General features: G+C 42.3%; 2 protein-coding genes across 4 annotated transcripts; one reads left to right on the top strand and one right to left on the bottom strand.

Moving 5' to 3' along the window:
* Positions 1-31,349: 31,349 nt before the first annotated feature.
* On the top strand, positions 31,350-54,424 carry SERINC1 (serine incorporator 1). Its single transcript, XM_038395387.2, has 10 exons — positions 31,350-31,501; positions 36,936-37,097; positions 39,146-39,339; positions 43,497-43,576; positions 43,757-43,894; positions 46,150-46,319; positions 46,469-46,559; positions 48,723-48,864; positions 48,974-49,204; positions 52,866-54,424. Exons 1-10 carry the CDS (start codon positions 31,463-31,465, stop codon positions 53,002-53,004), a joined length of 1,386 nt encoding a protein of 461 aa, XP_038251315.1. The 5' UTR covers positions 31,350-31,462; the 3' UTR covers positions 53,005-54,424.
* A 3,292-nt stretch (positions 54,425-57,716) lies between these two features.
* On the bottom strand, positions 57,717-95,743 carry HSF2 (heat shock transcription factor 2). Of its 3 annotated transcripts, none has more exons than XM_038395384.2 (13): positions 95,399-95,743; positions 81,107-81,215; positions 80,825-80,952; positions 79,832-79,956; positions 73,969-74,044; positions 70,248-70,309; positions 70,013-70,097; positions 69,184-69,353; positions 66,898-67,167; positions 62,232-62,337; positions 59,750-59,803; positions 59,080-59,161; positions 57,717-58,650 (listed from the first exon to the last, which is right to left on the bottom strand). In XM_038395384.2, the coding sequence occupies exons 1-13, from the start codon at positions 95,585-95,587 to the stop codon at positions 58,361-58,363; spliced, it is 1,746 nt and encodes a 581-aa protein (XP_038251312.1). In that variant the 5' UTR covers positions 95,588-95,743; the 3' UTR covers positions 57,717-58,360. The 3 variants fall into 3 exon arrangements, with proteins under 3 accessions (XP_038251312.1, XP_038251313.1, XP_043366830.1); XM_038395385.2 differs by having other exon boundaries at positions 59,080-59,158; XM_043510895.1 differs by lacking the exon at positions 59,750-59,803 and having other exon boundaries at positions 59,080-59,158; positions 95,399-95,644.
* Positions 95,744-104,703: the final 8,960 nt, after the last annotated feature.

Below are 104,703 nucleotides of genomic sequence, written 5' to 3'. Positions count from 1 at the left end.
AAGGTACAAACTATTTTACCTTTTGCCCTTGGACTTTATTGCTGCCACCACCAAGCGTCTAACAAATATATAACCGGGACAGAGCCTGCTTGGAAATGTCTTTCCCCCCAAAACCTACACCCCCTTTCCTGGGGAAGGCTTGATAAAAATCCCCACCAACTTGCATAGGTGAACACAGACCCAAGCCCTTGGATCTTAAGAACAATGAAAAAGCAATCAGAATCTTAAAAGAAGAATTTTAATTGAAGAAAAAAAGTAAAAGAATCACCTCTGTAAAATCAGGATGATAAATACCTTACAGGGTAATCAGATTCAAAACATAGAGAATCCCTTTAGGCAAAACCTTAAGTTACAAAAAGACACAAACAGAAATATACATTCAATTCAGCACAGCTTATTTTATCAGCCATTTAAACAAAACAGAATCTAACGCATATCTAGCTAGATTACTTACTAAGTTCTAAGACTCCATTCCTTTTCTGTTCCTGGCAAAAAGCATCATACAGAAGAGAGAACCTTTGTTTCTCCTTCCCCCCCCCCCCAGCTTTGAAAGTATCTTGTCTCCTCATTGGTCATTTTGGTCAGGTGCCAGCGAGGTTATCCTAGCTTCTTAACCCTTTACAGGTGAAAGGGTTTTTCCTCTGGCCAGGAGGGATTTTAAAGGTGTTTACCCTTTCCTTTTATTTATGACAAGTGCAGACATGTTTGCCTCTCTCTGTAAATGCACAGCTCCAGACACAAGCACTGACTCCATGGGTGCTCTGGGGCTGGAGCACCCACAGGGAAAAACTAGTGGGTGCTCTGCACCCACCGCAGCCAAGCTTCCCCCCATCCCGAGCGTGCCGCTTCTCCGCCTACCTCTCAGCGCTTGCTGCTGCGAAACAAGCTCTGGGAAGGAGGGGGAGGAGCGGGAACATGGTGTACTCAGGGGAGGAGGTGGGGCCAGAACAGGGACTTTGGGGAAGGGGTTGGAATGGGGGCAGGGCAGGGGTGGAGTCAGGGCGGGGCCAGGAGCAGAGTGGGGTTGAGCACACTGGCACTTGCAGAAGTTGGTGCCTAAGCCTCCAGCGCTTCTGCTACTGCTAAGTTTCTAAAAGTTGCAGAGACTGAAAACTGTCGAGTTTCCACTGATGTATTTCAAATGCCTATGGGCACAAGGGAAATTAACAGGAATCAATTAAAATGTAATTCTGCTAAAACTTAAAAACCTCAAATAGAGGAAGGGTGGGGAGAGATTAAAAAATGAAGACTATAATGAAGGGGAATTGTATAGTAGTTCTACCTGATCGGAGAGTATGTGTGTGGTGTAGTAGTAGTAGTGCAGAACAGTGGTTCTCAAACTCTATACCATCAAGCCCCATTTTTTTTTTCAGAGAAAATGAGCTCCGTAATTAACTTCAAGTGTGCTAGGGACAACGTCTCTCTCTCTCTCTCTCTGTTTAAATATAACTATTAATGAAATATTAGCATATGCAGTTAGAATAGCCTTTACCTTGACTTGTTTCATGACAGAGCTTGTTTCTGTGCAACCAGAATGACTCTGAATTAAACTGGAGAGTGATCTGCCCATCTCCTCATAGGAATGGGGCTTAAGGAAGAACAGGGCTCCAGGAGCAAGAGGAGGAGGGAAACAAAATGGGAGCATAACGACTCAAGGGGGAGCATCCTCAGCCTTTTCCCTTCTTGACCTTCTGTCTTCACAGCCTGTTCCCTTGCAAGTCTGTTTTCTCAAAGCCCAGTCCTCCATTCTGTCATCCTCACCATGCTATTAACAAGGCTGTCGGACAGCTGAGTGCTACGGCCTCTCTCTCCTCCATTCTCAGTTTGGCTGTGGGAGATGGTCTCCCTGTCTCCTGTTCTGGTGCCACAGCAATAGGATGGTTCCCAATACTACTAAAGGGAAACCCTGCTCTCTTTCCAGCTGGGTGTGAGAGACAAACCTCAGCTGGAGCTAGGAAATGGAACAGAAAATTATTACAGACAGTGCTTACTTAGCAGCTGTGGGGATGGGAGTGACAAGGAGTCATATACCCAGCAAAAAAACCCTCCCAAACAAGCTGGGTCATCTCAAGCATGGTCTAACCAGAGCCGCTGCTCCCAGATTATGATACACCCACAGCCCCAACCACTTTAAGCACTGCATATAGCCATTTGCATTTGCTTATTTTCAAGGCTGTAAATGAACAAAATTCAGCCCCAATCCAGACAGATGCTCTCCTGCCCCCACCACTGATTCAAGTCCCAATCATTTGGGAAAGCCTGATATAGACACACTCAATTCCTGTAGCAGCTGACCGGAGGCTGGGAGAGAGAAAGTAGAGAAGAGCCCTCACCTTTGTATTAGCCATCTGGCTCTAGGATTGGCTGGGAAAATAGAAGGAAAGAATGCTCCTCCTGGCACCCTCAAGAGTTGGGTAGGGTGCTACAAATTTATCGGAAGCCTGTATGAAGCCTTCACTGAGATGGCGAATTACCATTTTGGAATGGGCCAACCCCCTCTCCCAAACCTTAATTGTTTATGGCCTGGGCAGAAGAGAGAAGTTGATCTCTTTACCCCCAAGCCCTGTCTTGGTTAGAGAGCTGTCAAGAAATCCCACCCTCCTCTTATTGGAGGCTGTGAAAGCAGGACCGAGCACCTCCTTTAGAATGGTAAACTGGATATAGGCCACCTGGGCAGCTCATGACCAATCAGCTGGCCCAAACAATCTAAGACTAGGACTTGGAGATAGACTCACAGAGAAGCCTGCTGGAGCAAATCACTTGACCTCAAAGTGCATTACAAAGGAGATCAGTATCATTATTCCCATTTTACAAATGGGGAAACTGAGGCACACAGCAGGCAAGTGACTTGCTCTGGTCACCCAGCAGACCAGTGGCAGAGCCAGGAATGGAACCCAGGTCACCTGAGTCCTACTCCAGTGTGCTATCCACTAGGCAACACTACTAGAGCATAGAGAGCCAGGCCCAGCTAGCAGATGACATGAACCAAGTCTGACTGCTAGGCCCATGAGTCAAGACAATTAGGGAAAGTGCCTTGATCTGGCCAAGTGTTGAAGGGTGATGCCAGGAGAGGCATAGCTATCTGGTTGCTGACTGGGCCAGAAGAGGAAGGTAAGGCAAGTTGGAACAAATCTAAGAGTATATCTACATAGCAAAAAAAACCTCAAACCACAGCTGGCCCATGCCAGCCGACTCAGGCTCACTGTTTGGGCCGGAGCTTGAGCTTTGGGACCCTTCAACTTACAGGATCCTAGAGCCTGGGCTACAGCCTGAACCCATAAATCTCCACAGCAATGAATCAGTCCCTCAGCTCGAGCCCGTTAGCCCAAGTTGGCTGGCACTAGCCAGCTGTGAATTTCTTTGCTGTGTAGACATATCCTAAGTTAATGGTGGGCAACCTGCGGCCTGCACACAGCCAGTCAGTGTAGTCTGGTGGCCTGCCAGCAGATTACAGCTTGTTTACATTTGTACGGCCACTTGCAGCTCCCACTGGCTGCAGTTCGCCATTCCTGGCCAATGGAGCTGCAGGAAGTGGCGACCAGCATCCTCCAAGCAGCCTAGGCTGCAGGGACACTCACCTCCACTGCTCCACCCTGTGATATGGCGAATGATTAATCCCTTTGACACCTCTGTGGGGTGGACAGTCCATTACATTCACATATAAAAAATAAATGGTATACAGAAAAACGGTCAAGGAGATGCTCCTTTTCATCTTGTCTCACAATAACAGGCTAGAAAGGCACTCAGCAAAGCTAAGAAAACAAATTTAAAACAAATAAGATTATTTTACTCAGTTGATATTTAAATAATCAATCCTTACATAAATCATTAATCAGTCCTTATAACTCACTTGTGTAGGATAGAGGCAAGCAGCAAAGATTCATGTCCAGTTACATTAATATGAAATGATTGCAACTGCTGTTACTGCATAACATTACAAAGATGATCCAGTCTCCTGCTTTACATCACAAACTGATCTCCAGCTATGACTATGAAGAAATTTCTCTCTGTAGAATCCTGTTGGACAACTGTCTAAATATAATGTTGGGAGCCTCTCCGTTCAGATTATGACCATGCACAGGATACTGAATTAGGTGCACCCTGGGGCTGTTTTATGGCAATTCCTACATTCCTAGTTAATAACCCTGTCAGTTGCTTTCAAATAGCAGCACTTTTTTTTAATATATATTAATTGTGAACAGGGACATTGGTCAAATATCATATGATGATGATGTCCCTGTTCACTATTAAGCCCTGGTCTACACTATGAGTTTAGGTCAAATTTAGCAGCGTTAGGTCGATTTAACCCTGCTCCCCTCCATATGACCAAGCCTGTTTTGTTGACTTTAAGGGCTCTTAAAATCGATTTCTGTACTCCCTGGCAAGGGGAGTAGTGCTAAAATCAACCTCACTGGATTGAATTTGGGGTAGTGTGGACGCAATTTGACGGTATTGGCCTCGGGGAGCTATCCCAGAGTGCTCCATTCTGACCGCTCTGGACAGCAGTCTCAGCTCAGATGCACTGGCCAGGTAGATAGGAAAAGTCCTGAGAACTTTTGTATTTCATTTCCTGTTTGGCCAGCATGGCGAGCTGATCAGCACAGGTGACCATGCACAGCTCATCAGCACAGGTAACCATGGAGTCCCAGAATCACAAAGCGCTCGAGCATGGACTGAATGGGAGAGACTGGATCTGATCGCTGTATGGGGAGAAGAATCCATTCAGGCAGAACTCCGTTCCAAAAGACAAAATGCCAATATATTTGCCAAAATCTCCAAGGGCATGATGGACAGAGGCTACAACAGGGACACACAGCAGTGCCGTGTGAAAGTTAAGGAGCTGAGGCAAGCCTACCGAAAAACAGAGGAGGCAAACAGTTGCTCCGGGTCAGAGTCCCATACATGCCGCTTCTATGATGAGCTGCATGCAATTCTAGGGAACGCCCCTACCACTTCCCCACCACTATCCGTGGACACCTGTAAGGGGGGAGTCTCACGCAACAGGGATGAGGAGGAGGTTGAGGATAGCGCACAGTAGGCAAGCAGAGAATCCCTTCTCCCCGGCAGCCAGAAACTGTTCATCATCCTGAAGCCACGGGCCACGAAGCCGGAGAAGACACCTCTGGTGAGTGTACCTTTGTAAATATAATACAGGGTTTAAAAGCAGGTGTGATTATTGATTGATTTGCCTTGAAGACTTGGGATGCATTTGCAGCCAGTACAGCTACTGGAAAAGTCTAATGTGTCTGGGGATGGAGCGGGAAATCTTCCAGGGACATCTCCATAAAACTCTCCTGGAGGTACTCCCAAAGCCTTTGCAGAAGGTTTCTAGGAAGGTCAGCCTTATTCCGTCCTCCATGGTAGGACACTTTTACCATGCCAAGCCAGTAGCAAGTAGTCTGGAATCATTGCAGAACAAAGCATTGCAGCGAATGGGCCCGGGCTTTGGTGGCATTTAAGCAACATCTGTTCTTTATCTCTTTTGTGTTAGCCTCAGGAGAGTAAAAAGAAAAGGAGTACTTGTGGCACCTTAGAGACTAACAAATTTATTAGAGCATAAGCTTTCGTGAGCTACAGCTCACTTCATGAATGGTGGTAGAATGTACATTTGGATGTTTAAAAGCTCACTGGCACAGTTTACTGACTTGGTTAGACCTCAGTGAAACCAATATTCCCATTGTTATTGCTGCTTGCTCTGTGCTCCACAATATCTGAGAGAGTAAGGGGGAAGATGTTCATGGCAGGGTGGGTGGTTAAGGCAAATCGCCTGGTGGCCAATTACACACAGCCAGACACCAGCGTGGTTAGAAGAGCACAGCTGGGTGCCCTGCACATCAGAGAAACTTTGAAAGCCAGTTTCATGACCGGCCAAGCTACGGTATGACAGTTCTGCTTGTTTCTCTTTGATGAAAACCCGCCCCCTTGGTTGACTCTACTTCCCTGTAAGCCAACCTACCGACCTCTCCCCCCTTTTGATCACCACTTTCAGAGGCAATAAAGTCATTATTGTTTCAAAATCATGAATTCTTTATTAATTCATCACACAAATAGGGGGAAAACTTGCAAGGTAGCCCGGGAGGGGTGGATGAGGGGAGGTGGGAAGGACAAGGCCACACTACAGTTCAAAACTTATCGAATGCCAGCCTTCTGGTGCTTGGGCAATCTTCTGGGGTGGAGTGGCTGGGTGCCCATAGCCTCCCCCCCCCCCTGCATTCTTGGGTGTCTAGGTGACAAGGATATGGAACTTGGAGGAGGGCAGGCGGTTATACAGGGGCTGCATCGGTGGTCTGTGCTCCTGCTGCTTTTCCTGCAGCTCCACCAGATCCCTGAGCATGTCAGTTTGCTCCCCCATTAGACTCAGCATTGCATCCTGTCTCCTTTCATCAGGCTTCTCCTCCTCTCATCACATTCATTTAATGCTTTCCTGGACTCTGCCATTGTTTACCTCCACGCATTCTGCTGAGCTCTTTCAGTGTGGGAGTACTGCATGAGCTCTAAGAACATTTCATCATGAGTGCGTTTTTTTCCACCTTCTAATCTGTGCTAGCCTCTGGGACGGAGAAACATTTGCAGCTGCGGGAGGAAAAGAGGGAGAGTAGTATTTAAAAAGATACATTTCACACTGAATCAAGTGATTCACATTACATAGCACATGTGCTTTTGGTACAAGGTCACATTTTGCTTCTTATATTGAGTGCCTGCCAGTTTGGTGTGAGACATCACACATACTTGGCTGGGCAACAGAATTTGGCTTGCAGGCAATCATGGTAAGGCAAAGGGTTTCGGCTTCTTCAACCTTCATAACGTGGGAATGGTTTCAAACAGCAGTGCCCTCCTTTCCCATACCAAGCAAAGCCCTTTGGGTTGGCCATTTAGAAGGAGGGGCTACGGTTTTAGGGTGAATGTGCACCACAACCCAAACCCCACACCCCAATTCTCTGAGATGATTGCTTCACACCCCTCCCCACCGCAGGGCTAGTATCAGGGAAGATTCCTGTCAGCCAAACGCAAACAGCTCAGCATGAACGGGCCTCCCCCCATCGCATGGCTAACAGCAGGGATGATTTCTTTTTAGCCAAAGGCAAACAGCCCAGTAGAAATGGGCACCTCTGAATGTCCCCTTAAACAAGTTTCCTATATTTGAACCAGGTGACCTGGAATGATACCACTCTCCTGAGGTTTCAGAGTAGCAGCCGTGTTAGTCTGTATTCGCAAAAGAAAAAGGAGTACTTGTGGCACCTTAGAGACTAACAAATTTATTAGAGCATAAGCTTTCGAAGCTGTAGCTCACGAAAGCTTATGCTCTAATAAATTTGTTAGTCTCTAAGGTGCCACAAGTACTCCTTTTCTTTTTGCGAATACAGACTAACACGGCTGCTACTCTGAAACCTCAGGAGAGTGGTATCATTCCAGGTCACCTGGTTCAAATATAGGAAACTTGTTTAAGGGGACATTCAGAGGTGCCCATTTCTACTGGGCTGTTTGCCTTTGGCTAAAAAGAAATCATCCCTGCTGTTAGCCATGCGATGGGGGGAGGCCCGTTCATGCTGAGCTGTTTGCGTTTGGCTGACAGGAATCTTCCCTGATACTAGCCCTGCGGTGGGGGAGGGGTGTGAAGCAATCATCTCAGAGAATTGGGGGTGTGGGGTTTGGGTTGTGGTGCACATTCACCCTAAAACCGTAGCCCCTCCTTCTAAATGGCCAACCCAAAGGGCTTTGCTTGGTATGGGAAAGGAGGGCACTGCTGTTTGAAACCATTCCCACGTTTATGAAGGTTGAAGAAGCCGAAACCCTTTGCCTTACCATGATTGCCTGCAAGCCAAATTCTGTTGCCCAGCCAAGTATGTGTGATGTCTCACACCAAACTGGCAGGCACTCAATATAAGAAGCAAAATGTGACCTTGTACCAAAAGCACATGTGCTATGTAATGTGAATCACTTGATTCAGTGTGAAATGTATCTTTTTAAATACTACTCTCCCTCTTTTCCTCCCGCAGCTGCAAATGTTTCTCTCCCAGAGGCTAGCACAGATTAGAAGGTGGAAAAAAACGCACTCATGATGAAATGTTCTTAGAGCTCATGCAGTACTCCCACACTGAAAGAGCTCAGCAGAATGCGTGGAGGTAAACAATGGCAGAGTCCAGGAAAGCATTAAATGAATGTGATGAGAGGAGGGAGAAGCCTGATGAAAGGAGACAGGATGCAATGCTGAGTCTAATGGGGGAGCAAACTGACATGCTCAGGGATCTGGTGGAGCTGCAGGAAAAGCAGCAGGAGCACAGACCACCGATGCAGCCCCTGTATAACCGCCTGCCCTCCTCCAAGTTCCATATCCTTGTCACCTAGACACCCAAGAATGCAGGGGGGGGGAGGCTATGGGCACCCAGCCACTCCCCCAGAAGATTGCCCAAGCACCAGAAGGCTGGCATTCGATAAGTTTTGAACTGTAGTGTGGCCTTGTCCTTCCCACCTCCCCTCATCCACCCCTCCCGGGCTACCTTGCAAGTTTTCCCCCTATTTGTGTGATGAATTAATAAAGAATTCATGATTTTGAAACAATAATGACTTTATTGCCTCTGAAAGTGGTGATCAAAAGGGGGGAGAGGTCGGTAGGTTGGCTTACAGGGAAGTAGAGTCAACCAAGGGGGCGGGTTTTCATCAAAGAGAAACAAGCAGAACTGTCATACCGTAGCTTGGCCGGTCATGAAACTGGCTTTCAAAGTTTCTCTGATGTGCAGGGCACCCAGCTGTGCTCTTCTAACCACGCTGGTGTCTGGCTGTGTGTAATTGGCCACCAGGCGATTTGCCTTAACCACCCACCCTGCCATGAACATCTTCCCCCTTACTCTCTCAGATATTGTGGAGCACAGAGCAAGCAGCAATAACAATGGGAATATTGGTTTCACTGAGGTCTAACCAAGTCAGTAAACTGTGCCAGTGAGCTTTTAAACATCCAAATGTACATTCTACCACCATTCTGCACTTGCTCAGCTATAGTTAAACTGCTCCTTACTACTGTCCAGGGTGCCTGTGTATGGCTTCATGAGCCATAGCATTAAGGGGTAGGCTGGGTCCCCAAGGATAACTATAGACATTTCAACATCCCCCAATAGTAATTTTCTGGTCTGGGAAGTAAATCCCTTCCTGCAGCTGTTCAAACAGACCAGAGTTCCTGAAGATGGGCACGTCATGCACCTTTCCCGGCCATCTCATGTTGATGTCAGTGAAATGTCCCTTGTGATCCACCAGTGCTTGCAGCACCGTTGAAAAGTACCCCTTGCGGTTTACATACTGGCTGCCAAGGTGGCCCAGTCCCAAGACAGGGATATGCATTCTGTCTGTTACCCCACCACAGTTAGGGAACCCCATTGCCGCAAAGCCATCCACTATGACCTGCACATTTCCCAGAGTCACTACCCTTAATAGCAGCAGCTCAGTGATTGCATTGGCTGCGTGGATCACAGCAGCCCCCACAGTAGATTAATCACACAAAAATAGATTTTTGCTCTGCTCAGATTTTCCTTTTTATGTATAATAAATTAAAGATAGATTCCAAAGTCCTCTTAGAAATATGTTCTTGGAGGCTTTTTCTGCCCGGTGGTTATTCCATCATTATAATGCTATTATGTCACTAACATTGCTCCAGTGCAGAATACCTGGAATGATTAACAGTGCAAAACACTGTTATTCAAAACAGCTCGTTAAGCCACTGACATGAAAAGGAAGGTGGAAGAGTGCATGCTTGTGCATGCTTTTTTTTCTTCTTCTTCTCTTTCTTAGTATCAAATCAGTTTAACTTTGAAATGTACTAGGTAAGCTCCTGTCTTAGCTGATAGCTAACTTTTAGGGACAATTCTGTCTTACACAACTCCACTGTTCCAGTCAAGTTTCATGGGGGTAAACCAGCTCAGAACTGGATCCTTAGGCTAAAGTTTTAAAAGACGGTACCTAAAAGCAGGTGCATAAATAGGTCACCAAATTTCTGGAGATCCAAAGCACCAACAAATTCCACTGAAGTCAATTGAAACAACTAGCTTATCAGCATCCCTGAAAATCAGGCCACTTTTTTTATGTGCCTAATTTTAAGCACCCACATTTGAATATGTTGGACCTAATGTCTCCAACATACTTAAAGAACAATGGTTTCTTAAGGAGACAATAGATTCTGAAAATAAACAGCGAGTTTCTTCCTTGAATATATTGATTAGATTGCCTGTGGACTCCATTACTATTAGATTTCACAAGAACAATTTGTTCCACTATAAGAAATAACAATGAACCATTATGTTTTTGCCCAAACAGAGAAAATGCTGATAGCTTAATAGTCTGACATCATTTTTTCCATTTAGTACACAGTTTTAAAACATTTCTCTTAGTAATTTTGTCTGAGGCAGGACACTTGTTCTATACCTGGCCCCATAGTTCCTGACTTTAGGGGAAAATGTTTTGTTTTGCTTAAGTTTTCCCCTTTTTTCTAGAAAAACTGGAATAATACTTTCCTCTCTCACAGGACTGTTTGGTTCAGATACAAAGGTTGGAGTTGCAGCCAAACTTTAGCCAAGTTTAGTGGGGATTCAGTGTTTTGGTTTCTCTAGTTATGAGGTTTAACTAAGTCCCCGTCTACACTGGCAAGTTTCTGAGCAGTAAAGCAGCTTTCTGTGCTGTAACTCCCGAGGTGTACATACTGCCAAGCCATTTAGTGTGTAGAAACTGTGCAGTTGTAGCATCCTAAAAAAATCACCCCAACGAGAGGCATCGAGCTTTCTCCATTGGGGCTACAGCACTGCAGTGCCAGTGTAGACACCGTGGTGATTACAGTGCTGCGACTGGCCTCTGGGAGGTGTCCCACAATGCCTGTTCTCACCTCTTTGGTCATCGGTTTGAACTCTACTGCCCTGCCCTCAGGTGACCAACTGTCATCCCCACCCCATGCATTCCTTGGAAAATTTGAAAGTCCCCTTCCTGTTTGCTTGCTGATGCGTGCAATGGTCTCAGCACATCTTTCCAGGTGGCCATGCCTGCTCAACACACCAGGCGATCCCCCACTTGGAGCAATGCCAAGCCTCTGGACCTCACTGGTATTTGGGAAGAGGAGGCGTGCAATATCAGCTGCGCTCCAGCCATAGGAATTACGATACCTACGGACAGATTTCACTATGCATGATAGAAAGGGGCCATGACCGGGACACATTGCAGTGTAGGGTAAAAGTGAAGGAGCTGCGGAACACCTTCCACAAGGTGTGGGAGGCAAACCACCACTCTGCTGCTGTGCCTACGAGCTGCCAGTTCTATAAAGAGTTGGACGCAATACTCGATGGCGACCCCACCTCCACTGTGAAGGACCTGTGGATACTTGTTGGCTCAGGTGCCAGCTGAGAGTGGACTGAGCTAGGGAGGAGGACATCTTGGCATGAAGAGGGGGAACAAAGGACTCGGAGGCTAGAGATGCATGCAGTCAGGAACTTTTTTCTACCCCTAGCCAGTCACTTGGTGAAGCTCAAACAGGAGAGGAGGCCCCTGTAAATGGATCTGATTATTTTGAATTGCTGATTTGTTGGGGCAAAGGAGGGTTATAGAAAGCAGGTCCCACCACATGCCTAGTCTGAGCGGCGGAACAGGCTGTTGATAAGACTCCCTCACTTCATGGGGAATCTCCCTCAGAGAGCTCCAGAAAACACTATGGAGATACTGGACAATCTGCTGCTGCAGGTTCCTTGGCAGAGCTGCTTTGTTTCTTGCCCCATTAACGGTAACTTTCCCATGCCACTTTGCCATGACCGGGGCAACGGGGACACCATAGGGGCCAGGGCGGAAGCTGCAGGTTTGATTCCCTGCTCATCCTCCGCAGCAAGATCCTCCATAATGATCACATCCTGTGAAAAGTGTGGGGACAGGAATGATTATCAGGCCCCCCCCTTATAGTGCTAGCTCTCCCCAAGAGCCACATGCCCAGTGTACAGCAGGGTCCGCGAACAGTGATTTACCCTGCCCCTGCGGCTATTCACCATTTGGGGGGTCTTGTGGGTCATGTGTGCTTGCCTGAGGTCAGCCAATTAGTGACAGGTGTGTGAGCATTGGCTGTGTTTTAAAGCACTTAATCAGTGTTGTCTGTGTTGCAAACAATACTGCTTCTGTAAAAATGTTGCATTTAAATTTCACAGAGATGACCTTGGGAGCCCAGCCTCCCTCTTTGTTATTGGTGACAGAACGGCAGAATTAAAAGTGGTCATGAAGAACTAAAGAGGACTTTGTCCGTGAGGTTATGATGCACTCCACTGCCAAGAAACAGGAACTGAAGGAGTGGTGGGACAGTGAGAAGAGGGACAGAAAGGAGAACGCGGCACACCAGAAAGAAGCCACGGAGCAGCTCTTAAACGTTACGGAGCGCCAAGCAGACACACTCCAGGTGATACTAGCTCTTCAAACCAAGCAGCTCCGTGCCTGTCCTCCCCTGCAGGCCCGCTATCGCAAAACTCTTTCCCATACGCCCCCCCCACACCACCAACACGCTGTTATCAACCTCCTTGCTCCACTCTCTACCCACAGCATTCCCCTCGTCCCCCTTACAGTCCAGCACTGTGGACTCCCACTACCCACTGCAGTCATCACCCATCACTCTGCAGTTTGGCCCTGCTGAAGTACAGCACCCAATGCATTGTACTCCAAAGGAGAAGGTTGGGTATGATCCCTGGACATACACAAATCTGTAGTCATCCCGGGACCCCTTCCTCCTGTGTAGACCTTACCTTCCCCATCCCACTCTCTGCTGATGAATTTTTTCGTCAGACTCTGTCCTCTGATTGCTTTCAAACACAATTCTTTTATTAAAAGACAACAATCTGTATTCTATTAAGTGAAAACCAAAAAGAGCACTGCAAAGCAACATACAATTATGATAAGGCCACTTCTTGCATCATGCGCACCAATCACCACCTAGCATTACAAGCACTGCAATCCCGAGCATTAGCAACAATATTAGTGGCTTTCAGCTTCAAATTGCTGCTTCAAGGCATCCTGATCTTCATGGCCCTGCACTGTGCTCCCTGGTTTCTAGCTATTCCAAATTCATTCTCCAGGCACTCTGTAGTCCAGCCCCGAGTGAAGCTTTCATCCTTCCCATCACAAATATTATGGAGCGTACAGCACACGGCAATAAGCATAGGAATATTGTCATTGGCCATGTCCAGCTTCCCATACAGGCATCGCCAGCAGGCTTTTAAATGGCCAAATGGAACACTCAACAGTCATTCTGCACTTGCTCAGCCTGTTGTTGAACCGCTCCTTGCTGCTGTCAAGCTGTCACATGTATGGATTCATAAGCCACGGCATTAAGGGGTAGACGGGGTCTCCCAGGCTCACAGTAGGGATTTTGACTTCCCTTATGGTGATCTTCTGGTCCGGGAAGAAAATCCCTGCTTGCAGCTTCCTGAACAGGCCACTGTTCCGAAAGATGCATGTGTCATGCACCCTTCCGGACCAGCCTGCGTTAATGTCTGTGAAATGCCCATGGTGATACACAAGCACCTGGAGACTCATTGAGAAATTACCCTTGTGATTAATGTACTCAGTGACTAGGTGGTCTGGTGCCGGAATTGGAATATGTGTGCCATCTATCGCCCCTCCGCAGTTAGTGAAGCCCAGTTGTGCAAAGCCATCCACAATGTCACGCACATTGCCTGCAGTCACGGTCTTTCGGAGCAGGATGCGATTAACGGCCCTGCACACTTCCGTCAATACGACTCTAACGGTCAACTTTTCCACTCCGAACTGGTTAGCGACTGATCAGTAGCAGTTTGGAGTAGCTAGCTTCCACAGTGCAATCGCCAAGTGCTTCTCCAATGGCAGGGCAGCCCTTATTCTCGTGTCCTTGCACTGCAGGGCTGGGGCGAGCTCATCACCAAGTCCCATAATGTGGCTTTCCTCATGCGAAAGTTCTGCAGCTACTGCTCGTCATCCCAGACATGCATCACAATGTGATCCCACCACTCAGTGCTCTTTTCCCCGAGCCCAAAGCAGCATTCCACTGTGGTCAGCACCTCTGTGAATGCCACAAGCAATCTCATGTCGTAGTTACTTCACGTGGTGAGATCAAGGTTGCACCCCTCTTGCCTTTGCAGTTTAAAGAATAACTCCACTGAGACTCGTGCTGTGTTAGTCAGAGCAAGCAGCAACCTTGTTAACAGTTTGGGATCCATTCCTGCAGCCCGAAAGAGGCATGCAGTATACAAACCATTGAAAGATGGTGCCAAATGTGGACAGAAGCACAGGGATTCCTGGCATACAAAGCAATGCATCACGGGACATTGGGACTGGACCCAGGATGCCCCACGAACCCCTCCTCATTCCCACAAGCCTTAGCAGCAAAGGAGGTGCTCTGTGGGATAGCTGCCCAAAGTGCACTGCTCCAAATAGCGCTGCAAGTACCGCAAGTGTGAACACACAACAGCGGTTTTCCTTCTGTGCTCTTTGAGCAGCACAGTAACTGCCGGGTTTCAGAGTAGCTCACGAAAGCTTATGCTCAAATAAATTTGTTAGTCTCTAAGGTGCCACAAGTCCTCCTTTTCTTTTTACAGTAACTGCCGGCACCGTAACTTTGCCAGTGTAGAAGTTCCCTAAGGCTCAATTGTTCCCAGCCCTGATCTGCAATGGGGAGAGAATGCACAGAATCACTCCCTCTTCCCTGGCACAACAGCAGCCCTTGTACTCAAGGATTGCTCCAGATTCATGCCACTGCTACTACTAGCCTTGCTAGAGCTGTGCAGAGTAGACTCTCACAGAGCCAAACCGCAGTAGTGGTACAGAAGCGACGTTCTTATCTGCTTCTGTAGGCATTTTGCCTTCCTGAAGATACAGGCAATGCAACTCCCCTTTCCCCCCACTACTGGTTCTGCTGTAATGTAACAATTGGAACCCTTAATGCTTGTGAAAAGCTTTGGTATCCTCCAATGAAACATGCTATACAAGAGAATATTGGATGGTATTTTTAAACAACAACAATACCCCCAAAGTTATTAAGTTACTTAAAGAAATTCCCTTTTAGCATTTAAAAACAAAGTAAAATTTACTTTTTATAGTGTTAATGTGTCAAGAATGTAATTATACCTCTAACATACTTTAATCTAATAAACCCACTGAGAACTTCCTCTTCAACCATTACGGTAGAATGGCCCCTAACCTTTAATGTCATGTCACTTCACCCAAACCGGCTACAGCAGTTGATGGCAAAATATTTTCTTCAGGACCTCTGAAAAATGAAATGAAGTATATAAACAGGAGCCAGACCTCATCTAGTGTAAATTGTCTTAGCTCCACTGACTCTGATAGTTATGCTGATTTACACCAGCTGAAGCTCTGACCCAAGATGCTGACCTCTTCTTTATAAATGCTTGGACTCTCTGTAACAGTTTTGTGTTCATGTATGCATTTTTCAAGGTCTATTGTAAGAACCTAGTTTTAATAATCAACTGGCTCAGTAATCTACTATTCAGAAAACAGATTTACTCAAGTACTATCTGGTCCTGCTGCTTGCATATAACCTCGGTCTTAATTATGAGATGCAAAACTGCAAGGCCATTTAGTATTATTAATCCATGGCTAAAAATAGCCAGATTCCCTGGCCTATTTTTAGATGAAACATTTAACTGCATGTTTTTTTTTGTCAAATAAAGAGCTAATTTCTATAAAAGGTACAACTGATCTCACAGTACATGCTGCCTACTGCATACCAAATGCCAGATTCTCAGCTGGTGTACACTGGCATATATAACTCCACTGATTTCAATAAAGTGATGTCAATGTGCACTAATGAAAACTGTGTGTGTGCCTTGTACACATACCCACACATACCTCTTTAACATCAGTGCTGAGCTAACAATTTGAAATGATCAATTTAATACTATTTTCCATTTTGATTTACACAAATTTGCTCAGTGTTAGAAACTGAATGTGTCATGCAAACATTCATCAGCATATGGATTGCTTGCAAAGTGTATTCTGCAAGCACTGTTGAATAATCAACACGTGAGACATTTCAGTTACCTGATTGGATGGGAGTAACTCATCAAATCGGGTTTCCAGAGCAAATATGAGTATAAATTTGAAATTCACTATCTACAAATATTCTGTAGTATTAAGTTTTTCTGTTTTGGCAAATGTTCTACTTAAAAAATGTACATCTAGCATATTGTCTACATTCCTGCCAGTAAACTTGTTCACTAGTACATGCATAGAGAACAAACACAAATGCAACCATACTTGACTATAGCTTCATATACAATGTTGATACACACATTTTAAAAAGACAATGATGTTCAGTAGATTGTTTTCAAATGATACCTCACAAGGCATACTTGTACAAAATATATCACCATATAAAAGTGGTGAACCTGGGGTACAAGGCATTACATGGGTAGGGCCCTACCAAATTCATGGCCATGAAAAATATGTCATGGACCGTGAAATCTGGTCTTTTGTGTGCTTTTACCCTGTACTATACTGATTTCATGGGGGAGACCAGCATTTCTCAAATTGGGGGTCCTGACCCTAAAGGGAGTTGCATGGGGGTTGCAAGGTTATTTTCGGGGGGTTGCACTATTGCCACCCTTACTTCTACACTGCCTTCAGAGCTGGGTGGCCACAGAGCGGCAGCGCAGCTCTAAAGGCAGTGCCCCACCAGCAGCAGCGCAGAAGTAAGGGTGGCAATCCAATACCATGCCATCATGAAAACATAATGGTTCCAATGCTAAGAGAAAGCTACCCAGTACTGATTTAGCATGGCAGAATAGTCTAATATTTTGCCAGTTGAGAAGAACTTCATGCTATTTAACTGTGAAATATATTTCAAATAATGTTTAATTAAAATTTCCTTTCAGAACCTCTTGCTAGCAACATCTATCTTGCAGAAAAATGGCATCTTTTGTGATAGGTGGAAGCCCAATATAACAGACTGCAAAACCAGTTTCCATCAATTATCGGTATGGTACTGATTATTTATTGGATTTTCAAAGCACAGATTGGAGTTATGCCCTTGAAAATCTTTCCTGTTGACATTAAATAACAGGTCAAATTCATTCCTGGTACAATTTCACTGGTGTCAGTGGATTTACACCAAGGATGAATAATGTAAACACCAAGGTTCAGATTGTTAAACCAGTAGCAAAGCAAAACTGGAACTGTCACAAATGATGTCCCTATCCACTAGACCAGTGTTTCCCAAACTTGGGACACGGCTTGTGGAGGGAAAGCCTCTGGTGGGCCCGGCCAGTTTGTTTACCAGCCGTGTCCGCAGGTTTGGCCAATCACAGCTCCCACTGGCTGCAGTACACTTTGCCCGGCCAATGGGGGCTGCGGGAAGCGGTGGCCAGTACGTCTCTCAGCCCGTGCCACTTCCCACAGCCCCCATTGGCCGGGCACAGCGAACCGCGGCCAGTGGGAGCCACAATCGGCTGAACCTGCAGACGCAGCAGGTAAACAAACTGGCTGGGCCTGCCGGGGGTTTTCCCTGCACAAGCGGCGTCCCAAGTTTGGGAAACACTGCACTAGACCATCCTTATGATTGCTGTAGAAATGCAAAATATTATTAAACCAGTTGTTTGGCTTGGCTAAAAAATGATAGTATGAATTAACATTGCTTTTAATAGCAGAGTCTTATGCCAGCACTGAATCACATTTAAGTAAATCGGGCACTATGATGATGTCATAGTTTGTCACGAAAGTCATGACCATTAAACATTCAGACTTAATAATATTTCATCATAGAATTGCATATATAGTAGAACCTCAGTTAGGAACACTTCGGGACTGAGGTTGTTCAAAATTCTGAAATGTTTGTAATTCTGAATAAAATGTTATGTTTCTTTCAAAAGTTTATAATTTAACATTGACTTAGTACAGCTTGAAAATTTACTATGCAGAAAAAAAATCTTAATTTAAACAAAACAAGCACAGAAACAGTTTCTTTACCTTGTCAACTTTTTTTTTAACTTAAGTCTAACGCAGTACTGTCCTGTATTTGTGTGTGGGAGGGGTTGTTTTTATTTGTTTTTTATTTTTTTGTTTGTTTTTTTGGTCTTGTCTCTGCTGCTGCCTGATTGTGTACTTCAGGCTCCAAATGAGGTGTGCAGTTGACCGGTCACTTCATAACTCTGAGGTTCTACTGTACTTTCAATAAATCCTAGAAAATGTTCAAAAGAGCATTTGTAAAGCAAAAGAAGTTTAATCAGAGAGAAGTTTCTTTAGTTACATTACCTCCCTCTCCCATTTCTTCTAGAACATAAAAATGCCCTACTGGCTCAGACCAAAGTTCCATCTAGCTCAGTATCCTGTCTTCCGACAGTGGCCAGTGCCAGGTGCCTGAGAGGGAATGAACAGAACAGGTAATCATCAAATGATCCATCCCCTGTCTCTCATTCCCAGCTTCTGGCAAACGGAGGCTAGAGACGCTGTTCCTGCCCATCCTGGATAATAGCCATCAATGGACCTATCCTCCATGAATTTACCTAGTTCTTTTTTGAACCCTGTTATGGTCTTGCCCTTCACAACATCCCCTGGCAAGGAGTTCCACAGGTTGACTGTGTGTCGTGTGAAGAAATACTTCCTTTTATTTGTTTTCACACAACGCACAGTCAATCTGCGGAACTCCTTGCCAGAGGATGTTGTGAAGGCATTCTAACAGGCATTTCTTTCAATACTAATGTAATTCTAGGTCAGACTTTAAAAACACAGCATTTGAACTCATTTTAACTCTATAAATTTGCATCATGATTTCTTGTGTGCTCTCTCTTATAATCCATTCCTCCTCCCACTATGAAGGCTTAATCCTTTCTATCAATCTGTTGTCATGGAAATTATTGAAACATTAAAAATGTTGGGTTGAGTCTTCAATACATGCAAAAGGAAATGAGCTGCAGACAAGGAAGGTTCACTTAAATGTGGTTTAAATATAAGTAAGTGAAATATACAGGAGTATTGTACACACAAATTTATCCTAGAGAATATGTGCTGATGTATTGCTTTTCGGTTTACATTCCCAAGGTGAAAAATCCCATCTTCAAATAGGCAATTGCAATTTAAATGCAGTCATCACAGTGCTGGCTCTTGTAGATGTTTCCATTCGTTAGTTTACACTGACCTCTAGGGGACAGCATCCTCTGATATATTTCAGAGGATATTTTTTATACATATAATATAGAATAGCATTGTAAAAGCTTTAGTCCTTATTCATCAGTTTTGGAGTAAGGGAGAGTAATTTTTTTCCATCTCAGAAACTTTACCCTACTGCTTAGTGAGACACAGACACTATTTTTATATGGATGCAAGAGAAATGTTGTATAATTACCTCAGCCACTAAGCCTCTTGCCACTTAAAACAACAAATTAATTAAGTTTGAGAACTCAGCTGCTGAGGGCAGGAACCAATTAATACGTACATCAACTGCTTATGTAAATTATAAGGAAATGATGGCTTTAACATTTAAGGGCCATATGCCCTAATGAGAAGGTGCTGAAAGAAAGCAACTCAGGAGAGTCACTAGCCTGTGACTAGTGAAGGTATAAAGGATACCTTTCCTATGGAGTCAGAGGCCTGCAGCTGGCTGGCTGATTAGACCCCTCTGCTGCACCTCAGAAAAGAGCTGGAAATTAAGTGGTTGATGCTCATAAAAGAGGGCAGCAGGAAGTGAAGGTGGGAGATAGTAATGCCCTCTGGAAAGCTGAGGGGTCTGGGGTGTGTGCCTAATGGGCTGCTATTGGAGCAACTGCAGAGAGGAATTGCTCCAGAAATCAAATGGACCGCAGGGGGACCATGTGAAGTCCTTGTATTACTGAGGTTCTGAGGTAAGAGCTAGGACGTTTTGGGTTGCTGAACATACTGGTGCAAGGGACAGACTTGGAGAAGGGACTACTCAGCCTACACAGACTTTGAGGGAGGAGTCTGTGAGGTTTTGATTTCTTTTTTGAAATAAAAACTAACCCTGTTTGAAACTGCTTCTCTGGGCTCTGAGAGCTTCAGACAGAATCACCCCAGGGAGTGAGCTGGCTCAACAAGAGGAGGAAGGCACTATAAGATAGGCCCCTGTTTTTCACAGATGGTGCCTGAACAGGGATGTGGCCTGAACTCTTCCATCAAGAAAAGCTAGAGAGGAGATACTCCAACTAATGGTGAATCACCTGCAGGTGGAGAATTAAAGGAATCACCAGTTCCAAGTGGCACTCCCGGCCACGCAGCAGCACCTGCAGGAAGCCCAGCTGGCCAAGCATGACCAGTTCCAAGTAGAAATGGCCCACTTGTTCTCACACCAACCACTTAGGATATGAGAACAACCATGGAAGGGAGGCCTGCCTGGAGATTCACTCAGTCTTACCTTGACCAAGGTGGGTAACAGTGATGACCCAGAAGCTTACCTGACCACTTGTGAGCATGTCCCCACCACAGCAGGCTTGGAGAGGAGGTCCTGGGGTGGTGCCTCATACCTCATTGGAGAGGCCCAAGCAGCTGGTCAGGCCCTGAGTGTGAATGAGGCACAAGTCTATACAATGTTAAAGGCCACCATCAGGGACCACCTTGGCCTTTCTAAAGGCTTAATGAAAGGAATTTCAGTCAGAGCCATTCCTTAAGGCGGCATGCCCCTGCGCAGTAGCTCAGCAACTCTGGGACCTGGCTACTCAATGCCTAAACCCAGAGGCTAAGACAGTGGCAGAGGTTATGGACACTATTGTCCTAGAAGAAAATCTGCAAATTTCCCCTATAGTGGTATAAACCTGGGTTCGATGGCGTCAAGGTTCCTTCCCCACTCTGAACTCTAGGATACAGATGAGGGGACCTGCATGAAAGACCCCCTAAACTTATTCTTACCAGCTTAGATTAAAAATTTCCTCAAGGTACGAACTTTGCCTTGTCCTTGAACCCTATGCTGCCACCACCAAGCGTGTTAAACAAAGAACAGGGAAAGAGCCCACTTGGAGACGACTTCCCCCCAAAATATCGCCCCAAGCCCTACACCCTCTTTCCTGGGGAAGGCTTGATAAAAATCCTCACCAATTTGCATAGGTGAACACAGACCCAAACCCTTGGATCTTAAGAACAATTAAAAGGCAATCAGGATCTTAAAAGAAGGAATTTTAATTAAAGAAAAAGTAAAAGAATCACCTCTGTAAAATCAGGATGGTAACTACCTTACAGGGTAATCAGATTAAAAACATAGAGAATCCCTCTAGGCAAAACCTTAAGTTACAAAAAGACACAAAAACAGGAATATACATTCCATTCAGCACAGCTTATTTACCAGCCATTTAAACAAAAGGAAATTTAACACATTTCTAGCTACTTACTAACTAACTTACTAACAAGTTCTAATACTCCATTCCTGTTCTGTTCCTGGCAAAAGCATCACACAGACAGATAGACCCTTTGTCCCCTCCCCACCTCCAGCTTTGAAAGTATCTTGTCTCCTCATTGGTCATTTTGGTCAGGTGCCAGCGAGGTTGTTTTAGCTTCTTAACCCTTTACAGTTGAAAGGGTTTTGCCTCTGGCCAGGAGGGATTTTATAGTTCTGTATACAGAAAGGTGGTTACCCTTCCCTCTATATCTATGACAGATGCTTTTGTCCCACATCCACTGAGGAGGCAGCTGAGACAACTGAGAGGTTCTTGGAGGCTGAATTACCTAGGAGTGGGAAGGCCAGTCTCCTGGTAGGCTGGCCACACTTAGAATGCTGGTGAGAAACAAACTACCAACCCAGCGAGGGTTGCTGTAATGGTACTCCTTGAATAACTGAAACTTTACCCTCATCACAAGTCCATAGACAAAGAACAGGGGTCCTAAAGTCCCAGACTATCAAGGGATCATCACCACCCTCGGGTGAAAGGCCAGTGGTATATTATTGCTGTGGGCAACCTAGGCATATCCAACAGGAATGTCCTATGATGGAATATTACTATTTAGGATGCCTTTGACCAAATTGGGGAGAACCCAAACCAAGCAACAGAACTGACTCCAAGTTCCTGTGTGGTCCTGCCTAAAAATAGGGCCTACCACTCTGCTGGATTTGATTAGAGAGCTGCATAATGGAACCACTTCCTGTGTTTGTCTGGGGAACCAGATGTCAGCTCTTTTAAATCAGTATCTGGTGTTGGGCAGGGTTGCGTTTTGGCCCCTGCACTCTTTTGTCAGGCAATGGATTTCATAATACAGCATTCTGTCACATCCATAGAATCATAGATTATCAGGGTTGGAAGGGACCTCAGGAGGTCATCTAGTCCAACCCCCTGCTCAAAGCAGGACCAATCCCCAACTAAATCATCCCAGCCAGGGCTTTGTTAAGCCTGACTTTAATAATTTCTAAGGAAGGAGATTCCGCCACCTCCCTAGGTAACGCATTCCAGTGCTTTACCACCCTCCTAGTGAAACAGTTTTTCCTAATATCCAACCTAAACCTCCCCCACTGCAACTTGAAACCATTACTCCTTGTTCTGTCATCTACTACCACTGAGAACAGTCTAGATCCATCCTCTTTGGAACCCTTTCAGGTAGTTGAAAGCAGCTATCAAATCCCCCCTCATTCTTCTCTTCCGCAGACTAAACAATCCCAGTTCATAGAATCATAGAATATCAGGGTTGGAAGGGACCCCAGAAGGTCATCTAGTCCAACCCCCTGCTCAAAGCAGGACCAAGTCCCAGTTAAATCATCCTAGCCAGGGCTTTGTCAAGCCTGACCTTAAAAACCTCTAAGGAAGGAGATTCTACCACCTCCCTAGGTAACGCATTCCAGTGTTTCACCACCCTCTTAGTGAAAAAGTTTTTCCTAATATCCAATCTAAACCTCCCCCATTGCAACTTGAGACCATTACTCCTCGTTCTGTCATCTGCTACCATTGAGAACAGTCTAGAGCCATCCTCTTTGAAACCCCCTTTCAGGTAGTTGAAAGCAGCTATCAAATCCCCCCTCATTCTTCTCTTCCGCAGACTAAACAATCCCAGTTCATAGAATCATAGAATATCAGGGTTGGAAGGGACCCCAGAAGGTCATCTAGTCCAACCCCCTGCTCAAAGCAGGACCAAGTCCCAGTTAAATCATCCTAGCCAGGGCTTTGTCAAGCCTGACCTTAAAAACCTCTAAGGAAGGAGATTCTACCACCTCCCTAGGTAACGCATTCCAGTGTTTCACCACCCTCTTAGTGAAAAAGTTTTTCCTAATATCCAATCTAAACCTCCCCCATTGCAACTTGAGACCATTACTCCTCGTTCTGTCATCTGCTACCATTGAGAACAGTCTAGAGCCATCCTCTTTGAAACCCCCTTTCAGGTAGTTGAAAGCAGCTATCAAATCCCCCCTCATTCTTCTCTTCTGCAGACTAAACAATCCCAGCTCCCTCAGCCTCTCCTCATAAGTCATGTGCTCTAGACCCCTAATCATTTTTGTTGCCCTTCGCTGTACTCTTTCCAATTTATCCACATCCTTCTTGTAGTGTGGGGCCCAAAACTGGACACAGTACTCCAGATGAGGCCTCACCAGTGTCGAATAGAGGGGAACGATCACGTCCCTCGATCTGCTCGCTATGCCCCTACTTATACATCCCAAAATGCCATTGGCCTTCTTGGCAACATAGGGCACACTGCTGACTCATATCCAGCTTCTCGTCAACTGTCACCCCTAGGTCCTTTTCCGCAGAACTGCTGCCGAGCCATTCGGTCCCTAGTCTGTAGCGGTGCATTGGATTCTTCCATCCTAAGTGCAGGACCCTGCACTTATCCTTATTGAACCTCATTAGATTTCTTTTGGCCCAATCTTCCAATTTGTCTAGGTCCTTCTGTATCCTATCCCTCCCCTCCAGCGTATCTACCACTCCTCCCAGTTTAGTATCATCCGCAAATTTGCTGAGAGTGCAATCCACACCATCCTCCAGATCATTTATGAAGATATTGAACAAAACGGGCCCCAGGACCGACCCCTGGGGCACTCCACTTGACACCGGCTGCCAACTAGACATGGAGCCATTGATCACTACCCGTTGAGCCCGACAATCTAGCCAGCTTTCTACCCACCTTATAGTGCATTCATCCAGCCCATACTTCCTTAACTTGCTGACAAGAATGCTGTGGGAGACCGTGTCAAAAGCTTTGCTAAAGTCAAGAAACAATACATCCACTGCTTTCCCTTCATCCACAGAACCAGTAATCTCATCATAAAAGGCGATTAGATTAGTCAGGCATGACCTTCCCTTGGTGAATCCATGCTGACTGTTCCTGATCACTTTCCTCTCCTCTAAGTGCTTCAGGATTGATTCTTTGAGGACCTGCTCCATGATTTTTCCAGGGACTGAGGTGAGGCTGACCGGCCTGTAGTTCCCAGGATCCTCCTTCTTCCCTTTTTTAAAGATGGGCACTACATTAGCCTTTTTCCAGTCATCCGGGACTTCCCCCGTTCGCCACGAGTTTTCAAAGATAATGGCCAAGGGCTCTGCAATCACAGCCGCCAATTCCCTCAGCACTCTCGGATGCAATTCGTCCGGCCCCATGGACTTGTGCACGTCCAGCTTTTCTAAATAGTCCCTAACCACCTCTATCTCTACAGAGGGCTGGCCATCTCTTCCCCATTTTGTGATGCCCAGCACAGCAGTCTGGGAGCTGACCTTGTTAGTGAAAACAGAGGCAAAAAAAGCATTGAGTACATTAGCTTTTTCCACATCCTCTGTCACTAGCTTGCCTCCCTCATTCAGTAAGGGACCCACACTTTCCTTGGCTTTCTTCTTGTTGCCAACATACCTGAAGAAACCCTTCTTGTTACTCTTGACATCTCTTGCTAGCTGCAGCTCCAGGTGCGATTTGGCCCTCCTGATATCTTTCCTACATGACCGAGCAATATTTTTATACTCTTCCCTGGTCATATGTCCAACCTTCCACTTCTTGTAAGCTTCTTTTTTATGTTTAAGATCCGCTAGGATTTCACCATTAAGCCAAGCTGGTCGCCTGCCATATTTACTATTCTTTCGACTCATCGGGATGGTTTGTCCCTGTAACCTCAACAGGGATTCCTTGAAATACAGCCAGCTCTCCTGGACTCCCTTCCCTTTCATGTTAGTCCCCCAGGGGATCCTGGCCATCTGTTCCCTGAGGGAGTCAAAGTCTGCTTTCCTGAAGTCCAGGGTCCGTATCCTGCTGCTTACCTTTCTTCCCTGCGTCAGGATCCTGAACTCAACCAACTCATGGTCACTGCCTCCCAGATTCCCATCCACTTTTGCTTCCCCCACTAATTCTACCCGGTTTGTGAGCAGCAGGTCAAGAAAAGCGCTCCCCCTAGTTGGCTCCCCTAGCACTTGCACCAGGAAATTGTCCCCTACGCTTTCCAAAAACTTCCTGGATTGTCTATGCACCGCTGTATTGCTCTCCCAGCAGATATCAGGAAAATTAAAGTCACCCATGAGAATCAGGGCATGCGATCTAGTAGCTTCCGTGAGTTGCCGGAAGAAAGCCTCATCCACCTCATCCCCCTGGTCCGGTGGTCTATAGCAGACTCCCACCATGACATCACTCTTGTTGCACACACTTCTAAACTTAATCCAGAGACACTCAGGTTTTTCCACAGTTTCGTACCGGAGCTCTGAGCAGTCATACTGCTCCCTTACATACAGTGCTACTCCCCCACCTTTTCTGCCCTGCCTGTCCTTCCTGAACAGTTTATAACCATCCATGACTGTACTCCAGTCATGTGAGTTATCCCACCAAGTCTCTATTATTCCAATCACGTCATAATTCCTTGACATCACCAGGACCTCCAGTTCTCCCTGCTTGTTTCCAAGGCTTTGTGCATTTGTATATAAGCACTTGAGATCACCTGTTGATCGCCCCTCATTCTCAGTATGAGGCAGGAGCCCTCCCCTCACAGACATTCCTGCCTGTGCTTCCTCCCGGTATCCCGCTTTCCCACTTACCTCAGGGCTTTGGTCTCCTTCCCCCGGTGAACCTAGTTTAAAGCCCTCCTCACTAGGTTAGCCAGCCTGCTGGCAAAGATGTTCTTCCCTCTCTTCGTAAGATGGAGCCCGTCTCTGCCCAGCACTCCTCCTTCATGGAACACCATCCCATGGTCAAAGAATCCAAAGCCTTCTCTCCGACACCACCTGCGTAGCCATTCGTTGACCTCCACGATTCGACGGTCCCTACCCAGGCCTTTTCCTTCCACGGGGAGGATGGACGAGAACACCACTTGCGCCTCCAACTCCTTTATCCTTCTTCCCAGAGCCACGTAGTCCGCAGTGATCCGCTCAAGGTCATTCTTGGCAGTATCATTGGTGCCCACGTGGAGAAGCAGGAAGGGGTAGCGATCCGAGGGCTTGATGAGTCTCGGCAGTCTCTCCGTCACATCACGAATCTTAGCCCCTGGCAAGCAGCAGACTTCTCGGTTTTCCCGGTCAGGGCGGCAGATAGATGACTCAGTCCCCCGGAGGAGAGAGTCCCCGACCACCACCACCCGCCTTCTCCTCTTGGGAGTGGTGGTCGTGGAACCCCCAACCTCAGGACATCGCATCTCATGCCTCCCAACCAGCGGAGTCTCCTTCTGCTTTCTCCCCCCAGACATATCATCTGGTCCACTCTCCGCATTGGTACCTGTGGAGAGAACATGAAAGCGGTTAGTTACCTGTGTCTGTGTTACTGTGTTACTGTGTTTTCCAGTTCCCTCAGCCTCTCCTCATAAGTCATGTGTTCAAGTCCCCTAATCATTTTTGTTGCCCTCTGCTGGATGCTTTCCAATTTTTCCACATCCTTCTTGTGTGTGGGGCCCAAAACTGGACACAGTACTCCAGATGAGGCCTCACCAACGTCAAATAGAGGAGCACAATCACGTCCCTCGATCTGCTGGCAATGCCTCTACTTATACATCCCAAAATGCCATTGGCCTTCTTGGCAACAAGGGCACACTGTTGACTCATATCCAGCTTCTCGTCCACTGTAACCCCTAGGTTCTTTTCTGCAGAACTGCTCCCTAGCCATTCAGTCCCTAGTCTGTAGCGGTGCATGGGATTCTTCCGTCCTAAGTGCAGAATTCTGCACTTGTCCTTGTTGAACCTCATCAGATTTCTTTTGGCCCAATCCTCTAATTTGTCTAAGGCCCTCTGTATCCTATCCCTACTCTCCAGCATATCTACCTCTCCTCCCAGTTTAGTGTCATCTGCAAACTTGCTGAGGGTGCAATCCATGCCATCCTCCAGATCATTAATGAAGATATTGAACAAAACCAGTCCCAGGACTGACTCTTGGGCACTCTGCTTGATACCGAATGCCCACTAGACATGGAGCCATTGATCACTACCCGTTGAGCCCAACAATCTAGCCAGCTTTCTATCCACCTTATAGTCCATTCATCCAGCCCATACTTCTTTAACTTGCTGGCAAGACTACTGTGGGAGACTGTGTCAAAAGCTTTGCTAAAGTCAAGGAATAACACATCCACTGCTTTCCCCTCATCCACAGGGCCAGTTATCTCGTCATAGAAGGCAATTAGATTAGTCAGGCATGACTTGCCCTTGGTGAATCCAGGCTGACTGTTCCTGATTACTTTTCTCTCCTCTAAGTGCTTCAGAATTGATTCCTTGAGGACCTGCTCCAGGATTTTTCCAGGGTCTGAGGTGAGGCTGACTGACCTGGAGTTCCCCGTATCCTCCTTCTTCCCTTTTTTAAAGATCGGCAATACATTAGCCTTTTTCCAGTCGTCTGGGACCTCCCCCGATTGCCATGAGTTTTCAAAGATAATGGCCAATGGCTCTGTAATCACATCCACGAACTTCTTTAGCATTCTCAGTTGCAGCGCATCCGATCCCACGGACTTGTGCTCGTCCAGCTTTTCTAAATAGGCCCGAACCACTTCTTTCTTCACAGAGGGCTGATTACCGCCTCCCCATGTTGTGCTGTCCAGTGCAGTAGTCTGAAAGTTGACCTTGTTTGTGAAGACGGAAGCAAAAAAAGCATTGAGTACATTAGCTTTTTCCACATCCTCTGTGACTAGGTTGTCTCCCTCATTCAGTAAGGGGCCCACACTTTCCTTGACTTTCTTCTTGTTGCTAACATATCTGAAAAAACCCTTCTTGTTACTCTTACTATCTCTTGCTAGCTGCAACTCCAAATGTGATTTGGCCTTCCTGATTTCACTCCTGCATGCCTGAGCAATATTTTTATACTTCTCCCTGGTTATTAGTCCTATCTTCCACTTCTTGTAAGTTTCTTTTTTGTGCTTAAGATCAGCAAGGATTTCACTGTTAAGCCAAGCTGATTGCCTGCCATATTTACTATTCTTTCTACACATTGGGATGGTTTGTCCCTGTAACCTCAATAAGGATTCTTTAAAATATAGCCAGCTCTTGGACTCCTTTCCCCCTCATGTTATTCTCCCAGGGGATCCTGCCCATCAGTTCCCTGAGGGAGTCAAAGTCTGCTTTTCTGAAGTCCAGACTCCGTATTCTGCTGCTCTCCTTTCTTCCCTGTGTCAGGATCCTGAACTCAACCATCTCATGGTCACTGCCTCCCAGGTTCCCATCCACTTTTGCTTCCCCTACTAATTCTTCCCAGTTTGTGAGCAGCAGGTCAAGAAGAGCTCTGCCCCTAGTTGGTTTCTCCAGCACTTGCACCAGGAAATTGTCCCCTACACTTTCCAAAAACTTCCTGGATTCTCTGTGCACTGCTGTGTTGCTGTCCTAGCAGATATCAGGGTGATTGAAGTCTCCCATGAGAACCAGGGCCTGCGATCTATTAACTTCCGTAGGCATGGAGATTGGTGATCTCTCGCTTACAGATCATGGTCAAAGACAAAACTGCAAAATCTCGGACCAGGTCCACCCACGACTCCAATCTCTTTGAACAACAAAATCATTCAATCAGTTTCCAGCTTTTGCTATCTGAGTTCTATACTTACCAGCTCCTCCAGTTCTCACATGGAGGCTCTCCATTGGATTGGCATTGCAGCATCTGCCATGAAATCAACATCATCTTAGTATGACAACCCAGTTCAGGATTTATTCGAGATGTATCCTTCCCATACAGCTGTATGGCTGTGAAACATGGACACTACACCATTCAGACTGGACAAAGGTGGAGTTTTTCCATACAAAATGTCTACTTCGTATACTGGGCATAAAGTGGAATGACTTCATCTGTAATGCAGATGTTTATGGTCACTCAGGTCTACAAACTACTGGGGCTACTGTCTGCAGGCGGTGCCTTATGCTTTTCGGACATGTTGCAAGGATGTCACAAGACGTTCCAGCGAACGCTATTCTCCTTGTAACATCTCCTTGGTTGCTTGTAACATCCGGGATAAAATTCCATCAACTGCCCAGAGACAGGCCTCCTATTACATGGGTTCATCAAGTCTGTTCCAATGTTGGACTCTCAGGCCATCAAACCTTTGTGGTTGCGCAGGAACGGACCAAATGGCGAACCATCACTTTAGCCAACTGTCTGGTTAAGCATTGAAGAAGAAGTAGTATTGCAGAGCCCCGATTTCTCTCAAGAATTCATTCTACAGAGGCCTCGCACAGTGCCATACGTGCTGTGCTATACCAAACCTTGCAAACTATCCTTAATAAGTAGAAAACTCTTAGACCAGGAAACCTGGTATTCTGTCCTTGAGAAGGACTGCCCGTATACACTGGGCAGTAGAGGCACTAAGACACTACCTATATGGAATGTCCTTTGTCTTGGTCACTGACTATATAGTACAAAGGTGGTTCCAAGCCATGAAGGACTCAAATGTCTATGTGGCATGTTGGTACTTAGCTTTATAGCCTTTTTGAGGACCACTGGAATGCAGACTTCCTTTCAAGAACCAAAGAAAAATGGGGGCTCTGTGGTAAGTGCCCTAACAGGCCTATTCAAGGTGGGTGAAAGTATAACGGATACCATTCTTCTGGAGTTAAAGGCCTGTAGTTGGCTGGCTGATTAGTCTCACCTGCTGCATCAGGGAAACGAGCTGGAACTTAATTGGCGGATCCTCATAAAATAGGACAGCAGGAACAGGGACGGGGAGATGACAATACCATCCAGAAATGTGAGGGCAGCAGGAAGTGAAGGTGGGAGATAGTAATGCCCTGTGGAAAGCTGAGAGGTCTGGGTTGTGTGCCCAATGGACTGCTACTGGAGCAACTGCAGAGAGGAATTGCTCCAGAAACCAAATGGACAGCAGGGGGACAGTGTGAAGTCCTTTTATTACTGAGGTAAGAGCTAGGATGTTTTGGGTTGCTGAACTTACTGGTGCGAGGGACAGACTTGGAGAAGGGACTACTCAGCCTACACAGACTTTGAGGGAGGAGTCTGTGAGGTTTTGATTTCTTTTGAAAGGTGAGGGGCCAGGCAAGTACAGGTGCCATATTAAACAATTTTCTTAGATTTTAAGACCAGAAAGGACCATAATGACCTCCTGCATAACACAGACCATAGAACCTCACCCAATACTTTGTATTTGTTAGTTTTGTCTAGAGAAACTATTCAGTAATCAATGTTTTTTATTTTGGGGGAAAATCAAATCACACAATGCTTATTCCCTATACAGTTCATTACTCCATGTTTCTAGATACTCTATTAAAAACTAAAAGATAAGCCTTCTGAACCTTTTTAATAATTAAGTCAAATCTGTCCTACTTATCAATAATCAAACAAAATTTTACAAATGCAATGGTTAGTCATTTGTAGGTGCATTTAACATTAAATTTATGGCTGCCAAGTATTTAACTCTGATTTCAGCTGAACAAACAAAGCATACACACAGTTGGGCCTTGATCCTACATTGCGTTGGACAGAGGTGGATTTCTGGTGCTCACTGCAAGACTGGAACCTGTTTTCATTTTCCCCTATAAACTTCCCATATTGTCTGAAATCAGGCCTCTCACTCTGGACAATTTTCTTTTCCATTATTATGAATTAATTGCTCACGTGTTAGTAGCTGCTAGATTGGTGAACCCAAAAGGAAAGGGACAAGGACCAACATCACACCTGAAGACAGGGTAGAACCAGCTAGAGCAAGCTGCTGGGCACGCGCAGGAGACAGGCTGAGGGAGTGGACGGCACAGAGCTGTGCTAAGGGCAGGAACTCTCACGGCGGCTCACCCCTTCCCAGAGCTCCTCCCACGGCGCCCAAGCCCCGCCCCTCGCGGTCGCTTGCTTTGAAACCCCGCCCCTGCACAAAACTCCGCCCCTCGCTGGGGTTAGTTCCACTCTGAAGCCCGCCCCACCCAATTGAGGCGCCCCTTCCGCCTCTGCACGCGCTGCCCCCTCAACGCCTGCGCAGTGAGATTTCTACAGCCGCAGCGCCGCTCGTTTTTAGTGGGTGACGCCTTCCGGAAATGACGAGTGTTTTTAACGTCAGAGGCCGGAAGCTCCTGTCTAAGGGGTAAACAAGAACCTGAGCGAGGAAGAAGCTGCGGGACTCGGGAGCCGCCTCCATCTTTAAAGCGCCGGAGTCCGCCGCCCTCCCGCCCGGGAGATGGGGGGCGTCCTGGGCCTGTGCTCCATGGCGAGCTGGGTAACGTGGGGACGGGATGCGCCCTGGCTGCGGGGCGGGTAGAGCGCGGTGTCTGGGCCCCGGCAATCCCCGGGCTCCGCGCAGGCCTGCGGCGGCGGCGTCCAGTTCTGTCCCGGAGCTCCCGCCCCGTTGTCCCTACGGAGCCTCTGCCGGGGCTTTGCCCAGGAGGGATTTAATTCTCGAAAGCGGCGGTACGGCCCCAGCGGAGCCGCATCTCGCTGCAGGGCCTCGCTCCCTGACCCGCCGTTACACTTCCTCTTCAATCCTCCTCCTTGCTCTGGGTCGTCTCCCTCGCTGCCGCCCTCAACACAGGGAAACGGCTTCACTCGGCTTGTCAGGCGGGCCCCATGCTGGTCCCGTTGGCGTGGGGCTCAGCCGAGCTGCCCTGGCCGGTGATGCCGCTCGTCAGGAGATGGGAATATTTACTGCCCAGGAAAATGTGCTGGGGTTTCTTTCAGATCTGCAACAATAGTGAAAATGTAACTGAGACCAGTATTGAGTTTCACCTTTACTGTGGGTACCCTGTAAAAATGCTACTTCCATCTTACTGACATTAGACGTGTCTAGTTCTTTCCTCATGGCTCACTTACCAGCCGCTGCATCCTCTGTAGCATCTTCTCTCTCACCAAGACACTTTGGTTACTGCAGCAGTCTACAGTGATGTCACTATCACACCGAGCATCCTTAGGTGCAGGAAATTAGTCCTGATTACTCCAAAATATGCGAATTAAAAACAACTCTTCTTAAGACTTAATGTATTTTCCCACTGAGTTTTTAACTATTACCAGCTCCTCTGTGTGTTTGGTTTTTTTTTTCCTTAAGATTATCACCGGCTTGCTAATTATCTTGGGAGTCCTTATTCTGTGTACCACTGCAATTTACTTGATGTGCAAATAGGTAGAATAGGAACAAGAGTGGTTCTGGAGATTTTTAGTAACTATTTTTAAATCAATGGGACTTAGTGTCCTGATTAACTTAGGTGCATTTAAATTTTTTACACCATGTTTTGAATGAAATATCATTGGTGTATGTACAGAAAAAGTGATGTACAGAATTCCATTTCATTCTGTCTTGAAAAAAAAATTAAACATCATATGTGCTAAGGGTAGCAATAAAGTGAGGGAAATACAGTAACTGTAAAGAGGTTCTTGTAGGACATTTGTTGTTGTTTAGTAAAACCCATTTACAATTAACTGATCTGCCATTGGTTATCTCACTCCTGCTTGCATGGCTGCGCACTGTCTTGATGCAAAGATCACCAGTGGCTCTCCCTTATTCAGGATTAGTTACAGAAAGTAGAAATTTAAATTTTCTAATTTCTTAGAATTGTTAAATTAATAAATGTAAGCTTTCTTGCTGGTGTAGATGTAAATATCTTGTTGTGTATATTTATTTCTAACAAGGCACAGAGATCCTTTTTAAGTGTGTGCAGTAGAAAAATGAAGTGTTAGAAAATATGTTAATTCACGTGTTAATGTGTTAACCAGTTTAGAAATGGTGGTATGATTAGACATAGTCATGTTTAAAAATATGCTACCTGGTCCTGCTTAACCCTTGGGTAACACTATTTTTAAAATGACTATGTTAGCTGCTAATGGTGTTACTAACATAAAGCATGCGTTAATTCACATTTGCTAACATAACTTATTTTCACAGTGTAGACTTAGCCTTTCTAACCTCTAAATTCTCGCTCTAACAAGGCCTGGATATATAGATAAGTGTATATAGCAAGTGACCCATGTGCACTCTCTGAAAATAATCTGAGCACTGCTTTGTACAGAGTCACTTCCAGAGTCAGCCCTCTGGATAGGTATATGTACATATACATATTTTGTTTTTTGTTTTTTTTTAAATTGACTTATTGCTTAAGCTCTCTTTTCTTCCCCTCCCTCCAAAAGCCCAAACAAACTAGCTTCTGTTCCTCATTGCTGCCTTGCTTTCCTCATCAAAATGGTGAGTAGCTAAATGCTTGGAGGGCATGCAGTGTATGATGTCTTGTTAAAGTTACAGGGTTAGCTCCCTGGTTTCTGAGATGTTTTGATGTCTTGCTTCCTGCTTTTTCCTCTCCTGTAGTGGAATCACAAATTCCTCCCACTTTTAGACCAAGTCTTGGACTACTGTACCCTGTGAATCAACTTGCTGTTATATTGATGCAGCGGGGGTTGATTTAGTGGGTCTAGTGAAGACCCACTGAATTGATCACAGAGTGTTTTCTGGTCTACTTTGGTACTCGCCTTAATCTTCTCGTTACAGTAGAGTCGACGGGAGAGCGTCTCCCTTTGACGCAGTGCAGTGATGACATTGCAGTAAGTCGACCTAAGCTACAACAACTCCAGCTACGTTATTCACGTAGCTGGAGTAACGTAACTTAGGTGAACTTTTGGCAGTAGTGTAGACAAGGCCTGAGTATGTGAATAGGTTGACCAGACAGCCTTTTAAACCAGCATATTGTTCAATCTTAACTGTAGAAACAAAGCATAACAAGAAAAGACTTTTAAAACAGTAAGCAGTGTGCGTACATGTCTGTTATTTAAAGCCATACCATCCTGTGGTGGGTCCATGCAGATCTAACTTCTTCAGATACTTCAGCAGGTCCTGGATGTTTGTTTTTTGTTCCTCTGAACAGCTCCCAAACAGTTGCCTCCCTCCTTAGAGAATCACTTTTTATCCATCCAGAGTTCTTTGGTCTCTGAGTTCCTGGGCTTTGTGTCCCTGCTGTCCAAAACCAGTTTGGTGGGCCTGAGTGGGAGGTCAGTTCAGTTGTCTGGACAATGGCTCTCCCATTCTCCTGGAACAACCCCCTGTGTTTGCTGAGGGAGAGTCATTGTTTCGCTTTCCCATTTGTTTTGCAACAGCCTGTTGATTTAACCCATATAGTCATATAGTAAACATCCCAATATTTAACCTAATATTGTCATATGGTAAACATTCCAATAACCAGATCAACATTCAGTATATGTAAATTGTTGCAGAGCAGCTCTATGTCCACCACAATGACTAAATTGAGTTGTGACTGATGAGTTCACTTGAAGCAGTGGTCTGTACAATAATAACTATGATTCATTCTGCAATGTGCCATGGACAAAAATTCTTTTAATCCTAAATTTAGGGCATTCTCACTACATATCATAAAATGATGCGAATGATAATGAGTTAGCTCATCTGTTGATACGCTCATATCTGGGAAGAAAGTAATTCGGTACATGAAGCACATACTTTGCCTGCTGAGTTTGCACAAACACATTTACTTGCTAAAAATGCTATTGTCCAATAAATTCCTTTATGCTATATTTCCCTGAAACAAACAGTGGCTTTAAGAAGCAATTGTAATATGATCTCTGTTATAAACACATAATTTGCATGTCTTCACTTTTAAGGCCCTTCACAGCCTATTCCTCCCCTCCCTGTCTTTTACTCAGTTTCAGAAATGCAGCTCCTACTGCTGATTGACCGATGATGCCAACCTCCATTGCCTGCTTGTTAAATTTTCAAACAAATATCTTCATGTTTTCTCCCATGCTATCTTTCATACTTGGGATGAGCTCCCTGTAAATGTCTGCAAAACTAACTCCTTATCCCTCTTCAAATCCCTTCTTAAAACTCTCCTTTACCATGGTGCCTACAAAAAACTTGACAGTGATTAGACTGCTGGTATACTCAGACCGGTGCCTATCCTGCTGACCAGTATTGTCTTGCTGTTTCCTTGTATTCCCCCACTGGTTTGTCTGTATCCATCCAATGTCTCTTGTCTTGTACATAGATTGTAAGTTCTTTGAGGTAGGGACAGTCTTTTTATTTTGTTTATACGGTACCTAGCACAGTGCAAGCCTGGTTCATGACTGGGGTTCACAGGTACTATGATGCTACACACAATAAATACAGTAGAACCTAAGAGTTACGAACACCAGAGTTAAACTGACCAGTCAACCACACGCTTCATTTGGAAGTATGCAATCAGGCAGCAGCAGAGACCCTCCTCCACCCTCCCAGTCCCCCAAAAGCAAATACAGTACAGTACTGTTAAATGAAAACTACTAAAAAAGGGAAAGCAGCATTTTTCTTCTGCATAGTAAAGCTGATTTAAGTTAATGTTTGGTTATAAATATCTAAGAGCTATAACTCTCCTTCTGTAGCTTTATTTATATTCTTTTTGAAAGGTGTTTCTGTAGTAGAGTATTGTGATAGCTCTTGGCTGCTCCAACTTTGAAGAACAGCAAATACAGATGAAGAGGGTAAAAAAGATTGGGGGTGACTACAAGACCACAGGAAACACTGAGCTAGCATTAAGTGATTCTGATATTGGGAACCTAACATTTCCACTGAAAACTACATGACCACCAAAGTTTTGATATTAATCACCTGTCCGCACTGCCTACCATAGAATAAAACAATATGTTATTCCCTTTTAACTAAATTATGAAGAAAACTACATTTAAAAAGAAAATATCTTGCGGTGATCCATATTCCTAGATATTCCTTTCGGTTGTTATAATCTGATTGACATTCACTTGTGGAGTCCCAACCGCATTTAATGCAATCTTTGGGTGGGAGAACGCTGCTAAGAGACCAAATGTTATAGGTTTGCAATGAAATAATACACATTTTCTTGTTTAAGAGCAAATTGTATCCAGATGTGCTAAAGCAATGAGTGAGTTATTTTGTCCTCAAATAGCTTTTTGTCAAGCTATTGGCAAAGGTAGAAAGGAATACTGTACAACTGAAAATACTTGCTAGATATGAACTAATTTGTGTGTTCCATTTTTGTTTTACTCTTGGATTTTCAAATCCTTTCTATATTGTGCAAGTTAATCAAGTAATTGGGAATTACCTGATGTGTCTTGGTTTGAATAGCTGCCAAACTCTGTCAATAAGCAATATATTTTTAACAAAAGGATTGGACCATTTTATTTCTATTACAGAGGTGCTGAGAAATCTCAGTAATCGACATGAATAGCCCTTAAACCTTAATGTACAGGCATATAGAAAATAACAGTCCTTCCCCAAAATATCTGAGTATATAAATAAAAAAAACCTAGAACAGCAAAACGTTAAATACATTTCACAGGCAGAGATTTCCTTAGCTAAATAAGAACTGACCATAGTGCAACACTTAGGGCCCCCTCTGCACCAAAGTAACCCCATGCTTGTGAACTTTCCCCCCAAAGAAATTAACAATTGTCCTTGAAAAACAGAAGTAATCTGCCTTGTGCATTGATGCAGACTTTAACGTTTATAATGGTAGGTTTTAGTGTAGAAACCTAATCTCTTGGAACATTCACTGGGCTAGACAAAACAATGTAACATGCTATGGGGAATTACCTTGCATTGATAAGGAGATGGGCTAGATTTTTCCATCACTAAAAATCCTTTGAATAACATAATAATCAACTCATAATTGTTTAATGTAAACTGCTCTATAATCTCTTTCCTCCAGATACCATGCTTATGTGGCAGTGCCCCATGTCTGCTGTGCCGATGCTGCCCCAGTGGAAACAACTCCACCATAACTAGGCTGATTTATGCCTTCATCTTGCTCCTTGGAGTGAGTGTTGCCTGTGTCATGCTAATGCCAGGAATGGAGGAACAGCTGAAGAAGGTCATTACTTTTCTGCTTTCATGTTTTGGTAGAACAGATGTTGCAAAATAGTTAACAGTCACATACTTTCATGATGTCATGCTTCATGCTGTATGTACTTGGATTGCTACTAGTAAACATGCTTTTAATATTATTTGGAGTCATCAGATAGTCTTACAAGTTCTGTTTAAGTATAAGCAGCTGAATCTTGGAAGAAGTGTAGTGTTAATTGGTATGCAGTTATATAAGCAGCAGCCTTCAGAAGTAAAATTGAGTCTCTTGAATTACTTCTTAAGTTCAAGAGCTGCTTCAACACAACACATTTGTATGTAGAATAATACATTTTCTGGTTTCATTGTGTTCTATTTATTTGCTAAATTTTAGCTTTTAAATCTTAGACTATGTAAGGTGAAATCATTTTTCTTAGGTGACCCATTTTTTGCTAATGGGAATAAGCAATTTGTACTGCAGTTGATTCAACTGATTAAAAGAATTGTGACTTTTCTAATATGGTTTGCTAGTCATGTATTGAACAGACTGCTGTAATTACATCAGAGGTCCACAAACTGGGGCAGACCTCTCCCCGACTCTGGGGTGTGTGTGAAGGAACATCTGGGGGCATGGTGGAGCCCGGGCCAGTCCCTACAGGGAATTAGGGAGGGAGCACCGTTCAGCCCTGCTCCCGGCCCTGCACCTGTCCCTGTCCCCAGCCTTGGCACAGCTCCGCTCCTGGCCCCACCCCAGCCACAGGCTGTGACTCCATTCCCAGCCAAGACTGGGAGTGGAGCCGCACGTGGCCACAGGCCTAGCTGCTGGCCCCCACGGCAGCCTGGCTGTGGCTCCATCCCCAGTCTTGGCCGTGGCCCCAGACCCACCCCCAGCTGCAGCCCCCTTACTTTGCCCATGTTGCGGACAGGGGTAAGGGGGGGCATGACCCTCAAAAGTTTTGGGAGCACTGATCATTTACATACTTAATCAATCCTAGTATCCATTTTTTATCTTAATTTTCCCAATTAAATGTTACACTCCTTAACCCACATCAGATGTGTATCTTGTGGTCTTGTCCTTCGTTAAAATCAAAGTGCTTGTAAATGCTCTTTATGCTATGGGAGAGTAACCACTTTAGAACTTGGGGAAAGCCATTTTACCCATTTGGGAAAGATGTATTATGGCCTTGTAAAGTGTGGTTTACAGTACATCAGACTTTAGAGTTCTTGCTAATATCCTGATATGAACAGAAACAGATAGATACTATCAGCTATATTTTTGTAGTTGTCCCTGGTACTTTGCTCTTAATTAACTGCAGTGCCTTTTTGGAGGCTTTTATTTTTCATGTGTCCAAATAGACCTAAGGATGTCTGTCTAAATGGGCCATCTTGATTATCGCTACAAAAGTGGTTGTTTTTTTTTTTTTTTTCTCCTGCTGATAATAGCTCATCTTAACTAATTAGCCTCTCACAGTTTGGATGGCAACTTCCAAATTGTGTGTGTGTGTGTGTATATATGTATAATCTTCTTACTATATGTTCCATTCTATGCCTCTGATGAAGTGGGCTGTAGCCCATGAAATCTTATGCTCAAATAAATTTGTTAGTCTCTCAGGTGCCACAAGTACTCCTGTTCTTTTTGCCATTTGTTTTGTTTCATTACCGTCATAATAGTTGTCATCAGAAATATATGCGACTCTGGGGCTGTTGTTAGTGTTGTTTCGGACCAGCAAATGGAACTTAAGTTCTGTTGTGAGTCCCAAAAAATTGATGATGGCTCAGTTGTGTTGTCTGAATTCTCTTGGGGGGGGGGGGGGGGATGTGTGTTTTAGTAAGTTTTTGTTTTTACAATTCTAACCCACACATTAAATTGTTTTTAAAGCAAACCTAATCTCTGTTGGACTACCTGTTTGCATAGCTGCATGAATTATGCAATGTTGTAGTTTTAAGTGAAATATTGTGGTGTAAATAATTTTACAGAATTAAGTGATGTATATTTTTATTAATAAAATGAAAAATATATTTTTTTTCATCAGAAGCATTTTAGAGATCATTGAAACAGTTTGTGTTAATCAATCATAGATTCCTGGATTTTGTGATGGAGGGACTGGAACAACTATTCCTGGTGTGCATGGTCATGTGAATTGTGATGTCTTAGTCGGATACAAAGCAGTGTACCGTGTGTGCTTTGGTATGGCCATGTTCTTCCTTCTGTTCTCCTTGTTGATGATCAAAGTAAAGAGCAGCAATGATCCAAGAGCAGCAGTGCACAATGGGTAAGATACAAGAACAACAACTGTGACTGTTTGGTGTGTATGTGTGATACAGCTATTTTTGAAAATAATAACAGGTAAACACTCCAGTGAGATCGACTGCTATGAAAAAGAAATTCTTTAGCAGATGGAAGTATAATGCAGGCTCACGGATCAAATATTTTAAGGAAAATCGTATTAAATTAGGGAGGGGGGAGGGAGATGAACGTGCACACACCCCTTCAGTTGTAAAAGCTTACTTTCAGAATTGGAATTACAGTTATGGAAGAACTGTTTAAAGTTGTTTCCACCCCATTCAATAACAAGTCTATTCTTTCTCTTCTTTCTTTTTTTGGTGGAGAGAAATTATTTTGTACTCTTTTGAACTTCCAGGTGCTTTCCCCCCCCCTGTATTTTAATTATATTCATATTTAGGATAACTTAACCAAAAATAATTGTAAAATACTAGTTCTTCAAAAAGCTGGCTGATTATATTGGTGGTCTTTCCCTGGCTCTATTTGTGCACAGTATGGTTGTTAAACCAGTGGAATCCAAACTGCTGTCATTAGAACATGGCTCAAAACACATAAGACAGTTTCTATAGGGCAAACTCTTAGCACCCATAGTGATAGCTGCTGAACAGAGTATTTTCAAGATGTTTTACCGCAGAAGATGAAGATTCACCGCTGTTACCACAAACAATCGCATAATAAGGAAAGAGTGATTGGCTAGCCTTTCCTATTTTAGTGAATCTCCAGGGATTAGCTGCTTGAGTTCTACTGAGCTCACTTTGACAATTTGGACTTCATTGTATAAATCTCCTGAAATTAATAAAACTACAGAATTGCATTCCCATGCTGTAGGGGGAAAAGCAGTTTAGACAGACCACGACAATCAACGATGCTTTATTTACTAGTTTTATTTGTTTCTTTAGAGTTAAATAATAAAAAGACACCTATGCAAATGTTCTAGGTTCTATATTGTAAATGCAATGATCTGAGTAATACCCTCTGCATTAAAAGGCAAATATGAACAACAATGAGACATGAACAATAATTCAACTAAGCCAGCCTTTCTACCTCCCATCATTCTTGGACTATACCCTCAAACCTCTCTAAAATAAATGGCTTTTGCAGCATGCATTTTATATAAGCAAGAGAAGGAAGTATCCACAATGCCAGGAGATGATTTAGCATCTTTGATTTTGCATACTGATTATGGCAAACTCACACTGGTATAGGTACTTCGGAATACCAACACCTGTTGCATCCCTTGAGCTGTCATCTTTCTTGCACATGTATCATCTTCTGGCATGGATGAAATTGAAAGGACACCTTTTAACAGACATTTCCCACCCCACCCCCCTTTTTTTAAGGCACTTGTTTAAAAATATATACAAATTCTGCATGGTGTGAAACCTTTTAACCTAAGAGACCACTTCTCAAATAACCTGTTGTGGCAGATATCTTTGTCCTGGAGACTCATGTTGTCTGCTCCTGAGGCTGAACTGTCAGACCGATTGCTGTCCTGTTTCAATCCCATCACTGGAATTTGCTCCTCTTGGTAGCCTGTCAGAATTAGTCTAGCAAGATTCTGGGCACAAGGCAAACACATCTAGAGGGTTTAACTGTTTTGTTATTACTGAAAAATTATATAGTAATGTAGTTTTAAACATCTCTGCCAGAAGCAATGGTGTCTTCAGTGGTACCCATTAAGGGTAGTTGCATGTAAATCATGTCCTTTAATTTTGCATGTCTTCAACGATGCTCTTTAAATCAGTGACAGCAAGACTGTACTGCAGAACAGAGATCTTGTATTTACCCATGCATATCCGTAAATTTTTCCACACTTGTGTACAAGCTGGAGCCATCAGACAGTTACTTTAGTTGTGTAAATTCATAACTGTGAAATGAGTACTATCTAGGCAGTTCCTGTTTCTATCAGTGTAATCAAAACAAAAGCCTACAGAACTCCAGCAGCCTCTATATAAGCCAGCAGTAATCCTTGGAATGCTTAGCAATTTTAGACTGTAGGAATATAGTATTCTTCCCAAAAATTAAACCAAGTAGGTACGTATAGATACTCTAAGCTTTTAGGTAATCTGAAAAGGATCTGGAATTAATCATGTTTATGCAAAGCTTGGACCTATTCTTCTTTTATCAAGGTTATTCTTCCAAGCTAATGAGGAGGAAATCCAAACTCCTCACATAGATTCAGAAGCAGGAGTTAATGCATTATAGACTGTGTAATTAGTGCACTGAACCATCCAGATTTTAAAATAAACTTTGCTTGTTTTTAAAATTCATTATGTGCTCCTCCCCCAGTCAGTTTGATGATGCTAAAAAAAAAAAAAACACCCCTTTCTCCCCCAATTGCAATTTATTCCTCTATAGAACTGGATCATGTTCCCTCAAGCCTGGGGTATGAGAGAATCTCAGCATGGAAACAGGTTTCAGAGTAGCAGCCGTGTTAGTCTGTATTCGCAAAAAGAAAAGGAGTACTTGTGGCACCTTAAAGACTAACAAATTTATTAGAGCATAAGCTTTCGTGAGCTACAGCTCACTTCATCATCAGCATGGAAAGGTGAAGAACTACTCAACTAGATTTTTACCTCTGATGTCATCGTTTGTTGCTTTTGTATGTGTTACTGGACATATGTTTCTGTATTAGTAGTAGTTATGTTACCATATTAGTTAAAAATCCTAGGCATGGACCAGGACCTTATTATTTTGCTTTGTGTCTTTTGAGCTATATTAATTTTTTATAGATGGGACTGGTAGTACCACCTATAGTTAAGGTTGCCCGACGCTTCCTATTATAACAAACTGGAAACACGATTTTATAACTTTGCTCAGCTTTGACTATTCAGACTGAAATTTTCTATGCTAGGTGTGAGGCTGAAATTTTAAAGAAAATTTAGAAAAAGTGGTCAGCCAGTTCTGAGAATAAGATTAGGGAAATATTCACACACATGGGCAAAACAATGTGTTACAGCCATTTTGTTGAGAAGATCTAGTCCCTCCTTGCTTTGGAGTAGGGGCTTGGAATTTGGAGGGCAGTTTCCTATGTGGTTAGATGTACCTTTTTATTGTACCTGTGGGGGGTGGGGAATACTAAAATATAGCTAAATTACAGCCTTTCAAAAATCTGCTTTTGTATGCTCAGGAGAGACTTGCTGGTTTGGCAGCTAAATTCTTCAGGTTCCATCTGCACTAAGCATGCTCCCCTCTACCCCAGGTCTGCAGGGGCTGAGAAGAACTTGCCCTACAGTTGCTATTTCTGGTTGTGGGCCACTACAGTACTTGGCACAGAAACTGAGAGCAAGGAGATTTTCTGTCCTGGGAGCCAAGAGGGGAAGGAAACTAAGGGTGATTTTGGGGGAAGACAGATTTGACAAGGAGGTAGAATGAGTGGACAATTGGGACTGCTTGGTCAAGGAAATTGGGTGAAGGAGTCTGAACAGGGTGGGAGGGTTTAGGATGAGGAGCCTAGAGAGGGAGCTCGTCAATGGGAGCTGCGGGAGGGGGCCGCCAACATGGAGCCTATGGGATAGAATAGAACTGTCTAGATTAAGAGTCTAGGAAACAAATACAAAACATCCACGTTAGCAATTTAAGATTATAAAATGGCAAGATAGTGTTAACTCCACCCCCACCAAAACTAGCAATGTGTAAATAAAACAAATAAACTTAAAGGGAATAAAAAGTGGATTTTTTTTTTTTAAATTAAAAACATTGTAATTTTTATCCACCCTGGATTCAACTGTATGGTACTACGCGTGGGGCATCAGAACAGGAGTTTAAACTGACATCAAACTCGGAAGCTGTCTATATACAATCGGGACTAGGAACAAAAACTGCCTAGTCTAAACTTCTTGATGCTTCTCTTTGCCTCACTACAAAAGATATTTTTAATTTTAGTGAGCAGTATCTCCTGTGTTCTGCAGGAGTAGTTAATGAATACGTTTCTCAGATATGCACAAACAAGGAAGCAAAGATTATGTGTTCAAAATGCAAGCTAAAATAGGCAAACTTTAAATCCTGTCATTTCAAATAATTAACTTTCATCTACATTGTGCTCTTTTGAATGCTTATAAGATACATCAGTTATGTGAGCACAAACACAGATTAAAATTTATTACCATACATCCCTTGATTTGTTTTTGTTTTTGATTTCTTTAGATTCTGGTTCTTCAAGTTTGCTATAGCAATAGCAATTAATGTTGGAGCTTTTTTCATCCCAGAGGGACCCTTTACGACTGGTAAGATAACATTGCATTACATCTTATTGCATGTGATACAGTTATAATTTATTTTAAAATAAACCTCTTTAAATGTAGCTGCAAACCCTATTTCTCACTATTGGTTTTTTACCTTACCCCCAAGATTGAGCAGTAAAACTTCATTGCTCTGAATTGATTGTGTCTGATTTTTCTTTACAGTGTGGTTTTACGTCGGCATGGCTGGGGCCTTCTGCTTCATTCTTATTCAGCTGGTCCTGCTTATTGACTTTGCTCACTCTTGGAATGAATCTTGGGTTGAAAAAATGGAGGAAGGAAATTCAAGATGCTGGTATGCAGGTAACAGAACTTTTATCCCATTTCAGTGTGCATTTTGAAAATCTAGTGGAGTGAGATGTACCAGTGTAGTATATAATGCCATTTTGCCAGGAATGTAATGTACAGAAGAGATTCTGCTTTCATAAACAGCATTTTCTCTCATTCCATAAATTCAGTTGTGTTGCCTCTTCTGTCCACCCATCGGCCCTTTACGTGCTTCCCCTCTCGCTGTCCTCACACTGCTTTGCCCCTTTTCCTCCACTTTGCTGCTCCTCCAAATCTCTCCCAGCGGGGTGCGTCCCACTCTCAGCACTGTGTGGAGAACCGGCCACTGGTCGGAGTGCTCAGCTCACCAACAGCCTGTCCAGCAGGTTCCTTCCTTCCCCCACTGCCTCTGGCTGGGCCGGCACCCTGGGAAAGCTCGGGGCCAGGGGGAGCCGAGCCCTGTGTGTGCCAGAGCCCCACACAGCGCTGGAACAGGGAAGCTTCTCCACCCCTCAGCTAAGCTCTGGAGTGGCAGGGGAGAAGCAATTTCCAGCCGGTTCACACCCCGACCCTGCAGGCTCCAAAGCTGCCCCGTGAACAAGGACTTAGCACTCTTTACCTGTCCCTCTCCACCCTTTCCCTGGTTCCTTCCCCCTGAGAGTGCAGGGCTGCTGCTCCATCTCCTCGTCACTCTCCCCTGTTGAGGTATCTCTGGCCAGTTTGGCTGAAGCCCCTGCAGTCAGGTTCCCTGGGTTCCTGGTGCACAATACATCCTTAGGGCTTAACCCATTCCTGGCTGTGCTGTGGCCGAAGGACAGGAGGCATATGGGTTATGTTGGTGGCCAGCAGCAGCCTAGAGGCATTAGCTACCTTTCGGCACTGTGCGGGTAGGAAGGAACAAGCTGTTTCCAGCCACAGGGGAGCGGATTCGGGGCAGGGGAGAGATGAGCTCTGCAAATATGCGGGCCAGGTCATCCCTCCTCCCATCCCCTGGGGCTGGAAGCAGCATCCCTTCCCTCCCTCACAGTGCCGAAAAGCTGCTGCTTGCCACATTCTGGTGTGAACTCTCACAGAAATCTGGAAGGGGGCATGTGGCCCTGTTTCCCAGACCGCCACCCCCCACGTGTTGCCTCGGGAAGACACAGTGTCAAATCCCAGGAGAGGCAGGTCCATCCCGTGTGCCCAGCCAGGTATGGAGGGTGGAGAACGCTGGTCGGGGAGGGTTGGGTCGGTCGGTCACCCCCCTGGTGTGAGATGTGTGTATGGGAGTATGGATGTGTCACCTCTCCCCGTGTGTCTTCCCTATGTGAACCTTAAAGATAAGGTAAATAAAAAAAAAAAAAAATCCAACTACGCAGTATTTCTTTTTAACAGGGGCTCAGTCAGCTTGATGTTAATTTGAAGGTTTGTACTGCATAGTTCTGAATGATTGCTGTTGATCTCACTTCAATACGAGTAATTTTATCAGGTGTCCCGTATTCAGCATAGGGAAATATGATCACCCTAATTATCACAACTAACTTTTTTTTTTTTTTTTTTCTGTAAGCCTCTCCTCTTTGGGTATGTATGGTTAGTGGGTCAAAATAGAGGAGACAGTTAAAATCACTGCACTGGAGTAATGAGATCATAATAGCTGATCATAAAACTTACGATTTAGTTTATTTCAGGAGGCAAAAATGGCCCAGTTGGCTAGTTTTCTGTTTGCCTGGCAAGTCTGCTTTTTGAAAATGTAGTTTATCAGATTCTTGTAAGCCTACATAATTGTACAAAAGATATGTTGAATAAGTGTACTGAGAAATAAGCTGCTTATAAATGCCTCTCCACAGATCCAGATTTTATTGGTTTTATTTGGGGACAGTGCTGTTAATTAATTTTTTTTAATTTAAACACATTGCTACAGGTTTGTCTGTCTTGCTTTAACCAACTCCTTGGTAGTCGTACAGATACCCAGTTGAAGTGTTGGAGCAAAACTAAAGCCTCACGTTTCCCATTGATGGTGGTATTTGTCTTTATGATGGCGCCTTGAGGCATCAGGCAGAATCAGGGCACCATTGTGCTAGGTGCTATTCAAATAATGTAAAAAATTATCCCTACCCTAAAGAATGAATCTAATTTAAATTTTTAAAACACTTTTCTTTAAGTTTGTGTTTTAAATGTGTCCATAACCATTATCTGATACAATTTTGTGGATTCTTAATAAAGCAGCACAGTCATAAAATATTCTTTAAATATTCTAATAATGTATGCTTCTTCTAAGCAAATTTAACTGTCTTGTTTGTCTCCCTTCACAGCTCTGTTGTCAGCTACGGCTCTAAATTACCTGCTGTCTCTGGTTGCTGTTGTCTTGTTTTATGTTTATTACACTCATCCAGAAGGCTGCTCTGAAAATAAGGCATTCATCAGTGTTAATATGTTGCTGTGTATTGGCGCCTCTGTAATGTCAATTCTGCCTAAGATCCAGGTATGCTATGTTATTCAGTGAATGTGGTGGTTTTGTTGTTGTTGTTTTTTTTTTTTTTTAAACCCAGAATCATCTTTATAGCGAACATTTTAACTGTGGACATTTTGTCAGCTGCCCAATTTAGTTTTCTTCATGTCTCTTGCATATAGGAGTCTCAGCCAAGATCTGGTTTGTTGCAGTCTTCAGTGATCACCATTTATACAATGTATTTAACCTGGTCAGCTATGACCAATGAACCAGGTAAGCTTGGCAGACTTACTTTTTTTTTTTTTTTTTTTTTTTTTAAAAAAAAGCTGTATTCTTAAAGATAAAATAGCTTCTTTGTAAAACTGTTCAAAATGATAAATGGCAGGAAGGAAGAAAATTCTAGACTAAGAAGACAATATTCTCTATCCTAGTCTTCTCTTCCTGCCTACATATATTTGGGGGACCCATTTCATAGAAATGGAAGATTGGAATGGGCCCATCCCTCTGCACTGAAGTAGGATTAAAATATACCTACACCAGCCCTCTCTCGGGTGTTTTTCTAACATACTCCTAAATAGGGATTCCAGGACTTTTTCTAGTACTTAACTATCCTTTATAGTTAAAAAGCTTTTCCTAAAACTGAATCTCCTTTGCTGCAAATTAAGCACGGATGTTGCCTTGTGGATAAAATAGTATGTGAACATGTAATGAAAGACTATCATGCATAAGGGCAGTTACGGGCTTTTTCATTTCCTGACTTCCCAGAACTTCATTTTGCAACCTTAATGTTCTTGTGATGGGAAGGAGGGGAGAGTATGTATGGAATTTCCTAGTGTTCTTAAAAAGAGAAACAAAAATTCTACTATGTTCAACTCTTTTCTGGATAGCGTTAAAACACAGTATTGTACAATATGTACAGTCAGAAGCAGGACCCTTGTCTCAGTCCATGCACAACTTTCTATACCTTAGCTCTGAAGGAGTTTTATTTTCTTCAGTTATCTTCTTTCATACGTACCTATGTTTTATTGTGTGGAAGGATGCAGGATTCACTACAGATGTTCCTGATCTCTCTCTCAAAACAAGAATCATTGGCTAACTGTTAAGAGATCACATGACATCATTTATGTGTACATAGGAAAATTCTTTTAAAAACAAACCCAAACCTCGAGAACTTACATAAATTGCAAAATTTTACGAGAACACTAGATGGCCTCTCTCCCTGGTAAATTTTAAGTTCCTACTTAGGTGCTATAGCTGTTTTTAAAAAAAAGTGTCTTTTTTTTATATAAATGGATAAATGCAGGTGGTTTATGCTCTTTTCAGTTTGAAACAACTGAACTCTTCGCTCAAACATTCAAAAATTCCACTGCAGAAAACAAATTTGAACATCTGCCAAATATTAGCTTTCAAGTTTTAAAAAACAAACAAAACAAAAAAACCAAAAAATCCCATGACTCTTTTGAATGTAAGGCTTATGCAACCTTAACTGTAGGTACTGCTTTGCGATGTTGGTGTCATTTGGAGACACTAGCCATAGGCTATAACTGCAATAATTACAGAAAGTAGGAGCACATTCACTCAGGTTTCTCTCTTCTGTGTTTCATCAGTGCACACTTGCAGTTTGGTAAATTGGTAAATATAGTTGAGCTTCTAAAAACATTTGTAGTATTCATTCATGCAGCTTCAATCTTCAAAATGAGTGTATTTGAGGTAATACTGGTCAGTACTTATTGTGTAGTCTAAGGGCTAGTCTAAACAGAGCAGGAATGTGCACCACGAAAGTGAGATTTCTAAAGCATACAAATAGATCTGTGTAGACCCTGCTGGCATGTATTAAAAGTTCTCTAGCATGTTTTAACATAGTGCGACATAATGTGAACATGTTAAAGCGCACTAGGGAACTTTTAACATGCCAGGAGGGTCTACACAGATCTATTAATGCTCAGCACAACTTACATTTCAGAAATTGCACCCTTTTAGCATACACAAATATTGCTGCTCTGTGTAAAAACCCCTAAATGACTGTTGTGTTTGGCTGCTGGTGGTGTTAAAATTTTAGGAATTCTGAAGAAAATGCAGTTTATTTTTGCCACAGTTCAGTAAAGGAATCAGTAAAACACTTCATACATCTTTTAAATGAAGAAACGTTAACTTCAGAGTATTTCTTTGTGTCTAACACCTGTCTTGTATTGACATGACATAATTATCTCTAGTTTGCTTTACTTTTTTTGTCCTATTCATGATCTTTAGTCTTTTTTTTTTTTTTTTTGTTTTTGTTTCACAAAGTTCTGAACTTGCAAAACTTTTGCATTTACGTTGGACATGAAAATTCCTTGTATTACTGTGTGTTCAGTGTGGAAATAAAAATATTTTGCATAACCATTTATCCTGTTCTTGTTTTGTTTAATTTCTATTGTAATCTCCTTCCCAACTCAGAAAGGAAGTGCAATCCAAGCTTGCTGCGCATGATTGGCTACAACACCACCACCATTCCAAGCCAAGGTCAGGTCGTCCAGTGGTGGGATGCACAAGGAATTGTAGGACTTATTCTGTTTTTGCTGTGTGTTCTGTATTCAAGGTGAGATGAATTAATTGGGATTTAAGTGACTTGTGCTACTAATGATCAGATTACTACAATTTTGATTTTTATTTTGATAATGTACTGTATTCATTTCCCTGAAACACAGCATCCGGACATCCAGTAACAGCCAGGTTAACAAACTGACGCTAACCAATGATGAATCAACACTGATAGAAGATGGAGTACCCCGAAGTGATGGCTCTTTGGATGATGGAGATGATGGCCACCGTGCTGTAGATAATGAACGGGATGGAGTTACTTACAGTTATTCCTTCTTTCATTTCATGCTTTTCCTGGCCTCATTGTATATCATGATGACCCTCACCAACTGGTACAGGTACACACACTTGAGATGTTGTACTGGTAATGAATGCACAAGATACTACAGTTTTTTGGATTCAAGTTATATTTTCAGATGTCTCAAAAGAGATGCATCCTTTTTAGTACATGTACTGGTATGACAGGAATTCTCAAGGGATAACATTTATTGCTATGTATGAAATGAATTTGTAGTTAAAAACTAAGCTCTTATTTAATGGCAGTCGTCGTCATTGTTAAGGGTGAGGTTCTGCCACCCTCAATTAAGTGGAGTAGTCCCATTGGAACTTCTATTCGAGTAAGGTACTACCTGAATAAGGATGGTAGAGCCACGTTTAACTTGTGACCGACTCACTGAGAGTTCATTTTAACATATAGGAAACCATTAAAGAGTCTATTTTGAACAAAAGGAATTGTTTGTTTAAAATCAAACAAATGAAGTTGTAGACCGGTATGTGGGATTATGACTAAATGTTTGTCTTGGGTTTCACAGAATACTTAGAACTCAAAGGTGTAGTGGGTGTGAGTAATTTTGAAAACAGAAAAAACCATACATACGCAAACATAAATTTAATACTAGGGAAAAGAGTAGGAAAAGAGACCGACAGAATCACAAAGACTATAGATACCTGCACAGTGAAATAACTATGTATTCTGAAATTTCATCGCAAAGGATGAGTGTGTGTGTGTGTGTGTGTGTGTGTGTGTATGATTTTTTATTTATTTATATTCACAAATATAATTGTGAATTATGAGGCAGTAATTCCATCAACGGGATCGGCCAATATAATGTAAAAGCAATAACTAAGATTGTGCAAGAACAGCAAAGAGAAACTTCAAAAAAAAATTCTAAAGAAAATAACTAGCAGTATAATCCCACTCTGTATATGTTGCTTCTGAGTCATTTATGGGTTTTATTTGACTTACCCCGAAGTGTTCAGCATCTTTGGAACACCTTTTCAAAAGGGCAAAAGTCATCTTGCTGTGAAACAAATCATGCCAGTAAATACCTTTCAGGTCTTGTTTGTCCACAAATATGATCACAAGTTCCTTGTAGCTATGTTTGCTTTTGTGCCTGGTTCACTTTTGCAATTGTTTGACTGGCCTGTTGTTGCATCATGTCATCTTACACTTTAACTTTATTTCTGATTTTCTTAATTTAGATTTGAAAGTTTGTCTTGGTTATGTTTGCCCCATGTGTCTAGACTGATGCACTGCTTCTATTGGTTTTTTAATTTTTTATTGTTGCTGGTTGTTTTGTATTTTGTCTTGTTTCTTTGGAATTTTTTAGTTTTGGGAAAGCTTCTGAGGGGTTTCAAAATATAGCTAGCTCAGTGTACAATTGGAAAATATCTGGACCTGCCAAACATAATTGGTATCATTTGCATCTTGAGGGATCTTGAGGATGATGGAAAGTACACATGAAGCTGTCCCCAGGCTGTCAATACCTTGGGCAAGCACTTTGCTGTCTAGTTGTCTTCCCTTGAAGTTTTTTCAGTAAATCTAAGTTGGCATTGAGTGCTTTGAAGAGTAAGGAAAACTAGCTTAATATGTGTTATCAAGAGCTTCCTGTGGTCTGTTTAAAACAGGCTTGTAGTGCCTTGAGGCATTTGAATGCTATTCTTAAGAGGAATCCCTCTGAATGGTCTACCAAGACAGCTGATTCTTGCTACCTAGGAAATCAAAGTAGAATCTGGAGGTACTCCTGGAGTACTATTTCTTTTTCTCCACAAAGGAGAAGGAAGAAAAAGCTGACCCATCTTCAGGTGGCTTAAGGTTCCCACTTTTTGTCCATAGAATTCTAAGACTTAAAGAAATTGGAAAGATCAAATAACTCTAAGGCAGGTATCATGGGGTTTCTTGTAACTTTGACCCCTGAGGATCTGATATCCAAGCTCCTTTACCTTATCGTGGACCAGATGGTGAGGGGTATAGGATTGCACTCTGAATACAGCTGCCACTTCTGAAGTACTGAGTGTAGCTTCCCAGCCTTCTAATGAGAGGAAGTATTATCCAATTTCACTGTCCGTTTGGCATCCTTGGACCTTGTGGTTAGATGTTACCACCCAGAAGGTGTACTCGTCTTTTTTGATTGGTGGCCTCAAAAACCTTTAACTACCCACAATAGTGACTTCATAATAAGGTGGGTTTATAGTTGTTAACTCTTGCCAGGATTTTCAGAATTTCACTCTAAAATCATTAATTTTTTCATGTCCATGCTGTTGAAACTCTCCACTGTAAATGTTGATGTAAAAACACTTTTCTGATTTAACCGTTGCCCCTAGCCCCTGAATGTTCCAGCAGACAGTGGGTGGTTTTTTGTTTTTTTTTAAAAACATTTTGTTGCTGAGATGGTGTCAGAGAACTCTAGTTAAATAACTGGATGATCATATCCCTCATAATAGTTCTTCAGGTCTACAACTCCAAAATTGTGTAATGGCAAACTCAGTCAGAAGATGGCTGTTAGCCTCAGATTTCTTCCCATTCAGGAGATTTATAGGGAAGCCAAATAGAGCTCAGTGCGCATGTAAACAAGACATTATTGATTGGACTTAGTGCTGTGTTCTGAATACAAGTTTGGTCTAATGTAGAATGAGAGTTGCTGATGCCTAATTTTCCTTCCCTTGTCTTTTTGGGGAGGAAATAGTGGACGTTTTTGAAGTTTTTTTTTTTTTTTTTATTTATAGTTTGTTTATAATTACAGGGATCAGATTCTTTATTTTTGAGACATCCTAGTCTGAGACTATGCCTGTTCATTACAGTAATGCTAAGATATCGCATTTGGCACATAGGGGAAGGTGTGTTTTTAAGGGGGAAGTTTATACCAGGTAACCGCAAGAACATTGAACTGATACTAACCTTTAAAATATGCAAGCCATGTTCGCAAATGCTTTATCTGCGAATTTCTCTGAACAATGAATTGATGTATATAATTAGTTGAAATGTAATAATATGCTAACCTGTAGGGTAAAGATACTCCAACATTATTAGTTAAATGTGGACAAGGCAGGCTGGGCATTTGTATGAATGTTCATGACAGCCCCTTGGTCCCATAATAGGTGAGACCACCATGTAAGAGGGAGACCTGGACCATCAGACTCGTTTGGCATGCCAGGTTACGGGGCTGGACCCTTGCCTCTTACCACCAGATCCCCAAGGAAGGGTGTAAATCTGAGTTTATGCGTGATGAATGGTTAAGATATCTTATGTTTTTGCTATCTTTTTATGTGGTTTGAAGCTTTTGTGTCTTTACTAATTGAGCTAATAAGTAGTTACATTCTGGTAATAGCAAAGCTTTATCTCTGTTGTGCACACCCAGGTTCCCAAACAGACATTGAACTTAATAACCTTGATTCTATTGTGCCTGATTCTGGAACTAAATCTTACAATCCCCCAGTTCTTTAAATCAGTAATCAATAACCACTAATGAATCCATCTACGTTTTTGAAAGGAACAGGGCAAAAGCAGTTATTGGTAATGGAATCGTCAAAGGTTTGCTTGTGCTTCCTGCAGAACAGGGAAGGTATTCTAGGGGTTTAAAACTTTGAGCTAAATCAAACACAACCTGTCATGAGCCTGAGACACAGTGGTAATCTATTACACCAGTCTACCTTCAGATAACAAAAATCACAGCTAAGTGACTCTCCCTATAACTTTTTTTTTTTTTTTTTTTTTTCCAGTCCTGACTCTTCCTATGAGACAATGATTAGTAAATGGCCATCTGTCTGGGTGAAGATATCTTCCAGCTGGATTGGCATTGTGCTGTACGTGTGGACTCTGGTGGCTCCGCTGGTTCTTACAAACCGGGACTTTGACTGAGCTATGCTTCTCCTCTGAAGGCTTCAGTTCATTTCACCACTTGTTGAAACTAACAGTATTCCAGACTAAAATGTAGTTGTAAATATGGGTGTGCTTAGTGCCCATGTAGTAGACCATGCCTTGTTCTGCATGATTACCTTTAGATCATGTCCTCTTGCCCTTTTACTAAATGACTTTTCTAGCCAAGCTCAGTGATTAATTACTATATTGGTTTTTATAGGAGTACTTTAGGTTTAGTGCTGTGGGTGAGGTAGATGTAAAATCAGTCAGTTTGTGTTCCCCTGCCTCCCCCAATGCTGCAAATAGCAAAGGGTGCAAGAACTGGCTTGGAACTTTAATTAAACAGGATTTTTAGGAGGAATTTTAAGGAAGTTAGGGCTACTTTTGACAATTCATGTTGCCTTGTTTTCAAAGTCAGCCTTCACTAAGTATTGAGCATTTAGGCCAATTAAAATGGTGCATGTTACACTTCTATCTGATACCTTGCAGCCCTTTGGCTTGGTCTTGTTTTCAGCGCAATATATATTAATGCATTCAGCTTGAGTGCTAATTGCAGGAATTTGAACCTATATGCTCAGAAGTTAATATTCTCTTTGGAGTTAGTGTTAGATGTGCCCTATTGCTGACAAAAGGACACAGGAAAAACAAACATGCTGTGAAAATTTGGCCCCAGGAGTCAGATGTATATTTTAAACCTGTGTCAAAGTATTTTTTAAATACTTTATATATTGCTAAGTTATACTCTGGCTCTAATCAAGCTGAGAATTTGCAAGGAAAGTAGCAAGCCTCTTTGCAAAGGATGAGTCACTTGCTGGGTATGACAGCAAATGCTTATGAGCAGAAATTTGGAAAAAAGGGAATACTGAAATTACTGTAATTAGACTTGCATTCTATAGCTGGCTTCTATAAAATTATTTAATCTTTAAGTTCAGAGTATTAGAACCTGATCTGTTTTAATACCTTATGGTACCAGTTTCTGCTGGTGTCCATTGCCAGCAGTGGACATGTGCCTGGAAAACAGACTCTGGGCATCAAGTTAACTAGTTGGTCTGATTAAAAACCAAACTTTTATATAGTTTTGTGCAGTTCTTGAAAATTTTAAATGCTCTTGTGCTTGCTGCTTTGTAATTACATAAACTGGTGCGTGTATGCTCTGGTGGTGATGAAAGGAACAATCTCAGTGGGAGTGAATCCAGAGCTGTACTTCAGTAGTCATCATATAATCTACTGTATGGTGTTTCTACTGCTGTCTCATGTAGCTAATTCTTCTCATTTAAGTTATTTTAAATTGCTCAAACGCATTAGCATAAACTAAGTAAGACTGACTTGTTGGAGCCTGTGACCTTTGAAGGCAGATGAAGCCAATACTGTGTACAGTCATTTTGAACATATTACCTATCAATAAACATTCAGATAAAGATTGGTTTTATTTTCTGATAGCTACAAATTAGTCAGGGGATGCAGTTCATATTGAAGATTAAATTATTAGTTTGTAAAAGTGCTAAAAACTGATATTTAGAAAGTTCATGTAATGTGTGTTTCTCTTAAGAGCTAGCATTCTATAGCATAGATGAAGAGCTTTTTCCACAGCAGGGTTCATGAGGGGTTCCCTGCCTTTCAGCCCCCAGTGTAGTGTGACTTGCACACAAGGATAAACTGCTATAGGGCAAATTGCCTGCACTCTATTTGCACAGGTGATTAACTTCCTACCCTAGACAAGGCTATAGGCAGATGACAGCATCCAACACTTACTTTATTATAAGCCATGTGCTTGAAGCTCCACTTAACATTAAAGAGGGGCAACAAACTGGGCTGCTGATTAAAGGAAGTATAAATGGAGTATTGTTAAAGCCTGTCCCTCAATCCTATGTCTAATTCATAGATACTAAGGTCAAAAGGGACCATTATGATCTAGTCTGACCTCCTGCACAGAATCTCACCCACCCACTCCTGCAAAAAACCTCACATCTTGAGCTATTGAAGTCCTCAAATCATGATTTAAAGACTTCAAGGAGCAGAGAATCCTCCAGCAAGTGACTTGTGCCCCATGCTACAGAGGAAGGCAAAAAACCTCCAGGGCCTCTCCAATCTGCCCTGGAAGAAAATTCCTTCCCAACCCCAAATATGGCAATCAGCAAAACCCTGAGCATATGGGCAAGATTAACCAGCCACATACTACAGCAAATTCTTTTCTGGATAACTCATTCCACCCCATCTAACATCCCATCAGGCCTATTTTACCAAGAATATTTAAAGATCAATTACCAAAATCATGTTATCCCATCACACCATCTCCTCTATAAACTTAGAGTTTAATCTTAAAGCCAGATGGGTCTTTTGCCCCCACTGGTTCCCTTGGAAGGCTATTCCAAAACTTCACTCCTCTGATGGTTAACCTTCGTCTGATTTCAAGTCTAAACTTCCTGGTGGCCAGTTTATATCCATTTGTTCTTGTGTCCACATTGGTACAGAGCATAAATTATTCCTCTCCCTCTCCAGTATTTATCCCTCTGATATATTTAGAGAGAGCAATCATATCTCCCCTCAACCTTTTTAGTTAGGCTAAACAAGCCAAGCTCCTTGAGTCTCCTTTCATAAGACAAGTTTTCCATTCTTCAGATCATCCTAGTAGCCCTTCTCTGTACCTGTTCCAATTTGAATTCATCCTTCTTCAACATGGGAGACTAGAACTGCACACACTATTCCAGGTGAGGTCTCACCAGTGCCTTGTATAACAGTACTAAAACCTCCTTATCTCTACTAGAAATACCTCACCTGCCTGAGCCACTGAACACTGAAGCAAACAGGCCTTAACTCAAAGTGTAGTCTAACAAACATCTGGCTAATTTGGTTCCTTCTAGTAGTTAGCAGGGGCAGCACTTTAATTTAGAATGACTTCAGTCTTTCCTTTACTGCTTCCAGGTTCTATACTCCTACCTAGCTTAATTAGCTAAGGGTTTTCTTCAGTGCACCAGTTACCTCAAGCTTTTGAGTTATATACTGAGTAATACTAAGGGCATGAAGAGAACACCTTGGATGCATTTCAGCCAGATGGCTGTACCTTCACTACATTTGAATTAAATGTCATCTTATACATCATCCCCTGAGGACAGGTGACCAAACATTAGTTTCAACCACTTCTTCTGGTCTGTGAACTCAGTTTTGGATAGAAGGGATAGTATAAACACACCCAGAGTTCACTGCTCCTGCATAAGGTCAGCTAACAGCTTGAACACTGATCACTGTGAAAATGACTAAGCACATGGAGCTCTTCAACATGCTAGGCCTAGTCAGAGTTGCAATGAACACTGCAGGTGTGGTTCTACCACATTTGTTTGTTACATGTATTCTCTTCCCCTGCCAAAATCTCTTAAATGGTCTAACCTTCCTTGATATATCTTTCATTAGATACTCTAAGCCAGTGGTTCACTTTTGTATTGGCAACCCCTTTCACATAGCAAGCCTCTGAGTGCACCCTCCCCCATAAATTTAAAACCTTTTTATATATTTATCACCATTATAAATGCTGGATGCAAAGTGGGGTTTGGAGTGGAGGCTGACAGCTTGTGATCCCCAAGGGGCCCCAACCCCCAATTTGAGAACCCCTGCTCTAAGCAGTATTTAGTGAAATTAACTTGATAAACTAGCAACTCAGCTAACCCTTTAAGAATCTTTTCATGCCACATCAAAATTGTTTACTAGGTGAGTTCATGTGGTACAACAGTACATGATTAGACACTTATACCAAACAGAGGCACCCTCAACATGTGAAGCCAGAGACCTACACAGCCAGTGGCCTCTGATAGTATATAGTACACCTCACTGAACTGCTTCCATTTTAGTTGACTGTTAGTTTCCTCGCTGAGTCAAAAAAGTGCTACATGAATTTATTTGCCATAAGATCTTATTAAGAGCAGTTACTGCTATGCTTGCCAAAAAGGTACTTGTTTTAATAGGAGCGTGCCTTCTGAATGAGTATGCAGTAGTAGCTTTCTAGATACATTTTAGAAATTCCATTAATGAAAATATACTCAAAGCCACTATGGTTACATCTACACAGGGATAACCCCCTTCTCCCCGCCCCCCAATGGCTGGCCTAAATCAGCTGACTTAGGCTCACAGTAGAAGGTCCCAGAGCAGAGGCTCCAGCCCAAGCCTGATGTCTACAGAGCAATTTTTAGTGCTATGAGTTCGTGTCCACTGAGCTGAGCCAACTCCAGCCATGCTATTTTATCCATGTGCAGATGTACCCTAGGTCCACAAATACATTGTTTACTGGTGGTAGAGAAGATGAGTCAATGCACAAAAACCGGAGAGAGATTTTTTTCTGCCTGATTCAAGTAGCTTGAAAACAGGTGTTTAACTAAAATGCTACAAGATCATTACCCAACAGTGAACACAGCATTATCTGTATATAAAAACAGCATTTCATGCTCAATGGTATCAAAACTTCTATTTTTATTACTATCTCAGCATGTTAATATAGTAAAGTGTACATCTTTCACTTAATACAAAGCTCATGTAGAGTCTGATCTGACCTCTGGAAATTTATCCCACACAATTACTGGTTTTAAAAAAAATTGTTCTGAAACTGAAAACTAAGACTGTCTTTTATTGCATCACTAGTATGAATTAAAGTTACTTCATCTGAAAAGATGTTCTAAGCACTGAGTCACAGTGTAGACAATGTAAAAGATGACCCCTAACAAAAGTCACACTTAGATAACATTTATTTTATCAAAGTGGATGGTTCAGGTTAGAAGTACTCATGCATGCAAGTGGCTTCTGTCTTAATAAATAAAAACTTCCATTTCTCTCTTGTCATGTATGATCACACTCACTGAAGAACTAAGGCAGAACCAAAGAGTCAACTTGGTAACAGGCACTTTGTTCCCAGTTCAACCAGAAAAAATACAGCTCAAGTCAGGTCTTGAAGAAAGGTTGTAAAAATAGAAAACCAAAATACAGAAAACATTCAGAGTTCTACACCGTACAGAGTTATTCTACTCAATCATACATAGAACCAAAAAGTCTTAAGAGCATAAAACAAAGGTCATTATGACATGAATTTTGATTACCTGGGATATTTTATATTCTCTATAAATGCCAAATATTTGACAACAATTAAAGTTTGGTAACTTAGTATGACTTGATATATGCAACTATGTCTATGTCATTTTATATAAGTACACAACTACTTAAACAGCTGTGAGGGGCTGGGGGAAGGAGGAGGGTAGGAGAAAGATTCCAAATAGCTGGTCATACTAACCAAAATATTTACCAAAAAACCCAGATACCAAATGATATCCTAAATAAATAGTTCGTTTTGATGAATATCTACAAAGTTCCTGCTATGTTAGTTATCCAAGAATGGCATATCTGTGTCCATGGGTGCAGGAGCAAGTTCACATAAATAAAACAGTGTGGCTTCACTTGCTTCTGCCTCAGTCAGTGGCTCCAGCCGCACTAACTTGCTTTGAGTTGGTTCAGGGTCCAGGCTGCTTTCCAGAAGCTCATCCACTTCTAAGGATTTGTCTAGGGAGGAGATGGTTTCAGATGTGGAGTTTCCACCCTCAACAGTTGCACCTGGACTCCCATCAAGGAATGCAAGGAGTGGAAAGGCAGTATATTGAATGAGCTGTTTATCTACAAGGGAAGAAAAAGAATACTCCAGAAAGTCACTAATAGTTTACATGCACAGTGCTAATTCCAAAAATTTTAGTGTACTTTTTACAAAGCAAACCACATTATAAAAATATTTTTGAACAAAATGGTTATTTTTTAAAAAAACTGGGGCATACTATTGAAGTGTTGCAAGCAGCAAAGTAAACTATTATTCAGATTTGTCTGAAACACCAATATTTAATCAGTTTTGTCTTTGCATCTGGTGCAATGCAAATTTTTCACAGTAACTATTTTGGTTCTTGTCATGTTACCAGCACAAAGCAATCAAGCAGATGAGACCTGACTAAGCAGGATATTGTTTTAACAAGTACTTCACAGTTTTTCCCTCTTTCATCTTTTCAGCTATGAAGCTCTTCCTGCAAAGAAAGCCACGCCATTCGCTATACTAACCTGATTTGGGCTTAGAACTGTGTGTGTCTTGTGAAGCAGGCTGAGGTCCATTACTCTTTGTAGTTTCTATTCCTTTTGTCTCCAAATGAAAAAAGAAATTGAAGTCAAAACTTAATCTGAAATAGGCTTTAAAAAAACCCAGTCTGCATAAGTAACAAAAAGATTACAACTGGCAAAGCTTGACAAAGTCTACGTAACTATTAAAATAACCTGCATTAGCCTGTAAAAAGATGTTACAACTGTATGGCAACTATTCATGTGGCTTAATGGATGCTGGTCTAAAAAACAACATGCAGTGATACCCTGGTGAATCCAAATAGGAACTGAGAGTAACACTGAGGGAGGATTACTGTTCTACAGTTAGAAGTCGGAGAAGCATTAGCTTCACTTTCCTCATCTGTAAAAATGTTAAATGCTTCCCCTAGATATCATGGTGATGAACGTGATATAAAAACTTCTCCCCCCCACAATTTGCCATATTTCCCTTCCAGCTACAAAGCAGAATAGGAATAAATTCAACTGCAATTTTTGTATCCAAATTAGAGGTTTTATTCACAACAAAATATGAAAATGCTTTGTCACTTCAGTAATGGGCACAGCTAAAGGACAAGTTGTTCACCAACCTCCAACTGTATTTGTATTTCTCGCTACTGTGGGCTTTGGAACTTACTTTTGTATTACTGATGTGATCTGTGGGATTCATCTGCACGGAGCTTGTAAAAAGCTGAACAAGACAAAACACTGTTTTAAAATTCCGAACGTTGGTATAAGTCTAGGTCACTAAATATATGGGTGTAAATATTTTACTATATTTTATTAATTGTTTATATTATGCAGTGCCTATAGGATCTGAGCAGGATTGGGCCCCCCTTTTACAAGTTTGCCATTTTGCGCAAAACACTTGCTAAGGAGAAGCCTAATTGTGGAGTAGACCTATTACATTTTGAGACTGCAGGGCACTGGTAATGCTCAGAACACAGCAACATCTGTACCATGTCTAGCTCAGAATGGTGCTGTATGTTAATTCTGCAGTTTCAGAAACACCAGATTCAGAAAAGTGAACTGCCACATAGTTGACCAGTTAAGTGAGAGGAATGATGTAAAGGAAGAATAAATAAGAGAACTAAGGCCCCATGGACTGAAACGGCAGTCACCTCATTCATTTGAATTATGGATGTGGCAAAAAATTTCCACTCTCCTCTGAGAGAGCTGCTTAACTTTGAAACTTTTCATTTGGAAATTAAACCTATGAATACTAACATAGAATTCACAGTTGTACAGCACCTGCCTGGGCATGCATAATTTTTTTTCCTGAACAGTACACTTTTCAATATATACAGGCACCAGCCACTAGCTAAAACTGGACCGTCAGTCCTCTTATTCCCTTCCGTTTCCTCCTATCCAAGCGTGTCATTATCAGGCACAATTTGGAACCATTAGAATACATACGCAATTCAAAATTTTGTGGCCCAGAATACACTTGGCCCTTGAACCTTGGGAGTCTGATAAAGACTCAGTCTCTGCTTCCCCATTTACAAAGCAGATCCTAAGACAGTGGTTTTCAAGCTATTTTCCTGGCAACCCAGTTGAAGAAAATTGTTGATGCCCACGACCCAACGGAGCTGGGGATGATGGGTATGGGGTAGGGCTGGAATGAGGGGTTCAGGGTGTGGAAGGGGGCTCTGGGCTGCGAGCTCTGGGGTGGGGCCGAGGATGAGAGGGTTGGGGTGCAGGAAAGGGCTCCAGGTGTGTGCGGGGTGCTTGGGTAGGGGATTGGGGCACGAGCTTACCTCTAGCGGCTCCCAGCCAGCAGCACAGCCAGGGTGCAGAGGCAGGCTTCCTGCCTGTCTGGCACCATGCTGTGCCCCAGATAGGGTGACCAGACAGCAAGTGTGAAAAATTGGGATGGGGGTGGTGTTAATAGGAGCCTATATAAGAAAAAGAACCCAAAATCGGGACTGTCCCTATAAAATCGGAACACCTGGTCTCCCTAGCCCCAGAAGCGGCAAGCAGGTCCAGCTCCTAGAGGTGCACGCAAGCGGCTCCATGCAGCTCTTGCCTGCAGGCACCACCATCCCTCCCCCAGCTCCCTTTGGCCAGTTTCCAGCCAATGAGAGTACGGAGCCAACGCTCAGGGTGTGGGAAGTGCATGAAGCTCCTTGGCCCCGATTACAGGCCGGACCTGCTGCTGGCCGCTTCCGGGGTGCAGTGTGGTGTCAGAATAGTTAGGGACTTGTTTTTATTGGCTGGCTGCCAGGGTCACTGAATGCTGAGCAAGGTGACCCAGTGTCTTGCATTCCATGACCCAGTATTGGGTCGCAACCTGAACTTTGAAAACCACTGTGCTAGAACTTCTACCTCATGGCTTCAGGCCCAATCCAATCTTTGGTTCCCTTATCCACTTTTGGCCAACTTCATGGAAGTACCCATACAGTTCTAGTCAACAGCACCAGTTCTACTAAACATACATAAATTGGTGTAACAGTTAAATGAGCACGGACTTCAGGGGCATTTGGAAGCACTATACCAGTACTGAAGCATGCTTATTTGTGTTTCCTTCCTCCCCCACTACTTTTTTTTTTTTTATTTTATTATTAAAGGGAAGAAAATTAAGTGCCACATTTGCTTATGTGGCACAGCTAAAGTGTCAAGAAATACAAAAGATTTCTACATTAATATTAAATTCTGCTATTTTGAAGATAAACTTTTGCATATCTGTTTCCTTGTTATAAAGGCTGTATGTTAAAATTTTTAGTATGCAATATACAGGATAAGCAATAAGACTAAATTGTAACTGTAGAAATGTTTGAGTCTTCTGATTTTAATTTTATAATTGTGCAGCCTTTAAAGATGCATGAACTTTTTTGCATTAAAACTTTAAACAAAGATTTAAGATACAAATATTCTCTTGAAAATGAGAAGGAGGACTTGTGGCACCTTAGAGATACATCCGATGAAGTGAGCTGTAGCTCACAAAAGCTTATGCTCAAATAAATTTGTTAGTCTCTAAGGTGCCACAAGTCCTCCTCCTCATTTTGCAGATACAGACTAACACGGCTGCTACTCTGAAACCTCTTGAAAAATGTGTATCCTCTATGATCTTGTTCATTACAAAATAAAAAACAGAGGAAGTTACTACTAGAAATACATACATCAACCAGAAGATCTGGGTCTATGCTGAACTGTCGTCCTGACAGCATGGCTTGGAAGTCCTCTAAACTGCAATCAATACTGTCAAGATAATCCAATAGCTCAACTCTGGAAGATGGAAAAGAGAACGGATTTTGTGTTCTGAAATAGCAACAACATTTGTACTGACAGTGTGGAGAATAAAAAAAAAAAATCAAGTGAGGTGCAGGGTACCTATGAAAGTTTGTTATAGAGATACAGAAACTTTATAATTCACCTATTGGAATAGGTATATGCAACAGTACCAACATCACTGCTTGTTTAAAACTGCACGGGCAAGTGCTGATACAATATTTCTCTCTGACAGGATTGTCAAATTCATACATCTGATATTCACAAATCAATAGGCTGTGACCCATTCACAAAGCTGCTGTTTCCACAATAAAGGAGAGCAGAAGTCACTTTCAGTTAATTAGAATTATTTTTAAAGCTGGAAGTAGATCCTTTTATATTACAAGGTAAAATTACAAAAGTAATCTGATGGTTGCATGTGGGGATGAAAAGGAAGAATGCACAAGTGATTTAAAAGAATTAAAAAAAATTCCATCAGCAAGTGCTGATTGCAATTAAAGTTATTTCCTCTGCTATACAATATATACTCTAAAGACAATGTAGTAGCCTTTAAGCTTTTGTTTTAACTTAAACCATTTAAAAAAAAAACCCAAAAACCACCTTTAGGAGTGCAATAATAAAAGTCTAGAGGTTTTAAAGAAAAAAAAGGAGTTCATACCCAGCAAGGAAAAAAAATAAAAATCCTCCAGGTGACCTGCAAGGAGGGAGGGACTGATTTTGTGCCCTTGTTTTTTTTTTTTAATGATACATAAAGAGGGCCTGAATGAGCAAAATACACATTACAAAGATGTTTCACATTTAAGATTAAGACTATGTCTATCTAAGCTGGAAAACTATGACCAGAGAACCAGTAAAATACTGTCATCACAAAAGTAAAGGAAGTGCAAATATAGCATTTGAAAATAGGGAATCTTAGACTAATAAAAAACAAAGTTTTAAATGTCACCTATTTAACTGAAGTAACATTTTGGATAAAGGAAGGTCTTTACTTTTAACAAATACTTCCACTGTTCAAATTACGGTGCAAAAGGTAACAGTAAATATCCTCAAGACCTCCCAGAAGTAGACCTCCAGCAAAAACAGGGAAGACCAGGATTCCTGATATTTCTATGATAAAAACATATAGGACAATATTTTTAAAACACTGCAGAGCTGCAGGACATAACAATTGTGTAAAGCGTTAGTGTTTAACAAAAGTAAGTACCTGGGGGAAAAAATTGAGTGGATTAATACATGGGTATTAATCAGTAAAACCTGAACTCCTTTAATTAAAAAAAAAAAATTGAAAACTGAGAATACGGAATACTAGACATAAAGAAGTCCTGAAAGCTATTTAAAAAATAGGAATCCATTCTGAAGCACCTGGAGGAGAGGAAAGTGATCAGGAACAGTCAGCATGGATTCACCAAGGGCAAGTCATGCCTGACCAACCTGACTGCCTTCTATGATGAGATAACTGGCTCTGTGGAGATGGGGAAAGCGGTGGATGTGATCTATCTTGACTTTAGCAAAGCTTCTGATACGGTCTCTCACTGTATTCTTGCCAGCAAGTTAAAAAGAGTATGAACTGGATCCAAGGGGGATAGAAAGCTGGCTAGATTGTCGGACTCAACAGGTAGTGATCAATGGCTCGATGTCTAGTTGGCAGCTGGTATCAAGCAGAGTGCCCCAGGGGTTGGTCCTGGGGCTGGTTTTGTTCAACATCTTCATCAATGATCTGGGTGATGGGATTAATTGCACCTTTAGCAAGTTCACAGATGACCCTAAGCTGTGGGGAGAGGTAGATACACTGGAGGATAGGGATAGGGTCCAGAGTGACCTAAACAAATTGGAGGATTGAGCCAAAAGAAATCTGATGAGATTCAACAAGGATAAGTGGAGAGTCCTGCACTTAGGAAGGAAGACTCCCATGCACCGGTACAGGCTGGGGACCAACTGGCTAAACAGCAGTTCTGCAGAAAAGGACCTGGGGAATACAGCGGATGAGAAGCTGGATACGAGTCAGCAGTATGCCCTCATTGCCAAGAAGGCCAACGGCATATTGGGCTGCATTAGTAGGAGCATTGCCAGCAGATCAAGGGAAGTGATTATTCTCTCTAATCGGCACTGGTAAGGCCACACCTGAAGTACTGCGTCCAGTTTTGGTCCCTCCACTACAGAAGGGATGTGGACAAATTGGAGAGTGTCCAATGGAGGGCAACGAAAATGATTAGGGGACTGGGGAACATGACTTATGAGGAGAGGCTGAGGGAACTGGGCTTATTTAGTCTGCAGAAGAGAAGAGTGAGGGGGGATTTGATAGCTGCTTTCAACTACCTGAAAGGGGGTTCCAAAGAGGATGGATCTAGACTGTTCTCAGTGGCAGCAGATGACAGAACAAGGAGTAATGGTCTCAAGTTGCAGTGAGGGAGGTCTAGGTTGGATATTAGGAAACACGATTTCACTAGGAAGATAGTGAAGCACTGGAATGGGTTACCTAGGGAGGTGGTGGAATCTCCTTCCTTAGAGGTTTTTAAGGCCCGGCTTGACAAAGCTTTGGCTTGGATGATTTAGTTGGTGTTGGTCCTGCTTTGAGTAGGGGATTAGACTAGATGACTTCCTGAGGTCTCTTCCAACCCTAATATTCTATGATTCTAAGAAAATGAGCTTCCGGATAAACAGTCAATACCAAAAGCTTTCACCAGGGCTTCCATGAAAGAGAAGACACAGCATGATTGTATCAATGAATTTGTGCGTGCTCTTTGTTTCACTGGACAACCACTGTTAATTGCAGAGGGGCCTACCGGTGACGCTGTGTGACAATACTGTCTACAGCAGCAAAAACCCTTCCTAATGCAGACAACCTCACTCATAAGAAAAATGACAATGCTTTACTGTATAAACAGATGGAATGAATTGATGGAAATGTGGTGTCTAGACTGATTTTTGACAAGTCTTCTGATGCTTTGGCCTATCCAATTCTTGTTCTTTTGTTTTCGTTTTTTATTTCACTGACATGTTTGAAATGTACCAACAAACGTGAGAAAATGTGGCCACAAGAAACACAGATTCTGCTTCCGACATGGCTAAGTTTGCATGGGAGATTAAACTCAATCAGAAACCGGAGCTGCTATCATTACCTATCCTGCTCATCTGACTACCGGTTGTGGTGTCAGCAGCTACTGCTAAAGAAGAAATGAAAGATGTGAAATCTTAGATCTTTGGATTCGGGGCCATTTTCAAAAATGCGAACAAGCTGAAGACTTTGCTTTACATAGTGCGAATTGAGTGCAGAGCTGACTGCTAATTACCTACCCCCGTTGTGCTACATTGGTGGATGAGCTTATACTTCGCTGCTTGTCATGTAAACAACATGTGGACTGTGCTATGCTTCTCTGGATCATCCTGAGTTTGTTGGTTCTAAAGCAGACACTGAAAAAACTGAAAGAAAATGACCACCAGATTCTGTGCACCCAGGCAATGTTCATTGTTGAAAACTTGGAATAACTGTGGGACATGCAGAAAACACTGGAGTTTTCTTCAACTATTGCCAACATGTTTGCTAATGCAGATGTTTACTAGTTCCTGACAATCAAAATCTCAGCTGAATTGAGCACAAAAGCTGCAGGAGAAACATATGGTGAGAAAACCCAGCTGTTTCTGGAAATCATTCTGATTCCAGAACATGAGAAAAACTAAAAAAAAAAATTAAAAACCTTCAACACAGTGCTCATTGAGAAGTGGGAGACCATTGCCCATAATTTGAACCCCAAAGTGTTTGATGCCAAAGATTCTTTTTGGAATATCATCCAGGTGTTGCACCCCTTCCTCAAAGTGAATTTTGCAATAGACTACGACCATTATGCCAGAGTGTTCCAGCCATTTGCTACTGAAGATGACATTTCAAATCTGAAAAGGGACTTTACTACTGACATGAATGTGCCTAACCCTGACAATGTGAAACTTAATGTACTGGCTTTTAACGTACTGGCTTTTTGGAATAGTCATCAAGAAACTTCCGGACTTCAGCAAAGGGGCACAGTGAGCTTTGAGTGTGCCCCCTGGATATATTGATGCATTTTCAAAGTTGGACTACCTCTAAGACAAAAAGAGGCTCCACATGAGTAAGGATATGTCAAAGAAAATTATGCGAGCATATGTAAACCAGGATTTCTGGAAAAACTACTAGCTCTGAGAAAGGCAAAAAGCATCTTAGAACATAGAAAGAGTTTCAGTTATACTGTAGTAAAATGTGCATATTATGAAAGGTTTTTTTTGTTTTTCCTTTTGCCCAGATTTTTTTTTTTTTAAACCGATTTCATCTCTGTTTTAATGTTTGGAAAAAAACACCAACAGATTCCTAGAGTGTGTATTTTAAAATACATAAATAAATAAATTGAAAACATGGAACACTATTTATATACACCATAAAGCAGCAAAAAAGAGCACAAACTCAATCTTTGAAGAATCCTTTGCAGGGCCTCTAAGAGTCTTTCAGTGAAAGTAGTTAAAGAGGCAGTTGATGAACGTATCAATTATAACTTAGTCAATTGTTTTAAATGCATCAAAGCTACTCACTTTCCAAGAAGGTTGATGTTCTGTGAAATTACTCCATTCTCATTGAGTATGGAATCCATCATTGAGACAGGGTCTTCTGCAGTAAGAGTTGACTGGTTGTTCAGTTGAACAGCACTAGACATGAGAGGGCTTGTACTGTCACTGACAGGACTGAGGGGATCACTGGCTGGGATAGTGACTGGTTCGATATTTTTATCCCCCTGAATTACAGGGATGTTGTCATCCTCATTATCATCTTCTACAATTACAATATCAGGCGAATGACTACAGCTGCAATACATAAAACAGACCATAAATGGGTTAAACTCTGAAGAGGCAACAAACTACCTTCTTCAAAGTTGTGCTGTAAGGATTAAATAGCTGCAAAGCACTCTGAATATGTAACTAAAGTGTTGGCCACTATTTAAGGGAGTCTAGATTTCCATTCTAAGCCCCATTTTAACCTCTCACCATCTCCTCAAAGTTTTATGGCAGTAACAAACACCATATTTAAAACACAGTAAAAAGAATCTCAAGAAATTGGAAAAAAGATTAAGCAGCTAATAACCATCTTTAATCAAAAATATTTGGTTTTAGAATTTCCCTCTTCTCTTTGTTTTAATATAACTTTCTCAGCAAAAGTAAGTTAGAAGGACAACTCCAAGCTTCATATTCAGATGAGGCTTTTTAGGGGACAGTTACAGGGCATTTTCCAGGGATTAAATACTTCAAAATCATTAAGGAATCTTAATTCTTATGGACTGGAATTAGAAAGGATGAAGGTATCATGCTAGACAAAACCATTTTTATTTTGCATCATGCCTGTTTGCTACTATTTTCTAATTCTGTAGGATTAAGTTTTACAGGACCAGGAGAGAGGGGAGGAGAAAAAAAAAAAACAAAAACCACAACACCTTAGAGGAACATCAATAGGTGGTTATGAGAGAAGGTGGGTACTAAGAATGGGAACTGAACATGGGGCTGGTGAAGAGAAGCCAATCTTGTCATGGCTGATGAGCTTAATTAGGCTCATTGGACAGTTTAAGCATTTAAGTCTCACAGATGTAAGGGCGAATAGGATCCTGGGAAGTGTACTCTTCTCCCCTTTACTACATTCTAATGCTCCCCTGTCGCTATGCAAAGGATCCCAGAAATGAAAAAACCCTGCCCCACAAATGAAGCAGGTCACAGACAGTGAATAATCTTTTCCCTCCATGATGCCAGGGAGAAAACACAATTTTCACAAGTGTTTAAAGTACTAAGGAAGTGTCACACTTTTAAATGGGTATTTTTTCCAAAAATTAATCTTCACTCTAAACTTATATTTAAAAAGAGCATTAGAAACCCAATAACTACCACACTAAGGTTTTTTAAACCCTTAAATTACTCATGTGTACTCCCACTTAATGACATTTTTCTGTGTGTGTAGGGGGCGGCATGAGGGGTGCAGAAAGAAAACATCCATTTGCCAAAACCAAAACAGCAGTTTAAGTCTCAGGCAACAAAATCTGGATTTCAAATCCATAAAGGATAAAATTATACACTATTATGCAGTGTAAACCAAGGGCAACATTGGGAGACAATCCTTCAGCCAGAAGGGCTGGGGTGATCACCTGCTTTTACCCGAGAGTGTACTATAAAGACAGGTGTGGACAACAGGTAAAGTATGTAGCACAGAATTAAGGAGTAAAATGAGGAAAAAGTACACAAGATGACCCTTGAATTATAGAGCTGAGAAGGCTGGAGGACTTTACAGTCTCTAAATAGTGAAGAAATCAATGATGGTGGTTTGCAGTCAGCAAAAAATGACTGGAATGTTCAGAGGGCAGCATTTACACTTAGTAGAGGTAGCACATGACAGCTACCATCAATAGCATAAAAAACATTCAACTAGGGGGGTTCCAATCTTGTGCTAAGGAAGTAAAAACCAAGAAATGAGAATAGCATACAGAAGGCACTTCTAAAAAAGTAGTATATGCTCCCAGTGATCCTTCATTTTTAAATGTTTTATTTTAGCTGAATTCTTATCCTAGCCACACTAAGCTACAACTGCTGATTTGTCCTGTGAAGCCAGTGCATACGCCTGGAGTGCAAAGGATTTGCATATGTATAGTAACTTTCAGTAACTAATATATGATTCAAAATCACATACCTGCACTTTAATTAAGCCTGCTTCCTTTACTGAAATGGAATTATACAAGATATCTAAATTGTATTGTGTAGATCTGAATTAGATTTTAAGGTTAGGATCTCCCTGTCTATACTGAAGTACTGAGTGCCTTCTGTACTCATACAAATATTTCTTACTTGGAAGAGTCTGACGTAGCATCCTCATTTGTTTCTGGAGTAATGGAAGCACTTTCTTCTTCACCCATAGTATTTTCTTCCTCGCCAATATCATCAGTGACATCATAAATAATGATGTCATCTGAAATCTGCTCCCTCTGCTCTAGTCCCTCAGTTCTGCTGAGTGGTACCTGAGAATTATAAAAGCACAACTACTATAAAGATAAAAAGAATCAAATTTCCAAACTAAAATCAGACCCAAATATAATACTTCAATTAAGAGCCCTAACTGAATACCTAAATTTAAAAAAAAAAAAAAATTCTAGATATCCTAGGAAAACCCTTAAGACACAAGACACTTTTCCACACAGATTTGTATTCATATTTTAATTATTTGGCATAAATAATTTTGTAACAGAACATTTAAACAATTAGGTATATAGCTGTAAATTTTGTTGAGTGATTAACTATTTTCATAAAATAAACTCAAAATGATCATAACAGTTAAAATCCACCAAAGTTCAGACAATGTAAAACAAAATAAGCCACAAACCTTGGAGAGTGATACAAAAATATATCAACACTGTAAATCAACAAGAACAGTGACACAACAAAAGCTGGAAACTTAAACACACATTACAATGGAAATGGTTTAACTACCATGAAAGTAATTCATTGGCACGCAGCTGCTATTCACTTCAAAACACTCTTCTCCCCCTCTTTTCCTCACTTTTAGCTAATATAGCACAACTGCAGCCAATACAGGTCACTCCTGTTAATACTTGTTCACCTTCCTCCATCCCTCCAGTTGCCACATGAACAAATAATGTCCACTTCAAAATCAACTTACATGATGGTTTTTGTCAGCTGCTTCTTTGACGATCTGCTGAAACATAGTGGACTTTGGAGGTCCATTGGTATTCAGAAGTAGTGGCCTAAACCGCGGGGTGGGGGGAGAGAAATCAGTAGCATGAACACTACTAAAGCATGAAAAAATATTTCTAAAGAGAAAAACAGCCCAGCAAAGGAGACCCGTATTAGCTGATTAACATTTACAAAATTATTTTTTTCAATACTGTACTTACCGTTTGCGTTTTAGACTCACTAGTTGGTTATTCTGCACCAGAGTAACAATGAACTGTACAATCTACAAGAAAAGGAAGATAAGTAAACACTACGATGCCAGGTTGTCAAAACAAAACAAACAAACCAAAAACCCAACAACAAACAAACCAAAAACCACAAAGAAAACCAATGGTAGCCCACAGTAGTAAAACTACAAAGTTTATCATACTTAGAATCATAGACTTAGGAGGGACTGCAAAGGTCACCTAGTCTAACCCCCTGCCAAGATGCAGGATTTGTGCCTAAACCATCCAAGACAGATGGCTATCAAGCTTCCTTTTGAAAGCCTCCAGTGAAAGAGCTTCCACAACTTCCCTAGGCAGTCTGTTCCATTATCCTCCGTTCTTACAGTTAAGAAGTTTTTCCCTGAGATTAAATCTAAATCTTCAGCCCATTGTCTCTTGTCCTGCCCTCTGTGGCAAGAAGGAACAACTTTTCCCCATCTTTTTTATGGCAGTCTTTCAAGTATTTGAAGACCATTATCACATCCCTCTTCAATCTCTTCTTTTCCAAACTAAACATAATTCCCCCAATTCCTTCAGCCTTTGCTCTCATGGCTTGCATTCTATTCCTTTCATTATTTTTGTCACTCGCTTCTGGATCCTGTCCAATTTCTCTACATCTGTCATAAATACAAAGGGAAGAGTAAACACCTTTAAATCCCTCCTGGACAGAGGAAAAACCTTTTCACCTGTAAAGGGTTAAGAAGCTAAGACAACCTTGCTGGCACCTGACCAAAATGACCAATGAGGAGACAAGATACTTTCAAAGCTGGGGGGGGGGGGAGGAGACGATACACACACAAAGGGTTCTCTGTCTGTGTTGCTTTTGCCAGGACCAGAGCAGGAATGCAGGTCAGAACTCCTGTAAAAAGTCAGTAAGCAATCTAGTTAGATATGCGTTAGATTCTGTTTTGTTTAAATGGCTGATAAAATAAGTTGTGCTGAATGGAATGTACATTCCTGTTTTTGTGTCTTTTTGTAACTTAAGGTTTAGCCTAGAGGGATTCTCTATGTTTTGAATTGGATTTCCCTCTAAAGTATTTACCATCCTGATTTTACAGAGGTGATTCTTTTACTTTTTCTTTAATTAAAATTCTTCTTTTAAGAACCTGATTCCTTTTTCATTGTTCTTAAGATACAAGGGTTTGGGTCTGTGTTCACTTATGCAAATTGGTGAGGATTTTTATCAAGCCTTCCCCAGGAAAGGGGATGTAGGGCTTGGGGGGATTTTTGGGAAAAAGACGTTTTCAAGTGAGCTCTTTCCCTGTTAATTTGTTAGGCGCTTGGTCGTGGCAGTAATAAAGTCCAGGGACAAAAGGTAAAATAGTTTGTACCTTGGGGAAGTTTTAACCTAAGCTGGTAAACCTAAGCTGGGGGTTTTTCATGCAGGTCCCCACATCTGTACTCTAGAGTTCAGAGTTGGAAAGGAACCTTGACAACAACATTTCTAAACACTGGTGACCAAAATTGGACAGAGTACTCCAGCTGAGGCCTAACCAGCACTCAGTGTACCATCACCTCCCCAGACTTGCATGCGATGCTGAATACAACCTAGTGCATTTGCTTTTTTTGCCTTTTTTTTCCTGTCCACAACAGCATTGCATTGACGACTCATGTTGAGGTTGTGATCCAACTTGATAAAGCACAAATGCTCAAAACCAGCTGTATTAGTGCCTGAACTGCATTATTTCAATATACAGTTCAATTTGTGTGTAGTATCTTTTACATAAACTGTATTCTGAATTGATTTACAAAAAAATAAAGAACCATCATAAAGAAAATAAAAATGAATGGGCAAAAGAAGTTAGGAGATAAGGAATTGTAGGTAAGAGAGAAAACAGATTTCAAGGCAAGATTTGAAAAAGAGACAGTCAATGAAACAAAAAAGGCTTTTTCAGATGATTGGCACTAAAAAGATTCTTGCATCAGTGGCATATCATTCTGCATATGCTAGAGAACTTCTCTGGGTAAGCCATAAGAAAAGAACATTCCAGTAGATTAACTGAAAAAGATACAGGTATGGATGATATTAACAGTACAGGCTACATACATAGATAATGATGGAGTTGGTGAAATGCAGATATGTAGACATGGAAAGACAAGAAAGGTTTACTAAAAACTCACTGAGACACACTAAAATAGTTTTTGATACTGAATGTTTAGGACACTTACAACCGAAGGCCTAATTTCATTTGTTCAAGCAAGGCACATAACTATTCTGCTACTTCAGCACTAGCCTCCACTGCACAGATTGCTTACTGTATGGTTGTCTTAGAATGTGCAAATAGAAGCAAAGACCACATGTACATAGTTTTCACCTGCTGACCAACCAGGGTATAAAACTAGGTCCCTAAAAGGTTAGACCAGTGATCTAACCCAGATGTACCATCTACAGCTTCCATTCAACAGGCTCTTCTACCAGTAAGTGACATTAAACTACTGTATCTTGCAAATACTTCCAACAAACAATTTCACAAGTTCACAGGAATGATCAGTGTTGTAGAAAGAGATCCTACCAACAACAAGAATGTGAATATCTTACTGAACCCCCCTCGCCCCCCGTAAATGCTCTATAGGTACAACATGGCAGAGATGCGATCTAACACAGGATTTCAAGTTATTTTACTAGGTAGTTTCACATTAAATTTGTGAACTGGAGGTTGTCAAAGAAATTCCCAGCAAAAACATCTTCAGAAGAGAAAAGTATTCTGTAACAAAAATGAACACAATTCACTGTCAAGTCCAAAAATCAAGAGACCCAGATGCCACATGGGAAAGAGTAAAAAAGTGAATGCTGTCTCAAGTGCTCCAATATTTTACTACTCCCACAGGAACATGTGGTACAAAACATCTCACATTTGCTTCATTTTCTGCTCTTTAAGAAGCTACTTTTAAAATTTGCTATTTACAAAAATATAATTTTGCTTCTTTTCTTGGCAACTGATATTCTGTAAAAATAGGAGTAAAGTATTTTGTTTGATTATTTTATCAGTTTCACAATTTTTTAAAATAAAAGTTCGATAAATATTTGCTTCTATATCCTACCTACCACCAAATATACTCATCTTCCTCTAAAAAAAGCAAAATCCTATTCCCTGAGACCTTGGAATCCTGTCCACCATCATAGCTTTGAATTGACAGCTACATTTTTAATCTTTAACTACATACTATATGGCTTAATTCAAATTAACCTTTTAATTGTATTTCATTTTCAGCATCAATGAACCAGGTCATGCTGACATCAGCTAATAAGTGACCAAAAACTTTATTTTGTTCCAAAAATGTATTTTAGAATTTAATCACTTCAATTGCTGCTAGTGCTTCAAGTTATTCACACAGAATTCTGCTAGGGATTCTACCAATGGAGGCCATCTCCAAAACTAGGGAGGGAGGGGGAGAAGCCAATTTAAAAAGTTGCCCTGGAGAGAGCTTTCCTAGAAAAGTAAAGAAGCAAACATGATGGCATCCCTGTAATCCTTCAGTCTCTTTATAGATGGCCACATGCTGAGTTAACACTCATTTTACAAAGATTAAAGATCTTACTATTTTGAAGAAAACCAGATTTCACATAACAGACTGAGGTAGTCAGAGTAAGGACAACATAAATCAGCCTGTGCACATAAAATATATCTAATCAGACAGACAGAAGCAGCTGTATAAACCACAAATTAAGTCTTACCTTTCGAATAACCTGTTGCTGCTGCAAGTGTTTTGCTCTCAATTCTGCCACTTCCCTCCAAAGAGATTCGTTTTCCCTATTTCAACAAAAGTGATTTAGAAAGCTAAACTCAAACTTAAGAAGCCCTTACATTAATAGTTTCACAATAAATAAATAAATAAAAAGAGTCAGGCTCTTTAAGACATTCCACAAAGTTATACATCCTTCCCATGAAGTACCATCGGCAGAAGCCGTGGAAGAAAGTTACATAGCACAGAACCCAAAGCAGCCCATGGGAATGGTCTGATTAGAAATGGGGAAAATTTGAAAAAAATAATTTATTTGCCAGAAAATGCTGTTTTGGTCAACCCAAAAACTATTCACAAATCTGATGCAAATTACCCAAATAATTTCAGCCAGAAGTATGGGTGGCAGTGATGCCTCTCCTGTAAGTTTTAGCCCAACAGTTAGAGCACCTGTCTGGGCTATGGGAGATCCCTCCAGTTCAGTTCCTCTTCCCGCCTGACATGGAGCAGGGATTTGAACTGCAGGGTGGGAGACCAGAGAAGAGTGCCCTAACCCCTGGGATACAGGACAACATGGAGTGGGCATGTCTCAACTCTCTTGTCAAAGCTGTTCCACTTTGTATAAAATACCTGAACAGTCACCAAATCAGAGACAGAGTATTCTGTAGTCTGAATGTTAGGGCGCTCACATTGATGGTAGGAGACCAAATACATGCCCCTGTTCCAATAATGAATTTATACACTGTGAAATAGCTTCAACAGGACAGAGAGAGCCACACCAGAATATGCAATAGTCCAGTGATAAGAGCACTGTCATGCAATACCCGAGACCCAATTTCAAAATTGCTGTTCTGTATCAGGCTGAGGGGGAAAATGAACCCTTGCCTCCCAATCCTAGGTGAGTGCCCTAGCCACTGACAGCTAAAGGTTATAAGAGGCAATACCACCTCCTTCCTGCCATTTTTTGAATCTAGCCCTTCTATTCCTTTGTTTTTTATGCCAAAAACTGCCTGGAAACAAAATGGTTCATTTTAGGACAAACAACGTTTTCTTCAACTCCAGACAAAATTTGCCGAGTTTTTCAATTTGCCAAAGATTCTGTTCAGCCCTTTATTTCTTTGGAACTACCAGTGAACCAAACACAGTTATCCTTCCTCATCAAATTGTCTCTCTTCAGCTGTTATTCTATAATGTATTCTCTCCAAATTAATTATACCTTCTAAAGATTTAATAAAAAAAAAAAAGTATGAAGTCTGAGTTTCTGGTGGCATAGACAGCAGTCAAAGGGAATAAGAACCCACATGAAGAAGCAGCTGTCTATCTCAAATTGCCAGTTTGCCGACTGGAATTTTACAGAGAGGTACCCACTGTGATTAAGGCTATGTTTTAGTCATGAGCATTTTTGGTAAAAATCATGGATAGTTCATGGGGCAGTAAACAAAAATTCACAGCCTGTGACCTGTCCATGACTTTTACAATATACCCCTAAGTAAAACTTGGGCTGCGGATGCTGGGGGGGGGGGGGGAGAGACAGAGACAGAGACAGACAGGTCCGGGACTCCTGCGGGTGCTGGTACAGAACCTCCACTGGTGATGGGGGTTGGCAGGGGCTCCCTACCCAGCTCTACATGTTCCTGCGGCTCCCAGCTAAAAACAAATAGTTCATTGCACTGTTAACCAATAAATAGAAAACCATTTTTTAAAATATATTTGGATATTTTCTACATTTTCAAATATTGTGATTTCAATTGTAACACAGAATACAAAGTGTACAGTGCTAACTTTGTATTTATTTTTTATTAAGTATTTGCATTGTAAAAAAACCAAAAGAAATAGTATTTTTCAATTCACCTAATACAAGTACTGTAGTGCAATCTCTATCATGAAAGCTGAACTTACAAATGTAGAATTATGTACAAAAATAACTGCATTCAAAAATGAAACAAAGTCCCCCCAGTACTACTTATTGTACAGCCAATTGCTCAGACAAAACAAGTTTGTTTACATTTGCAGAAGATAATGCTGCCCACTTGTTTACAATTTCATCTGAAAGTGAGAATGGGGGCATTGCAAGATATTTATGTGCCAGATAAAGATTCATATGTCCCTTCATACTTCAACCATGATTCCAGAGGATGTGTGTCCATGCTGATGATGGGTTCTGCTAGATAACAATCCAAAACAGTGCAGACCGACGCATTTTCATTATCTGACTCAGATACCATCAGCAGAAGGTTGATTTTTCCTTTTTGGTGTTGCGGGTTCTGTAGTTTTCGCATCACAGTGTTGTGCTTTTAAGACTTCTGAAAGCATGTTCCACACTTCGTCCCTCTCAGATTTTGGAAGGCACTTCAAATTCTTAAACCTTGGGTCAAGTGCTGTAGCTAGCTTTAGAAATTTCACATTGGTACCTTCTCTGCATTTTGTCAAATCTACAGTGAAAGTGTTCTTAAAATGAAGAACATGTGCTGGGTCATCATCAGACTGCTAGAACATGAAATATATGGCAGAATGCGTAAAACAGAAGGAAACATACAATTATCCCCTCAAGGATTTCAGTCAGATTTAATTAATGCATTATTTTTTGAATGAGTGTCGTCAGCATGGAAGCATGTCCTCTGGAATGCTGGCCAAAGCATGAAGAGGCATACAAATGTTTAGCATATCTGGCATGTAAATACCTTGCAATGCCAGTTATAGAAGTGGCATGTGAATGGCTGTTCTCATTTTCAGGGGACATTGTAAATAAGAAGCGGACAGCATTATCTCCTCTAAATGTGCACAAACTTGTTTCTCTTAGTGACTGGCTGAACAAGAAGTAAGACTGAGTGGACTTGTAGGCTCTAACGTTTAACACGGTTTTGTTTTTTAATGTAGTTATTTAACAAAAAACCTATATATGTAAATTGCACCTTCATGATAAAGAGATTATACTACAGTACTTGTATGAGATGAATTGAAAAATACTATTTCTTTTATCATTTTTAAAGTGCAAATATTTGTAATAAAAAAATATAAATGAACACTTTGTATTTTGTGTTGTAATTGAAATCAATATATTTGAAAATGTAGAAAGATATCCAAAAATATTTAATACATCTCAATAGATATTCTGTTTAACAGTGCGATTAATCGTGATTAATTTTTTTAATTGCGATTAATTTTGACTTAATCACTTGAGCTAACTGTGATTAATTGACAGCCCTAGCTAATAGAGATCAAAAGAGATGCTAATGTTATTGTTTTCACTAATTACATACATGCGTGTGTGTGTGTGTGTGTGTGTGTGTGTGTGTGTGTGTGTATATACACACACACCCCACCTCTTCTCTATGTAAGAGCTATAGTATTACATTGCATATACCCCTGTAATTACGGTTACAACATGTATGCTCCAGTAATTAGATAACCCTATATTAAAGTGTGTGTTAATATGAGAATGTATTCAGGTGTTCAATTAATGAAAACTAGTGAAATATCCTAGTTTGCTATTACATAATTGCAAATGTTTGTATAATCCTGTAACTAAATTACTCAGAGATCGTGTGAAATGCTAATGAAGAATTTAAGGATGGTAACAGGAAACGTTAATTTCAAACTAAGTGGCCATGTAGTGAATAAAAGTCCTTGTCAGATTGTGATCTGTAAGAAGCAGCTATAAAATGGATTTCAAAGAATGATCCTTTATCTCTGGACAGTCTGGATTCTAACAGGGTCGAATAACTTAAGACGACGGAGATCCCCAGAATTATTCTGGGTAGCCCTGAAAGATTTTTGGGAAACTGGCAAAAAAACAAAAACAAAAAAAACCAACTACATTTCTGCTATCTTTTTGGATTTATGAACTTTGACTCACTTGTTATGATGTGTTACCTGCTTTAATTTCTCAATAACACATTTTTTAAGCTAATATATCTATAGTTAGTTTACTATAGAATTGGCTGCCAGCATTGTCTTTGGTGTAAGATCTGAAATACCAACTGATTTGGGGGTAAATGATTGATCCTTTGTAATTGAGAGTGTCAAACATACAGCTAAGGGTAGCATAAAATTCCTCCTGGGTAGCTGTACTGAATCTTTACCTGTAAGGGGTAAGAAGCTCAAATAACCTAGCTGGCACCTGACCAAAAGGGTCAATGAGGAAGAAGATACTTTCAAATCCCGGGGGGGGGGGGGGGGGAAGAGGCAGGAGAGAAGGGTTGTTTGTGCTCTCTTTGTTCCCTCTCTGGACAGGAAGAGAGAGACCAAGCAGGTAAAACACCTCCCCACATCTGTACCCCAGAGTGGGGAGGGAACTAGGACAGGGAGTACCCTCATGAGGTGTGATTTTTGGTTTATGTAATCATTATCGCTGAGTCCAGTTTGTCTGGGTGGCAAGGCTGGACAGCCTAAGGGGACTGTCTGTGACTCCATGGTAAGACGAGTATAGTGATCCAGGAGCGCACATCTGTTACCAGCTTGGTGAAATCTAATTATAGAACATGCCACCAGTTTGGAACATCTGCCCTTGTTTTCTGACAGTCTGTCCTAAGATAGTCACTCTCAGGGGATGAGCCACTCCAGAGAGGTGTCACTCACTGACATTAATAAGTGGTTTAAATAAAACAGAAGGAAGAACTTCACACAACGCATAATCAACCTGTGGAACAGGGGATGTTGTGAAGGCCAAAAGTATAACTGGGTTCAAAAAACAATTAGATAAGTTCATGGAGGACAGGTCCACTAATATTTATCAGCCAAGATGGTCAGGGATGCAACCCCATGCTCTGGATGTCCTCAAGCCTCTGACTGCTAGAGCACTGGGACTCTAGGTGACAGGGGATGGACCACTCAATAATTGCCCTGTTAATTCCCTCTGCTGTATCTGGTACTGTTCATTCCCTCTATAGTATCTGGCACTGGCCACTATCCGAAAACAGGATACTGGGTTAAATGGACCATTCCTCTGACCAAGTATAGCCATTCTTATTTTCTTAATTCCAAACTACAGAGCTATCCAATCATTTTTGCCACTAATTTTTAGAGTGTAAACATCAGCTATTTTTAAGAACTATAGTAGTCCCACTCATGGTTGCTAGGGGTTTAGTAATTCTAATCTATTTTAATCTCTGTAGAAATGAATCAGAAGCATCAATGACGAGTCTATTTAGAGTGCAAAGCTTTAGCAAGAGTAAACAGATAGCTGAAACTTCTGAACTGTTTAAATCATAGTATCCAAATTCTAGCTTTATACTAGGAGACTCAGGAAAAACTTCAGAAGGGTGTTCTGAGTCAATTTTTTTTTTTTTAAATCATCAATAGAGCACATCTTTTGGGAATTTAACAGTGGAGGAATGAAATAATAAAAAAAGATTACATAAATCACGTTCAAATAACTGGTAGGAACGTAACACAAAAATTTAGCTGTCTCCCAAACTCGAGCATCAGAATCACTACTTACAATATAAAACTTCGTAACACTAGTTTTCAAATCTCCTATTTTGAAGGGCAAGTCTGATGATTAGAATTTTAAAATACTTAAGATGAATAAAGTTTTTTAATTGCCACTGCTCAATCACCAACTCACATGACTGATAAGTTGTGTACATTTTATTTCTGTAAAAATTCTATTTCCATTTAAATTCTCCTTCCCAAACATGAGAAGTATTTAAAATTAAATCTGATCTTTTTGCAAAAACAACTTTTATACACTGCAGCAGTCTCACAACCAAGCCCCAACAACACATGCAAAGAGTAGGACTTTAAACACCAATGTCTTTCTTACTATATTTGCAGCTTCAAACTGATCAAATTTATTGCCCTAAGTGCTATTTGTGAATACTAATGCAAGTTAACAGTTCTCACAAAGTAATATTTACCTCTTTAAGGCAGACAGCCTGGATTCAATGGTCTCATGTTTAATTTGCACCTTCTGAGCACTGCTTATGATTTTGGACAGGTCTTCCTGACGGATTTTATTTTCTTCAGGTCTTGAAGAGGAAACCTTTAAAAGTAAAAATAACCCATGATGCAATATGAAATTTTGAATGCTAAATGTTATTTCTCTCCTACTACTACTCAAAATAAATTAGTAGTTATGAAACAGGCTGAATAATCAGCACTAGAAATCACTTATTTATCCTGGAATGTCATACTATATACTTTGATAATTTCTACATCACTGAGCATGTTTAAAAATTAAAAAATTGTAAAACTAGTATATATTTACAGTATTCTCCCCTTTCCCAAAGTTGACTTGTATTTAAAAAAATAAAGTCAAAGGTTTATAAACACACAGTTCTATTCTACTCTATACAGGTTCTTACATAGCCATCATCACTGTGGCATCCGAGCATCTTCCAGTGTCATATTAAGTGACGTACATAATATCTTATCCTCTCCCCAGGGGAAGCACTGCATGGGTTTTTAAAAAGTTAAGTAAACTGTGCTATATATTTATATTCGTGAATGAAAGATCAAAATACAATTTGCAGTTGGAACAAAAAAAAAGCACAACTGTTTTATAAAAATTTAAGAATAAATTTGTTTTGTAATTTTCTCACCCCATCGGTAGGCTGCTGATTTACTATAATGAATAATAATTAAGGAAAAATAAAGAACAGTGAATGACACACACACACACCCCCTCTCATTCACTGTTTTTAATATATAAAAAACAGAGGGGATTACTTTGAAGAAGCGCAAATCATTTCATTTTCTCTTTAAAAGTAAAATCCAAAATTCCTTTGTGACTTCAGACCTCTATGTCAACAGTCGCCAGTTGCGACTGACTGACACGCCCACCGCATCTGTTCACAAGGTTAGCTAAAAGAAACCAATGCTCCATGTGTTTTGTATGACCTTTTACTCACCTTCCTTTTAATGTGCTCCAACAAATCATCACGGCCCTGCTTAAAGTATGGGTGCTGGAACTCCACAGGACCATCCCTTTCCAATTTGACAATGCCAGAGTCAACATGGACTACTTTACGGAAGCCATCTGAAAAACAGTTTAACCATAAAAAAAGAAAACACTACAGAATTCAGAACTTTACTGCCGCAACCCCACCTACCCATTTTTAAGGGCTGGGTGAAAAAAAGTATGATATTAGATCATTTTTAAGAAAGAAAGCTATACTAAAAAAAAAACTTACACATATTTAACTGTCTCACAAAGCTTGCCATGTTGTTGTGCTTGAAGTACTTGGGAAGAATCTCTTTTGCAAACCTTTGTTCATCCAACACCAGGAAACTCTGGCCATTCTAAAATGAAGAGCACATCTTGTATTTAATTTTTAAAAAATCTGCTTTTATAAAAGGGGCACAGTAGATATGTAACATCTTATGAGAGGATAACCTTTTCCCCCCCAAACATTTTATTAGGAAAAAAGTTTCTATCCCTTGTATTTACAAAGAACCATGTGTGACTATTTGGAAATCTGTCTATACAAACACATGAATTTTGAATGACATTATGAACTTTACTACGCAAACTGCTGTATCTTGAGTAAGACTAAGATTGTGTCATGGATATGTTTAGTAAAAATCCCGGCAAAAACAGAAAAATTAATGGAAGCTGTGACCTGTCCCTAACTTTTACTAAAAATATCCCTGAGAAAACGGGGATCTGCGAATCCCCACACTACTTCAAGTGGGGCAACTGCAGGGACTAGGAGCTGCCTGTAGCAGCTATGAGCTGCGGGGTACCCCTGCTGCCTGCAGCTCCTGGTGTCCCCTGCTGCTCGGGGGTGGTGGGGAGCTGGGAGCTCTGGGGGGTTCCCACCATCTGTGGGGGCCAGGAGTTTGGGTTCCTCCAAAACAGCCCGGAGCTGCCCACCACCCCCAGTGGTTCGCAGCAGCAGGGAGGTCTCATCAGAGGTGGAGGGGGTACCCCACAACTTCCTGCCCCAGCGGGTGGTGGGGGACTCTGCAGCTCCTGACCACCACAGGCTGAAGTCACGGAGGCTGCTGGAAGTGACGGATTCCATGAATTCCATGCCCTCTGTGACTAAATCAGAGCCTTAATCATGACTGCACATATATGTATGTGTATATGTGTGTGTACACACCACTCAAGGACAATGGGGAATACTTAAGATTAATGATAGTACTTTGACCACACAAGTTATGCTAAAAAAAAAGCAGCTACATCTTTGATAAACTAGTGTAATCTTACCCCTCTGGAGGAAATGGGGGAAGACAGAAATAGTGGAAATTTACTAAGAGCAGAACAAAAGAGGCCAAGTGATGAGGTGGGGTTTAAATAGGAAAACCACAGGAACAGAGGGAGCCAGGCAGGAAAAAGAGAAAGGTCATACAAACTGAAGAAGTGACTCCATGAGGGAGAGACCAATCAGCATGTAACAGCTTGCATGAAGCAGGGAACACCCTGCCTGCCCAAACAGCAATAGTTCTCCCCCCAAAAAAGGGTGAGCTAGCAAGATGCAATGTGTTAAGAATGTTTGTTGTTTTCTATTTAATCTGTACTCTCTCTTGTGCTGCATATGATTAACTATAAACAGCAAAAATTACTCCTGGGGGAATTCTGCACCAAAAAAGTTATAAATTCTATGCACGGTATTTTAAAATTCTGCATATTTTCTTTGTCAAAACAATAATATAATCATGCCAGTTTCAGTTATTTTGGTAATTTATTTCAAAATACCGATTGGTATGTATGTCTGTAACAATACATACAAAAAGAAAAATTCAGGAAATGTTTTTTTGGCAAACAGATTTCTTACAAAGCGTATTAGCACAGAGCTCTGAGTAATTTATTTAAAATACAATACAGAAATAGATTTCCTGCACCCCTCAGAAGCAATGTGAAAGGCTTGGGGGAGTTAGGAGTAATGGAAGAGCTAAGGGAGAGGGAATGAACCTGGAGCGTGGTTTGGTGTGGGTATGGAATGGAACGGAAGACATCCCAGTCTGTCCCTCCACTAGCCCTTCTGAATCCCATTCTGTGACAGCCCCGCCTCAGGAGCCCCATGTGCCCTGATCTGTCAGTCCGGTGCCTCCTCTCCTGGCCCCGCTGTGAGGAACACAGCCTCTCCAGCTGGCTACCCTCTCTTCTGGAGTTCCTCATTGGCAAAAGATGTAACTGCCTCACCTCTCCAGCAGAATCTATATTCTGTAGAGAAAAAACAAGATCTATAGGGGGGCCTGAATTCTGCATGTCCACAGAATTCCCCATGAACAAAAAAAATATATTAGCAGTGCGATAACTGCATCACAATCACTGTGTGCATCCAGAGAGAGAGCGAGAGAAACTGTTACCAGACGCTTTCACTCCTTTGGTGTGGAGGTCTGGGAAAGGTTGTGTTTAAGTACAGGATTACCACTGAACCCAGGGGGGCTAGGCAGCTAGAGAGCGGGTTCCAGATCTCAGAAGGAATTGTTGGAGTGCACGTTTGCCAATGGACTCCAAGACTGGGGAGGTGGATAGACATCATTCAGGGTCTAGAAGTTAAAACACCTGGTGATTGGATTTCCTTTACAGCAGGCCAATGGGGGGCCAGCAAGGTGTGCCCAGCTGGATCTGTGACACCTGCTGAATATGAATAGAATCTAAACTGATATCTTCCTGAGTGCACAGTTATCTCCATTGTTTCTGCTGTTGCTCACAGCTTCCTCAAGCATCAGCAGAACAAATTACCATGACTTATCAGTTACACTGAACCCTACTGGAGCAATGAAACTGTACAGAATCCTATCAGTTTCATTTGCTGCTTGGGGAAGGAGTGAACTCTTAGGGACCCTCTTCCTCATAGCAGCCAAGAGGTTCTGGCTAGAAAGAAAGAAGACTGAGATCTCTTTATCCCCTCTAGAAGCTAGAAAAGAATAGGAACTTCAAGTTTATCCAATACCAGTTAGCCAGAGACTAATGTAAAAGATGAAGCTGTTAAGTCCAGGAAAAGCAGTTTGTTAGAAATCTCTACACTCACTATGTCCATGCAGCTGGGTGTGAGGGAGGCTAGTCTTCTCACCAGTACACTGATCCTGAACTTTGATGATGACTTTACTGTCACTGTCAGGCCTTGTCTATAGTAGAGCTATTCAACTGTTTATGCTTCAAATAATTGTGAAGGACAAAAATGGACTGAATGCATCCCAACTGATTACCTTAGTTGGTTTACATTTTGCCCTTACATACATCAGGCTTGCCCTCAATTTAAGATGTGGGTTGTTATCTTTGTCAGATGTCACTGATGACAGTTCCAGATGACAAGCCTCCATTTCTTTGCCTCTCAACACAAAAACACCTCTGCAGCCATGGTCCATCCTAGCTTAATAGGGAGAATTGAGAGACCATTAGGAATATCATTTGAAGGTCCATGAATGACAGCTTTGCTCTGAGGAACCACATATGTGGTTCCTCAGAATGGGATTTGCAGCTGGCAAATCACGAGAGGTTCCCCATCTAAGAAGTTGCAGAGCTCGAATTTGGGGGCATGGCTGAGGGGCAGGGGACACTTTGCAAGGGTATGGCAGAAGGCAAAGCACAATGTCAGTCAGCAATCCACAGTGGAATCACTGGCAGCTGACCTGAGGACCCGGGGGGGGGGGGGGAAGAGAGCAGAGAAAGGACTCTTAGCTGATGTAATTAAGGAGGTTCACTACCTGAGAGCGCTGTTAAAGATTACACTGACTGTACCAACAGGAACTGTGTCTATGGTGGCACTCAATCTGAGAGTCAGCGGATTGAGGCACAATTGAGATCTGCCCCTACAAATTCTGCGGTTATTGTCACCAATAGTTGCTCACCTGACAATCATTTAAAGTCCTTTTTATGTGGATGAAAAGCACACTTGAAATGATGGGAACAATGAGTGCTTAGATAGGTAAATTTCTCCTGTGTAGAAAAGGCCTTCTTTAGTATCCAGCTAGTAGGTTTCTGGAAAATTTTCCAAATCCCTTTAAACCAAGTGTACCTCAAAAGAAAAGTGATGTAAAAAGCAAAGCCTGAAACACCATATGCCAGATTTTAAAATCTTGATAGTTTCATTCTCTACAGATCAATATCCCTACATTATATCAATGAAAACAGTCAGAACCAGAGGTTAACACAACCGCAACAATGTTTTTCTTCCATTGTTACAATAAGGAGAAAATGTATCTGTTGAAATTCACAACTATTAGTGCTGTAAAATGTGACATTAAATCAAAGGTCTGATTACTTATATGCCAATGTCTTTTTGATCAAATTCCAAATATGATCATTAATTTCTGCCTTGACAAACCTGCCCTAGACAATTACAAAGGAACAAGTTATTCTTTACTTCCAGTAAAAATATAACTAATGCAGTGTTATCTTAGACCAGCTATTGTGTATCCATTTAAGAGATGTAAGTATTGTATGTAATGTTTTAGGGATGAGTTGTATGGCATTTGGAATCCTGCTAGATAAAACATCCATTATGACTGTAAAGTGTCATGACACTATTTCTGCTAAGAATAGAGGTCCTTAAGCTACTTAAAACTAGATAACACTGAATGGTCAGTTAAAGCATTTAGAGTTCCCATTCCCAGACAAGGGAAACTAATATTAAACAAAAAGTAAAATTAACAAAAAATAAGTTCACACCAGGTGGGATCTCCTACTCCTATTTCTTCTACTGTGATTCAATATAAAACCACAGTTAATTATATACTTAAAAACAACATTGTTTAAAGAAGTTTCTCATCTACAACCTATCCTAAAGGACGACCCATCACTCTCACAGATCTTGGGAGACATGCCAGTCCTTGCTTACAGACAGCCCCCCAATCTGAAGCAAATACTCACCAGCAACCACACACCAGAACCACTAACCCAGGAACCTATCCTTGCAACAAAGCCCGTTGCCAACTCTGTCCACATATCCATTCAGGGGATACCATCATAGGGCCTAACAACATCAGCCACACTATCAGAGGCTCGTTCACCTGCGCATCTACCAATGTGATATATGCCATCATGCGCAAGCAATGCCCCTCTGCCATGTACATTGGTCAAACTGGATAGTCTCTACGTAAAAGAATAAATGGACACAAATCAGACGTCAAGAATTATAACATTCAAAAACCAGTCGGAGAACACTTCAGTCTCTCTGGTCACACGATTACAGACCTGAGAGACCGTTCTCGTTAACTGCTGGAAATGGCCCACCTTGATTATCACTACAAAAGATTTTCCTCCTCCCCTCCCCCCGCTGATGATGGCTCATCTTAAGTGATCACTCTCCTTACAGTGTGTATAATAAAACCCATTGTTTCATGTTCTCTGTGTGTGTGTATATAAATCTCCCCACTGTATTTTCCACCGAATGCATCCGATGAAGTGAGCTGTCACTCACGAAAGCTTATGCTCAAATAAATTTGTTAGTCTCTAAGGTGCCACAAGTACTTCTTTTCTTTCATACAGGAGAAGTGCCTACAGCGTTCTATCATGAATAGGACTTGTATCTCAGTGTGAGAGGACATCGTAATACTACAGAGAGGGCCCATATAATTAGGACTAGCTGGATCAGCTTCCCTTTCAGGAAGCACTGAAAAGTTTGAGGCCTAGTCTACACTACAGGGTTAGGTCCACACAAGGCAGCTTACATTAACCTAGTTGTGCATGTGTCTGTACTCAAATTGTTCTCCCACCACTGTAAATTCCCTATTACGCTGATATAGTAACACCATCTCTCTGATCGGCATACAGACATGATTGATATACTTAGGTTAGTGGGAATGCAGACTCTGTGTTACTTATTTCAACCCTAACTGCCCTCCAACAACTGTCCCACAAGGGACTGACCTCTCTGGTCACCATTTTTAACTCCTCTGGCCAGGGATTACAGAGACCAGAAGCTTCCCTTCTAAAGCCCTGCAATTTTTTTTAATTCCTTTTCCTGATTGCCCAGTTTGGCCAGCACACCTAGCAGCTCTCCATGGTTAAATGCAACTGCCTAGCTGACCACACCAGCTGCATGCTCCAGATGCACTCCTGCCTGGAGCAGACAGGAGATATTGGCTCTCCCAGGCCTGTGGGGAGAAAAGGCTATGCAGGCACAGCTCAGATCCAGCCTTAGAAATGTCAACATGTACAAGCAGATTGCTCAGGGGGCGCAGAAGGGCTACAACAACAAGAACAAACAGCAGTACCACAGCTCCTTGCTTTTCATGTGGCAGGCATAGCAAACAGCCAGGGAGGACAACAAATGATCTAGTGCCAAGCCACTGCAGCTTTTACGAAGAGTGGCATGCCATAATCAGCGCAGACTCCCCCCATACCAACCCCAGCAGCACTGAGTATACTTCCGAGAAGCCCAAATCACAAGCCCTGGCTGTAAACAGCAAGGAGGAGGTGGTGGTGTATGGGGGACAGGTGACTGAGGGGCCCAGCTGTGCAGCAAGCCAAGACCTGTTTTTGACTCCACCACAGTTCAGCCAGTCAAGCCCAATGCAGGGGAAGGAACCTCACCTAAATGTGTAGATACATTTTCAATTTCAGGAATGGCATGCCCGAAGTAGCAGGACAGAATCTTTTGACTTTCCATTAATTTATTCATGCTACGAGAGCTAGTGCTAGAGCTGCAATCTACTTTTCATTCCCCTCTATGCAGGGAGGGGGGATGCTGAGCAGTTTATGTAGTGTAAAAATATAATTAGGAAGGCCAAAAAAAAAAAAAAAAATTTGAAGTTAACCAAAGACTCAAAAAGTAATAGCAATTTTTTTTATTTTATTTTATTTTTTAAAGTTCATCAAAAGCAGGAAGCCTGCTAAACAACCAGTGGGGCCACTGGATGAGCGAGCTGCTAAAAGGAACATGCAAGGATGGTAAGGCCATTGAGGAAAAACTAAATGAATTCTTTGCAGCAGTTTTCATGGCTGAGGATGTGAGGGAGATTCCCAAACCTGAGCCATTCTTTTTTGGTGACAAATCTGAGGAATTGTCCCAAATTGAGGTGTCATTAGTGGAGGTTTTTGGAACAGATAGTATTCACCCAAGAGTTCTGTAGGAACTCAAATGTGAAATTGCTGAGCTACTAACTGTGGTTTGTAACCAATCATTTAAATCTGCTTCTGTATCAGATGACTGGAGAATAGCTAATGTGAGGCTAACTTTTAAAAAGGGCTCCAGAGAGGATTCCAGCAATTACAGGCCGGTAAGCCTGACTTCAGTACTGGGCAAAGTGGTTGAAACTATAGTAAAGAACAGAATTGTCAGACACATAGATGAATGTAATTTGTTGGGCAATAGTCAACATGGTTTTTGTAAAGGGAAATCATGCCTCATCAATCTACTAGAATTCTTTGAAGGGGTCAGCAAGCATGTGGACAAGGGGAAATATAGTGTATATAGTGTACCTAGATTTTCAGAAAGCCTTTGACAAGGTCCCTCACCAAAGGCTCTTAAGCAAAGTAAGCTGTCACAGGATATACAGGAAGGTCCTCTCATGGATCAGTAACTGGTTAAAAGATAGGAAACAAAGGGTAGGAATAAATGGCCAGTTTTCAGAATGAAGAGAAGTAAATAGTGGTGTCCCCCAGGGATCTGTACTACTCAACATTTTCATAAATGGTCTGGAAAAAGGGGTAAACAGTGAGTTAGCAAAATTTGCAGATGATACAAAACTACCCAACAAGTTAAGTCCAAACAGACTGTGAAGAGCTACAAAGGGATCTCACAACACTGGGTGACTGGGCAACAAAATGGCAGATAAAATTCAATGTTGATAAATGCAAAGTAATACACATTGGAATACATAATCCTAACTTTACATTTCAAAAGATGGGGTCTAAATTAGCTGTTACCACTCAAGAAAGATCTTGGAGTAATTGAGACTAGTTCTCTGAAAACATCTACTCAAAGTGAAGCGGCAGTCAAGAAACCTCACAATATTGGAATCATTAACAAAGGGACATAGATAAGAGAAAATACATTGCCTATATATAAATCCATGGTACACGCACATCTTGAATACTGCCTGCAGTTGTGGTCGCCCCATTTCCAAAAAAAATAAATTTGGAATTGGAAAAGGTTCAGAAAAGGACACACACACACACACACACACACACAAAAGGATTAGGGGTATAGAACGGCTTCCATAGGAGAGACTAATAAAACTTGTTTCAGAGTAGCAGCCATGTTAGTCTGTATTCGCAAAAAGAAAAGGAGTACTTGTGGCACCTTGTTAGTCTCTAAGGTGCCACAAGTACTCCTTTTCTTTTTAAAAAACTTGGACTTTTCAGCTTAGAAACAAGATGATGGGGGGTGGGGAGGGGGGGAAGAGGAAAATATGATAGAGGTCTATAAAATCATGACTGGGGTGGAGAAAGTAAATAAGGAAGTGCTATTTACTCCTTCTCATAACACAAGAACTAGGAGTCACCAAATCAATTTAATAGGGAGCAAATTAAAACAAAATGAAATATTTATTCACACAATGCACTGTCAACCTGTGGAACTCTTTACCAGAGCATGTTGTGAAGGCCAAGACACTAATAGGGTTCAAAAAAGAATTAGATAAATTAATGGAGGCTATTCATCAATGGCTATTAAGACAGGATGGGAACGGATGGTGTCCCTAGCTTCTGTTTGCCAGAAATGGGGAATGGGCGACAGGATGGATCACTTGATGATTACCTATTCTGTTCACTTTCTCTGAAGCACTTGGCATTAGCCACTGTCGGAAGACAGGATACCAGGCTAGATGGACCTTTGGTGTGACCCAATATGGCCATTCTTATGTACACAACCATGTCCCTGGAATTCTGAGAGATCTCAAAGCTTTCATGGAGGCATTCTGCAATCCTCTGTTGAAAGTTTCTAGAGAGGATTGCCTTATTTTTTTTCTTTGTGATAGGACACTTTCCTATGCCACTCAGCAATAACTTCAGCAGACACCACTGCAGTACATAGGCTAGCAGCATATGGGCCTGAGCAGCAGCCTTTGTGACCCAAAGGAGCGACATATCAGCTAAAATCACCACTGCCTGTGGAAAATGGTGACAGTATTTAGTGTCATTGCCCTATACTACTAGAATCATGCAACTGAGCAAATTCCTCATTTCCCTTTCTCCCAGTGGGCCATAGTCACCACAGCTGGGGCAGTGACCACTATTTTAAACCATTCTCACTTCTGCTTGGGATTGCTTGCGGACAGCAAAGGGAGTAACTTAAGATTCTGAAATCTTGCTTACTATAGTGAATGCATGAACAATGGTACCTCTGTGTGTTTTATCTTCAGCTGCTGCCACTGTGGCCTTCGGGGTCTGCCCTTCCATGCCCACAGAACACCTGAGCCAAACAAGGGGGGGGGGGGGGGGACAACAACAAAAAACCACCACTTGGGATAACATGTTCCAGCAGATCCTTCAAGCCAGTGCTGCATAGGACCACGAGCACAGGGTCCTATGCACTGTAGACAGCCTGGAGAAGGAAAGAGCGGAGAGGAGAAAGGCCCAAGAGTCCAAGCAGGAAAAGGAGATGCACCAGGACATAATGGGGCTTCTCAGGCAATAAGCACACAGGCTGCCAACTCTGGTGGACCTACAGGTTCAATAATCCTGAGCTTGCCTTTCTCTGCAGCCCACTGAGAGCCTCCCTACACTGCCCTCTCCCCCCTGCATCATTCCATGTGCCTGCAGTACCCCTACTACTCCACTCTGGGGGACACGACAGACAACCTCAGTTTGACCTACACAGACTTGTGAAAGCCATGGTTGATGTATGCATAGCTGAAATGGACATGAAAATTCTTTCCCCATCGTAACTTAATAAATTAAGAGAACAGAAATTAACATACTGTATTTATTTTAAAATTGCACAGGGTTTTTTTGCACTGATCGTTACAGAATAACATTTATTGTTTGGAAATAATTCATCTTTATTAGTTCAAAACATATGCACAATGTCACACAACTCACAGGATCATTCCCAAACAAACTTAACAGGTGCACTGTCAATGTTATATTCCTTTACAGTAACCACCACAGCACTCCTATTGTATGCTCTACCTGGCCCTACTCTTTTGTGACCCAACACCCCACACTACTCTTGCTCACTCTTAAAATAGAGTTTCAAAGCCTCCCTGAACCACATAGCTCCACACTGAGCTCTTCTAATAGCCCTTGTATCTGACTGTTCAAATTCAGCAGATAGTTGCTCCACCTTGGCAGAAACTGCCTGCTCCGCCCCTTGCTTCACATGCATTACGCAGAAGATAGCAGGCAGCAATAACCATTTGGATATTTTTCTCACTGAGGTCCAATCTTGTAAGTAAACAATACCAGCAACCTGGGTCCCCCAGGATCACTATTGATATTTCAACATTCCCAATGGTAATCCGCCCGTCAGGAAAGGAAGCCTATGCTTGTATCTTTTTGTAACAATCCTGTGTTCTTAAAGATGTAAGCGTCAGGCACCTTCCCAGAGCAGCCCACACTGTTGGTGAAGAAGTCTCCTGTGATCCATCAATGGTTACATACCCATAGAAAACTACCCCTTTCTGTTGAAGTACTCTGTGGCAAGGTGGTCTGGTGACAAAATAGGGATATGAATGCCATCCATCACTCCACTGCAGTTCAGGAACCCCACTGCTACAAATCCATCCACTATATCCTGCACATTGCCAATTACAGTCCTGCTTAGCAGGAGGTGATTAATTGCCCTGCAGACTTGCATCACAACTGCCCCCACAGTGGATTTTCTGACACCAAACTGATTTCTAATTGACTGGTAGCAATCTGGCATTGAACGTGTCTATAGTGTGATAGCAGCTCTCATTTTGGTGTCCCACTGCTGGAGCATTGGGGCAAGTTTGGCATACAGCTCCAGGAATGTGGCCCTGAGAAACCGGAAGTTCTGCAGCCACGGATAGTCATCCCAAACCTGCATTACCACACGATCCCACCAGTCAGTGGGTGTTTCTCAGGGCCAGAAACGGTGCTCCACCACCTGCAGGTGCTAAGCGAATGCCACCAACAATCTAGAACTGATTCTCGCTATGTCCCACAGCAATCTGTCCTCCAAGGGAATCATCATGTTCCTCACTGATCTGGTTCCTCTTGTGGCTCTGCAAAAGACTCCAGGATTGTGTGCCCTGTGCTTGCAACGCTCATGACAACAGTGCAGAACTGTGCAGGCTCCGCAATTCTGTCAGAGATGGTGGACGGGTTGGGGGAGAAGGCCACACGGATTTGTGAGATTTTGAAAAAAGGCACAAAAATTATGGGACACAACATTCTGCAATGGAGACAGTTGAAAACTGGGAAGTTAGCCCCATGCTCCCAGTCACCCCTGCACAACTTGTTTTGGCCCCATCATGCATTGCCAAAGCTTTCCAAAAGATGAGCGCTGGATGGTGGCTAGTTGCACAATGGGATACCTACCCATGGTGCACTGCACTCTGCATTGATACAAGCACTCTGGTGAGTATATGCACTGTCAACACAAGGAGCAAAGTACACCTGCACACAAGCCACATACTAACTGCAGTGGCTGTATACCAATATAACTTAAGACTTAAGTTTGTAGTGTAAACATAACCTACATTAAAATATTTTCTTAACAGTTGGTTTAACACCTGTTAGCAGAAAAATTACAGAACAGAAACATTTAAATTTTAAATACAGCGAGCTTGCCCTCAGTTGCATCATAAACTAGTAAAAATGATCATGGACAAGTCAACGAGGCTCTAATCTTTCAGAGGCTTCAACTTACTCAAATGAGACAACAAAACAAACCCATTTGTTAGAAAATGTGTTACTCTAAGGTGCTACAAGTTCTCTTTTTCTTTCATCTTAACCTCTGTGACTGTTACCCCCTCTTTAAAATTGACATATTTATCCATCTTTGTAAAGTGTTTGAATGCTATAGATTGAAAATGCTATGTAAATGCAAAACATTACTTAACTATGATCCACAGCAGAAAGAAATTTAGTGAAGCACAATACAGTTGTCGCCCTATTCCTCTAGCAGAGGAAAAATGCTTGTCATAGTTACGTTAGAGCATAAGAAAATAAGAATGGCTATGCTGGGTCAGACCAATGATCGTTCTAGCCTGGTAGTATCCCGTCTTCCGATAGTGGCCAATGCCAGGGCCTTCATGGACACCTAGCCATTGATGGACCTATCCTCTGTGAACTTATCTAATACTTTTTTGAACCCAGTTATACCTTTGGCATTCACAGCATCCCCTGGCAATGAGTTCCACCGGTTGACTGTGTGTTGTGTAAAGCAGCACTTCCTTATACTAGTTTTAAGCTTGCTGCCTATTAATTTTAATGGATGACCCCTGGTTCTTGCATTATGTGAAAAGGTAATTAATACTTCCCCATTCATTTTCTCAATGCCACTCACGATTTTATAGACCTCTATCATATCCCCCCTTAGTCATCTCTTTTCTAAGCTGAACAGTCCCAATCATTTTAATTTCTCTTCACACGTAAGCTGTTCCATACCCATACACATTTTTGTTGCCATTCTCTGTACCTTTTCCAATTCTAATATACTTTTTCGAGGTTAAGAGACCAGTACTCACAATATTCAAGGCGTGGAAGTAACACGGATTTACATAGTGTCATTCTGATATTTTCTGTCCTATCTATTCCTCTCCTAATGGTTTCTAGCATTGTTAGCTTTTTTGACTGCTGCGGCACATTGAGGAGATGTCTTTAGAGAACTGTCTGTGATGACTCCAAGATCTCCTTCTTGAGCTGTTACTAACCAGCAGCAAGTATTTTTAAGCAGCATTTCTTGCTTTCCCTGTCATCACTAGTTTGTTCACACTATAAGTTTACCTGTCCCAAGTTGTTCCTACTGAAAACAAACCATCTCCTAAAAAAATCCATATGGTAATGTTTGAAGAGTTGGTCCAATGAGTCGCAGTGGTAGGACTGGCAAAATGCAAAAGAACTTGAGAATAAAAGAATTTACTAGTGTAGTGTAAGTACTCCTTTAACACAGGGGTTCTCAGACTTAATTGCAGTGTGAACCCCTTCTAACAACACAAATTACTACATGACCGGGGCGGGGGACAGGGACCAAAGCCTGAGCCTGGCCACCCCAAGTGAGGGAACCAAAGTCAAAGGCTGAGCCCAGCCACCTTGGACTGAAGCCAGGGCAGTGGGGCTCGGGCTTTGGCTTCAGCCCTGGGCTCCAGCAAGTCTAACACCAGCCCTGGTAACCTCATTAAAATGGGGTCCCAACCCACAGTTTGAGAACTGCTGCTTTAATTAAAGGGGAGCAACATCCTCCTGTAATTTTTTTTTTAAATTACACATCCTTTTAGTTCCCTCCTGTCATTGCCAACAAGCATCAACACTCATATGCACTTATACAAAACTATTTTTATTGATCACACATCAAAGACCATTTTCTAATTTACTAGAGGTGACACTATTATGTTTTACATGTAGAAGACACAGGACAATTAATTTCTACACTCTCATCACATTAAGGAGAAAAAACACTTTATAGCGTTGGTGCATATTTTCCAACAGAGTAGATATCCAGTAAGTTTGTTTAGGCAGCCTCTCCTCCTACCCTCAAAACTGGAAGGAAAAATGTGAATACACATCATATATAATAAAATTAAAACTACTATGGAGTAGGGATACAGGGAGAGAGAAAAAGGCAGAAACCTGGAAACTCTCTCATTAAAACATTTTAAGAAACCAAATCACCTTCAGACTCCAGTTGTGCCTCACCACCACCTATCCACCCCAGAACCAGGCCACACAATCTCTTCTACAAGCTCAGAGCTTCCCACCCCCATCCCCATCCCCCTGCCGCCGCCGCCCCATCATTTTGTAGGCTACCCCGAAACCTGCTGATTTGGGTAAGCCGCCTGTTCCTCGACAGCCCCGCCCCCCCCAACACTTCATCCTGTGGGGTCGGGGCAGGAGACCCAACCCGCTGCGGAGCGGGACTCTCCCACGCACACGCGGTGTAGATCTGCTCCCTGAACCAGGCCAGGCCGGTGCCCAGAACCGAGAAAATCCCCGCCCGTCCTCCGCCGAGCGGCGGCAGCTCGGGACCGGGGCGGGGATCGGACACGCACGAGGAGTTTCTGGGTCCCGCCGGGAAAGAAACGGACCTGGCTTGAGGGAGGTTCCGGGTTTGTCCCTCCCCCGCGAGCGGGCAGGGCGCTGCGGGCCCCTCTGTGCTCGGGGCGGGGGCTCCGTCCAGCTACTCCGGGGGGGGGGGGGGCGGCGGCGGCGGCGGCTCTGCCCCCCTCAGTGCAGGATACACTAGCGCTGGGGATGTGGCTGGTACTAAGACCCTGGGGGAGGAAAGGGGGCGTCGGGCCCCTCTTGCCTCAGGCTGTGGGGAGGGAGGCGCGGCCACCCCGAGCGGGCCCGGCTGCCCAGCTCAGTCCGCCCTCAGCTTCCTGTATGGGCGTGGGGGCGGGGAGGGGGCTCGAGGCGTCTCTTGCTCGGTGGGGGAAGGGGGCTCCGGGGGCCCTACCTGGCTCCAGGTGATGAGCTGGTTGCTGGGCGCCTCCCCCAGCAGCGCCCACAGTTTGCTCAGGAAGGCCGGGACACCCGCGCTCGCGGCCGCCGCCGCCGCCGCCGCCGGCTGCTGCTGCTGCTTCATTGTCGTTGTGGTAGGACCAGGATGGAGCCAGGCTGGAGTGGCCGGGCCGCGTGCGCGCATGCGCACCTACCTCCCGCAGACCGCGGGCCTCGCGCGCCTGCGCGCGCGTGCGGTGTTTTCCCCTACTCCGCCACACGCCCTTTACATAACGGGCCCACGTGCACCACCCTCACGTGCAACAACAGCGTCAGTTCAGCGTGGCTATTGGAGGGAACGCGGAACGGCGCAGGGAATCTCTGCGACCCTCAGCGGGAGGGCGGAGCCTCACTCTGAGATTCTATGACAATAAGGAGTCGCCCTGGCCAATCGGGAAGTGACTCTCCGCCCGAGAGGAGGGAATGTGAGTGCTGTGCACGTGAGCGGCAAGGCGGGGTGCAGGCCAGAGCTCAGGAAAACGGGAGTGGACGGCCTGGCGGGACGAAGGCAGGGCAGGGCAGGGCAGGGGGGGGTGAGGAGTAGGGCTGGGACAGTTTGGGAAGGAACCTGTCCTCCCCTGTCCCCTTCAAGAAACTACCTACCTGAAGGGGCAATACGTTAACACTGGAAAGAGTGCTTGCAGGAGGTGATGCAGCCCCAATTGTGCCTTTATACGGGGGGGGGGCAAAATATAGGCCACGGGCTGAATGTGGCCCATCTAACATTTCTGTCCAGGCCGCTGTGACTCCAGCAGCGCAGCGGGGTGGTCAGGAAGGCTGACTGCATGCTGTGGCCTCAAGTGGGCGGCTGCTGCTGGCACGTCTCTGCGTGCCCCAGGGTCTTCCTTAAACCATCCCCTCCTCCCCCCGTGAATTTCCCCAACACCCCACCCTCTAGTTTTGTGAACTAGTTACATGCAGTGTTGCCAATTTAGTGATTGTTTGGAAATTTGAATTGAAATTGAAACATTAATATACATTTTAAAAGCATATAAAGAGTGATAAAATGTGTGTCTGAAAAAGTATAGTAGATTTGAGAAGTATGAACATGGACTAGCTTCCTTATACAGCTGGTTTTTTTTTTATTATTATTACAATGTCAGTGCATTCATTTTGGTGATGTTGGCCAACCTAATAATTTCAAATTATGATTTGTAAGCAAAGGCTAAATGAGCTCTCCTTGACAACTAATGATGAGCTGGGGGCAAAGGCTTCAGGACCAGACTGTATTTACATTCACACCTAATCTACCTAGGTATACAGCAAACAGAGCTGTGTTGCCCAAGTGATAGCTTTTGGCTGGGGTTGGGTTACAAATCACTTGAATGCGGGGGGGGGGTAATGAAATGTTGTTCTTATTGTATGAGTAAAGGGCAGTAGAACTGTACTTAGCCTGTGCTGATTGAGGATATCAAGAGAGAGGCTGGGGACAGGTGTTTTGCTTGATGGTCTGCCTGAGTCACAACTACTATTTGACTTGCCCCCTCCACTGTTTAAAGACAGTGCTTATTAGGCTCCATAGATAGTCTTTTGTTTTGCTAAGTGACTACTGCAGCTGAAATTATTAATGATCAGGTCTAAATGCTTAGACCTGCTATGGGACAGTGTTTCTGTGGAAGAGATGGCCCAGTCTGTACTAGCAGCGAGCTTCCCCCACTGAGAGCTCAGCTGAAATTGCTGAGAGCTGGGTGGAACCTCAAGAGAACAACTCGCAGAGGTCACAGTGGCAGCAGAAGGTGACAGCGCAGGGCCATTGGCAACAGTGGGGGGAGTGAATGGTGGCACAACGAACAGTGGCCAGAGCGAACAGTGAGCAGCTGGAGGAACGAGCAAGATACCTTCTTGCCCCCTACCTGGGAGGTGAACTCATGTGAAAGCACCTCTGAACTTTGAGTCTCCACTGACCGAGGACAACACTAGTGAATGTTAATGAGGCTGTTAAGAATGCCGGAGACGCAACACAGTTCATGCAAACAAACATGGTCGTGGCATCATACTTTCTATTTAAGCAAGAGATACCACACACTACAAACTGGAGACCAATGTTAAGTGCGTTGTCACTTGTTCATCCTGAAGTTGAACACTGGTTCTGAACAAGATCAGCAAATGCTCTCACTATCTTTCTACAGGAAACTCAGCTGACTGGCTAGATGCGTGTGGTACAACAGTGAAAGACTCAACAGTTGAAAAAGTGAAGAACTCTCTCACCTCATTCAAAAAATTTGCATACATGGCTGATGAATGCACCAATGCAAATGGTTATCGAGTATTAAGTCATTGTGTATGTTATCTTGATGTCAGTGGTAGGCGAGTAGGTGCATTTCTAGATGTTCGTTATAGAAGACAGATTATCTGCATCTGTGACAACCCACATCTTAGAGTTAAATGCTTGTCAATTGGACCCCAGACAGATGGCTGCTTGTGCATTGATTGAGCTGCAAACTTCTCTGGAAGACATGGTGGAACACAAGCTTTGCTCAGAGGAAAGTATAACCCTAATCTCTTCTATACATACTGCAGAGGCCATCTACTCCAACTATCACTAGTACAAGCTGCAGACTCTTCAAAAGACATTTTTAAAAGCTATACATTTAATGTCTTCATTATATTCTTTTTTTTTCAGCAAGAGTCCAAAAAGACTGAATATCTTGGAAAATGTAGAAGATGGACTGAAGTTCAAATTAGTCCAACTTGGGAAAACCCCCTGGCTTTCTCATGAGTGATTCTTGGCTGTTGTCTTAAAATTACTCCAGCCTTTATTACTGGCTTTGGAAAGTATCTACTAAGATGGGATAGATCTAAGTAGTTAGGTTCATGTATTACTTTTTCTACTACGTTCAGAGAAGACTATTGCCATTCTCTCTCTTGTAAGTCTGCTGTTGAAACCACTTGGGTCATTAAACAATGCCACCCAGGCATCTGCTGCAACAGTAGTAGATCTTTGTCCAGCAATAGAAGCTACATTTGGATCAATCAGAGAGCTGTCCATTGAAAAAGTACTGGGAGAAGCAAAGACTTTAGTCCAGAAGTTGACGAATGAAGGCATTTATATTGAATCCTTAAGTGAAGAGGACAAGAAGTGTTTGTTGAGAAAACTGAAAGTACACAGACTTGATTCTTAAAAATCTACAACAGTAACTTCTAGATTCTACTCGACCTCTATGTAGCTTTTACAGATCCCTGTCCTATAAAACACCAACAGTTAAGTGGAGTGAGGCACTACCAGCAATGGGGCTGCCATGTGCTCAGGACAGAATAGAGAATTTGAACACAGAGTGGACTATCATACGATGAATGAATGAAGATTTGACTTCAGCTTTTTTTTTTTCTCGTCACTAGTGGCTCAACCCAATCTTTATGCTATGTTTCGTGGGCTGAAAGAAGTAGGAATTCATCTCTTGCCACTCCCAGTCACAACAGCTACAGTTGAGCATTCTTTTTTATCATTGAATAGAATTTTGTGTTATGAAACAAATCGCCTTCTGCCTGATCATGTGAATGAACTGATGAGCATATCAGTTGAAGGAATGGAAGTACCGGCCAAACAAGAAGCCACCAAAGATGAACGCATTGCATTCAAGAAATTCATTAACAGAGTTGTGCAAAATTATAACAAGAAATCAAGAAGAATGTAGATATAGTGCTTCATAGAAGGCTTGAGTAGCCAACTTTTTAAATTTTGTCTGATTTTAAAATCTCCTAAGAAAATGGTCACACAATATTTTTCAGGTTTTTTACTATGGTGCCATACAGCCCACCTTCATCCTCACGGTCTCGCCCCTCATCGGCCCTGAGCCCCCACCCCCGGTAAATTCAACCCCCCCCATTTCAATTCCTGGGGCAAACACTGGCACATCCCTTATGGGGAAGCAGCTCCATGCACAGCTCCCACCCCCACCACCATCCTCACAACTCCCATTGGCCGGAAACCAACCAATGGGAGCTGCGGGAGCAGTGCTTGTGGGCGCAGGCAGCACACGGAGACCTGCTGCCCCTTCCCCCCAAAGGGTGCACAGAGACGTGCCAGCAGCATCCGCTTCCAGGAACGGTGTGGTAAGCACCTCCTGGCCAGAGCCTGCACCTCGCACCACCTCCCAACCCCTGTCCCAAGTTGGAACCCCCTCCTGCACCAAACTCCCTCCTAGAGCCCACACCCCTTATTGTCTCCTGCACCCTAACACTCTGCACCAGCCTGGAGCTCCCTCCTGCACTCAAACTCCCTCCCAGAAAACTACACCACTATCCTTAATATAATAAAAATATGCAGCCCGTGACAACTTACCAAAATTTGTGGAGTGGCCCCTCTGCAAAAATTATTGCCCACCCCTGCCTTATACCTTGCAGTCAGCATGTTACTGGGTTGGTTCTTAATCTTGGCTACGCTATTTTACTTACAACTTCAGATGGAGACAGCATATCTTAATCCCCCTTCTTTTATCCTAACTTCACTGGCACTAGGGGCTCAGATGCCCACACATTCTTCTCGCTAAGACACATGGGTGTTGTAGTGTCAGTGTTGATGGACTGTCTCCATGCCTTAGTTTTCCTTTGGATAAATCAGCAATGGTTGCTGTTTGTTTTAAAAAGTACAGTAACATTTTTGCAGCCAGGAGGGTAGATGGGGACTGATAAAGAGACAAAGTGGATGAGGTAATGTCATTTATTGGACCAGAGGCTGTCTCTCTGACAAACAGAAGTTGGTCCAATAAATGACAAAGTAAAATGTTTATGTGAACTTGCTTCTGCACCCATGGACACAGATATGCCATTCTTGGATAACCAGCACAACAGACTCCCTGTATAATCCTCAAAATGAACTATTTAGAATATCATTTTGATATCCTCATGCTTTTTTTGTGTGTGTGACTTAGTTTTGTGGAATCTAAAGCATCTTTCCCACCCTCCTTCACAAAAATACATTCAAACAACTGTCTATGAAATTGTATGTCATAGACAATATATGCCAAGTTAGACTCCTATTACTTTACTGTTGTCAAATACTTGGTATTGTATACACACAAAAATTATCCAGAGTCTCAGACTCCTGGCCTTGTGGACAATGGAACTGAATAATTCAGTGCACTGCTGGGGTTATAACACTAAATATTTTCTTTATTTTCATATCTTTGTCTTTTCACACCACTTCGTTTAAATAGACAGTTCAGAGGGCAATCAAGACCCAAACTGGACTTTATTTTTTTTTTCTGCTGAAGTAGGAACAAAACACATTTATTCAGTTGACTCTAATTCTGTAGTAACTATTTCAGTGGGAATCATCATCACACAGCATAAAGGAGAGAGAGAATTTTTATTCCTTATAAGTACAAAGAAGAGACTTGCTTCCCTTCTCTTAGTATAAGACTACAAAAAAAATTATTTTTTATCTGGAACCATTTTCTTTGATAAAGAAATGTTATCTATGCTAAGTAACTTTTGTAAGGGTGTTTTTAATTAAAAAAACACATTCGCTTAAATAAGTTTTCAGATGAAATATGCAGTACTTGAAGTACCTTAATTCAAGCTAACTAGTGGCACAAAACAAATAGCCTCAGCTTTCTATTTCATAAAGAATAATTCTGTTCTCCCTCTGAGTGAGATAACATGAATGTTTGTTTGTCAACTAGAAGTCTACAGGAGCTGTGTATGTCAATACAAAGAATTAATATGGCACCATGTTGAACAAATTCTGAAACAAAAATTTGTATTAAGTGCTCTCATGCTGCAGTCAGTGGTAGCTTTTCAGACCTGAAGAGCAGGTCTTTGTAAGCTCAAAAGCTTGTTTCTCTCATCAACAGAAGTTGATCCAATAAAAGGTATTACCTCATCAACCATATCTCTCAAATGCTAACAGATCACTTGCAAGGGGAGAGGAAGGAGGCCCCCTTTTAAAGAGTCTTAGGTTTCCAGAAAAGTTCTGTAGCCTAGTTTCAAGACATTGGAGGAAACAGCCAATTTGCTGAAAACATAGGCATGCCTAGTATATTGCTCTTCATGCACACTGATAATGAGCTTAGCAAAAGAAAAAAACAAAAATCCCTCTCCTCTAAATGTAATCACTATTCGGTTTTAAAACATGCATACCTTGATTATATTGAAGCCATTTTTCTTCAGAACGAAGTCATGCATCTCTCAAGGAAATCTATTTCCTAGCCAAATAGCAGCTTCTAAACTTCAGATCTTTAATTATGGAGCTATTAAAAAAAGTTAAACAGGAAATGAATCTCAAGGAGAGGCTGAACAGCTTTTACTCTGACTTCATCATAAAGAAGGCAACAACTAGGGTTTCCAGTTTTGGTTGGATGTATTCCTAGAGGTTTCTTTGCAGGACATCATATTTAATTAAAGATGAATCTTTAATTCCTGAAGACTCCAGGCCAATCCTGGAGGGTTGGCAGCCCTAGCAACATCCCCAATTTCACCACACACCATTTTTTTCAATCACCTTTAAAGATCAGATAGCTTTCTAAATCCTCTGTACCTTCTTAAACAACTGGCCTAAAGAATAAGGAAATGCTCTACTAGAACCCATTTCCTTCTCTACGTAAAACAAACCTTTAAAAAATACAGAGGAGAACTTAAAACCGATATTTGCAATGAAGTTATTGTCTAAAAAGCCATTCTGTGTTTAACTCACCCATGTATGTATCTGGGAATTTTAATGTAACATTTTAGTGCCAGGATCCCCAGATGCAACAAAGTCCGGGAATGACAATGTTACCATTGATGGTTTGTTTAGTCAACAGGTGTCAGAAAAAAAAGTTTACAGTCTTCCTGAAACAAACACTAACAAGGTCATTTTGATGCTATTTCAACTATGATTGAAACACATCTGCTATACAAGGCAGTATCATGGAAAAGGGTATTTAAGATCTATTACTTTAAAACTAATTTCCTTTCCACTGCACAAATTTTATGCTAAAGAAATGGACATGAATTTCAAGCCACATCATGCAGTTCCCCTCTTTAAAAAACAGGTAATTTCAGCAGTCCACACAATTCTTCAGTAGACCACTTTTTTTCAGCCATTAGCTTTCTTGTGAAAAGAGATGTCACGAGTATCATCAGTTTTATGTGATATCTTTTCAGCGTCACTACTTGGAATGACAAATGTGTCTTTATAGCATAAGGCATAGTGTAATCCAACTTCATGAAGGCTACAACAAAGCAGTTGCGGTAGAGAAGGTTGAGTGGTTTGTTCATGCTGAGTAGCATATTTTTGGAAACTCCTGTCCAAGTTCCAGTTTGTCTAATTGCAAATGCACTGTAAGTGGAGAGACTGATTTCAGTTTAATTTGCACACCCTATTGTTCTTCACTTTTTGTATTACTGTTCTATATTTTAGGGTTCATTTTTAAACAGTTGCTGTGTTTCATGGGAGTTAATTGCACTGCAGTAGTGGATGAAGTACTCCCTGTAGTATGTATCAGTTTGTATTTTGTGACAGGGTCAGGTCAGCTGGCTACAAGAGAGTGATCTAAGGTAGATACATTAGATCGGGGTTAAGCAGGTTCCTTTTCTCTGGTAAGATAACAGGGACTATTCCAGAACACTCAGGAACTTTCCAGAACTAATTAAGGCAGGCAGGCTAATTAGGACACCTGTAGCCAATTGGGAAGCTTCTAGAATTAATTTAGGCTAATCAGGACTCCTGGCTTAAAAAGGCTGTCACTCCAGTTAGTGAGGTGTGCCAGCAAGGAGCAGTGAGTGAGAGGACATGCTGCTGGAGGACTGAGGAGTACAAGTGTTAACAGACCTCAGGAGGAAAGTCCTGTGGTGAGGACAAAGAAGGTGTTGGGAGGAGACCATGGGGAAGTAGCCCAGGGAATTGTAGCTGTCGCGCAGCTGTTCCAGAAGTCACTCCAGACAGCTGCAGTCCACAGAGCCCTGGGCTGGAACCCGGAGTAGAGGGCGGGCCTGGGTTCCCCCCCCCCCCAAACCTCCAACACCAGAGGGGAAGGTCTCTGAGCTGGTCCCAAACCCACATGGTGGATCAGCAGAAACTGCGGGGATTTTTCTTACTCTTCTTTTTCCCCCCCCCCATCTGGCCAGTGATGAGGTTATCTGAGTGAATGGCAGATTTGAGCCACGAAAGTGACCAAACTGAGGGCTACTGTGAATCTCTGAGGTGAGCAAAATCTGCCAATAAGCGCATGACCCACCAAGGTAGAGGTGGAACTTTGTCACAGTTTGTAAAGCATATTGGGTTCTTTCAAGATGAAAGATGCTATATCTACTTACCACACATCCCCCTCCCCTCAGAATATAGAATTACAACTTTAATTTTCTTCTTTGTATTTGTACATTACAATTACTTGGTGGCAAGCAGGTTTTCCATTACGACTCCATTTGCTGCTGCTCCGAAAAGTCTGAAAATTTTCTTTTTCAGCTGATGTTCTCCCTTGTAAAAAATATATATAGTCACCTGTTTTTACAAAAAGTGGTGAAAGTACAAGTTTATTTGGACATATAACATTGAAGCATCCCTCCAAATAGTCCCTCTTCACTGAGGCCAATCCTATTTGTAAAACCAAGTTATGTGCAACTGAAAAAATTGCTTTTGCACCTGTGCATTAAAATTGTCCTCTTTCTTCTCCCAAGAGAATCCATTAATTTATATTCTTACCCACCAATACATCAGTCTTTTTCCCCTCACTCTTGAGTCACTCTGTAGTGGCTCTTCTCATCCTTCCCTATCCTCTGAAGCAGTGGATGGAGCTGAGAGGCTTCACCTCTATTCAATGCGCAGAAGGGACGAATCAGGCTTGGCAGAGGCTCAAAAATCACTAAGTCTGTATAAGACCTACTGAAGACCATCACTTAGCACAACTCTGAGGCAGTTGTAATAGCAATGCTGCAACAAATCTATAGTCAAATAAAGGGGTCATATACAAGAACCTACATATACAATATTGACAGTTATGTGGTATTCTTTTGTGCTGTTTTACACCCTTTCCCACATCCTTGGCCTGTCCCTATGGTGGAGTTGGGAGCAGGCCCTGCTCTAAACCATTGTATCAGTTTAACACCAGCCAGATATTCTCACTGGGCTGTTTCCACCCCTCTTTGTAACTGAGAATTAGGGCTAACACAGTGTCTCCAAGGTCTCACATTTCTCCCTAGAACCCCAAATAAAACGGAGCACTGACTCCTAAAAACACTCACCATTTTATCTAATGAAAATTCATAATTCTACAAGTCGAAACAATCAAATGCAAAACAGTATTTGTAGTTAGATGGAGAAGGATTACAAAGCAATATTTT

Source organism: Dermochelys coriacea, chromosome 3, assembly GCF_009764565.3.
Source record: "Dermochelys coriacea isolate rDerCor1 chromosome 3, rDerCor1.pri.v4, whole genome shotgun sequence".
Lineage (NCBI taxonomy): Eukaryota > Metazoa > Chordata > Testudines > Dermochelyidae > Dermochelys > Dermochelys coriacea.
The sequence above is the reverse complement of the archived record's forward strand: the minus strand, read 5'-3'. Positions and strand labels throughout refer to the sequence as shown.

Excerpts from the sequence above, each read along its gene's own strand:
- SERINC1 (XM_038395387.2), top strand. The coding sequence starts at position 31,463 with ATGGGGGGCGTCCTGGGCCTGTGCTCCATGGCGAGCTGG. Across the intron at positions 46,320-46,468 it reads CAATTCTGCCTAAGATCCAG|GAGTCTCAGCCAAGATCTGG; the intron begins GTATGCTATGTT and ends TCTTGCATATAG. Across the intron at positions 46,560-48,722 it reads AGCTATGACCAATGAACCAG|AAAGGAAGTGCAATCCAAGC; the intron begins GTAAGCTTGGCA and ends TTCCCAACTCAG.
- HSF2 (XM_038395384.2), bottom strand. The coding sequence starts at position 95,587 with ATGCGCGCACGCGGCCCGGCCACTCCAGCCTGGCTCCATCCTGGTCCT. Across the intron at positions 67,168-69,183 it reads GCTACGTCAGACTCTTCCAA|CTGTAGTCATTCGCCTGATA; the intron begins GTAAGAAATATT and ends TATGTATTGCAG. Across the intron at positions 58,651-59,079 it reads CAGTTCTAAGCCCAAATCAG|ATAAACAGCTCATTCAATAT; the intron begins GTTAGTATAGCG and ends CTTCCCTTGTAG.